General features: G+C 41.6%; 1 long non-coding RNA gene across 2 annotated transcripts; it reads right to left on the reverse strand.

Moving 5' to 3' along the window:
• Positions 1–8,742: 8,742 nt before the first annotated feature.
• LOC135983998 (uncharacterized) lies at positions 8,743–78,284 on the reverse strand. 2 transcript variants are annotated; one of them, XR_010601902.1, is made up of 4 exons: positions 78,247–78,284; positions 56,666–56,893; positions 15,553–15,626; positions 8,743–9,026 (listed from the first exon to the last, which is right to left on the reverse strand). It is a non-coding gene; the product is annotated as an uncharacterized LOC135983998 (long non-coding RNA). The 2 variants fall into 2 exon arrangements; XR_010601905.1 differs by lacking the exon at positions 56,666–56,893.
• Positions 78,285–144,179: the final 65,895 nt, after the last annotated feature.

Below are 144,179 nucleotides of genomic sequence, written 5' to 3' on the forward strand. Positions count from 1 at the left end.
GACCAGAGCGGTGCGGAGCCCTCCCATCAGGGGGCACGGCAGGAGGGGCTGCGTGGCAGCACCCCGCTGAAGCCCTGGACACCCCCTTCTCTCTCTGACCCCGCTTCCTCCTCCTCCCCCCTGCTAGACCGGGCACGCACTCCGCTGCACATCTGCAGCACAGGGAGTCCCTCTGCACCCTGGCTCCGGCCGCCCTACAGGTTGTATTTTTTTTGCTTGGGCAGCCAGAAAGCCAGAGCCGGCCCTGATTGTGACCGTTCAACCAGAAGGAATACTGTGGTGCAAAATAGGAGATATAGGTCAGGCAGGGAGCTTGGCCTCTTCAGGAGAACAAGGGCAAGAATCAGCCAATCTACAGCTCTCATGAGGCAGCATGGCAGCTCAGGCACACAGTGATTAATGTTGAACTGACCTAAAATTAAACATCTAAATTTGCCAGATAACATTTTTTGCATGTTATGTTAAATATGGCAGGTGGGATTTTCTTGACATTGATCTAAATCTAACTCTGTTACCAATGAAGTGAATGGTTAAACTCTCTTGGACTTCAGTAAGAGCATAATACCCCAGTTCTCCTACTATTTCATCTCTTCTTTCAGTTTTGCAGCCAGCCCTGGTGACTGCCCTCTCCTCCTCAGTTACACCTATGTAATTCTCCTCCCCACAATTCTCTTGGTACCTGTCTCCACTCTTTCCCCTGATATTCCTGGGAAGATGCTCTCTTCAGCTCCCCTAATGTTGTCTGATGGTTATCTCAATTTAACACCATACCCTTATGTTCCCCCACAATCCTTGGTGGTTGTCACACATCATTTTATTCTCTATCGTCACCAATCTGGTAGCTCCATGGAAAGGAGAAGCTTAGGTGGGCTTCTAAGTAAACTTTTCTAGGAGAGGGCAGGCATGCCCAGGTCTGGCTGGAAAAGCAGGCAGAAAGCAAGTCTTGTTACCTAAGTGTTATGTTAGGATTACAGTTTTCTGATTCTCAAACACTCATTGTCAGTGCCATTTTCCAGGTTCTTACATGCAGGTCATTAGCTAATGTAGTTGTAAAAGGCAATATAAGTGTTACATATCTTATTTATTATTAATAATTCAGATAACCCTGCTAGCTCCACTAAGATCTACAATATACCAAGCTTTAAAATGTATAACTTTACAAAGAGGATAATTTGTTAGGAATTCTTCTGTGAGATGCTGAGAGACAATGCAATTCTGCCTCAGAGAAACCCTTCATTTGATGAGTGCAAAATCCATTACCTCAACTGTGTCAGTGATTGTATTATGATAAATATTTAATGCATATAGAAAAAAAATAAAGAGAGCATACTGACCTTTTTTTTTCCTTCAGAAAACTGGTATTGCCTTTTGCACTGTTTTATCCATGACTTTTCACACCCTAATAAAAAATAATCCTATTAAAAAAAAATCAATCACCTTCAGCTTGTAATGCAAACTGCAAATAAGGGCAATTTGACACACATGATATTGACAAGAGTTTTGTACAGCACAATTCTTAAATATAGTGTGATGTACAGACACTTTGGCTCCTTTCTCCCACACTTAAGGAGACTGACACTGAAGCATCATTCATCTGATTTGGAACCAAAAACAAGTTAGCCAAGTCAACCCTAATGAGTTTTCTATAGGAGTTCTGACACATGGGCCCAAATTCTGCCTTCAGTTACACCTAGGAAATACTTAGGTGGAGTTGCTTTAGTGTGAGTGAGGGCATAACTTGGCCCATAGAAACATGTAAATGGTGATGTAAAGTCCATACTGGATGAAAGCTAGTCAGAAAACAGTGGTTGGAGAAGGCAACTCACTAATTTGGCATATGCAATGTTGGTGCCAGGATATTAGAGAGAGACAAGGTGGGTGATGTAATGTCCTTTATTAGACAAACTTCTGTTAGTGAGAGAGACAAGCTTTTGAGCTTACACAGAGTTCTTCTTCAGATCAGCTCCCTCTGAAATCAATGAAAGTTGTTATCACTTATGCCATAGTTGATTTTACTCCAGGTCAAATGTTCCCCCTCTGCTTCTAGCACAGATTCCAACTTGGGGTCTTGGAAATGGGCCATGGGATGTTCTTTCCCAAGCCAAAAGGAGATTCACCATGGGTGGTTTGCACAGATTAGCCTTTGCAGGTGGGAAGGCAGCAGAGCTGGGTGGATAGCCCCCTCAAACACACTTGAAATATTGATCTAGCTATCATGAATTTATGTAGATGGGCCAGACTCTGCAATTATAACTCTTTGTCCTCCAAAAGCATAGGATGGGCAGGAGGATCCAGTGCAGAGACATGAGAACATAAAACATAATTTTTAAATTAAACTATTTTTTTTATCTCCACAATGTTTACTTCACATTTGAGCCAATGATTGACTTGATCCATCAACCCAAGTTAGAATATTTTTGTTTTATTGAACTGAAAAAAACCCACATTTTAAACAAGTTAAAAACTCATTAAACTGCGATTCCCTAACATAGCCTTATGGGAGCTATAGTTCAGGTGGCCATTGTCTCCTATTAGCTTGACTCCTGTTGTTCTACTTCTCCCACAATGCAATGTGGATCCAGTTGACCAAGCTGTGTGGTACTTGCGGAAGTTGTATGACTCTGGGTTTATCATAGAAACATAGTTCATTTCTGGAGTCTGTTGTCCCCATTCTCACATTCAGACTAGGTTCTCCGGTTGGACTAAATCTCCCATGATACATCCAGAGTCATATAACTCTTCCATGCATCACAAAACGCAGTCAGCTGAGTCCATATTGCATTGTGGGAGATCATGTCCTCTTTTGGGTTGGGCTCTCTAGAAACAATGGGGGCCGAAACTACAACTCCTATAAGGCAAAATAAAAAAAAATTAATGCTAAATTGACTCAATAAATAAGTGTTTCAGATCAATTCAACAAAATAAAATGAAATATTTCAATTTTAGAAATGTCAACATATTTTGTTTCAATTGAAAATGACAAAATGAAATGTTTTGATATTTTCAAATTGAAATTTCTTGGAATTTCCATTTCACAAAAATATACAAAATTACAACTTTTCATCCAGTTTTGGGATGAAAATAAATGTTGAAATGTCAGAACAACAAAAACTTCAAAAACAGACTCCAATGTGAAACTGCAGAACTGGAATTTAATTTGCAAACTGGATACCATCAGATTAGGTTGGGTCATTACAAAACCTAAACTTAATTTCCCCATTACTAATTTCTCCTTAGTGTTACTCACACCTTCTTGTCAACTGTCTATAATGGGCCACTCTCTTACCACTTCAAAAGTTGTTTTTCCTCCCTTGGTATCCTGCTGTTAATTGATTTATCTCATTAGACTGACCTCAAACTTGGTAAAGCAACCCCCATCCTTTCATGTATTTATACCTGCTCCTGTATTTTTCACTTCATGCATCTGATGAAGTGGGCTCTAGCCCACGAAAGCTTATGCCCAAATAAATTTGTTAGTCTCTAAGGTGCCACAAGGACTCTTTGTTGTTTTTTTCAATTATTTACTTGTGTGCTGAACTTATGTATGTGGGAGGAGATAACAAATATGCCATTCTGAATTATCTTGTCCACTCAGCTTTCCAGGGAGCATTCTGATAAAGCAAACAAACAATGAAGCTGATTTTAAAATTAAGATTTCTAGTACAACAGAACTAAATGTTCATAACACCTAGCCATATTATTGTATGTGAAGTGACAACTGCTATAATGCAATTAGGCAGGAGGACAGTCTGAAGAATCACCAAATTCCTGCACTGAATTTCTTTTAAAGCTAACCCTTACCTTGGTTTAAACACAGAAGATTACTAGAGCTCAATACAGCAGTGTAACCAATTCTGCACCGGCAGCTCTCAAGCTCTCTTTTCACATAGCTCTGCTTCCAGACCAAGTCAGACTAGTTAAACACTGGTAGAACCAGAATACAGGATGCAACAATGAATCTCCCTTAGCCCTTCCCTTAAAAAGTTATAGTAAGCTAGGAGCACAGCAGTTCACATAGACTGTAGCGTATCCAGTGTGCATATAATTATACTGGGAAACCAGGTGCCAGCTCATGCGAAAGTCCTCATGTCTCATCTGAACACTCACAAGTTCACAGCTGGAATCAGTCTGGCTCACCTTGTGTTAGTATTGTTAAAACAAGTATCAGAATTATAAGAATAGGTTTAGTGTTTAGATTGTATTGAATACTTGTGAGTTGCTGCATCCATTAATCTCAGTTATAACATCTGCATCCCATATTGTAAGATAATATTTGAGTGAATTTACTGTGAGCCACTGTGATGTGGCAGATAGCCAGGCAGGGGGCAGAGATATTAACTAGTGTGAAGTACTGATCTCCAACAGAAAGTGTTACATCCTGCCCAATAAGGACTATTGTGGGACATTAAAAAGGACAAAATATTTTGATTGTTCTGCCCTTCCCTGCCATGTGAAGATGAATCATGCAAGTGGATTACTCCTGTTGGTTGAGTTTGCAGCTCAGAGCACAAGGGAGGAGGGGAATAAAAACCCCTAACAAGAAGGAAGTCTATCTCTATGCTGCTTGGACTTGGGGGTGGGATGTAGCATGAGGTTTATTAGGCATAAACAAGAGATCCTCAGTGCTTAGACTGGGTTAGCCCTAAAGGATATACAGAGTTTACTTATTATAGAAGCTTCTATTAATTTTTGAAATTTAAGATTGTAATTCATTTGTGTATATATGTTTACCTGCTTTAAACTTGCAAATTATTCATTTCCTTTTCCTACATAATAAATCTTTATACAGTTCATTGTAAGACTGGCTACAAGCTTTGGTATAAGATCTAAGGTGCAATTGATCTGGGCTAAGTGACTGGTCCTTTGGGACTAGGAGTAAGCTGAATATTGCTGTAAGGAGTAAGGTGAATATTGCTGTAATAACTGCTGCATATTGCTGATTCCTGTTTAGGCTAGTATCGTGCCTGAGGGGTTTATGCTTGATAATTGGTTGGTAAAATCAAGTATAGAACTCACAACCAATTTGAGATTTCTGCCTTGCTACCTAACAGTCTTGCCTGAAGTTGGTATTCATCCTCTTGAATCACTGGCGCCTTTACACATCCAGTTTGAGATAGTTAACCATTTGTTTACAGGATTAACATACTATGCAAAACACATACTAAATTTACTCAGGACATGAGCCAAACACAAGCAATATATATATATAAAGACAGTGTTTCTCAAACTGGGGTCGCCGCTTGTGTAGGGAAAGCCCCTGGCGGGCCGGGCCGGTTCATTTACCTGCCCCATCCGCAGGTCCGGCTGATCGCAGCTCCCACTGGCCACAGTTCACCGCTGCAGGGCAATGGGGGCTGCTGAAAGCGGCGGCCAGTAAGTCCTTCAGCCCGCACCGCTTCCAGCAGCTCCCATTGGCCTGGAGCAGCAAATGGTGGCCAGTGGGAGCCATGATCAGCCGAACCCGCGGACAGGGCAGGTAAACAAACCGGCTTGGCCCACCAGGGGCTTTCCCTACACAAGCAGCGACCCCAGTTTTAGAAACACTGATATAAGAGCAACTTTTGGCAAATGCAACCTCAGCATGCATATCTTGACATGAAAACAATCAAAAACATTATTTTAGAAAATGAGTACAGTTAAAAGAACCACCAGATATAAATATGATTTTGTGTGTGCAATTTATTACACCTAAAAAAGCTTTTAAAAGTCATTTTCATGAACAACAATTATTTTCATTAATACTAAATGTTTACGTGCGACAGTAATGAGCCTAGTTTTCATTATTGCAGCTTGGTGAGTTACATAAATGGATTCTTGAAGGCTAAGAAATATTAGCAGAAGCAAGGAAAGGGAGAGAGAGAAAAGAGCTAGAAAGAGTAGAAAAAGGAAAAAAGAAAACTGTGGATACTTAAGGAAATGGATGATATTGATAACACTAGGTAGGTAAGTTTCACAAGTTAAAATATAATATTGTGTTGAAGGTCTTAGGAGAAGACTAAGTTGCACAAAGACCCTCTTTGTCAGTGTTGTGGGTATCTCCCACATAAAGGAGAAGGGCCCTAGCCTTAACAATGACAGAATTCTTTTAAATAACAGAGTTCTTTTAAAGATGATTTTGCTATTACTCCTAATCTAGCCATATCTTCATTAAGGTCTAGTAGGTACTATTTAGCAAAGCAATTTAGTTCTCAAATAATGTTGCATGTGGGGACCAAATCTCCATGGAACATTTTTCCATATTAAAGCCACAGGTAGCTGTGATCTGTTCTATTCAATTCCAATTTGATGTTGTCCTCTAGTTCCTGGCAGGTTGTTAATGACACGTCTTTTGCTGTGTATGTGTTGTGCGTGCTAAGAGCAAGGAGTTTTTGATCTCACAATATTCTAGGAATTAACATGGTATCCTTTTTTTCTCTCATTTAAATAATGACTCATAGCACAGGAATATCATCCACAAAGAGTCTGGGATACCGTTGGAGTCTAAACCACCTGGATAATAGGTGAGTAACCAGTAATAAGCCACAATCATTCAATTTTGGTACTTGTAATGTTCTTGTTCAAATTCATTCCTGGTGCTCTCCACTGAAATTATATCAGGAATAAATTTAGTTCCTTTTCTCCCATGGGGTTGATAAAGGATTCCAATTTTGCTTATTTTGTCCATCTTACAAATCATAAATTAAATCCTTTTATCTCTCTGACAATCATTCTGTATTCCTTCTCTAGAATTGTTTTATCTCTTTAAAGTAACAGTGGAACAGTGGAACTTGGTGCACAAGATCATACACTACCTCACTTGGTGACTCAGGAAGATAATTGTTGATTAAATGCTTCAACAATTGGAAAGACAGTATGTCTTTTGAAGAAACTACATTTTAATAAGCAAGTAAGTATTTCAAATACTGGCATATAAAGCAAATTTAGCAATATTTAAAACCTAAGGCATCTTAAAATGTTGCATTAATATAGATAAGTATATTTTGAAAATTATAATTATTAGCTAAATTATTATTATAATCCTGCATACATTTGTCCAAGCGGCTCTTCCTTTAAATTACTTTTCTTAAAGTTGCTACTAAAAGAAATTTTAAATATTGTAATGATTTCACTGAATACTCTATTCAATTAGTACTGTATTAAATTTTGGATAAATAATATCACTCTATTATGTTCATCTCAGAAAACAATGTCCGGAGCAATTTATTGTATTTACTTATATAGAGCTGACTAGGAAAAGAAATGGCCTGAACAGTAAACTTTCTTTAAAGGAGGAAGTCCACTACTGAAGCTACATAATATTTTCTCAAGGAAATTTCTTTTGAGGAGGAGGAGCTTCCTTAGTTCAAGCAGCGACAAGACACTTCAATACCAGACTGAGGAGTGAAGCATAAAACCCAGAGAGTTTGGATAGTGAGACAAGCAGACAATGCCATTTGCATTATTTCTGAAAGTACACTGATTAGGTTGGCACCTTTGCAAAATTATGCCAATACTAATTGTTTTCATGATCCATTTTTTGTATTGGTCACTGAGAGAACTGAGATATTTTCTACAGGAGAACAATATAAACCCAACTCATTAAGGACCTGATCCAAATTCTACTCAAGTCAATCAAAAAACTCCTACTGATTTCAATATGATTTATATCAGGTTCTTAATGTCCCACTGTTCCCACCAGCATATTTTCAGTACATGCTGTTTTAAGGTGCTCAGCACTATACAATATGAACTCTAGACACGGTCTGTAAAGCAATACTAAACCTGTATTACTTGAGTTCACTGTCCCCCCCAACTCTTCTTATGACCTTTGATCTTTCCTAGTGTCCTATTCTGTGTTAAGGAAGTGCAAATATGAAGAGATAGAGAAGTTTGACATGGAAAAATTGTTTTTAAAGAAATATTTCCTAGTTTCTCTTGGGAGAAAGGAGGACCTAGTGCAATGGTGGGCAACCTGCAGCCCATGGGCCGAACACGGCCCGTCAGGGTAATCCACTGGTGGACCACTAGACAGTGTTTACATTGATCGGCCGCAGACATGGCTGCCCTCAGCTCCCAGTAGCCGCGGTTCGCCGTTCCAAGCCAATGGGAGCTACAGGAAATGGCACGGGCTTTCCCGCAGATTTCAGGTACTAGGAAGCAATGGTACACACAGAACAAGACACTTTGACTAGAGTTGCCTGCAACTCATAAGAATTTGATTTTTGTTTGTTTGTTTGTTTGTTTTAACTGCAAAATGACCCCCTCATCTTAGAACAAATATCACATCTAATTTCCTAACTAACTGACCACTTATATCAACTTCTCCCTTTCCCCCCAGTTAAGACTGGCTCTCCAAAGGCCTTAACCCTTTTCTGAAAAGATTATTATTTTTAATTATGATTAATTTTAATTTCATATAGCTGTTATGATTTAATTTCCTTACTACATTTTGCTACATATTATCAACTTCCTCAGTAGACTGAAACAAAAAGGCACTGAAGCCTGTTTCCCCACTTAATATGAACCTGAAACCTTTCTTGTCAAATATGTTTGTATTTAATGTTGTTTTCACTACCTATCAAAAGAAATAAAACAACATAAGCAACTCCATTAAGAATAAATGTATTTTTGCTGATGGAACTGATACTAAACAAGACCTTAGTCAGAGGAGACTGTGTCACATCCTGCTGGATTAATTTAAATAAAGTACCAACACCTCATTTTACCAAAATTTAATTATTTACAATATTACTTTCCATTTTGTAATGAGATTACTCTAAAAGGCTTCAGCAATCGGAAGCTAAAAATGTTGACAAAGGTAAAGTGCGAAAGAGATAGAGAAACACACACACACACACAAATTACTACCATGTCATACAGGCCTTACATAAAAGCCATCACATTTACAAAGGATGCCTTTTCCCTTCTTGTACTACCTTTGCCTCCCTGCTAATTTAGATTGGAGTATCACTCTGGAGTTCTCCTCTGTCTTGTCGCTGCTCCATTATTTTTTTCTTCGCCATCTTGATGAACAGCAGGTCTCCTACCTATAAAGATGCAAAATGTGGAAGTTTATGAATGATGTCAGTTTATTTTTGTTGTTTACATAATATATGTATATATACAAATATTCTTCTTATTTCAGATGCATTACATAAATAATTTAGTGTGTAAAGAACTCTATTATGATCTCCTTCCCTTATATCCTTGGTGCAATGGTGGATTGATGGCTTCTCCATAAAGTTCAACCTATTGTAGACACTCTTATCTTAGGATAAAATGGTGGAAACTATAGAGTAAACCTTCATTACAGAACATGAGAATTAAGTCTTATCTCCTAATAATTTTATGGGAATTTCATGGGTAAATCCAAAAAGAAACAACACTTTTAGATCAGTCCCTGTGGCTCAAGATGTTGGAGTACATATGGTCTTCTGTCACAAAGAAAAGAAGACAGCTGTCTAGAGGTTAGAACATACAACTGGGAGCTAGGAAATCTAAGATCTGCCACCAGATCACTATGTGAGGTTGAGCATGTCACCTGAACTCCCTGGACCTCAGTTTACCCTGAAGACCTTGCAGGAGCCCTAGGCATAATTAACGGTATGAACCAAAGTCTGTGAACAAAATTAGGCCTGGCCTTGGCAGAATAGTAACACACAAGGTATTGGTTAATCAAATAAGCACATTCCTGACTGGACAGGATGGTACAAGAACACACCAACCTCTCCAGAATCTATGTAAACAAATTCCTAAGAGATGGTACAGGGACACACAGACAAGGATGGGTTGACAGGATAATGGATGAGGATGTTTTGTTTGAACTAGCAAGTACAAGGGATAAGGGTAGTAACTAACAACATCTGAAATGCAATATGTAACTTGTTTGTATCAATGTATAAAAGGAGAAGTCATAGGAGCAGCATGTTTTTACTGGTCTAGGGGACAGCATCCTGATAAGTCAATTGAACTAATACCTTGCTGCAGCTTTACATGTGTTCGTATACTTGTAGTTCCTATGCGGCACTAGTACCATACTTTGTCAACAATTAACCTAGTTGAGAGCCTTTGCCACCGAACCATGTCTGTGGTCTTTCTTCATGAACAACCTTGATGTCTGCTGAGTCTTCAATCTGCATCTCTGCTAGTGCAGCTAACACCGGTGTTCCAAGAACAGCAGCACTAGCAACGATCTGCAGCACTAACAACATACCCACTCATAAAATATATGTGAAAGTATTTGTAGGTTGCTTTGAGATCCTCAATTAAAAGGGGCTCAATAAAAATAATAATAAAAATTATATATATATTTATATTATATAAAAATAATTAAAAAGGGGCTAAAAATAAAATAAAATGCAAAGTATTTGTGAGGAGCTGTGGAGCAACAGGAGTTCCCAGAGGCAAGTTGACTAATTCAGCACATTCAAAAGTGGAGAGATCCTTATTGGGAGTGCCTTGCTAGCAGCTCCCTCTGTATCTAGGGAGCCTAGGTTCATCACCTCTGCTGATCACAGCAACATTAGTACGAAGAACTGTACGGTTACTGGAATTTCCACATCACAGGAAATTTGTTTTCATTATGAATTTCCCGAGAAACATTTTTTTTGGAAAAAAAGATGCAAAAGTATTTTGGGTCAAGCAAAATTATTTGTTTTGATAAAATAGAAATTTTTAGCTTAGATTTTTTACTTTACATTAGATTATAATATATAATATAAAATTCAAACAAAAGCCCTTCTGAAATGAAACAAATTCAAAATGAAGAATTTTGATAATGTCAAAACTTTCCATTTTGACTTTTTCAGAATGAAATTTAATCTATTTCATGTTCCTGTAAAATTTTTTAGTTTAGACAAAATGGTTGTTTTCCAGTTTGAAAACACTCCGTTGCAACATTTTTGACCAGTTCTAGTAATATGGAAGGAGCAGCAAGGTGATATCACAAGCAAAACAGACTCAATTCATTTAGGGCTTGAAAAATAGAACCATGAACACCACCCAACTCCACCTGAAAGCTTGTTAGTAGCCAGTTCAGTTCCCAGAGCAAGTGAGTTAATTGCTCCTAAGAAAAAGTGCCTCTAAGCAAACAAGTGGTAGCATTCTAAACTAACTTAAGCTATTGAGATGTCCCAAGAAAAACACCAACTTAAGCTTGAGCCATACATGGGAAAATAATATTGTTTTCCCACTTCTGATAAGAGATAGTTCCCCTTTTAATACTAGAGCTATGGTTAAATCAAACTGAAGCTTTTATAAATCCATTCAGTTTATCAAATGCTGCTCACTTTACTCAAGAAAGTAGTGCCACTGAAGTCAATGAGATCACCCAGATGAATAAAGTGAGCAAGGGTTGTCCACCTAATTATATCATTTAACATTTGTCTAAGCGCAGAAGACAGGTTATAGCTGATCAACTTCTCCATCTTAGCTTGTTTAACATCTTAGCTTGTTTAACAACATAAATGCAATTGAGCACTTAACTACACAGAAAGTGAATTCCTTCTGCTTTGGGTGGTTTCTTTTAGAGTACAAGTTATTACAATAGCAGCACATCTCTTCCCATATTAAATTATGCTTTCAAATAAAAATGTCAGAGATTTTTACCACTTTCCTAGTAATAAATTCATGTTCTTTGTAACATCATTGCTATAGTGAAAAATGGGGCCAAACCCTGAACTCCTAACTCTAGAGCTCTTGAAACTATTTAATGAAATAAGTTATCCAACAAATTTACTCTTGTGTTTCTGTTCTCAAATCATTCTCAAACAGATCCTGATTTCTACTAAGGCATCCATTATTTTCATACAAGCACCATCAGTAAAATTCTCAGAACCATATTTTTGTTTAAAGATCTCTGACTGTAACTTCGAAATATTCAGTCACGAAAGTGTAACACAAAATTAACCAATAGTTACCTGGTGACCCTAGTCCTTCCAGTCACCATCTTTCATAAGCCTTGAAAGATTAAGGGCATCTCAGTGCCCAAACACCTGAGAATTCTGTCTCCCTGGATCAGGATCCCCATTAGTCTCCTTCCCATGTAGATAGGAAAAGGAAATGCATCCTTGTGTAAGAGTCATAGGGCTTATAGAGATAGAATTCTGCTCCCTCTATGGAGAAAAGAGGAAAAGCTCTGGGCAGATTCATTGACATGAATATGCTGCCTACCCATCATTCCTCACACATTTTTTTTTTGTTTTACTTGGAATTTACCTATGTTCTGATTGTATGAATAATACTAGACTGTTTAATTGTAGGTATGAAAAAAGCATAGAAAGGGTTTGAGCTGTTCCCTGTAATTAGTGGGTTACCCTGAATGTACAGGTTATGGAGTCTGATTTGGAAATAGTATTCAAGTTCAAAATGAGGGTAAAGGCTCTGTCCTAGAGATCAAGAGTTCTTGCCCAGGAAGCAGGGACTCAGTCCTAGGATTCATTTTGTGTTATTATATGTAACTCAGTCCAGTTTTTCTCTGGGTTCCCGTTCCCAAGCTAGAGATTCTGAACCCTCTGCAGAGTAATTCTGCAGTATTAGCATAAGCTGAACTGTTAGGAGCAACACTGAGCTGTTTTTGGAGCAGGGCCTGCCCAAACCAGCAGTGATGTTGTAGAGCTGATTTCACAGCAAGGCCCAACCAGACTAGTAGTGGCAGAGCTGATGTCACAGAACTGGGCCAGGTAGCTGCACATTGCAGCAAGAGCTCGTAGTACAGATTTCTCTGAATTGGAGCAGACAGGTGACAAACCAACCCCAATACCCTCCTGAATACCAGTGAGTCCAAGTAGACCAATGAGTGGGATATTATGGGGTGGGGTTTATTGTGCGAGTTCGGGACCTCAACAAGCCAGACAATTAATACCTGGAACTGTGCCTTTGTTGCCGGCACAGAATGACCGAGGAAAGCAACAGCAGGGTTCGTTGCCCGGTGTGCTTCGCACCAATGAACACACCAGGGTGGAGGAGCAATCAAAGTTTATTTGAGATCTAAAAGCGGTGCAAGGAGACTGGCATGTCTCAGATCAAGCACACCATCATAAGCAGCTTTTCTCTTTTTATACATTTTGCAGCTAAGCTCTTTCCTTCTTCCCCCCCTTCCCCCCTCTCTTCCCCTCCCCCCCCCAGCCCCCGTAATAGTTTACATTGAGCAAGTAGCAAGCAATTACATTTAAACAGTTAAATCATCTCGGCGGCTATAAGTCCAGCTTGTTAGTAACTTCTCCTTTGATTTGTTATTTTGCCTTTCAGCCAGAAGTATGCAGGCCTCATTATTACCTCTTGCACCTGATAACTGGCTGTTACACATTCCAATTTCTGCAACTGGCTTTTGAGGTCGATTAGAGTTTAAACATGGAAGGACTTTGATTCATTTAGGCCTAGTGCAGAAAGGCTTCATCGACACTCGTGGTCTTCCACCCTCCCGAGTTACCTAGGGTTATGCCTAATGACACCAACACCTTGACACATTAATTGGGTGGTATTATATCTCTATATCTCTATATAATTATTGTGTTTCTTTTATTTATTCTTTTCACTTTTCCCCAAAATAAAAAGTGTTTGTGGATCCTCATTCCCAAGGACTGCTGAGTACCTATGGATGGGAAATAACAGCTAGAAAGGTGAAAAGGGAAATGTATTTTAATTTTCCAGAGTCAAAGTAAGAATATGGTTCTGGGTAGGGACGCGAGCCGTAATTTTATTTATTTTGAAAACGGCGCGATTATAGACTGAACTCAGCTTTGTGTCTGTCATTAGCACCTAGCAGAAGAGTTATACTTGAACAGAGAAAGACATAGGAAAGGAAGAGGAGGTGCTGTGTTAGCGTTTAATGCTGACTGACTGATAATGTGAAAGCAGAATCTTATTTATGGTAATTACTGCATAGGAGAGTAATGTTTGGCAGAGTTCCCATGCACTGTTACACATGAACTTGTTTTTGAAGCATATGCCTAAACAAAGTGCTTTACTTAGCATATATGTTGCTATATTTCTTTTACTCTATTACTGAACTGAAACAACTAACCTAATTAGTGAGCTCATTCACCTTTGAAGCAACAAATTAATGGATGTTCTACAAAAAGACATATATCGTTGTGCATCAGCTCCAATCACAAATTAACAAATCTTTCTCTGTCCCTCCCACAAGGTTTCAAAAATAATTCATGATGTGCCTAAAAGGATAATACAACCTTGAATCTCTGAGCAGCTGCTGCAATAAGAAACTTCATATAAGAAGTGGAATTAATGGCCAGCATGCAGGAGCAACCTCTATCATAAGATCATTATTCATGTCAGAATTTTAAATAGTCATTTCTTGGCACTTTCCGATGGGTCACATTCACTTCTCAAAATCCAGCCACAGATAAGGAGGATTTAAATAAAGTTATACAGAGCTGTCCTTTTAATGAGGCATCTAAAGAACTAGTAGCACTAAAGAAGCTCCAGTTTTGTTATAGGTAGCAGACAGAGCTCTTCGACTTTCTACAATAAACATTGTTCCAGCACCACTGATCTGGATCCAGATTTCAGATTAAACCACTGGGTCAGATCCAAGTGGTTTGTAACAGTTTCTATCTATAAATACTCAACATTGTGTGTGTCATACTGGAAAGGTTTGAAATGGAGCAAAACTTAAAATACTGTTATATGTAAACATTTAAACCTGGCCTGAACAGCACACTATGGAATATAATATAGGGAACAATCCTTCAGTGGCGGGGATGGTGGTGATGGTCACATGATGTAATATTTTTTTGTATCTCCAATTCCATGATTATATGAGAATGAGAATGTATTTATAGATTGGCGTATTTATTTTGCTAGCAAAACAAAATATTCTATACTTTGTGAATGAATACAGAATTTGACATAATTCCATTTCTTGCATTATGGAATATGTATTTTTCTCCTCAAAGATTGTTGTGATTTTGTTATGAAGGTTCCTTTTTTGCTCACTTTTCAGTGGCAGCAAATATTTGTAGCCAATTCACCCATAGGGAATATCTACACTGCAATTAAACATCCGTGGCTGTCCTGTATCAGCTAACTCAGACTCATGGGGTTTGGGGTGCTGGGGTTTAAAATTGCAGTGTAGAGGTTTAGATTTGGGCTCCAGCCTGGGCTCTGAAACCCCACAAACACCTACTCTGCAATTTTACAGCCCAATAGCCTGAGTCATCTGACAGAGACCAGCCATGGGTGTTTAATTGCAATGTTGATATACCCATAATCTCCTGAGAAATGGGGCACATCGTGTTAAACTGACAGAACATTTAATGTTACAGTTTTGGTGGTATTATAATAAGGTAGCACCAGAATATGCATTCAAGTTGTGCTAATGTTACACCAGGGATCTTTTTGTATGCCCACAGCATATCTTCCTTATGCTACTGAAAATGCTACCTTCACACATATTTGTGAACTAAAGTTAACATTTGTTCAACAACTCCCAGGTTATTGTTAACATGAGAATGTAATGTTTTAGACTGGCTTCCAGCATATATCATATTCAAGCAATCACTCATTTCAATTTAAAAAAACTCAGACTTATTCATTCAACTAAAACATTGTTACCAGAGCTTCAGGAATTTGTTTGCCAGGCGTTCAAATTCAGGTGGACTATTCCCTTCGGGCTCCTTTGAAAAACCCTGAAAGATTAATTACATTTACCTGTTAATCTTAAAATAAAATGCAAGGCTTAACTAACCACAATATCTGTCAAGGACAGAAAAGAACTGCGAGACCTGAACAAAAATACCATATTAATGTAGCTATTTCTTTTCCCCTGGAGATGTCTCTATTAATTCATCAATTGTCTCTATTGATTTGATGTTTAGAGATTATTGAAAAAAAATGTATTTTGAAATTTTTTAGCAACAAAAAGGAGCACTTTTAAAATTAAACTTTTTGAGAAAAATGTTTCTTCTTTTACTTTTCTAACTGTATTGCATATGCCCTGAAGGTGAAATGCAAAGCAAAAATATCCTGAAGATATGATACAAAAGAAGAAACCCTTTAAAAACACTCAAGAAACATTTGTATCTTTATAATACTATTCTCTGTTGTCATAACATGTTTCCAGCTGTGTCCTATTGGGCAAGTAGTTCTCACCAGACATGGGACTGAAATTGGAGAGATGGTGAGTTTTGGAGGGGAAGGGAGACATGGAGAGAAAGGAAAAAATTGCTCCCTGTCACAGATTTCAGTCCCATGTCTGGTCAACAGTTGCCCAACAAGACAGAAACATGTAATCGTAAGAGAAGGTCACATTATGGTGGAGCAAATGTTTCTTGAGTGTTTTTAAAGGTTTTTTTGTTTTGCTTTTTAATTTAAGAGCTATAATTAATTCACTATATTAATAATAATTCACTATGTTTGTCCCAGCTAATCAGAACTAACATATCTTCCTGAAGTGGAAACATTTTTTTTTTTTTTGTAATTCACCTACAAGGGTATTAAGAGTGAATTCCTTTAAAGGAAAGTGCAGTCCAGAAGGATTATAGGTAGGGTCCTACCAACTTCACGGCCGTGAAAAACATGTCACGGACCATGAAATCTGGCCTCTCCCGTGAAATCTGCTGGGGAGGGGAAGGACTGGGGGTGCAATAGCCAGGGCTCCTACTACACACCAGGCTCCAGCTGCTAGTCCTGGCAGGCCTGTGGAGGGACAGGATTTCCTCTTCTCCTGCCGGGGCTGTTCCGAGGGTTGGGTCAGAGCCACCTCTGGAAACCTCCCCCAGCATCAGGAAACTCCACTCACCTGCCCCACTTCCTGCCCCCATCACTTCCCAGCTGCAGTGGGAGGGGTAACTGTACAGGGAGCAGATGCGAAGCTTCCTTCAGCTGGGGGAGGTTCCTGGAGGTGGGTCTGACCCAGGCCCGGGAGCAGCCCCTGCAGAAGAGTAAGTCCCGGCTTTCCACAGCCCAGCCAGGACTAGCAGCCAGAACCCAATTTATGGTGGATTTCTACAGTTCTTCTCAAACATTTTTTTTGTGTGGATCACTTGAAAATTGCTGAGGGTCTTGGCGGATCACTTAATGATCTTTACAATAGTTAGCTAACAGTACAAACAACATTAGGAAAGCCCTTTGGATAAAAGTGCTATATAAAAAAAACTTAATTATAATTAACATTTTTTGTTCTACAAATAAAAGCACAAACTCATATTTTAATATCCATAGTCTTACCGGTCTAATGCAATGGATGTGCCTCTCTCCCCCGCTGCATCAGCCCCTGAGATGGGGTGGGGAAGAAGGGGGTCTCTCCCTCTCTCTCCCTGCCACGGCAGCCCCCGAGGTGGGGCTGGGAAGGAGGGGGGTCTCTCCCTGGCAGCCACAGCCCTGGAGCTGGGGAAAGTCACCTTTTTCTCTGGCCGCCACAGCCCTGCACCTCCCAAATTCCCCTCACCCCCTCTTCTCACCCCACTGCCCCCTTCCACTTACCCCCTGTTTCCCCCAAGGTCACCACCTCACCTTACATGTGCATCTTCTCCAGGGTCCAGGCACCTAATTAATGGAGCCACACCTGCAGCTCCACTAATTAGGTGGGTCACACTTCATTTTCTTGTGTGCACTTTAGAGGGAACTATCTGCGGGCCACCTGAATGGAGCTCGTGGACCTCTGGTGGTCTGAGGACCACAGTTTGAGAACTTCTGGTATAGAAGCCACAGTAATGGACTCTAGCTAAATATTAGTATTGTAGAAAGAAAAGTTAATTACAAAGGAGGAGATCAAGATATATTTGCATCCACAAAAGCCCACATTGGAAGTGGAATAGAAGCTGCAATGCCCCCAGTGAAAGCACGAGAAAGAATTTTACCTCCCTGGATATTTTTGCTTTACATTTCACCATGAGGGCACATGAAATGCAGTTAGAAAAGTTTTTAAAAAAATTCTCAATGTTTTTCATTAAAGAAGTATCCCTTTTTCTTGTTGAAAACATTTAAAATCTGTATTTTTTCAAGCAGCTCTAAATACACTGTTGACAAATGAAAGGCATTAGAATGCACAATGGAAGGAATAATTTGAACTATACATATACATGGCTGGGTTCTAAATTGTCTGTAACCACTGAGGGAAAAGATGAGTTTCACTGTGAACAGCTCATTTGAAATATATGCACCATGTGCACTGCTCATTCAAAAAAAATCAGAAGAATAAGAAAATATTAGCAAAAATGTTATCATGCCATCATATAAGTCAGTGGTATGCCCTTACGTGGAACAGAGTTCATTTGTGTTACACTTATCTCAAGTAACATTTAACAGCAATAGAATGGATCCAGAGACAGATGAAAATTATTGAAAACACAGAAAGGCTTCCATATGAGGACAGAGTGAAAAAGATAAGTGGTGAAATTCTGACCCCATCAAAGTCTAACAGAAAACTCTCACTAACTTCTGTAGGGCCCAGATTTCCAGCAATTTGGAGGATAGAATTAGAATTCAGAATGATCCAGATAAATGTGGAGAATTAATCTGAAATCAACAAGATGAAATTCAATGAAGACAAATGCAAAATTCTACACGTAGGAAGGAAAAATCAAATGCTCACATACAAAATGGAAAGTAATTGGAGAGGCAGCAATATTGCAGAAAATAATCAGAGGTTATAGTGGATCACAAATTAAATATGAGTCAACAGTGTGATGCTGTTGAGAAAAAGGCAAATATCATTCTGGGATGTATTGACATGAGTGTTGTATGTAAGACACGGGAGGTAAATTGTTCTGCTTTACTTGGCTTTGATACAACCTCACTTGAGTATTGTATCCAATTTTGGGTGTAAAATTTTAAGAGAGTCCAGAGGACAGAAACAAAAAAGATAAGAGATTTACAAAATATGATCTATGTGATAGTGTATGGACAAGGGTAGTGACTTCTAATATTATTGATACCAATATTAGAAAATTGCAATCAATCTGATATGAGATATGCCATCTAAAGTGTCAGTGGAAAAGTTATGATTTGCAAAATATAATAATCAAGTTTATATGTATATATCATCTTTGTATTGTGAAGTTATACATGTATTGGATATTTGTATATCAAACTTGTGCTGTGTTTTTGGGTGACCCCCCAGACAGATTGGTATCAGCACTATTCAGCCTGCTTGATGGCCCATCCAGGACAATCAGCTGTTACAATGAATCCCTTGAAAGAAGCCAGTGGTGGGTAACCTGCAGGCTGCGGACCACACGCAGCCCTTCAGGGTAATCCGCTGGCGGGCCACGAAATAGTTTTTTTTACATTGACCATCCACAGGCACAGCCATCCGCAGCTCCCAGTGGCCACAGTTCACTGTTCCCAGCCAATGGGAGCTGTGGGAAGCGGCATGGGATGCAGGGACATGCTGGCTGCCAGCAAACTCACCAGTGCTGCTAAGAACCTGATAGATGGACTCTGTCATAAGCATGTATCTGATTGCTTTGACCATTTAACAACTCTCTTCTCATTTTTTTCCCTTTTATTAGAAACCTTTAGTTTTAGATACTAAAAGATTGATGGCAACATGGTATTTTGTGTAAGATCCAAACTAGTGTCGGTCTAGTAATGTGACTGGCCCTTTGGGAATCAGAAGAACATTTTGTATAGTGACTAGAGTTTTAAATAACTTCTCACTTTACTGGACCTATTTGCTGATTGGGAACCAGAGACTGGAATGCAATAAAGGGGCTCTGTGATTTTTTTTTTTTAAGCTTCTTGATAATCAGTGTGAGGGATCAGGAGCACAGTTTGTGGCTAGTGTTAACCACTACAGTAGTTAAAACTACAGTGTTAACCACCAGTTTTGGGAGAATCTGTTCTCCTTTTTGCAGCCTGCCCTGACCTTGGCATTTTCAGTGTGGGCTTCCTTAGGCACCTCGGGTCACAACCTATAAGGAAAACCTATAAGGTTAAAAGATGTGAGCATGTTTAGTCTAGAGAAGAAAAGGCAGAAGGAGTCCAAGATAACTGTCTTTGTATATGTAAAAGGTTATTATAGAGAGGATGGTGATCAATTGTTCCATGTTCACTAAGGGTAGGACAAAAAGTACACAGCTAAGTTTGCAGCGGGTGATTCAGGTGAGATATTAGGATAATTAAGTACTGGGACATGTTACCTAGGGATGCTGTCGAATCTCCATCCTTAGAGGAGTTTTAAGAATGGTTCTGACAAACATCTGTCAGGGATGGTATCGGTATATTTAACCCTGCCTAAGCACTGGAGTGGGGGTGGGGAGGGGGTGTGGTTGGGGACGATGGACTAGATGACCTCTTGAGATCCCTTCCAATCCTACATTTCTATGTTTCACCTAAGGATTGTTTAGTTCAGAGTGGAAACATAAGAGTTAACATGACACACTACAAAATAGTGAATGGTATGCAAAAATAAGTGGGCCACACACACTGAAAGACAACATATTTAACACTGATGAAATAAAACACCACACAATTAACTTGTGGGACTCTTTGTCACAAAGGGTATTACTGAGGTCCAAAGTTTGGCAAGATTAAACAAAATCTGACATTTTTATCTAGAGAGAATAGAATTATCATTTACATTGAACACAACAAATAGGGAAGAGAAAGATATCCTCATGGTTTACAACACTAGCCAATCACTAACTAAATGGGGTGGTGCGGAATCGCTTGGAAGCAGATTATTTTGTAATTTTCTGTAAATTTATTGCACCTTCTTCTGGAACATCTGGTACAGGCCACTATTGTAAACAGACTGGACAGACCATTAGTCTGTGACACAGAGACCCCTTGGCAAAGGATTTCCCAATCTTTGCAAACAACTCTCACCCCAGACCTGACAAACTCATTACACCAAACACATGTCTTGCAGGGCAATTATCTGTAAACAACAACATGTAAGCTCATAACTTGTAAAGATTCACAATCCTTGTGAGATGGATGTATGGTAACATTTAAGTAATAATGTACTTATACAAAAATACGCTTTATGGACTTGGAGTCATAGGCGCCACCTTCTGCTCCCACCAGTGGGTGCTCGACCCCTCTTTGCCCCTGGCCCCGCCCCGACTCCACCCTTTACATGAGGCCCTGCCCCTACCCCAGCCCCATTCCAACCTCTTCCCCAAAGTCCCCGCCCCATCTCTGCTCCCTTCATGCCCCTATTCTGACTCCTTCCCCAAATACCCACCCCGGCCCTACCTCTTCCCCTCCTCCTCCCCTGAGTGCGCCATGTTCCTGCTCCTCTCCCCCTCCCGAAGTGGCCAAACAACTATTTGGTGGTGGGCGGGAAGCGCTGGGAGGTAGGCAGAGGAACGGGGATGCGGCACGCTCAAGGGAGGAGGCAGAGGAGGAGGTGGGGCAGGAACAAGGGGAGCTTGGTTGCCAGTGGGTGCAGAGAACGCACTAATTTTTCCCTGTGGGTGCTCCAGCCCCAGAGCACCCACGGAGTCGGTGCCTATGCTTGGAGTAAAAGTAAAGATTAGTCACTAGGATGTCTCAGTAGTGGCCCATTCAGGCAAGAGGGAGCTGTCACCCCATCTGTCTGGTTGGTGGTGCAATGCAAGGTTCAATACTAAGCCCTGGTCTACACTAGGAGGTTATGTCGAATTTAGCAGCGTTAAATCAAATTAACCCTGCACCCGTCCACACAACGAAGCTATTTAGTTCGACAGAGAGGTTTCTTAAATTCGATTTCTGTACTCCTCCCCAACGAGGAGAGTAGCGCTAAATTCGACATGGCCATGTCGAATTAGGGTAGGTGTGGTTGGAAATCGACGCGAATAGCTCCAGGAGCTATCCCACAGTACACCACTCTGTTGACGCTCTGGACAGCAGTCCGAGCTTGGATGCTCTGACCAGCCACACAGGAAAAACCCCGGGAAAATTTGAATTCCTTTTCCTGTCTGGGCAGTTTGAATCTCATTTCCTGTTTGGACATCGTGGCGAGCTCAGCAGCACTGGCAACGATGCACAGTTCTCCAGCAGAGGTGACCATGCAATCTCAGAATAGAAAGAGGGCCCCAGCATGGACTGATCGGGAAGTCTTGGATCTGATCGCTCTGTGGGGCGATGAGTCTGTGCTTTCGGAGCTGCAATCGAAAAGACGGAATGCAAAGATCTATGAGAAGATCTCAAAAGCCATGACAGAGAGAGGGTACAGCCGGGATGCAACGCAGTGCTGCGTGAAAATCAAGGAGCTGAGACAAGCGTACCAGAAGACCAAAAAAGTCAAACGGATGCTCCGGATCCCAGCCCCAGACATGCCGTTTCTACGAGGCACTGCATTCCATTCTAGGTGCGGCCACCACCACTACCCCACCACTGACCGTGGACTCTGAGGATGGGATATTGTCAACGGCCGCTTCCTCAGAGATGTTAGCGGACGGGGAAGATGAGGAAGGTGAGAAGGAGGACGAGGCAGTCGACAGCGCTTACAACGCTGATTTCCCAGACAGCCAGGATCTCTTCATCACCCTCACAGAGATCCCCTACCAACCATCCCCAGGCGTTAACCCAGACCCTGAATCAGGGGAAGGATCAGTCGGTAAGTGTTTTAAACATGTAAACATTTATTTTGAACAGAACAGGAATATTAACAATGGGTTTTTCATGATTTGTTTGCCCTAGGCGCTTAACGTTTTAGTCCTTGGCAGTGCAACTACTGCAAAAGAATCTAACAATGTCTGGTTTATCATGATTAGTTTGCCCTAGGCGCTCTACTTTTTAGTCCTTGCCAGTGCAGCTACTGGAAAAGAAGGTCTATATGTCCGGGGATAGAACTGAAATCCTCATGGGACATCTCCACGAAGCTCTCCTGGAGGTAATTGGAAAGCCTTTGCATGAGGTTCCTGGGGAGAGCGGCCTTATTGTGTCCTCCATGGTAGGAAACTTTTCCTTGCCAGGCTATCATCTAGTACTCTGGGATCATTGCCTTGCAGACCATGGCGGCATACGGCCCTGGTTTTTGCTGGCTTTCACTCAGCATGCGTTCTTTCTCGGTCTCAGAAATTCTCAGCAGAGTGATGTCACTCATGATGACCTGCTTAGAATTAGGGGAATGTTACTATTGGGACTGCTTGGGAACTGTCACCGGCGGTTTACAGCCATGCGGTGGAGGCGGGAGAGGGGCAGCATAAAGGGATCATTCCCGGGGACAGCTGCGAGGGGGTGGGACAGGGGCAGAGTTCATGCTTGCCTGATTGCCGGCAGCAGGAACTGGCCAACGATAGGAGCATTGCTTTGAACGTGAAAGGAGGGCACTGCTATAATTTAAGTTTTAAGCAGCCAAAAGTGTACGGCTTACCATGTCAGCCTGCTACCCGAATTCCGCTGTCCTGCCCCGCTTGTCTGATCTCCACTGCAAGACCCCAGGCTCTGAATGCGAAGGCCGAAAATTCGACCTTGTCCTGAGTGCGCATGTGATAGGTGCTGTGCATGGTCTTGTTCACAGAGAAAGACTATGTTCATTGTTCACAAAAAATTATCTTTGTGAGGAATTCACTCCCTTTTTCCCATCCCACAGCTGCGAATGTCTCCCGACCTACCCTGGCATCCCCCTCGCAGAGGCTGGCGCAGATTAGGCGGAGAAAGAAAAGGACACGGGACGACATGTTCTCAGAACTTATGGGCTGCTTCCGAGCCGATGCGGCCCAGCAGACCCAGTGGAAGGAGAACATGTCGCAATACCAGCAAGCACACAGCGAACGGGAGGAGAGGTGGTGGCAGGAAGACCAGCAGGCGACTCAAACGCTGCTTGGACTAATGAGGGAGCAAACGGACACGCTCCGGCGCCTTGTGGATGTTCTACAGGACCGGAGGCAGGAGGACAGAGCCCCGCTGCAGTCTATCTCTAACCGCCTTCCCCCACCACAAACTCCCATACCCCCCTCATCCAAAGTCCCAAGAAGGAGGGGCGGCAGGAGCCGTGAAAACTGTCATTCTACCCCTGCAGACTGCTCAAGTACCAGAAGGTTCTCATTTCCAAAAATTTGATAAGTCCTTTCCTTCCCGCCTCACCCAAGCCCCCGTCCCAGTTTCATCCCCTAACTGTGTAGTTGCTAATAAAAGATACGTTTCTGTTAATTACTGTTTCCATCATGTTCTTTTAGGGGAGAGTGTGTTTGAAGGGGGGGAAGGGGGTTGGTAATTGGAGCGGACAGTCACCTTTACCAGGGTACAGACACGGGGGCAGGTTCAGCAGAAGGTCACACACACATTGCAGTCACTAGGCACCCTGGTCGGTCTGGGAGGTGGTTTTCATGTTCGGGGGGGGGCATGTGACTTTGTGGCAGGGGAGGGCGGATAGAGATCTTATGCAGCGTTCCTTATCCTGGATCACAGAGCCATGCAGCAGAGGATCTGTAACCGTCCTCCCCCGCCATAAAGTCACATAGCCCCCCCACACAGAGTCCCAAAAAGGAGGGGTGGCAGGCTCCGTTGAAACAACCAGTCCACCACTGCGGACCACTCTAGGAGCAGGAGCCTGTCATTCCTTGAGTTTCGAAGCGTTCATTCCATCACTACGCCCACTCCCCACCACAGTCTGCGTCCCAGTTTCAACACTTTACCGCAAAATCCGTAATAAAGAAAATGGTGTTCATTAACAAAGTTCCATTTATTTTATTTTTAAATGTGTGTTGGAAAGGGGGGGACGGGGTGAACAGGGTATGTAGCTGGAGAGGATAGTCAACAGTAAGTGGGTAAAGAAACGGGGGCAGGTTCAGCTTCTCTTTAAACAAACTTAATAGTCACAGGTTACCCTGCTCACTGAGGAACCTAGCTTTCAAAGCCTCCCGGATGCACAGTGCATCCCGCTGGTCTCTTCTAATCGCCCGGCAGTCTGGCTGGGCATAATCAGCAGCCAGGCTATTCGCCTCAACCTCCCACCCCGCCATAAAGGTCTCCCCCTTGCTCTCACAGAGATTGTGGAGCACACAGCAAGCTGCAATAACAATGGGGATATTGGTTTTGCTGAGATCAGAGCGAGTCAATAAGCTTCTCCATCTCCCCTTGAGACGTCCAAAAGCACACTCCACCACCATTCTGCACTTGCTCATACGGTAGTTGAAGAGTTCTTTTTCAGTGTCCAGGGCGCCTGTATAGGGCTTCATGAGCCAGGGCATTAGCGGGTAGGTTGGGTCCCTGAGGATCACTATAGGCATCTCCACATCCCCAAGAGTTATTTTCTGGTCCGGGAAGTAAATACCTTCCTGCAGCCGTCTAAACAGACCAGAGTTCCTGAAAACACGAACGTCATGAACCTTGCCCGTCCATCCTATGTTGATGTTTGTAAAACGTCCCCTATGGTCCACCAGTGCTTGCAGCACCATTGAAAATTAGCCCTTTCGGTTAATGTACTGGCTGGCCTTGTGGTCTGGTCCCAGGATAGGGATGTGAGTTCCATCTATAGCCCCACTGCAGTTTGGGAATCCCATCATGGCAAAGCCATCTATGATGACCTGGACGTTTCCAAGGGTCACTACCTTTGACAGCAGTAGCTCAACGATTGCGTTGGCTACTTGCATCACAGCAACCCCCACAGTAGATTTGCCGACGCCAAAGTGATTCGCGACTGACCGGTAGCTGTCTGGCATTACAAGCTTCCAGAGGGCTATGGCCACTCGCTTCTGGACAGTCAGGTCTGCTTGCATCCTGGTGTCCTTGCGCTTCAGGGCAGGGGACAGCAACTCACAAAGTTTCAGGAAAGTTCCCTTCCGCATACGAAAGTTTCGCAGCCACTGTGATTCATCCCAGACCTGCAGCACTATGCGGTCCCACCAGTCCATGCTTGTTTCCCGGGCCCAGAATCGCCGTTCCACAGCATCAACATGACCCATTGCCATCATGATATTCACGGCGCGGGGTCCCATGCTTTGTGAGAGGTCTGTGCCACTCTCAGACTTCATGTCCTCACCACGCTGCCGTAGCCTCCTCGCCCGATTTCTCAGCATCTGCCTCTGGAAAAGGTAGATGATAAGGTGCAAGATGTTGACAACGTCCATAACTGCAGCGAGGGTTGCAGCGGGCTCCATGCTCGCAGTGCTGTGGCATCCATGCTGTCACTCACCAGAAAAGTGCGCGAACTGATTGCCCGCCGGCGCTTTCAGGGAGGGAGGGCGGGAGTGATGGTTGGATGACGACAGTTACCCAAAACCACCCTTGACACATTTTTTTCCCCAGCAGGCATTGGTGGCTCGACCCAGAATTCCAATGGGTAGCGGGGACTGCGGGAACTGTGGGATAGCTGCCCACAGTGCACCGCTTCCAATGTCGACGCTTGCCCCGTTAGTGTGGACTCACAAAGTCGAATTACTGTCCTTAGTGTGGATACACACGTTCGACTTTGTAATATCGATTCCACATATTCGATTTAAGTACAATCGAACTACTCTCGTAGTGTAGACATACCCTAAGACTTTGAATGGGAATCCTTCAGAGAAAATGGCAAACTATCCATACCACTTAAACTTGAAAAAACAACAACAAAAACATTTACAACAAAGCAGGGGTTTACCCTGACTGTGAATAGAAACAAAGGGCTGTTTTCAGTATAAGAAAGTGAGGGGAAAGACACTCTTCATTCATTCACTGAGGAAAACCCTTGGCAGAGCAGGGGTGCTTTCCTTAACAGTTGGATCCTGGTTACTGAAAAACCAGTCATATCTGCAATAGACTGAATTGGAGGGGTGGGCAGAGGGATTTTACTTTATTAGGTGAGAAAGGTAACTGTCAATAAGTATTGAATCAGGATTTTGTTATGTTCTGTAATTGCTTGTTTTTGTCACTCTCTCTTATTTCTAGTTAAATCTTTATTCTTACTATAATAAAACAAAATAAGGTTTATTAAAAGTGTTTGTGTGGTTTACTGGAACAGTAGTTTAAGATAAAACTGGGATACAAGGCACTTTTGGGAGCATAGGTTCTGGAATTTCTGTGAATAGCCAGCATCAAGGACCCAATATCACAGGGGAACAAATCAAGGGTGCTCAGGGGTTGGGAGTGCACGTTTTGTTAACCCACAAGGCGAAGTTAGGGCTTGCGAGCACTCAGTGCTTGAGTGGTTGAAAGGCTGGTGGTATTAGGGGGCTGACATCCAACTACTACAAAAACTCTCCCCCTGGTTGACTCAGAGTCTGAAGTGCCCTGAGAACTGTCACACTTATCTAAAGTGGCAATTCCATGTTTTTAAGCAAAAATATCACTCCTACAACTCTCTATACACAAAGTGCTTTCAAAACACGAGCAGAAATATTTCTGGTTAAAATATGCACCAAAATGTATTTGTGCTAGTATTTGTGGTGTTTTTGCTTTCCGCAAACATTTGTGTGAATAAAAACATGACTTGCTAAAATATTTGTGGATAAGTAAAAGGGATAGCAAATACCAGAGAAACAAATACGATTTCACGCTTAATAACATTTGTAAATATATACATTTTTATTATATTCCCCCACTTCTAAATGCAATATTAAGATTATGAATTGAAATGCTCAAGAGCCAAGAAATGAAAAGTAAAGGTTCTCTGCATAACAGTAACATTACAATGCAATAACAGTACATTGCACATATCTTGTGTTTTCTCTTCTTGTTTTGCACAACACTGGAAGATATTAAACACTTTCTATAAGATCATGAGCACCATTAAATCTCACTGAATTGATGAACTCTGCATCTTGCAAGATAAGGGCTGAAAGAAGCTACAGAGGAATAAGAAATACAACAAATGTACAATCCTTACATTCTCAGCATCTATCAGGAGCTATGCAAATACTGGAATTACGCGGCACTTACTCAAGTCAATGGAGTTTTAACATGGGCTTTTGTGAGTGCAGGTACACACACACACACGCATCAGTACTGCCAACCACTGGTTCAACAGTGGCACATTTCTTTAGTTGAGGTTTTTATTCCAGTAATTTAATATTCTGAATGAGTTTATGAAGAAACACTGAATAAGTTTCATTAATGTTGCCTAGGGAGGTGGTGGAATCTCCATCATTAGGGATTTTTAAGAGCAGGTTGGACAAACACCTGTCAGGGATGGTCTAGAAAGGTTTCTTTCTATAAGTCTGTAATATATAACTAAACTATTGTTGTATGTAAAGTAAATAAGGTTTTTAAAATGTTTAAGAAGCTTAATTTAAAATTAAATTAAAATGCAGAGCGTCCCGGACCGGAGGCCAGGATCCGGGCAGTGTGAGTGCCAGGAAAATCACCCCATGTGCCGCCTTTGTCACGTGTGCCATAGGTTGCCTACCCCTGTACTATAGCTATCATAAGAAAACTGACCCTTTTTTACACCATTGTCATGTATGCTAGACTTGATCAGTGTACAAATATATCTGTTCATTGAAATTTTCAGTATTGTGGTAAGTAATTCTACTGATATGTGCCACATACAATATTAAACTGATTCTGTATATTCATATTCTATTAAACTAAGAAGCAGTAGATATGCCTTAGGCTAGCCTAAGGTCAAAGTCATTAATGCATGCTAAAACCATCAATAAACTATAGTTTTTTTTATTATCTTTTAATTAAACTCACTGTGACAGTATATGAATTGTAAATTTGACCTTTGGTATCTATCTACCCTGTAATGTGGATGTGGCATTTTCTCTACACAGATTTAAAAATTAGAATTTAAAATTAGCATACAATATTTCAAAAGTCAATTTTAATTACAAGAGGCAACTGTGTGTGTGCTTTTTAAAAATAAACCATTGTAATGTTTTACAGCAAATGACAGGTGCAACATACAACACTTTATTTTCAGACTGTGTATGTATATACTCTGTCTTTCCATATTTCATGTGTACATAGAGACATAATACATATATATGCAATATTGTATATTTTGCCTGCCACTTAGAATGTGTGTGTGTAGGAGCAGGGAAGTAATCTGATTGGATGAGTTGGTTCACAGGAATTAGTCCATTCCAATTACCAGTATTAGCATTTTAAAAATTCCAGGAAAGCATAAAAACCTTGTAAAAAGCAACAGAGGGTCCTGTGGCACCTTTAAGACTAACAGAAGTATTGGGAGCATAAGCTTTCGTGGGTAAGAACCTCACTTCTTCAGATGCAAGAAGTGAGGTTCTTACCCACGAAAGCTTATGCTCCCAATACTTCTGTTAGTCTTAAAGGTGCCACAGGACCCTCTGTTGCTTTTTACAGATTCAGACTAACACGGCTACCCCTCTGATACATAAAAACCTTGAAGCACATGCAGGGCCAGCTCCAGGGTTTTGGCCGTCCCAAGCAGCCAACCCCCCCCCCCCCCCCAAAAAAAAAAGGCCGCGATCACAATCTGCGGCGGCAATTCGGCAGGAAGTCCTTCATTCCGAGCCGGAGTGAGGGACCGTCCGCTGAATTGCCGCCGAATACCTGCACCTGCCACCCCTCTCCGGAGCGGCCGCCCCAAGCACCTGCTTGAGAAGCTGGTGCCTGGAGCCGGCCCTGAGCACATGACAAATATAGAGTAGTCAAATGTAGCAATATGCCTAAATTGCAAAATTCAGACCACACTAACAGTGCACAAACATTTAGGGGATTTAGATGTGGTGTTCAGTTTGGTGCACATTTGTAGTCTATAGAAAACTGAGCTCTGAAAAAAACGTTGAACAAGTCAGTGAACTGTTGTCTAAGAAAGTCTACATCTACACATTCCTTTTGCTGAGAATGAATGCAATTAAATAATTTCTCAATCTAGGGACATGATAATCTTTAGAGGTGTAATTTGTAAATCTCTTCTGGGTTTGCTGGGGAAGAACACATGGTCCAAATAATATAGTATGTTTTCAGGGTCTATGACTGGTTGACCTTTCCCCTTCATGCTTTGAGAAGGTCAGCTGAAGCCCTTCATATTTTGTTGAGGGAAGAGCTATATTTTGCTAAGTTCTAAGGCACTAATCATGCAACTTGCCCTTCTGAATGCATATGCCACCTTTTGAAGTTGCAGGACCAAGGCCTAAATCTGGAACCAAAACAGAGGAGAAAATTATAATCTAAAAAAAATAAAAAAAATCTAATGGCCTTGAGCAAGATTTGTGAGTGCTTATCAACTCTTCAATTCAGGCCAGAAAACATTAAAAAAAAAATTCTAAGTACTACAACTAAATCATTGCAAATAAGGGAAAGAAGGAAAAACTCTCTCTACACATACTGTAAGTACTACTAGAGCTGAGCTGGAATGTTTTTGCTGTCCCGTTAACATGTCAAGATTTCAGATATTTTTTCCCATTTCACATCAGAACAAACCCTAGACCCAAACCCCAGAATAGCAAAGTACTTAGGCCATTCATCTGGCACATAGGCAATATATGTTCAATTCCATGTTCTGGATCACTTTGAGCAGAAATTCCATTTTTCACCTGAGAACCCTTTCAGATTAAAGTTTAATCACAACTGATATGTTACCATTGGCGGTGGGTATCGTAGGCACGGGAAGGCGTTGCCTTCTCAAACAGCCTGATGTCCCCAAACCCATGTTCCACCCCCCAGGCACCATCCTGCCTGGTGTTCCATGGAGCAGGCAGGCTGGGGGCCGTGGTGCACCCCCAGGGCCATAGTGCACCACGCCATCTATCCTCCAGGTGCACAGGCCATGCTGCCTGACCAGTACTAGGGCCGCCGCCTGCCCGGGGCTGGAGGCACTCCTGTCAAACAACCTGCCCACCCTCCCAGCGCTGGGGCTGGCAGCTCAGCCTGGGAGCCCCTTCAGGGGGTTGGGCCGGGAGGTGCAGCCCGGGAAGGCTGGGGCCATGCTGCCCGGCTGTCTGTGCTCGGGGGGCTGGAGCCACTCTGCCTGGATTTCCGGCGCTCCGTGACTCAGGGGACTGGGAGCGCTATCCTAGGGCAGGGGCCAGTGGCGACAGTGTGGGCTGGAGGGCATGGAAGGGGCGGGGCCTCAGGCAGAAGGAGTGGGGCTTGCCTCTGCCCACTGTCCATGTTTGTCACTATAAAAAGTTTTGGATTTGACAAATTATCATTTTGTGATGAAATACTGTTTTGTCAAAAGTTTCTCAACCAGCACTAGATATTAATGGTTCCCAAATAATAAATACTAGTACTAACATCAACAGCCACCTGGAGAAGTAATGAAACTACACCTCAAATGTTTGGAAAGTTAGTTTTAAATAAAACTGGAAATTTAAACATTTATCTTCAAACTTCCATCTTCCTTCAGTTCGCTGATGCACCTCATTCTTCCTCTCCATGCAGTCTCCAAATATATGACTGGATGGCCAGGTAGCAAGCCACTGCAGCCCTCCCCACCTCATTGTGACTTCCTACAGGCCTACCAAACTCAAGTTCTCTCTCCTTGTACTAAGTGGCATCCAGCTTCTCTGTTAAAGGGGAGCTGATGTTTAATGATGCTGTGCACCTCTTGCAAAGGGCTGACAGGCCTCAACTCTCACTAGAGTCAGTGAAAGTGAAGGACATGCATCACCCCCAAAAGGGGTTCAAGCAACTCATAACATCAATCCTAAGGAATCCAATCCTGTGGAAATAAGATCATGCCGTAATCTTACCCAGCTCTCAGTCAAGTCAAAGTATTTTCCTCCTCCTCCCCCTCCGATTTTAAAAATGGGCTTCAATAAACCCTTTCAACTAATTTTGAAAGATGGAAGCTGGTAAATATTTCATTCCTTAATGACTCTAGCATTAAACAGAATTAGAGAAGCAAAATGCATCTCCTTCAAATCAATGTAAATTCTGTGAAGTTTTTTCTTTTCCCTCCTACGCTAAACAAAAATAAGAATGAGGCAAGGCCTGGGAGATTTGTTAAACCACAAATTAAACATAACAGTTTAGACTGCTTGAGATGTCAATCTGAGCTTGTTTGCATGTTGCAGACAACATTGCTGTTCAAAGAGCTGACCTTTACTGCAGATAAAAACATTTGAACATGTTTTACCATCCCAAGATGCATACTCATTTGCAATGAGTCAAGTCAGACAGGCTGCTTTGAACATTTGCTAAAAATATCAGCTTGAACTTCCTTAGATTAATAATGGAAATGATTTGGATGTGAAAACAGCCCTCAGTTCTGTCCCTGACACTGCAGAGAGAGAGAAAGAGAGTTTGTGTTCACCAACCTCCACTCAGATAATCTGAGTAATTCTGTGCTGTATCATTCACTTTGCAAGAGAGGAATTCTTCTAACTTAGTTAAAACATGGCAGCACAGAGAAACATCGGAGAAGATCACATAATAGCAAACTGCTTGGCCATCCAAAATATTAACTTTGCTCAGTAAACTGGATGAAAAATGATTGTGGGCAGAGAGGAGGAATTACATTGCGATGCATCTGATGAAGTGTGTTTTCGCCCATGAGAGCTTATGACCAAATAAATGTGTTAGTCTCTAAGGTGTCACAAGGACTCCTCGTTGTTTTTGCTGATGCAGAGTAACACAACTATCACTCTGAAATTTGTGATTAGTTTCCTCCATCCATTTTGTGCTGCAAACAGCAGTGTGTACTCCAATTCACCAGGAGTCTTTTCCCTGATTTGATTTGGAGCTCAAATGAACCCTTAAGGATGGAATAGGATATGGCAACTGAAGCTGGAGTTTGATATTCAAGGCAGTGGAGAATCAGGCTCATTGTCTTTCTGTAATGTCACATTATTTGCCTTTTTCTAACAATTTATATATGTTTATCTACTAGAAAGGACTTTTCAAATAAAAAGGAGATATTACAAGTCTTGGAATGTTTGCTTCCTTCACTGATTTGAAGTATCTATTGTAATAATGAAAATAGCTAAGTACTTTGGCATGTTTCCCAGCCTCTGTTACACTTAAACTACCCACGCTACACTCTTTTCATAATGGAGAGTAATTGTTGCCGAGAAGGCTGGATTAGGACTCTCTAGCCCTAGCAACTAACAACAAAAACCGTGATGGCAAATTAGGTACAGCCATTGTATTTCATGGTCACTCTACCAAGTGTGGGAGAAAGGGGTTTTGTTCAGGAAGAGTTTTAAGACATAAATAAAACTAGTGATGAAAAGAAAAGTAGTTCTGCAAATACTTTGGCTCCATTTTAATTAAATTAAATTAAAATAAATAGACCTATTCATTGCCTCATTTAGGGCCTGATTCTTGGCCATCTGCAAGATTACAGCTAATTGATTTCAATTATGCAGGATCAAAGCCATATTGAAAAATCCATTCTTTTATTTATTATTAAGTTACTGAATAATGAAAACATACTATATATTGTTCCGAGCATAGAGTAGATCCTCTTACAATCAATGAAGTAGAATAGATATATTTGGATTAGATTCCCCAGTATGCTCTGTCTGCTTTCCTCTCCCCCCCCCCCCCCCACTACAGCAGCACAAAGCAACCAGACATTATTGGTAAATCAAGCCTTTGAGGCCCAGTACTCATCTCTATTTCACTGATGTAAATTGAAACTAACTCCAGTGAAGTCAGTGGTGTTAAACCCATGTAGGAGTGAGGTACATGTGAGGCGAGAATAAGGCCCATCACTGCTTATGCATTTAGAATTGTATTAAGAGTGAGTATCACTGTTTAGAGTGGAGGATTGACAGTGATAGATCACATGCTAGAAGGCGGGTTAGATGGAAGATTTGAATGAGGAGAAAATGTCAGCACACTGGGGTGGGGAATGAAGGTAAATATCTAGGGAACAAATGGAAGAAACTATGGAGATGCCAAGGAAGCAAAGGGTATAAAGGAAGTAGCTACATGTGCATGCAGAGTACACATGGTATCTGAACATAAAATAGGATACTACAGTAATATGAGAAAATTTCTAATTAAAAAAAAATTGTTAGATATTCTCAAGGTGGAAAAAACACAGTGGAAATAATCATAAACACAAATTATTTAATTTCTAACTCCTACTAAAATGTCTTCCCTAGTAAAACTCACTGATTAAAATAATTTTAAGACAAACTATACAGGCTATTGCGTAGTTCGGCTCAATCAACAAGTATTTCATGGTTCAAACAGACATTCCTGTTTTTTCAGGCCCATTGATGTTAATGCTCAGACTCACATGGCCCTGAGGAACAAGGGAACTAATAGAGTGTAGCTGCAACATTAGTTTGCTGAGAAATTGTCCCGCTATGCCAGATACTTGCTTTAGTGAACAAAGACTCTTACTCAGATTTGTATGTTCACAGTGATCATTCCACTTAGATATCCACAAATATCTTTGAATGACTCTAGAGTACAAATGAAGAAAAACAACTAATGACCTGATTTACATTGCAGCTCATTTCCCAGAGATGGAAAACAAACTTTTAAAGATTTTACAGATATGTTTTAATTAAAACATTTTAGAGCCTAAATATAATGTACTGCAAGCAAATCAAGGATGGGTTAATTCCCTAAACCACCCTATTCAAGGAATGAAATCCCATTGTGATGTTGGCAGACCAGGTGCCAACTCATGCTGAAGCCCCAGGTCTATTCACTTGCATATTAGTATAAATCAAACTAATTGTTAAATGTATAAGAGTATATTTCATGAAAACTAATAGGATGTTACATGCATTGTTTTCACATATCATTGTCCTGATATAATGTAATAGCAAACATTTATATTTTGTATACCCCCGTAACTAAATAACCCATCAAACAAGAAAGAAGCCTTGTGAAATGTAAATGAACTTTAACATAAAAGTATTAATTTCAAAGCAAGTGGTCACTGTGTGTGATGATCAGAGGTCAAAGACTCAAAATGCATTCCTCACTGTCCCCTCATCAAAGGATGGAGGCAGAGATGCAGTTGGCAGAATGGTGGCAGAGATGCAGTTATCTGCCAGTTTCCCAAAAGTCTCTCTGGGCTGCCCAGAATAACTCTGAGGATCTCCATCTTCTCGTTCAGTTATTCCGCCTTGTTAGAATCCAAACAGTCCAGAAATGAAGGCTCTTCCCTGAATCCTTACTTATAGCTTCTTCTCACAGAAAACAAGCTAACAGGTCCCAGTAAGGATTCAGGGAAGAGCCTTCATTTCTGGATTGTTTGGATGCTAACAGGGCAGAATTACTGAACGAGAAAATGGAGATCCCCAGAGTTATTCTGGGCAACCCAGAGAGACTTTCGGGAAACTGGCAGATAACTACATCTCTGCCACCATTCAGAATTATAGACTGTGACTCACCTGCACATATATTTTAGCTACTTTAACCTCTCATTAACTCTCACTTCCTTTCTTAGCTTATAAATTGTTAGTTTACTATAGAATTGGGTACCAGCATTGTCACTGGTGTAAGATCTAGAGTACCAATTGATCTGGAGTAAGTGGCTAGTCTCTTGGGATTGGGAGCAATCTGATTTTTGGTTTACGTGACCTTATATCACAAAGTCCAGTTTCTCTAGGTGGCAAGATAGACTGAAGAGTCTAAGGGGACTGTCTGTGACTCTATGGTAAGACTGGAGTAGTGATTCAGCAGTTCACACTTGTTACTGGCTTGGTGAAATCTAATTATAGACTACACCACCAGCTTCTGACAGGCTTCCCTGAGTTGGGCACTCTCAGTCATGAGCCACTCCTGATAGTGTGACATACATTTATTGCTTTTGCTGCACATATTAAAGAAACCTCAAGAGCTAGTTATTCCAAAGAATGGAACTATTTTGCACAGTGCCAGTTTATTAAAACTACTCACCTTAAAAGAGAACTCACTGTAGGTCAGAAAGGTAGTTGACTGAACCTTGACGACACACCACCATTGACTGAACTCTATATATGTGTCAATGATGTTATCCAAAGACATGCTATATCTTGGTCAACAGACATACAAGGATATTACGCCAGCAATTATTGATATTGTGCTACCATCTAGGAGACCTAGACATGGAGCACAATGTGTACTAATGAACACAGAACAAAAAGATGGCACCTTCTCTGAAGAGCTTACAATCTAAATAAAAACTATGGCCATAAACCTTTGCCTGGCAGATCTCTTATACATGAGAATCTAATTCAAAACTATTCATTCCTTGATCTCTCTGCTGATCCTTTTTTATATTATGTGGGCCATACTGATCCTTTTTTATATTATGTGGGCACCTGACCATACGGGATTGGATTGAATCCATCACCTAATTTTACCTAGGCCACTGAACTATCTATCTAATAATAATAAGAGGTGTGGTCCAGACATCTGAACAGATGATTGAGTGAGGTATGCCTGAGTGCTGTATGCTTTTCTAACACAGAAGGGTGAAGACTAAGTAGTAAACACTTGTAAAAGTCCTTTAAAGATGAATAGGGCTATACTGTAAGGTTACATAGTATTAATTCCTTTCAGTCACCACAAACCGGACATTGATTTGAACACGTGATTTGAACTGGATGCATTTTTTCAGACAGAGTTTATTTGATGACCCAAAGCTCATCATGAATTTGACATGAATAGTTTTGGCCAGTCACAAAATGGCCAGAGGAGAGGGAGGAGGAAGTGGTAGTGATATAGGACTGCCACTTCTCTCTAGCCTAATAGTTAGGGCACTCCCCTAAGATATAGAAGGCCTGGGTTCAAATCCTTGCTCTAGACAGACCCCAAATACCCATTTTTGAAAATCCCCCCCCCCCCAAATCAGATTCAGTTGAAACTGAATAATTATTTATTTTAATTCAGAACTGCCTCCAAACCAAAAATATAGCTTATTCATCCAGTTTTAAACATGATTAAGTGGTACAAAGCTCTCTCTTTCATATCCAATGTCCAATCTATAGAGCCATCTGGTCTTTTTATAAATGCAATTATCAAGATTCGGATATGATTTTTTTAGGAAGTTATGAACTATCTTGACGTATGTTAACATAGTTAGAGGTTATTTTTAAAGGGGTTCAATTTTTTTAAAAAAAGTTTATCCTTCAAAGGCAGGCAGAAAGTAGCACTGTTGATCTTTAAACAACCTTTAATTAGAAACAATATCATTATTCATACCACAAATGAAATAACTTTTGGGAACCATATTTTGTGTGGTGAGTGGCTTTTCTCCAAACAGGTCCTTCTAATTCTCACTGGGAGATCTGGTCATCAATCTTTGCTGATTCTTCTCTACTTCTTGTGGTAGGAAAAAACAATAGGATCACATAGCTGTTCTCTGAAAACAACAGAGGAGTCCAGATATCTTTGCTTCCTTCACAAGAATTAATAATCACAGAAGAGTGGTAGGGCATTGGCAACTGATTGGCTCTACCCATCTGTATTCTGGAAGGGATGGTGAAAGCATGGTCTTAAATAAAAATTTCAAAACTTCAAATACAGTCAAATTGTGTTTAGTATAAGTGTAGGCAAATATTTGGGGTGGTGCATTGGGAGAGTGGTTCTGTTTTTAATCAGTTCATTCACTCCTAATTTGTCATAAATTTTATATACTACATTAAAAATTTTATGTATGGTATGTGTTTACTAAGTATTTTGCTCCAAACTCCACCTCTTAAGAAGACTATTAGTGATATCTGAGAAAAGAACAATACCACTAAAAAGCAAATACATTTTACACTGTATAGATAAATGAAATTTTAATTGTCACATTGCAAAGCATATGGCATCAATAGCAAAGTTGGAGGGGATAAGTTAGTTCTTAGAATTCCTTTAGGGCAATGTAGATGGCCCATTTAAAGTAAAGTAATGTTGTGGAACTTTTAGTGATTGATTAGATACTGTTTGCAGTAGCAAATTAATGTACCAAGTAGATACGTGAAAATACTACTTTATCTCATTTACAAAAAGGGTAATAAAGATAATCCCATTAAGGAAATTAAAAAGAATATTTAGGCTGAAAACAAGAGATGTTATAAGAGGATGTATTTTCATTACTGTGTTTCAATTTACTAAATGGCAGCATTGCTTTCTGACTGCTAAAATGTAACTCAAAATTCACATTTTGGGATAAAATTATATGGTGATTATTCTAAATACTGATCTAGCCCAGAACAACATAGATTATTTCACACTAAATATTAAGTCTAAAAATATTGTGTAAAAAAACCCTGTATGCTAAGTATATTTCTCTCCTCTGATTCACTAGCCTTTACTTTTGCAGGTGTCAGTGATAATAGAGATCTATGCTGATCTATGCACAAATGAATTCCAATTAAAATTCTATAATTTTAGGAATATTAGGAAGGTGATTTCCATCCTTCACCTTCTCATAGGCAGTGTCTTTAATGGAGCTGCATCTATTTATATCATGCAGAGAATTTGGACCCTGAAGAATTACCCTGGGAACAAGATGAAGTATTACAACAGCCTCAAAGAATGGCTTAGGGGGAAAAAAACACCTACACAAACATTTCCCACCAATATATATATTACAAGCTAGTATACTGAATGCTAAATCCTGTTATGGCCAGAGTAGCACAGAGGAACAAAAGATGTGATGCATGTTCTGCTACAGGAGTCCTTCTGTCAAAAAGGAGGATTCCACCTGTAGACTGGTGGGATGCACTGTGGGACACACGTTACTGTTACGCTGAACAGGAACAATGTGTATCCCCTTAGCTGCTCCCTAGCATTGCCTACTAATGGCAGACAACGCTTGTTATGCTTCCTATACTAAAGACCACTTCCCCTTGGTGTCATATGATATGAAATTACTCTGCCTTACTGCTTGTTTGGAGGAAAAGTTTCTCCCTTCCCTCTTCCTCACTTGCACAGCAGAGGGTAGGATTTTGGCTGATATTTAATAATTTTAAATTATTTTAGTGTGATAAATTGTCAGTAACTCTTTGTGCTAAGAGCTTTAAATAATCACTGTCAGATAGAAATGAGCAAGACATACAGTAGCCGGGAAGAGGCAGGGAAAAGGGTAATAAATACTTGTATTGCATAAGTTAACTATGTAAACTAAATGGTTTTGAATCATTCTCTGTAAGTTTAAATCAGTGCATCTTCATTGTGGTCAGTTTCACATAGCACATGTCTCCAGCAGGATGTGGTCTTCAGTATGTGAAGCATGTCAAAAGATTTCCCCAACTATTGGGCTGCCATCAGTAGACTACTAGGCAACAGTCATGTCTGCATTGCTCCTACTCCTGTTAAGGTCAATGCAAATCCACCAGTTTAAACTAGTTGATTTAATATAAAAATATCCATATAATCCAGTACTCCTCAATGCATGTCAAGAATACACATATAGAGACAAAAGCTAGTTGCACACTTAGTCACTACCTTTCTTTCCTTCTTCCACCCTGGTCCCTGAGCTTCTTCCATATAGATCCTGTGCATTGAACCCCTTTTTTGGTCTTCCCACTTCGACCTTTCTCTTTCAAGAACGGACTCGAAAGAATAATAACTGTAAAGAGATTTATAAACTCTCATCTTTCACACTGAATTAGAGCTGGGTGAACATTTGCTGACAAATACTTTATTTGCTGAAAAATGTAGTTTCAGTCAACACAACATTATTCAGAAATTTGACGTGAATTCACCCAATAGTTTCAGAACCCTAAAATTTTGAATGGACTTAAATGGGTGGTGCAAGACTCCCTTATAACCTTTAGCCAGTGGTTAGAACACTCATCTGAGATATGCCTGATGAGGCATGGGATTTGAACCCCACATCTTCCATCTCTTATGAGAGTTTTCTAGTCACTGGGCTGTGAGGTAATCAGGAGCAAGTCTATCTCAAGCTCTCCTGTTGAAGCTGTTTCACTTTGTATAAATAATTAGGCATTGCAGCAAGAATGTGAACATAGGTGCCACTGCCAAACTAAATCCCCGCCCCAAACAGAAATTGGGGCTTAAACCATAAATTATATTGTTATTCACAATGAAAACGAATTGCCATTATCAATGACAATGAATAGTCACTGGCCTAGGGAAAGAGTAAGAATGACTATTACCTCAGTGGTTCAGGAGCCAAACTAGTAAGCAACATTACCCAAAAGAGCCACAGTAGTGTGAATTCATTGATTCGTTTACTATTATATATATAGAATTCTCACAGCAAAATGACTAAGTATTTTACAATTGGTTAATAACATAGTAAAAGTATCCTTATTGGTTAATAATTAAATCATACAGTGCTTTAATATCATATGCTGCAAAGAGCCGCAGGAGACACACATTACAGAGCCACTTGAAACTCCCAAGCCTCAGTCTGAGTATCACTGCTCTATAGTCTGGCTTTGGTCAACCTAAAATAGATTTTTTTATTCCCCCCCCCCCTTTTTTTTTTTTTTTTTTTACAATTTTTTGATTCAATATGGGTTGAACCCTTCTTTTTTTTTCAGAACTGCCATCTGCCAAAAAATTAGTTATTTGCCCAATTCTAGCCTAAATAAAATTAATACATGCAATTACATTTAAAAAACTAGGTCTCCGTACAAAGATTACTCACCTAAGATGTGATATCAATTTTTTATAAACCTAGGACTCCCCTTCCCTTTAAGACACTAACCGGTGCTTGGTTTATTTGTGTGTTTGTTTTCATTTTTTTCGTCTTAACCTAGATCCCAGTCTTGTTTCCAATGAAGAGAAGAGGAAAACTCCTTGAGCCAATTTATGATTTCAGTTCCAGCAAAGACACTCCCCACAGAATTCAGCAAAGTTTTTTCCAAATCAGTGTAATTGAGAACAAAATCTGACCCATAGTTTGTAAACAGTTCAAGGAAGGTACTTCGGCCAAGATTTAAAAAAAATGACTTGTGATTTTGGGTGTTCAACTCTGGATACCTTAAATGGGCCTACATTTTCAAATGATGAATGGCTCCCCATTGTCTGCAAAATCAGGCTTTTTTTAAAGTGTCTCAAATTGGGCACCTAACAATCTCAAGTTATGAACCTCTTGGCCTTTATTTTTGTCTGTAGAATGTCATGAACATGTATAATGCTAGATAAACAGAACTGTAATAATGTAAGTGTTGCTTAGACAAAAACAGTGCAACTGACAGAGAAAAATATAGTAAAACGATAAAGACCTCTGCAAAAATAAAGCAGAGAGCTATGCTGAGTATAATGAATTTAGTGATTTTTCCCCAGATTTCCCCCTTTCTCTTCCCTCATATCTGTCTCCCACAATATAATATTTAATTAGTACTGAAAATAAACAAATAAAATGTCTACATGTATTTGTGCATGAATTCAAGGGGAAATGTTTCTACTCATAGGAAAAAAATAGACACAGATTCCTTAACATAGGAAGTCCTACTAATGTCAATTAGAACTACTTGTGTGGGTAAGGCAAGCAAGATTTGCCCTGTATCTTAATGCAGTCCAGCCATCCTATATTCACCAAAGTCCCCATACACAGTGGCATGTTGGTGTTGTTTGGCCTATGTGCCATCTTTGACTGAAATATTTATAGGAAATCGTCTTTTCTGATCCTGGGCAGGTTTGAACAGTAGCTATAATGTGGTTACTGGAAAGACAGCAGGAGTTGGAAGCAATTTTGTAATGAAACCATCAGACAGTTTTCAGAAATTATGTGTGAAATCTATTTCATGCTTGAAGCACGTGACTAGCAGTTGGGGAGGTCTTTTCCTAACAACAACATTACATTACAAAGTATTTGAGAGGAAAAAAAATGATATTTTTCTTTCCCTCGTTGCTTTTTACTTTAGAGCAGGGGTCGGCAATGTTCAGCATGCGGCTTGCCAGGGTAAGCACCCTGGCGGGCCGGGCCAGCTTATTTACCTTCTGACGCAGCAGGTTCGGCCGATCGGTTTGCTATCCCGGGCCAATGGGGGCGGCGAGAAGCCGCGGCCAGCACATTGCTCACCCGCGCCGCTTCTCGCCGCCCCCATTGGCCTGGGACAGCGAACCGCGGCCAGTGGGAGCCGCGATCGGCCAAACCTGCCGCGTCAGCAGGTAAATAAATTGGCCCGGCCCGCCAGGTTGCTTACCCTGGCGAGCCGAATGTTGCCGACCTCTGCTTAAGAGTCTATTCTGGGTTTTCCAGCTAGGGGCTAGAGAGAGGAAGTGCAGCGATTACTCTGAATGAAAGACAATCAAAAAATTTCCAGGGGAGATAGGGGCTCCAATGCAGTGCTGTGACTCCCTTTGAAAGATTATGGCATGCATTCCCCTCATCTGCTTGCAATGCCCTACAGACTAGACTAGAATTGGGTCTGGGACTATGCCTCTGTATACACCCTCACCCACTTTACTCCATCCCACCATTTTTGCAGTGTCTAGTATCACTATGAGAGGTAGTGCAAGATCCGAAATTGTGACTGCTCCTTTCTTTGGGGGTATTGCTCCTTGCTGCTTCTCCTCCCGGCACGCCCAGGCAGAGCCACTCAGAAACTATCCCTTTATTTGTTTACTTTTCCATATCTGATTTTGTAAAAAACTGTTAAATCCACAGTTAAGGTGAATTTAATGCTTATAAAAATATCAAAATGACAATATGGGCAGAATAAAGTTGTATTAGCTAGATCAATGCCAGGCAGGGGTTAGTGTTATGGAGCCAGGTCCAGTTTCCTGATTCTCAGAGCCTGATCTGAGGCTGGCACAATTTAAAGTCAGTCCAGGACAGCCAGAGTAGGACAGAACTACAACATGCCCCCTTGCACCTCCACAACATGCCTCTTACACTCTGAAAAGAGGACGGAGGTACAAGGCCCAGACTCACTACATCTATGCCAGCAGGAAGTTCTCCTCCCACAGGGGAATTCTCTTGACATTTGAAGTTCCTTTCTGGACCCTTTTTCTCCTCTGACTGGTGCAAGGGGGCCAAAACTGACAAAGAATACAGCCCAAAATAACTGTATCCTTTATAAAATAGCAAGCAACAGGGCAAAGCTTCCTACACTGCCTTAACGTGCCTCAACCCTGACCTGGAGGACTCATCACTAGAAGTGTGATGGTAGATCAGTCTTCCTGCCCAGTTAGCCCTTAGCCGAGTCTTTGTCAGCAAGAGTGAGAAATATTTGTTTTGTGATGTGGACACCAGTCTACTAAGACCTTGATTGTTATGTTAACTTGATCATGTAGGTCACTGAAATATTGTGGGAACTGAAAGGCAGTATCAGAGAACATAAAAATATAAAACTGACCACTTTTCTGTTTTGGTCCTATTTGTATAAGCCTTTTTTTCCAGTTACTTTGTCTAAATCTTGAATTATATTTTCCAATAAAAGGTAACTTTGCTAATCTAGTTTTCAACAAGGCCTGCTTTAATGAACTAAACCAGGAAGCCTGCTGAACATGAATGCATAGATGACTGTACTGACAGCTATGATTACTGAGAATAATCTAGAGATGTAATTTTACACAGGAATGACATCAAAGAAGTGAGAGGAGCATTAGTTCTCAATGAAGGGAAGTAGCTTCTTTACAATTAAAGTGGAGGAAAAGGTCCACATTTTCAAGTGACTTGTAATTTTGGGAGCCCAACTTCCAACACCTTAATAGGATCTGATTTTCAGAGGAAGGTTGTTTAGTCCTTTTAAAAATCCGGCTTCTTCAAGGTTGATCAGGTTGAGTATCCAAAAATTAAGGAAAATCAGTAGTAACTTTTGAAAATGTAAGGCTACTGCAAATACATAGTTCTTGTGCCCTTATTCATTATGTGTGCAATATTGATTTAGGATAATCTTACTGGTTCCTTATCTAAATTATTTAACCTTGTATTCCCTTCTTCATATTCAGAAAATATATCATTCCAGGACATGTCATTGTAGTATAATTTTCATTTAACAAATGCCATGACATTTGTCCTCCAAGCCGATTTGTATTCTCTTTCCTCATTAGCATTTCTACATAGAGACTCTTTGTGCTCTCCTACTGATTCCTGTGCCAACTCACGACACCTGGTCATGAGTTAACCTTTCAAACATTTTTTAATTTGGAATTCCCCAGGTTTTGGATGATCTTGGTACACATTTAAGATCTTGCATAGTTGGATATGTGCCCAGCTATTTCATGTGATTCCACTATCCATTACAACTTTAAAATGTGAATATTTTTAATAATTAAGAATGGGTAATATTTAGAACTGATTCTTGAAAAGATTAATGTACAGTCAATGTAATGCCACACAACATGCAGGGGTCCACCCCTGTAGAAGTTGTTGCAGTATCGTGACCTTAGATTGTAAGCTCTTCAGGTTAGGAGACTGATTTTACTGTAAAAAGCAACAGAGGGTCACATCTTCACTTGCATCTGAAGAAATGAGGTTCTTACCCACGAAAGCTTATGCTCCCAATACTTCTGTTAGTCTTAAAGGTGCCACAGGACCCTCTGTTGCTTTTTACAGATTCAGACTAACACGGCTACCCCTCTGATTTTACTGTGTGGCTGTACAATGCCATCCTAACTGGAATCTTTAGCATTACCATAATAAAAACCAAGTGCTTTTATTGAAGTCAGTAAGAGTTTTGGCATTCACCTTAATAAATAAATAATAAATAAAATAAATAATACTAATGGAAAAAGAATTAGCCCCTCTGATTTCATGAAGCAAAGGAGGTAAAACTGATGTCACTTGTAACTACCTATACAAATATCGCACTGAAGAAGCCAGTACAAGTAATGGGAATATATGTAAATAAAATATTTAAATATGAATTTATATCATTTTTATAATGTATGGGTTTTATATAATTTTATAATGTATAATTTATATAATTTTTATAATGTAATTATGGAGACAGTTGCAACTCTATAGCTACAGTTGAGTTCCATTTGGCACTTAAGCAGGGATTGAACCTCTATGTTATGTATAACAAAATATAATATTTCCTTTTCAGAATTATAGCACAATTCTTTCTTCAGTAGAGAATTAATTTTCATAATATAAAAGTATATCCATTAATTATTTCACAATTTAAAATTATTTTAAAAATGGATCCTGTAAGACGATATTTAACATCGTGTCAGTCTTTTCTCTGTGCCAAATCATCTTAATAATGGAATTACACAAACTCTTCAAACTTGCCATGTAGTGACATTATGAAGGGAAATATTTGTTTTTAAAAAGCAAACTTTATTTTGTCTTTAAAATACATTTAATTTAACCTGTGAACACAAACCCTGACAAACCTTAATTACATTGAGGTTATTTTGAGGTATCACTACAGAGCAGGGTTAAGATTATTCTGGGGCCTTAACTGTGTATTTCCATATCTTAACATGTTTGGATTTCTTTTAAGTGTAACCCTAATTGTGAATTTTCTGGGTTTGTAATACTTGGTTTTGGGATACAACATTCTGTAACTGTTTGACCCTCAAATAACATACATTAAAGGCAATGAATCAAATTTATCCTTTATATATCCACTGAAATCAATGGAGTTACAACAGAGGTAGACCTGTCCCCTCTGTCTTAAATCAAAAGCATAGTTCTCAACCTGAATTTAAAACAAGTTGCTGTAGTACATCTCAGAAACATTAATTTTGCATTTAGAGTTTGGGACTCATTTATGTGTTGTGACAAAGTTCCTCCTCTATCTTGGTGGGTCCTGTGCTTATTGGCGGATTTTCTTGCCTCAGAGATTCACCATGTGGGTTGGGGAACAGCCCAGAGACCTTCCCCTCACAGGACCTTCCTCCTGGTGTCTGATAACGCTTGTGCGCCTCAGTCCTCCAGCAGCACACCCACTCTCAGCTCCTTGCGCCTCTTGCTCCCAGCTCCTCACACTCACACCACAAACTGAAGTGAGCTCCTTTTTAAAACCCAGGTGCCCTGATTAGCCTGCCTTAATTGATTCTAGCAGCTTCTTCTTAATTGGCTCCAGGTGTCCTAATTAGGCTGCATGCCTTAACTGGTTCTAGCACGTTCCTGATTACTCTAGTGCAGCCCCTGCTCTGGTCACTCAGGGAACAGAAAACTACTCATCCAGTGACCAGTATATTTGCTCTCTACCAGACTCCTGTACCCCACTGGTCTGGGTCTGTCACATATCCCTCCCCCGTGCTCAACACCAAGGGGTTGGGCAGCTTGGGACGCCAGACTGTGCACACGTGACAAGCCATCGGTGTTGCCATGACGGCTCCCTGCTCCGTGTTGCACATGGAACTGGAAAGGTTGGAGGGATAAGAACCATCTGGTCACCCTTGTGTTCTTCTCCTTGTTCCACTGCATCCATTGAAGAGGGGCATAGTCGGTCACGAGGACAAATCTGCGCCCGATCAGGTAGTAGCGCAATGTTTCTATGGCCCATTTTACAGTGAGGCATTCTTTCTCCACCACTGCATATTTTTGTTCCTTGGAAGCAGTTTCTGACTGAGGTATAGAATTGGGTGTTCCTCCTCCCCGACCATCTGTGATAGAACGGCCCCCAACCCTACTTCCGATGCATCCGTCTTCAGGATAAACTCCTTGGTGAAATCAGGGGCTATCAGCATGGGGTTACTGCAGAGGGCAGTCTGTAGGTCTGTGAATGCTTCCTCTGCTGCGTCAGACCATCTCACCAGATCAGGTCCACAGGCTTTCACTAGGTCTGTCAGGGGGCTTGCCCTTGTGGCAAAGAGGGGGATAAATCATCGGTAATACCCCACCACACCTAGGAACGCCCGGACTTGTTTCTTGCGACTTGGTTGGGGCCAATTTTGGATGGCCTCTAACTTGTTCACTTGGGGTTTTACCAGACCTTTTCCCACAATGTAGCCAAGATATTTGGCCTCTGTAAACCCTAAAGCACACTTGGCAGGGTTTGCTGTAAGGCCAGCTTGCCTGAAGGTATCGAGGACTGCCTCCACCTTCTCCAGGTGGGTTTCCCAGTCTGGGTATGAAAGACCACATCGTCCAAGTAAGCAGCAGCATAACTGTTATGCGGGCGTAATAGCTTGTCCATGCGGTGCTGGAAGGTAGCAGGGGCCCCATGTAGTCCAAAAGGGAGGACAATATATTGAAAAAGACCCTCTGGTGTAGAGAACACGGTCTTTTCCTTTGCGTCTTCTGCAGGGGGAATCTGCCAGTACCCCTTTGTCAAGTTTAGGGTAGTCAAGTACCGGGCATTACCCAGACGGTCCACTAGCTCATCTATGCAATGTATGGGATACGCGTCGAACTGGGATACTTCATTTAGTCGCCAGAAGTCGTTACAAAATCTTGTGGTGCCATCAGGTTTGGGCACCAGCACGATTGGGCTGGACCACTGACTGTGGGATTATTCGATGATCCCCAACTCCAGCATTTTTTTTTACTTCTGCTTTTATTTCCTCCCTTTTTGCCACTGGCACCCGATAGGGCCTCATTGTTACTCTGGCCCCAGGGTTCGTGATGATGTGGTGATATGTCTCGGTTGTTCGACCCAGTTTTGTCGAGAACACATCTTGGTTCCGGAAGATTATTTCAGACACCTCATTCTTCTGGTCTGGTGTTAAATTGGGAGACACTCTCACCTGTTTGGAAGGTTTGTTTTTCTGGGTTAGGTCTTTTTGGATCGTTGTGCATGCCTCTTGTGCATGCCAGGGTTTCAGAAGGTTAACGTGATAAATTTGTTCTTGTTTTCTGCGTCCTGGCTGCCGCACCTTGTAGGTTACTTCCCCCATGGGTTCAACCACCTCATAGGGCCCCTGCCATTGGGACAGAAGCTTGCTTTCTGCCGTGGGTACCAACACCATAACCCAATCCCCTGGTTGGAACTGTCGCACTTTTGCCTGGCGATTGTAATGGGTTCGCTGGGCCTCCTGTGCCTTCTCCAAATGTTCCCGTACAATAGGGGTAACCCGGGCTATCCGGTCTCGCATCTGCATTACATACTCTATTATATTTCTCCCCTCATTGAGTTCCTCTTCCCAGATCTCTTTGGCTATATCTAGTAAGCCACGGGGGTGATGCCCATATAATAACTCAAAGGGGGAAAACCCAGTTGAGGCCTGAGGTACCTCCTGGATAGCGAACATAAGGTAGGGTAGTAGGGTGTCCCAATCCTTCCCATCCTGACTTACCACCTTCCTTATCATAGCCTTGAGGGTTCGGTTAAACCTTTCTACCAACCCATCAGTCTGTGGAGGTAGACCGAAGTTCTCAGGGTATGTATATGGAGAAGCATACAGAGGTCCTTCATTAGCTTCAACATAAATGGGGTTCCTTGGTCGGTTAATATCTCCTTCGGTAGCCCCATTCGGGCAAAGATCCCCACCAGCTCTTTGGCTATAGTTTTAGAGGCCATGTTCCGCAGGGGGACGGCTTCTGGGTAGCGAGTAGCATAGTCCAAAACAAGTATATATTGGTGGCCCCGAGCCGTCTTCTCCAGGGGTCCCACTAGGTCCATGGCTATTCGCTCGAAGGGGACCTCTATGATGGGAAGGGGTACTAAAGGTGCCCTCAAGTGGGGATGGGGACTGTGCAGCTGACACTCCGGGCAGGAGGTACAGTACCTCCGCACTTCTTCATGTACTCTGGGCCAGAAGAACCGTCATAGGACTCGTGCCAAGGTCCTCTCTACCCCCAAATGCCCCCCAAAAAGATGACTATGAGCAAGACTTACTACAGCATTCTGGTGTTTTTGAGGTACTAGGATCTGCTGTGCCTTCTGCCCCTGTACTGGTGCAACCCGGTATAAGAGATCCTTCTTCATTATGAAGAAGGGTCCTGGGCCATGGGTTTTTCCTTCCACGGGGACCCCATCTATTTAAGTCACCTCCTTCCTAATGTTGTCATACCTTGGGTCTTCTGCCTGGTCCCGTCCAAAATTTCCTCTCCCAGGGCTAATCTGCCCTAGATCTAGGGGCCCAGTCTCTGTTGCCTCTACTGGTTCAGAAGCGTTGGGGAGGGGGTCAGACTCGGGTGCTTCTCCCTCCTGCATGGCCTCATTTTCAGCTGCGCGGGTCCGCCTACCTACAAGAGCAACCCTCTGGCTTTGGGTCAGTATTCGGGTTCCCAAGGCCTTAGCTGCCCTTCTTTCCCTTTTTGTCTTTCTACCCTGTCTGGGAGTGGAGAACAAATCTGGGGATATTTCAGAGAAGATTGGGTGTTGACAGTCTGCTGTGGATGCCTCATCAATTTTAGGGTCCCCATCTTTCTCCAATCCCCCTACTGGGAGTAAGTTTCCAAACCCTGGGAAGTCCCTCCCTATGAGCACCAGGTATGGGAGATTAGGGACTACCTCAGTAGTGTTCCCTTGGATCTCGAGTTTTACTGGGGTGGTGGGGTAGTAACTAACTGTCCCATGGACACATGTTATCCCCGTACGTTTAGCCTGTAGCAGCTGACTTCGCTTCACGAGTTTCCCTGAGATAAGCGTGATAGCACTCCCCGAATCAACCGTGCCATGGTCCCTACCCCATTTAGTTTCTCTGGTCTGGTATACATATGTGGGGTTAGTGAGACCCCCACAAGGTGGATTAAGGAGCCCAGTTCCCCGGGTTACATTGCATAGGCTCCTCAGCACTGGGACACTGTGCAGCTATGTGTCCCCACTCCCCGCAGGCATAACATCTGTATCGAGCCCTAGGCGTTCCCCAGTCTCTTGGTTTGGGCAGTCTAACATGACAATCCTCTTCTCCCTCAGTGCTCCGTATTTTTGTGGCCTCTGATGGGCCTTCAGCCTCTCTCTTTTTCCACCTGGGCCCTCCTGGTGGCCCAGTCATCCGAACTTTAGGGCTTGGTGCTGCTAATTTAACCTGGGGTGCCTCTTCCTTAACTGGTCGGGTCAGCTTCCTCGCTGTCCTTCACCTCTCTACCAGGGTGACAACCTCGTCATAGGTGGTGGGTTCGTTCTGGCTTACCCAGGCACGAAGATCTGGTGGTAGTCCCCTCATGTATCGGTCGATGACCAGAACCGCTAGTATCTCTTCCGGACTCCGGGACTCTGTTTGCAACCACTTTCGTGCGAGATGGATGAGGTCATACAATTGGGACCGCAGGGTTTTGTCTTCCTGGTACCTCCAACCGTGATACTGCTGGGCCAGCACTGCTGTCATTACCCCAGATCTGGCCAGGATCTCTGCTTTCAGCTGGGGGTAGTCTGCCGCAGCCTCTTCAGACAGATCATGGTAGGCCTTCTGGGCCTCCCCAGGAATGGGGCAAGGATACCAGACCACTGATCTCGAGGCCAGGCCTCCCGTAGGGCTGTCCTCTCAAAAACCAGAAGGTATGCCTCTACATCATCCTCCCATGTCATTTTCTGCAGCCAATGGCTGGCCCGTATGAGCCGCATCCCATCATGGCCGTGATTCAGTTCTGTAAGGGACTTTACCTGGTTTACCAGTTCCCGCAACATAGCTCGGTCTTGAGCAGCCTGGTCCATCAGCAGGCGATTAATCTCTTGCTGCAGCCACACTGCCTCCTGTTGGGTGGCTGCCTGGACACGGGTAGCCTCCTGCTGGGCCGCCGTAGCTTGTATCAGTGCCCGCACTATGTCATCCATTGTGGTGAAAAAAAATAAACCCACTCTTTTTTGTTTTTTTTTAAATCACCCTCCTTCTTCCGCCGCATTGTATATCCCAAGATCCCACTCCTGACACCAGTTGACAAAGTTTCTCCTTTATCTTGGTGGGTCCTGCGCTTATTGGCAGATTTTCTTGCCTCAGAGATTCACCATGTGGGTTGGGGAACAGCCCAGAGATCTTCCCCTCACAGGACCTTCCTCCTGGTGTCTGATAACGCTTGTGCTCCTCAGTCCTCCAGCAGCACACCCTCTCACTCTCAGCTCCATGCGCCTCTTGCTCCCAGCTCCTCACACTCGCACCACAAACTGAAGTGAGCTCCTTTTTAAAACCCAGGTGCCCTGATTAGCCTGCCTTAATTGATTCTAGCAGCTTCTTCTTAATTGGCTCCAGGTATCCTAATTAGGCTGCATGCCTTAACTGGTTCTAGCATGTTCCTGATTACTCTAGTGCAGCCCCTTCTCTGGTCACTCAGGGAACAGAAAACTACTCATCCAGTGACCAGTATATTTGCCCTCTACCAGACTCCTGTACCCCACTGGTCTGGGTCTGTCACAGTGTATACTGCTGTTGTGGAGTTTTCAAACAAAGCATTTTGAATTTGAATTTCCTTAGGAGTAACTGGAGGTGAACATCTGTGCCCTCCACAAATTATGACATTATGAAAGTAACGTTCAAAAATGCATAAACAGATATGGTGTCTATAACAGATTTCTTATTTGTAGCAATATGGTGACCCAGGTCTCTGACAAACTAGAGTTGTTTACCTTTCTTGTACTTTGCAGTCTGTGTCAAAGAATACAAAAGACAGAGGGAATACAGACATGAGGATGTAGGTATTAAAACTCAGGATCCTAATTCCCATTTATTTTAATGTGAGTTAGGTAACTCGGCATTTTTGAAAATCCCACTAACCCTTCTGCATTTTTAGGCACCTAAATACCTTTGAAAAATAACTATCTACCATATATAACAGGCTTGATTCACCCCTGCTTTGACTTCATCAAAGATAAATTTGCCCCATTTGGTCTTGCAAAATGGTTGACATGATGACATTACAGTAATCACTTCACAACAGCTAGCTGATCTCTATATTCGAAGAACAGCAAAACTAATGAAGTGTAAGAACTACCCATACTATTGTAAGCAGGGTCTGCATGAACTGTCCCCTGGCAGCTAGTTGGGGAGAGGGAGAGACTTCAGGAGCTAACTGTATTTACATGACACACCTACACTGCTCCAATGCCTGACCCCCAGGATGTGTGGACTCTGCCTCAGGGTACCTGGTCTGGTTTAACCTGTACCTCCCCACTGTTCAAAAATAGAGCTAAATAGGCTTCATTAGGAGCCTTTTGTTATTTTAAATGTTGAAATCACTTGTGGTGGAACCATGTTTCTGCCCAGACTGCTGAGAGCTAAAAATCACTAAGAGCTTACAATCACTAAGGGACTGACCTACAGAGGTCACAGCAGAGAGTCAGGTGACAGCAGAAGTGGTGGATGGGAGTGGCTGGCAGCAAGCAGGCAGGAGAAAGCGAGCAGTAGGGAGGCGGTGAGCGGGTGGTCGGCGTGAGGCAGCGAGCAGGCGGCCAGTGGCAAGCAGTTTGTATAATGGCTAATATGTCAGGCTTGTTTGGCCCTGACTCAGAAGCCCCAAGCTTGGGGGCTCCAGCCTCAGCTGATGAGTGGGCAAAAGCACTGGGGAAAGCATTGGAAAAAAGTGGAGTTTTCCCATTCTACATCAAGCTCCTGCCATAAGTTAAAGTGATTTTCTGGGGGTCCCATCCCAATGCCTGGGGAAGAGGAGTTTGAAACTTGGTTGGAACATACCACTGAAATGCTGCATGAGTGGGCCATACCAGATACAGAAAGGTGAAGATGTCTAGTAGAGAGCCTCAGGGACCCAGCATTAGATATGATTTGCACCCTGAAGCTCACTACCCCTGGGGTCAGTGTGAAAGACTACGTAGAGGCCCTCAGTCACACCTTTGGGAGAGTAGAGGACTCTAGGTCATTTACTATAAGTTTCTTAATTCCTGACAGGAAAGGGGTGAGATGGTCTCAGCCTAGATACAGAGGATGGAAAAACTGCTTCAGAGAGCTATCTAGAGGGGAGCAGTGACTGCTGAGCAGATGGATCAGACCAGACTGGCTCAACCCGATTCTACTTCATCTCTGATTAAGAGAATGACAGGAAGTCCCCCAATTTACTCCCAGCTGATAAAAGAAGTCAGAGAGAAGGAAGAAAGGCAGGCTACCAGTGAGTTTTGGGAAGCCCAAGCATCTGAGCCAGCCAGCACAGCCCCCCTGCGAACAGCCAGCATACTAATGGTGAGCACCAGAGAATAACTAGCCCAACAAGTGCAGGTCCTGAGAGACAGATAACTGAGCTGCAAAGCACCATTTACAGAGTTGAGACTTCCAGGCATAAGGAGCCTTTGGCTGTGGTGATGGAGAAGTCAGCACTGTCCCAGCTGGACGAAGGGGGAAAGGATAATTCTTCTGTTACTGATGTGGACAGGTTAAGCCCAGTTCTGCTCCCCTGTATTCAGTACTAAAGTGATTTGTACCCACTTGGAGCTGCACAGCTCCTGTCTGCTAGATACCTACGCACAGTAGGTGTGTTCATGTAAATACAGTTTGCTCATGAAGTCTTTCCCCCTCCCCAACTAGCTGTCAGGGGAGAAATCATTATACTATACATTGTTTACACTATATAGCTGTGGTGGGCAACCAGCGGCACACGGGCCGCATGGGGCACATCAGGGTAATCTGCTGGTGGGCTGCGAGACAGTGTTTACATTGACCATCCGCAGGCATGGCCGCCCACAGCTCCCAGTGGCCACGGTTTGCTGTTCCTGGCAAATAGGAGCTGCAGGAAGCGACGGCCAGCCCATGCCACTTCACGCAGTTCTCATTGGTCGGGAACGGCGAAGCGCGGCCATTGGGAGCTACAGGCGGCCATGCCTGCAGATGGTCAATGTAAACACTGTCTCGCGGCCTGCCAGCGGATTACCCTGACATGCTGTGTGTGGCCTATGGACTGCCCACCACTGCTATATAGCTATCTGGGTACTTCTAGGGAATTTGTCATTGTAGTTCTAAGAGCCTAGTGTTCTTTTAGCTGAAAAGCAAATGCAAATGGTCACACACACACACAAATATATATATATATATATATATCTGATTAAGAGAATGACAGGAAGTCCCCCAATTTACTCCCAGCTGATAAAAGAAGTCAGAGAGAAGGAAGAAAGGCAGGCTACCAGTGAGTTTTGGGAAGCCCAAGCATCTGAGCCAGCCAGCACAGCCCCCCTGCGAACAGCCAGCATACTAATGGTGAGCACCAGAGAATAACTAGCCCAACAAGTGCAGGTCCTGAGAGACAGATAACTGAGCTGCAAAGCACCATTTACAGAGTTGAGACTTCCAGGCATAAGGAGCCTTTGGCTGTGGTGATGGAGAAGTCAGCACTGTCCCAGCTGGACGAATATATATATATATATATATATATATTATCTTGACAGCTCAAAAGGCAATTAAATAATCATAGTCAGAGTCTTCCCTCCCTCCACCCTCCCTCCACCCTCCCTCCTTCCCCCTCCCTCCCCCCAGGGTAAAAACTATATAATTAGACTTCTCTTTTCACATACCAAACACTTACAAAACAAGCTTCAAAATACAAAGAGAATATCATAATGCTCCTAGTGCTGGAAAACCATTCTCTGATTGAAAAAAATGACCATCTCTAATATGGAAGATACAATTAATTTATGGGATTTTTTTAGGATTGAATTTTTTTATTGATTTCAAGAATTGGACTGTATTTTCTCCCACAAATGCAGTAGCTGTAGTTAGGACAGAAGCTCTCCCTTATCTGAGGGAGTTCTATGTGGACAGAGGGAAAGCAGTTAGATTACAAACTATTGGGGTTTTCAGTAACAAAACTGAATTGAAGTTATCCCATTCTAGAATAATTGCTCTTTTTTTGGTAACAGATAACTGATAACAGAAGAATCCCAATGTATGTTACAGACTTTGGACCAAACTCAACGAGGCCACAGTGGGTGTAATTCAGTGCGGAATTTAACCCATTAATAACAAATCATCATTTGTGTGTCTCATCTGAAAGATGGCATCCACAGTAACAGGGCTTTTTAAGACAATGCTGCAGGTGGTGTGTCCATAGTGACCAAGAGAGAAGAGTGACACATACTGAATCATTGATATTAACTTTTTGCAGCACTGTGGATTTTGTATCTGTTCTCCGCAAAGATATCACTCGAAAATATGGGAGAGAAAATGTAGTAGTATAAACTAATATAGGTATAAACCATCACACTTATTATTCCAGATCAAGTTTTGCAGAATGTTTGCTCAGAAGCACTAAATAATTGTTTTCTTACTGTTCTTATCTGGGTCTGATCCTGTTTCCCATTGACTTCAGTGACACAAAATCTGGACCCTGTTAGAAAAACTATTCACTCAACTATCAGAGGGGTAGCCATGTTAGTCTGAATCTGTAAAAAGCAACAGAGGGTCCTGTGGCACCTTTAAGACTAACAGAAGTATTGGGAGCATAAGCTTTCGTGGGTAAGAACCTCACTTGCATCTGAAGAAGTGAGGTTCTTACCCACGAAAGCTTATGCTCCCAATACTTCTGTTAGTCTTAAAGGTGCCACAGGACCCTCTGTTGCTATTCACTCAACGTTTTCTGCATCCAAACCCAGAGTGTATCCTTCTGTCCCTCTCTTCATACATATTGATTACGCCCAATTGCTCACAACCTTTTAGCTTCCATTGCATCAGAACTCTTAAAATAAAAGTGATGCATCCACTTTTATTGGTCTCTTTAGAAAGCCAATCTGTAATGCTGGTCAAAAATGCCTACGTGCTTTTGCATGCAAGTGTGTGTGTGTGTGTGTGTGTGTGTGTGTGTGTGTGTGTGTGTGTGTGTGTGTGTAGTGTTTTCTTTTTTATCCATCTTGGTACTTTTTATGTTGGGGAGTCTTTGCCTAGTCTCATGGAACTATTTAGAAAGCAGCATTTCTGCTTTATTTCTCACTTAATACAACAGCATCCTAAATATTTCACTAATTATGCTCAGTATAAAGAACTAGATTGTGTCTTTAAGGAACATCTTTGCAGAGGAGTCTGTGGAAGGGATTGAACTGCACTAGGAGCCTAGAAGGAATTCGGCGTGATTCAGACAGATGTCTTCTGGGAATTTGGCAGCTCCATCAATTTTCAGCTTCACCCTTTTCCCTCCCTGCTCTCTTTGTGGAAGCTATATTCTGCCCTTTTATGCCCTTATCCTAACACTGCACTTTTCTCTGTAAATTACACACACACACACACACACACACACACACACACACACACACACACACACACATACACAATATTATGTTAAAAGAACACTAAGATTACAAAGTCAAGCACCGCAGTGTTAGGAAATGCCAGAATTAAGATTGCCTGTGCAACATTAATTCAGGCCTCTTGTGCATATGCATTATGATAAAATCTTAAATTACATGATCCCATACTATTTTTTTCTACATGCCACTCTGCCTCATTTAGTGCACAGTATGGACAGTATGTTTACTGAATGAGCAACGGTTCAATATTTTATTATAGCCTCATTGTTCAATGTGTGGTCCTAGGCCTTGTTACCACACACTGTTCTAACGTTGCTCTGAAGACAGAATTACTTTCCTCTTGGGCTTTTCGATGGTGCTCATTACTATAATATCTGAGTGCTTCACAGACATTCATGAATTTATTTTGACAACATCCCTGTGAGACAGTGATATTATTATCCCATTTGCACATGGGGAATTGAGATACAGAGAGATAAAAGTCAAAGGAATCCATTAATTTTGGGTGCCCCATTTGAGCCACCTATGATCTGATTTTTCAGACTTAGTATTATATAGCACTTTTTATATTCAAAAATATAATTCCCACTGACTTCATTTCCATCTATGAATGCTCAACTTCTCTGCAAATTAGACCCCAGGTTCTCAATTTGGCACCCAGAAAATGAGGAACGGACTTGTGAAAAGTTTGGATTAAGTGATTTGCCTAGTATCATGTAAGACCTCTGTGGCAGAATCAGGGATAGTATCCAATTATCCAGGGCAGCATTCACCTGCCTTTACCATAAGAGCATCTTTTCTCTCCTTGCATTTGTCTCATTTGATGCCTCATTCACTACCCACCTTCCACAACAAATGAGGTAAATGTCCTATGACAATCTCTTTCACTACAAACCCTGATTCATCCTCATAGCATAGTCAGACAACCTTAACTGAAGTAAACAATTACCATTTCTAACTAAAGGCCTAATTTTCTGCTGCCTAGCACCTTTTACAGGCCTTTGCACCTGTACAAAATAAGCGGAAAATTCTGTCATTATGACATGCCAACATTTTATACTCACATTATACAAGATTCAAGGAAGTGGAAAATCAGGCTCAATATTCTTTAGCATGGCAAACACTACAAACACTGCTTCATCAAATTTCAAGCTTCTTTAACTGTTGCTCCATTGAGACATTAATAAGTTTACAAGCATGCATTTCCACCGAATTTGATAGATCTAGTGTGTCATCTCAGTTGTTGGAGATCTTCCAAACCTATCTGAAATCCAGAGAAATAAGATCCAAACCTATGGCAAAGAAAGTTAGTTAATTGAAACCTTTCAATAAATGTTGCCACTATAAGTATTGTGTGCTCTTCTGTAACATTTAACATATTAAAGTCTATTGCTTTGTCACACGCTCCTGTTCTCTATTTGGAAAGGTTCTAACTACAGAAGTGAGAGACAAAAATAATGCCAGCTGCATAAATGTTAGATGTATTTGCAGTGATAAGTGCTGTCAGAAGGAAAAGCACAAAATTCATTCCAAACAGAGGAAAAATTTAGAGACAAGAAATCAACAGGAGAGGAGTGGGCAGAGACAGCATTGTGGCATGCAAAAGATCAAACAATCAATGTAATATCCTTCATAGATCTTATAGCCAATCAGACAAGACAATTAACATTTAAACTCAATGGAGTAGGAGTTTACCCAGGCCACTAGCAACATTTAATATACTTTATAGCTTGTAAAGTCTCATAATCAATATGATATATCAATGCTATGCCTATGTCACAATGCATTTGGGGCCAAATTCTGCTCCCATTGAATTTATGGGAGTTTGACATAGATTTAATAAAAGCAGGACTGAGCTCTCAGTAAAGGAATGAAACCTACATTTCTGTAAATTGTTCTGTAATCCCATTTTGCAAGCCCAGTGTACCTCTAAAGCACACCCAGATTATTTGTTCCCGTATTTTATGGCTTGCCAACATGGCAAGTTACCAAGCTGTAAATCAGGGTGTGAATCTTCAGAGCAACAATGTCCCACACAGTAACGTCTGAGGAGGACACTGCTATAGTGCAGTGAAAGGCATCAGCCAGAGTGGTGTGTGGAGGGATCAGATGGATGTGGTGGTAGGCAAGCATAATGGAGTCAGGCATGATGGAACTGTATAGAGATAGCATAGGATCAGCCACGTAAAAGTTGGACAGAGAATTAGGGAGACAAATAGATTCTGTAGTGGAGTCAGAGTGGGCAATGAATATAATAAGAAGTGAATGAGGTGGGATGAGATTGATGGATTATAAAACATTACTAAACTGTGTGATTTCACTTATATTTCTTCAGTCTTAATGTCACATATCTAAATGATGGTCATTTGCATGCTAATTTTGAAGTTTCAAGCAAAGCCTATGTAAGTTATCCAAAGTCAGGTGAAGTATGAACAGTTTCTGAGAAGTGTAAAACTTTTCCCCCACTCTAGCAGAAATAAAAAATGTATGAACATTTGTTCAAACTTTCCAAAAATGATCAAGCATTCAGCTTACATCAAGCATGAGAGGGAAACAAAAACAAACAAAAAAAAATGTTGAGACATTAACAGCATCTGAACAAAAATTTTAAATGGAATGTCTATCTCATCTTTTGCTGTACTAAAGCTAGTGTACTGTGTTAGTATATAAGTCTGGGATAGAATCTGGGGTTTGACTTTTTTATACTCTTATACTAATACGTGTAAACAAAGAACAAAGACACTGTGATGTTGCTTCTGCCTAGTCAGATGGATTTGTTAGTATAATGGGAATAGATAAGAGCAGTTAAAGTGTTACTCAGAGCACACTTTAAGATTGCCTCAACCCCTATCTCAAGGCAAAATCAAGCAACCTGTCAGGAGGGGCAAAGAAGCTGGGGGGAGGAAGGTGAGTACAAACCACTAAAAGACCAAAGAAATATCCATCCCTGACCAGAGAACAACCTCACTTCTTTCCACTCCCATGGGGAATAAAGAGGTGGGATGAAGATCCCAGACTCAAAATGTAACATTACCCTAAGTTGTAAGGGGTGGGACTGTGGGTGTGCATTGCAGGTATAATTATGCCTCCTGAGGGGAGCAGTTACTGGGAAAAAAGGCTCTGAGGTGTCAGAGTTATGGAACACGTTTTCTGGAAACTAACCCCAATGAACATCACATTGTCTACACTTCGGACTTCTGGTCTTCTGTTTTCTGTCCGCGTGACAAGAACCAGGGAGAGGGTGAAGGGAAAGCCCTCTAACATACTGCTGAGCACCATATGCAATCATTGACTGCCATTGATTCTTTAGATTATGTTAGACCAAACCTTTGAGCTTCCTGATCAAGCCCTTAGGTGCACCTGTGTCTCACAATGGCTTCAGAAAGAGGTAGGTATATAATTCTAAGTAAGGATTTGGCCTACAGTTATTTGGATTAGAAGGGTCATCTTAGTGAGGCAACATTTTCTAATTACTATAGCAGAGAATGGGAGTCAGGAATCCTGGGTTTTATTCATACCTCTCCAACTGAGAGACCTTTGGGCAAACCATTTAACCTCTTTGCCTTGATTCCCAGTTTGTAAAATGGGAACAATAATTATCTTAAAGAACTGTCAAAAAATTGAGCTCACGATATTATCTGTATTTATCATCCAACTGGTTCTTCCATTTAGTTTTTGTACATTGTGGCAGGCTTGATCTTTTTATTCATGAACAGCAGATAGATGGGTATCAAGTCAAGTGTTGAGTATCTCCAATGACAGAGGTTCCATAGCATGTATCAGTAACTCATTCTATAGCCTAGCTATTTTTTAAAATATTGGGACATATCCTGAGCTGGTATGAATAAATGTAGCTTTATTGAATTAGAATGGCTACACCAGGGGTCGGCAACCTCTAGCACGCAGCTCGCTAGGATAAGCACCCGGGCGGGCCAGGCCAGTTTGTTTACCTGCCATGTCAGCAGGTTCAGCCAATCACAGCTCCCACTGGCTGTGGTTTGCCGTCCCAGGCCAATGGGGGCTGCGGGAAGCGGCGTGGGAGAGGGATGTGCTGACCGCGGCTTCCCGCCACCCCCATTGGCCTAGGACGGTGAACCGCAGCCAGTGGGAGCCGCGATCGGCCGAACCTGCGGACGTGGCAGGTAAACAAACTGGCCCGGCCCACCAGGGTGCTTACCCTGGCAAGCCGCGTGCCAGAGGTTGCCGACCCCTGGGCTACACCAATTTGCACCAGCTGAAAGTCTGGCACATAAATTTTGTCCTGATATATACATGTAAATTTTCTCTGAAGTCCATTACTTCTTTTTATGTCCTCTCTGACTAATGAGAGGTATGAACATACAGTTACATTTCTCCTCTCTTTCTTGAAGAAACCCAGTTCTCTTAGCTTTTCCTCATAGATCTTATTTTCCCAAGCCTGTTATCATCTTTGTTACTGTCTTCTGAATTCTCTGTAATTTGTCTGTTTTAGCACTTTAAAATGTGATGCCCCAAACTGTCTGCAATACTCTAAGAGAGGCTAACCCAATGCCAACCAGAGTGGAGCAGTTACTGTTCTTGTTTTCCAGGCAATACTGTGGTTATTGAAACTGAATACTGCATTTGATATTAGTAGGAATACATTTTACTCTGGACAGATATTCAAGATCTCAACCATTCCAACCTTTCTATGGAGCTACCAATTATTTGAGGATTACCAGTTATAAATGTATGCTTCCTACATGAACAACTTCAGATTTTTAATTATTAATAATTGACATGTGAATATTGAATAATAATAATAATAATAATAATACCACCTAGCTGTCATATAGCTCTTTTCACCCATAGATCACAAAGTGCTATACAAAGGAGTTCAATAGCATATTGATTTAATATAATATTCTACCTGCATATAGATAGGGCCCTATCAACTTCACAGTCCAATGCGTGGTCATAGGATTTAAAAATATATATACATTTCACGATTTCAGATATTTACATCTGAAATTTCAAGGTGTTATAACCATTGGGGTCCTGACCCAAAAGAGGGTTATGGGTAGTGGGAGGCTCATAAAATTATTGTGTGTGGGGGGGAGGGGTTACAATATTGCCACCCTTACTTCTGCACTGCTGCTGACAGAGGCGCTGCCTACAGATCTGGGCAGCCGGAGAGCAGCGGCCAGCATAGATGTGAGGGTCACATGGTATAGGTAGGGTTGCCAACCCTGCTGGATTGACTGAGAGTCTCCCAAAATGGGCCTCAATCTCCCGTGGCTGCAGAATGCAATCTGGAAGATTTTAGGCCCCTAAAAGTCTGGCTGGCGGCACAGTGGGGCTAAGGAAGGCTCCCTACCTGCCCTGGCTGTGTGTGGCTCCCGGAAGCAGCCGGCAAGTCCCTCTAGCTCCTAGGCTCAGGGGCTGCCAGGGGGTCTCTGTGCACTGCTCCTGCCCTGAGCACCGACTCCGCAGGCCAGGAAACGCAGCCATTGGGAGCTGTGGCAGCGGTGACTGCATGTGCCGCATAGCCACCCCTGAGCATAGGAGCCTGACATGCTGGTTGCTTCCCAGGAGCCACCCAAGGTAAGCACTGCCCCACCAGAGCCCGCACCCTGAACTCCCCCGCACTCCATCCCCTTGCCCCAGCCCTGAGCCCCCTCCTATGCCCCAAACTCCCTCCCAGACCCCCTGCTGCACCCCAGATCCCTGCCCCAGCCCTGAGCCCCCTCCCACATACAAACTCCCTCCCAGAGCCTGCAACCCAACCCTCTCCCGCACCCCAACCCTGTGCCCCAGCCCTGAGGCTACCCCCAAACTTTCTCCTAGAGCTCACACTCCAACACTCCAACCCCAGGCTCAGCCCGGAGTCCCCTACCACACTCTGATCCCCTCAGACCTGCCTCCCAGGCCCAGACCCCGCACCTCCTCCTGCACCCCAACCACCTGCCCCACCCTGGTGAAAGTGAGCGAGGGTGGGGAAGAGCGAGTGACAGAGGAAGGGGAGATGGAGTGAGCAGGGGGAAGGGCCTCAGCAAAGAGGTGGGGCAGGGCAAGGGTGTTTGGGTTTGTGTGATTAGACAGTTGGCAACCCTAGGTATGAAAAGGTCTTTACTTTTTTTTTTTGAGGGGGTGGGAGGCAGGTCCAGCCTTATGGGTGGGTGACCACCCATGGCCCCATGGTAAGGGGTTGCTGTGATCCCCCCACCCTCACACACACACAAGGCCCCTTTAGCTTCTGAGCACTAGGCCTGGAAGGAGCGGGGCTGGGGGCAAGGGTGCCAGAACCTTTGTAGAAGTGGGGGACTATCAGCACTGGAAGCAGAGGGGCCAGGGGCCATGCCCCGCACATTTAACATGGGCATAGTTTTGGGGTCACAGGTAGTGTTGCCCCCTCACCAAAGTACAAGCCTCAGGCAGGCACAGAGTTGTGCCAGCAGGGGCTGCGCTTCATGGCTGGGGAGCAATGGGGGCAGGAAGAGAGATGAGGTTGTGGTGTGTCCTGCAGCCGTGAAAGGTTCCAGGAGGTGGATCTGACCGGCCCAGAGAGTGGCCCCGTAGGAAAAGAGAAAGTCCTGTTCCTTCCCAGGCCCACCAGAAGTAGCAACTGGAGCTTGGTGCATGGTAAGCGCTCTGGCTATGTTGCACCCTGCCCTACCCATCACCGCCAGATATCACGGAGGAGACCATATTTCATGGTCCATGATGTGTTTTTCACAGCCATGAATTTGATAGGGTCCTACATATAGATAATTCAGATTGGTTATTTTTATTACATTATATATTACCATATTATTTGGAATACTAAATCCACATGCTATCCTAATGTTAATGACTTTAGAATAAGAATTGATTAATGTATGGCATATGTGCAAAATCAAAAAGACCAACTTCCATATTTCCTGTGCTTATTACTCTGCTGCTAAACTTTCTCAATACTTTTGACATGTAATGACTTTGACATCTGTTCTATTACCTTTGCTTAGATGGATGGAGAGTTGCATAACTCTTTTTTAAAACAGCTGAGGCTTTGCAGTTATAGTGGGAATATTTGCACACTACTGAATAGTTGGTAATTATGCACTGATTTATGGAGGATTATTGTGTGGCTCAGTTTGTAAAAAAATACACAGTTGAAGAAAAAACATTTCATCTGTCATCAGTAGACTGAAGAAAGGAAAATCACTTTTCATAACATTAGTTTTTAAATGAGGTTTCAAATCCTGCCAGGTGCTAAGCACACTCAACTCCCATTGACTTTTGTGGGAGTTGAAGGAGTCAGTATCTCACAGTATCAGACCCATACTAGATATTATAAAGCTATTCTGCTTGGTCCATAAAGTTGCTGTACATTTTATGATTTCTTTTCAATGCACTATGAATGAACACTGTTTATATTTGAGGAAAAGGTCTGTTCCGGACCTAGTTGGATTGACTTTGCATGGAAATGCAAAGGTATTCAAAACATATTCCACAACTAATGGATAATTGTTGGCTTGGCAGCATACCAGTCACAATATATATTAAGAAAATATATCAGAACACCCCATGGTAATGAAAACAAAGGTTTTCAATTTCTCATTATACCCCTCAGCATGTCACAAGTCTTCTGGCCTAATGGAGCTCAGTTTATATGCATATTTCTGTCTTCACCACCTGAAATTCGCAGAGGCCAATCATTACAGTATTTCTTCAGACAATATATCTACCTTAGTAATTGCAACATTAATCAACATCCAAAGTAACTGTCCAAGTTCATTTTTGCTACTATTTCTGACCTTACGTTCAAAAGTGAGACTCTGTGGCCTATTAAGCACTACTAAGGCTTGCTAAGACAGTTTCTTCTATTTCAGAATGTAAACTACTGTCTAGCTTTTATATTGTGAGATTCTGAGAAACTGATCTATGAATGTGCTAGGTGAAAATAACATCCAATTATCTGATAGGATTTTTTTGGTTGCTTTTTTTAGAAGTTAAAGAATCCAGATTGACTAACCAAGCAATCATATTATGGGTTGAGAGATTTCTGATCCGCTGAAGCCTACAGCACACTGGGCACTATCATCTCTCTTTTTTTTTTTTTCTTTGTGCTCTCCTGTCTGTAGTTCTTTTTGTTTTATGTTAGTACAGCCTAGCACCCTGCGGTCCTAGTCCCATGTTTGGAACTCCTAGGCACTACTGCAATACTAAATTGTTGGTTTTTTAAAGTGTAACTATAATATGATGTCTTTCAAGTGGTCAAGAGACAGGTCATTTCCTAATTGGGAGAGAAATAAATTAACAGATATAAAGGGTTGTATCAGAGCTGGTGCTAGGCATAAGCACACTAAGCAACTGCTTGACTCAAGGGGACCCCCATTCATTATTAGTATGTGTTGTGCATGCAGGGGGTCCCCAAATATTCCTGCTTAGGGCCCCCAATGAGCTAGCACCAGCACTGGATTGTATCACAATGTAATTTATTTAAAAGCATGTACATTATTCCTAAGCAAAAATATTAGATGGCAAAGGCAAATTTCAGTTTCTAACTCACAGAAGCAGCACATCAGAACTTTGGGAAAACACCTCCAAACTCTGAGCCACACAGTTTCTTTCTCTGTCAAAAACAGCTCTCTAGTTACTGAAGTTGGCCCATTCTGAGCCAACTAATTTCTGTTGTTTGTTGGTGAGGTGGAGCTCAGAAGATTTCAGTCAAAGAGCAAAACCAAACAAAACACTACCTACATTTGTGACTGCACATACTCACTCAAAGATAGTGTTAACGAGCTGTATTGCCCAATGTGATCTACTGAAAAGAGTCATACAAAGTATTACCAAGTTTCTATTGTTTTACTAGAGCAAAAAGAATTTCACAAATATTTTTGTTTCCATTTATATCCATATTTTGTTTTTAATCAAATTTTCCACTTAGATATATGTACTTAATATTAATAGACAATAATCCTCAGGTCTGGAGCAGTATTAATCAATTTATTCATATTTTCAAACAACTCTCTCCTGAACGATGAGTTAAAAAAAATAAAAACAGTATTCACTATTCAAGAAATCAGTATTGTTTAAGTTAGAAATTTGCCTTCATCTTCTTGTTAAAATTTTATTTTTTAAAAACAAGTTACTACTTTTTGAATTTGAGTGCATAATTTCCAAATACTTTCGATAACATTCGAAATCTAATACCAGAATGAAAGTTGATTTAATAAATATAAGTGGCCATATATTTCACTGGGAGCTGTACTTGCTTACACCAGAATATAATTTGGTCCACTCATTCCATATTTATTATCCCTCAAGTTAAATAATGGCCTTGACTTCATGTTTGTAGATCGACCCTACCACTTGATACTCATCTCCATAGCATTCAATATCTACCTATAACTTATTTCTTATGGACATCAAACAGTAATGATATCTTCTACTTCACAAATATAATGCAGATGTTTTGTATATCAAATCATATTTAATGTCACCATATAGAGCTCTTTATATCCCAACAAGATATCAATGCTGTGGTTATTTAATTGTTGATGGGGGGGGGAATAAAAAAATAAAAACACGTCAGCAGCCTTAACTTTACAGAGCACAGCTTTACATTTGCAGAATTATTTTAAGTAGTTTTACATTTGCATATTCTTAATACTTTCTCTATCTACTTTAAATGTAATATGAAATGGGATGATTCACATAAACGAATAATCATAATTAACTAGCCAAGAAGCATGCCTCACTTCACTTTCCTTATACTGTTATCAATGTCACTATCAGCTCTCTGCATATGGACACTATTACTGCATCTATCACACAATTAAATGAAATCTTTTCAGCAACATCTGGCTCCTAGAAGGAAAATATGATTAATTTTGCCAGCTTTCCCCAGCTTTGCCTGCTGAATTCTAATTATGATGTAATGGAGGACATCAGCATGTGGCGGACTTGGTGATTAACCTAGGGCAGCTGAGAAATAGGTCTAGTGAGATGAGCAAGGCACTTGGATCAGCTCAATCAATTATCTTTTTTTGCAAGGCTCTTAAATACAGCAATGACCTTGTGATGGGTAACAGTAAGTTACACTTGAACCCATTTAGGAAGTCAGACATCTCACAGTACATTACAGGAGCTAAATGCTTATATTTTAAATTCAGTATTATGAAAAAGGTATATTATATCTACAGCTGCTTGTCCTTACTTTACTAACTAATACATGTATCTGCTCTCAGTCTCTCTTTCTCTCCATCTCTCAGTGTATGTAGACATTTTCCCCTGTATGGGCTGCTGTACTAGATACGTTTCTATTTCCATAAAGTAGAGAGACATGGTAGGAAGTAATGTAGGTCTAATGTTAAGGAAAGGGGAAGAAGAGTAAGAATTCCCAAAGGATATTCCCAGCCCTCAGTCACTGTCTCACTCTGTAACAATGGGCAGGTCACAAACTTCTGCGCCTCAGTTTATGCATTTGTAAAATAGATGCAGTTGTAGTGTCCTACCTTCCTGAGATTATGTGATTTGATTAAATTTATATTGGGAAAGCACTTTCAGATTCCTGCATGAAATGCTCAATGCATACCCAAACAATAATTCCTATGCACCCATAGGGTCAGATTCAGTTATATGCTCTGGCCATTTGCACCATACCAGAAACTCAAAACAGCCATAAGTCCCTCGATTCCTGCAGCTCCCATTGGCTGGGAACAGTGAACTACGGCCACTGGGAGCTGCGGGGGGCCATGCCTGTGGACGGTCAAACGTCAACAAAATGTTACCCTGATGGGCCACATGCGGCCCATGGGCCACAGGTTGCCCACTACCATTGTAAAGCCTTTATGGTCAACAGGGTCGGCTTTAGGCCGATTCCCCCAATTCGGGTCCCATGCCCTAAAGAAGAGCGCCTAACTTACGTGCCTTTTTAATTTTTACTCACCCGGCGGCACTCCAGGTCTTTGTTGGCACTTCTGCGGCAGGTCCTTCACTCGCTCCGGGTCTTCAGTGGCATTTCGGTGGCGGGTCCTTCAGTGCTGCGGAAGACCCGGAGAGCCGCTGGGTGAGTCATCCCTGCCGGGACCCCATCAAAACTATTTGAACCGGGCCCCGCACTTCCTAAAGCTGGCCCTGATGGTCAAGTATGTTTCTTCCTGTTACCAGAGGTAACTGTACTGAAATTATCAAGCTGTGAGTACAACTGTGCTCTTTTCTTTTAGGTCTGGGTTGAGAGTTATGATCAAAATGAAAGTAAAGAACAATATAATGAAATGGGCAAAATAAATAATTTAACCCATTACCTGTGTAGGGAAAGAATTTCTCGAAATATCACATTTTATTAGTTTAGGAATCTGGTCTCATGAAACTGTATCCAGAATCTTAATGTAAAAATGTCTTCAATCAAATTTTCAGAAGAAGGCGCTAATTTGAATGCCTCTCCTTTTTCTTCTCTTATTATTGTAAATAAGAAGAGCAGATAAAGCAGCTAATCAGAGTCTGATATTTCAACTCAAAGAGAAAAAAAGCAATGCGAGAAGTTTGCTGTGAAGAGTCTCTGGAAAAAGAACAACTAATTTCCTTTTTCACAGTTCCTGCTAGCTGTGCAACTAAAAAAGACGTGCAAATTAATATGAAATTTTAGTTGGGAAAGGCACAGCTTGAATTTGTGGTAAACCTCTTACACTTTTGTCTTATCAGCAATATGGTTTTCTGCTTTGCGATCACAAGTTTTTTCTCTGTCTCATTTTTAGTGAAAAGGCCTGCTGTTTTCTTCCCATATAGAGCAAGTGTTATGTCCCCCTAGGCTACACTATTAAACATACTGACATACACTTGTTTTAGTTCCCTTGATGGTGCTTTAGACTGAAATGGGTTTATTGGGTTTCCGCCAAGCTTTACCAGCGTAATGCCTTTGAGCTTTTTGCACATACAGTATAATTAACATCTAAATTTTTTAAAGACCAAGTAACAGGCCAAAAGCTGATTTTTTCAAAAATAATAAAGCATTGTTTAAGATTTAATGAAACAGCAGCACCAATGTCAACATTTCTATTTTAAATGAACTTTGTTGTTTCTTGACACCATAAATGACTGCTTCTTGGAGCAGCTAGTCCTGGAACCCACAAGAGGAGAGGCAATTCTTGATTTAGTCATAAGTGGAGCACAGGATCTGGTTGAAGAGGTGAATATTGCTGGACCATTTGGTAATACCGGCCACAATATAATAAAATTTAAAATCCCTGTGATGGGGAAAACACCACAGCAGCCCAATACTGTAGCATTTAATTTCAGAAAGGGGACTACACAAAAATGAGTTGGTTAGTTAAACAGAAAGTAAAAGATACAGCACAAAAAGTGAAATTCCTCAAGCTGTATGGAAACTTTTCAAAGACACCATAATAGAAGCTCAACTTAAATGTATACCCCAAATTAAAAAACATAGTAAGAAAATAAAAAAGTGCCACTGTGGCTAAACAACAAAGTAAAAGTAGCAATGAGAGGCAAAAAGGCATCCTTTAAAAAGTGGAAGTTAAATCCTAAAGAGGAAGATAGAAAAGACCATAAACTCTGGCCAATGAAATGTAAAAAATATAATTAGGAAAGCCAAAAAAGAATTTGAAGAACATCTACCTAAAGACTCAAAAAGTAATATAAAAAATTAAGTAAATCAGAAACAGGAAGCCTGCTAAACAACCAGTGGGGTCACTGGATGTTCAAGATGCTAAAGAAGCACTCAAGGATGATAAGGCCATTGTGAAGAAACTATATGAATTCTTTGCATTTGTCTTCACGGCTGAGGATGTGAGGGAGATTCTCAAACCTGAGCCATTCTTTTTAGGTGAAAAATCTGAGGAACTGTCCCAGATTGAGGTGTCATTAGAGGAGGATTTGGAACAAATTGATGAACTAAACTGTAATAAGTCACCAGGACCAGATGGTATTCACCCAATAGTTCTGAAGGAACTGAAATGTGAAATTGCTACTAACTGTCATCTCTAACCTATCATTTAAATCAGCTTCTGTACCAAATGACTGGAGGATCATGTGATGCTAATTTTTAAAAACAGCTCCAGAGGTACTCCCCAGGAATTACAAGCTGGTAAGCCTGACTTCAGTACCGGGCAAACTGGTTAAAACTATAGTAAAGAACAAAAATGTCAGACACATAGATGAACATAATTTGTTGGGGAAGAGTCAACATGTTTTTGGAAAGGGAAATCATGCCTCACCAATCTACTAGAATTCTCTGAGGGGGTCAACAAGCATGTGGACAAGGGGATCCAGTGGATATAGTGTGCTTAGATATTCAGAAAGCCCTTGACAAGGTCCCTCACCAAAGGCTCTTAAGCAAAGTAAGCTGTCATGGGATAATAGGTACGGTCTTTTTATGGATTGATAACTGGTTAAATGAAAAAAAAGGCTAGGAATAAATGGTCAGTTCTCAGAATGGAGAGAGGTAAATAGTGGTGTCCCTCAGGGGTGTGTACTGGACCCAGTCCTATTCAACATATTCATAAATCATCTGGAAAAAGGGGTAAAAAGTGAGGTGGCAAAATTTGCAGATGATACAAAATTACTTTGGATAGTTAAGTCCCAGGCAGACTGCAAAGATCTCTCAAAACTGGGTGACTAGGCACCAAAATGGCAGATGAAATTCAATGTTGATAAAGGCAAAGTAATGCACATTGGAAAACATAAACCCAATTATACATATAAAATGATGGGTTCTGAATTAGCTGTTAGCACTCAAGAGAGAGATCTTGGAGTCATTGTGGATAGTTCTCTGAAAACATCCATTCAATGTGCAGCGGCAGTCAAAAAAGTGAACAGAATGTAGGGAATCATTATAAAAGGGACAGAGAATAAGACAGAGAATAACATATTGCCTCTATAAAAATCCATGGTATGCCTACATCTTGAATACTGCATGTAGATGTGGTCGCCCCATCTCAAAAAATATATACTTGAATTGGAAAAGGTTCAAGAAAGGGCAACAAAAATGATTAGGGGTATGGAATGGCTTCCGTATGAGGAGAGATTAATAAGGGGGGCTTTTCACCTTGGAAAAGAGACGACTAAGGGGGGATATGATAGAGGTTTATAAAATCATGACTGGTGTGGAGAAAGTAAATAAGGAAGTGTTATTTACTCCTTCTCATAACGCAAGAACTAAGGGTCACCAAATGACATTAATAGGCAGTAGGTTTAGAACAAACAAAAGAAAGTATTTTTTTCCACACAATGCACAGTCAATCTGTGGAACTCCTTCCCAGAAGATGTTGTGAAGGTCAAGACTATAACAGGGTTCAAAAAAGAACTAGATAAGTTGATGAAGGATAGGTCCATCAATGGCTATTAGCCAGGAGGCACAAGGATGGTGTTCCTAGCCTCGGTTTGCCGGAAGCTGGGAATGGGTGACAGGGTACAGATCTTGATGATTACCTCTTCTGTTCATTTCCTCTGGGGCACCGGACATTGGCTACTGTTGGAATACGGGATACTGGGCTAGATGGACCTTTGGTCTGACCCAGTAAGGCTATTCTTATGTTCTTCTGAAGAATCTACTATTTTAATAAAATAATGATTTTTTCTGGAATTATATTTATATCAAACACTCGTAATACTGAATGAAGTCCCTCACAGAAACTGAAATAGTACATTTACTTCAATTCATCTATTGTCTCCGCAGTACCCTGGTTAATACCACAGAATAATATTTGGGTTCAATTCATCAAAAAACAAGAGCTCAAATGAAAATGCTTAAATCAGGATACACAGGTGAATGAAAGACACAGGAATGGATTTTGAAAGAGGCTGCAATTTTATTAAAGTTACAATGGTGAGGGCACTATCTGCCCATCCCCTGTCACATACCAAGCATTTAACCGAGTTCAGTCCAGGAATACAAAGCTCTCACTATATAATCAACAACTTGAAGTAGGTCTTCTTCAGCTGTCATTAGGACACAGATCACTTCTGAATTCTTGTGCCTTCCCCACTGTGAAGAGGATACCAAGACTTCCAGTCTCCCATTTACCTTACAGGAAAAAAGATCTAACAACATGTCATGGGCCTCATTTACCTCTGGGAGCTGACTCTTTTAGCCTTCTTCCACACAGGATTCTGGCCACAAGCTATGACATCCCTTGGCCCGTGCCACTTCCCGCAGCCCCCATTGGCTTGGAGCAGCGAACCGTGGCCAGTGGGATCTGCGATCGGCCGAACCTATGGACGGGGTAGGTAAACAAACTGGCCTGGCCCGCCAGGGGCTTTCTTTACACAAGTGGCATCCCAAGTTTGGGAAACACTGCTGTAGTACCTCATAACTTAAAAGGAGTAAGAATAGAAATTTTAACCTACACTGTACTTTCACAATGATATGAGGAACTTGAAAAACCCTCCACATCCCTGCCAGCAATTTCTTCCTGATCCCCCAAAACAGGTGATCAATCAAACCTCGAGCATCCTCAATACACCGCTTTGTCTACCTCAACCACAGGGAGAGGGTGAGGAAGTAATGACCCAGATGCCCAGAAAAGCTTTAAATTGAAAAGGAGGAACTATTCAGCTCCCCTCATCCTCCTTGGCTGGCCAATGAGAGGCAGAGAAGCCCCTCCCATCCCCAGGCACACTCCCACATGTAATTTGAGGCACAAGGAGGGGCTAAGCTCCAGCATGTCTGGACTCAAGATTTTCCCTTCCTTCCCCCAGAGTTGACCATCCCCCTTTTGGTCTATTCAAACTTTTTTCCCAATGGTGAGATGGGAATGGAATTTGAGTTAACACAATACATACATCTTTTTTAAACAAATATCTTGCAACTTGATAGGGGATGGATCACTTGATGATTGCCTGTTCTGTTCATTCCCTCTGAAGCACCTGGCATTGGCCATTCTCAAAAGACAGGCTACTTGGCTAGATGGACCATTGGTCTGACCCAGTATGGCCGTTCTTATGTTCTAAAGTCAAGTTAACCAAGTATTAGAGAGATTCTTTATCCATAATCACCATTGCAATATTAAGGAGCAGAAAATTATATCAAAGGGACATAATACTTCTAACTATTTTTCCAAACAACACAAACAAAAAACATCTTCCAACAGGATTCATTTTGGCTGCCTGGGAATTGGTGGAACATTCAGCCCCCTACTATCCAAGTGACAAATACAACATTCAGAATTGCAGAATGATTTGTCTGTAGAGATCCCCTTCTTTTCTGCAGATGTGGCTGCAGTTAAGACCTGAACCCAACATCAATGAGAACCTTTCTATTGACTGTAATAGGAGCTGGATCAGATCCTTAATTAGTAGGTGTGTTTATTAGGTGGGAGTCATTTATTTATTTGTACAGCACCACAAGCATACACATATTATTTGCTTCTAAAAAGCTGTATGTGCCCTGCAGAGATTACATTGTAAGGGCAAATTGTACTGTCGGTTTCAGTACCACTTACTACATGAGGGGAACTTCTTTGAGAAGGGAGTCTTCCGAGCATCTGGGAGCTCTAATGACTATAGGATACAGGGCTGCCCGGGCAACTCTAGCTCCTGGAAGACAAGTTAGGCTATATAGCGGGGAGACATGGAGGAGGCACATTACTGTATATAAATCTGATATTCCATTCTGTATGGCCTTTTAGACACCAAATGAAAGCACTTCTAGTGCTCTTTACCCAAGCCATGGGAGGAGCAATGGGGAGCAGATCCCATTACCACAAGTGCATTATTTCCTCCTAACCATGCAACTGACTTCAGCATTTATCAACTTCTTCAGTGGTGAATGACACCACTGAAGGATATAAGACATCTGCACATTTTAGCAGATCTAAAGTAGTTCCATAATCTTACACATTTTTTTTTATTTGATTATACTTCACTTGCTGTATAGTATTGTAATCTTTGCAGAAAGCCCCTCTGAAATGTAACTACTGTAAACTATATATATTCAATTCACATATACATTCCATTTTAACTAGTTAAACTATACATACATGACATTAATTCTTTCAAATAGTGCTGTACACACAATTGGATATTCTAATGTTTTCAGGATATTGTAAGAGCTAGTGGTTCTTCAAGGAACATAAGTGATTAAACATATTGTAGTATACTATGAGGGTCTTTGATAGTATTGGTCTCTGCAGCCCTAAGGCATTCTAGAAGTGTCAGGGTTTGTAATATCATCTCTTTAAACTGTGTTTCCACATGCCTATGTAGGGCATAAGAGCCGATACCGTGGGTGCTCTGGGGCTGGAGCACCCATTGGAAAAATATAGTGGGTGCTCAGCCACACTGATCAGCTCCTCCCCCTCTTCCTCTAGTGCCTCTCACCCACCAGTGGCCCCACTGATCAGTGCCTCCCCCTCCCTCCCAACACCTCCCACCCACCACGAACAGCTGTTCAGAGTCATGCAGGATGTGCGAGGGGGGAGGGAACAGAGCAAGGGCAGGGCACACTCAGGGGAGAGGGTGGAATGGGGGTGGGAAGAAGCGGGGTGGGGGCAGAGCCAGTGTAGGGGTGGGGTGGTGGGGGTGGGGCTGCGGCAGAGTGGGATTCAAGCACCCCAGGGGAAAGTGGAAAGTCAATGCCTCTGATGTAGGGGAGGGTACTAGAATGGAATTTGGATTGTGAATAAGAACAACAATTGCTTGAGAAGTTGGTGGAACTGAAGGCCAACAGACTTTTCTTTCACCTCACAATAAAGAAGTGGAATTGTTGATTAGTATTTTCTGTACCCACTGTAGTCTCAATTAGGGTAAATAAAACAACTTTGAAAAATAATATGAGGATCCACTGATTGGGTAATTTCTGGCAGAGCACTCAATAGATGGAGCCCTGGAGGAAGTTTCTCTCTTCTATCCCAGAGAGAGTTGTACAAATAATTTACAATGAAGAACTGATACGTTTTATATTTTTTTCTGTTCAATTTGTTTGTGAACAGATCTCAAACTTCAGATTTATTCATCATTCAACATCATTTGCAATTAAATGCTTGATAAATAAGTCATATTCTTCAAACTGTTAGAACTGAGAACTTTGATTGCTATTGAATATACAATTCATGCTATGACTAACTTAATTTACGTGAGTTAACTACATCAGTTACCATGTCGATTGCAACTTATATATGTATTTGTAATATTCACAATTCTGTCTGTGTTGTTCAAGATCTCCTGAGGGGGTTTGGAACGCTAGAAGTAGTTCCAAAGAAAAGTGTTTGGATAGTGCAGGTGAGGAATTTAAAGGTAAATGACAAATGTATTTTATTATATGGCTATGAAATTTATCATATGCATGTGTCACCACCACCATGTGTGTGGTATAATACAACTTTGTTTTATGGTACCCAGTAAGAATAACATTTTCAAATAAAGATATAAAGGAGAATAAAGCCCCATTTTTTCAATCTAGATTTTTAAAATGAAGCACCGATATTCCCTGTTTACCAGACCCTGGGAGTAGCTTTTTTTATAGCAGTCCTAGAAGCATTATTTACACGTTAAGTACCTCAGAGTGCACATCTCTCCAGCAGTGCTGGCAAGCCCTTTGGATGTCACATCCTTTGGGAGCATTATTTCTTAAACCTGTCTTTGTGAAAGATAGTGATAGAGTTCAAAAGTTGAAGTTAAGTGGTTTCATTATATTATAAATTTTTATTAATATATTTATTTTCAAAATTGGGCCCTAACGTGCAAATAAAATAAGCATGGCACACTTTCTGTCCTCAAGAGTTTAAAACCTACTTTTATACATGACCCAGTGAGTGGCAGTAACAGAAAAACTTTTGGGCCTCTGAATTGCAAGTAATATCTACATATTAATAAATGTTAACTTATTGTAGTTTCCTGAGACTCTTGATCACAGTCAGTGCCCTTTTGAGCTAGGTGCCATGCAAACAGGAATAATCTTGTTCCCTTACCCCAAAGAAACTCATGAAACACAAAACAGATACAGGACAAGTTTACAGTTCTATGACTTCCATTCTCAGCCATAGGGCACAAAACTGCATATCCACACACATGGACATGCACATACATGAAAATTCCTAAACTTCCTCACCTAAAAGTAGTAGAATTTGTACCTTCCAAACCCACTTCTCCAAATGGCTTTTGCAGATATCAGTGTTAGAATTTTTCAAGTATGCACACTTGTTTTTAAACACGAAAAATAATTTAATCTCTGTGTGCACAAAATGTACATACAAGAAGACGCTGGGGGGATTACTACTTCCAAAAATAGGCAACCAATGGATAATATATTAAGAACCACTTGGATTCCTGAGAAGTGGATGGTAAAAATCCCTCAAGTCATTATGTTTTGGCTATGATGATCTTCATAATGAATCCAGTAGTCACCATTAAATTGTCAAGATTTAGTAAGTCACTCCCCATGGTATCTGATCTACCTCAATATAGGGCTTTAGTGCAGTATCTCAGGCAATCCAGTGAAGTAACCTGGAAAGTGTTGACTATTTATTACTACTATCATGGTATTCCCTTGAAACCAATAATCAGTAATGGTGTCACAAGACTGTTTTGTATATAAAAGTTCCCCTGGTGATGTCTGCATTGAGGTCTAATGTTAGAGGCCACTTTTGTGAATTTGCAGGGTGCATTCAGAATAGTAGCACTAAGCTTTGGAATAAGAGTGCTGCTGGCTGTTGCTAAAAAAGCAAAAGAACATCTCAATTCTTCCTCTTCCTTTCCAGGCTTTGAGCTCTACTGAAGTAAAGGATTAATGACAGAGCTATGGTGTCAGGGTAGTGCAGTGGCAATTCATACTGGGAGTGAGGAGTGTTATCTCCACTGCAGACAATTATAGTCTCTGCTTTATAAATCCCCCTTCTTCTGATTTCTTCCTGTATTCATTCCTAAATCACCCTGTCACTTGCTGCTAATTTCTCCCTGTATTCTGCTGCTGTCTTCCTAATCACTCATCACGGCTGTTGGCTCCCTCCAGTATTTTTTTCCTTACATTGTTCCTGGCTCCCACATTGCCTCATCTTGGACTGCTTTGGTCACTTCTAGAAACTGCCACCTCCAGGATCCAATGTGTAGTGCTGCAGTCCCAGGAGAACTGCAGTTTAATACAAATCAAGATGCAAGACTTGCTGGAGCCTCTGCTACATATTAGGGAAAAAATTTAACAAAAAAAGAAACTTAGCAGTACAGGGAGAAGTTCCTGCAGATACAAAACCATCCACTGGGATCGAGGAGGACATTGCCCTCATGTGGTGCTATTGTATGTTTTGGTACATAATGGTGGCTTGTGGTTAGTTTCTGCCTCAGGCAAAGTCCTTTGTACAACTTCCATTCACTTCAATAGCAATTGGATGAGACCCTTCATTTAAAAATTGCCCTTTTCTCCCCAGCAAAATTACATGTCGCTGACTACGACAATTCCTGAATTTCTAATGAAATAGCAAGTGGTTTGATACTTATATTATCTTTATTACATTTTTCTGTTGTAGTAACACAGCGATCCCCATTAGAAACAGGACCTCAGCATGGTACATGCTGTACAAATACATAGAAGGTATGATCCCTGATTTGAAGTGCTAAGACTCTTCACTTTACTACCATGAGTAGAACCACTTAAAAAAAATTCAATGGAACTATTCATAGTTAAGTACAGTTAAGCATGTGCATAAAATGTTTTCAGTATCAAGCTTAATTGAAGATAAGAGGTTGCCAGAGAATGTGAAAAAAACAATGGGAAGGATAAAAGAGGCTGGTAGTAGTAATAAGATTACACTAATACACAGACTGCCTATGTGCACAACTTGATGGTGCAGAATTATTTAAAGGCCTTTTTTTAGGTCCAAAAATAGCTCTCATTGGTCAGGTGATTTCTTCCAGAAGGTCACAGTACAAGTGAACCTTAGGAGAGGGTTGTGGTCTTAGAGATTAGTAAATACATTCCAAGCAGATAGTACAACGAAGAGGATTGAAGACAGTTGTGCAACCGACACACAAACATGTGGTTGAGACTGGCAGAACAGATACAATAGGTGACACGCTGATAAATAGAGAGAGGCAGAGCTGTGAACAACCTTGAAGATGAGGACAAGAAACTGCAACTTGATGTGGTGGAAGACATGAGATCAGTAGAAAACCCCAAAGAGGGGGTTGAGATAACATGGACAGAGTGATAGGCCAGGAAGATATTCTTAGCAGCTGTATTTTGTACGTACAGAAAGGGGAGTGTCATGACTGTCAGGGAGATCAGAGAAGATCACACTACGGTAATCAGAATGTGTGATGTACAGGGCCTGGAAGAAGGCTTTAGTACTGTTGATAGGAAGCAAAGATTGGATCTGAAAAGTGGTATAGAGAAAAACAGCAGAATTTGGCCAGGGCACAGTTGTTTGTGGGTGTTGCTTATCCCTTTGCTTTCTGACAGGACTGTTTAGCTTTAGTGGATTCTTGTTTTGTTGTCGAAAGTTTGACCAGTTAGCCAATCCTGATGCTTGTGACATGCTCAGTAGCCTGCAAGATTCCCAAGGTTTCATTGTGTTCAATTTGTGTTCAATATTCTTTTTCAGAATATTACACTTATACTTTGGATTAGACTGGAGCAGTTAATCTCCAGAGTGTATGTTTTTGTTTATAGCAAGGTATTTTGTACCTTTGAAAACTTTTATTTGATTAAATAAACTGAAACAAGCAGCAATACAAAGTACCATGTGAATATTTTATATTTTAAGCCTTTAGTCAATTAAATTCTCTCATCTTAATTTGGAAAAAAGATTTGGAACATTTTCAAATTGATTTGCTTATTGATTTCTGCAACTTTTTATCATCTTTGGGATATACTTTAGTCAGTTCCCTCAAACAGCCAGGATTTTTTTTTTAAACTAACTCTTCCCATATACCATACATATGTAATACACCATGCAAACCTAGAATTAAAACAGAACTCTCTTTTTGAATGTTAATTGAATTACTATGAAGTATAATGTTTCCAGACAGACTAAATATTTAGAATAATATCAGTCAGCTTGGTCTACATTGTTATAAGCTTTTCAATAAAATCTTTTAAATTCAAGACAAAAAGCCTGACATTTATTTCACATTGCTGTCTAACAAGCTACTGTACTGTTTGCCTTTGTATCAAATGAAGTTAGTATTAAGTGCTGTATTTTATACAAATTTGGCTCGTACTGAACTTAAGACTTTAGGTGGATTCTCTGATAAATGTAAATGGAGAAATAACATTCAGGAGTAATTTGTCAGTCAATTGCAATGAGGATTGTTTTATGATTTTGATACAAGTGTTAAAAGTACAAAAAAATGAGAATAAAGTAATAGAAAATGGATTGAGAAAAATAGATTAATATTTCTAGAAACTCGTCCAAAATATGATATCCTATAAAAAGGTACTGGAGGTTGCCATTTTTCTATTTTGTCAGCCAAATGAATAAGGTAAGAGGTATCCATAGCAGCTTTATTTTGTTTGGTTTGTTTTGTTTTTAAAAAGTCTCAGTATGCTTTGCCTTTACTTGGGGTTCAATTTACAAAGTGTGTAAGGGAGAGCTAGACATGAGTGCATTGTCAAATGAACAAAGACCTAATTCAGCAACAAATCTTCCATAGCAAACTCCTCATTCAGACTTTGTTGAAGCTTCCAGTTTAAGAACTGTGAGAATATGCTATCTCAGAAATAAATGAAAAGGAAAACACATATAGTACTTACCAGCAAGAACCAAGTCAGGAACACTCTTCAGTTGCCAGTTGCAAAATGGGTATTTTTAGGTCTGCAGCTGGCAAATTTAAAGGGCTAGCCCCAGAAAGGTATCATAGGGGAAAGTCCCTTTAAGGGGCAACCTTGTACTTGAGAGAGTTAAGAGGTGTCTGCAAGGCACTCCTGGGGCAGAGATGCATTGTACTTGTGCCAGAACAGAGGCATGGCAAGTTTGTTGCTGAACTAAATCACTAATTTGTGATTTCCTGTGCCTTGATTTTTCAAAACTTAAACTTCAAATAATATTAGCTTATATATTCTATAATGGTAATATTTATGCATTCAAATATTGAAAGCTACATTGTGGTTCTGAGATATAAAGTGGTATTGAAGGTGATGCAGAGTCACATAACCACTATGTAAATTTTAGAGAGAGTGGGAAGAGAATTTTTGCTAACAAAACATCATTTATTCCTGGGGGGGTTACGTAGTTCCTAGTATTACAAGCAGAAGAGCTGCTGCTTCTTTGTTGGAAAAACTGAAGCATTACTAGCCAATGCTGTACTTAGCATCTGTACTCATCTGTTAATGGTTCCCCAGGAATTCCTCAACCAAGCAGTGAGGAAAGCTAGTTGAAAAATGTTCATGAAAAATCTTCGTCAACAGGAAGTTTTTAATTTTTTCAAAAAAAACAACACTCTATAAGCTGCCTCCTGCTGCCCCCAAAGCAACAAAATTACATGAAAAAAACTAATAAAAATTTGAATTTTTTCATAGAAAATATGTACATTTCCAATCCGCTCAAATGTTAAGTTAAGTAACCCAGTAACCATGGTCATTAAAAGGATCTGGAAGATCCATTTGTTCTATGAAGCACTCAGCTACATATTGTCTTTTGAACCAACTCGTCTTTAGAATGTACTGCCTTTTGGGCAGAGATTCATTATTTATTTGGAACATTTTATATATTGAGCCCTAGGTACATATAAGATGTTGTATTAATATTTATAATCCTAGAAAAAAAGAGAACCTTGAAAGCCTGGAACTTTGTGTGACAACAAGGATGGTCCAGAGGTTAGGGTGCTGGCCTTGGACTTTGGTCCCTGCTCTATCACAGACTTCCTGGGTTACCTCAGATAAGTCATTTAGGCCCAGCTGTTTAAAAGGTAGCATTTATATATTGCTCTACTCAGTGTTGCAAGGCTTAAGTGATTAAGACAGCATTGACATTCAGTAGAATTTAGGCTCCTAAATCACCTGGAAGTTAGATGTCTACATCACTTAGTCTTGTAATAGCAAGCAGAGCAATTCTTAAATATCTTTACAGTGTGAGCCTTAGTCCCCCTGTATCTCAGTTCCTTGTATGTAAAATGTGGATAGTACTTCTCTACCTCACCGGGGTATGGTGAGGATAAATAAATAAAAGATTAATAGGTACTCAGAAACTATGGTCTTGGGGAGCATATACAGACATAAGATAGAAGACTTAATTTCCTAACCTAACTAACAATTGATAACTTTTGCATTGCAGTTTGATTAATGACAGATATTCCAAAAATGCAGTGGAAGATGTTAACTGTAGTTAACTGTTTCTTTAGGGTAAAGAAAGAATATATGTTTAGACACTGAAATGCATTACTGTTCATCTTGCCCACATCTGATGAATCTACAGGATTCTTTTAGCAAGTGTATCATCTACGTTTAGACTAGCTTGGATGAAATTACAAGGGTTATCAATTTTCAGGTTTCAGAACACAAGATGTAGTTAAACCCCATAGCACAGCATCATATACTTACATACAATATAGGCATTTTTATGAAAAATATAGCATTGGCCACCATGGAAGAAGGACATTGAACTAGATGAATAGTAACTGCCTCAAACCTTCATTAATGCAGAAGTAAAGCTGCCCAGTAGTGAGTGGTGCTCTTCCAGAGTACTGAGTTCAGCTACAGTCATACCTTTGAAAACTACTAAACAAAGCATGGATGTCCATGCCATCCCCACAACAAACTTCAACTCTGCCCACTGGAGCTGGCAATAGTCACTGGAAATGGTTCAATCAGGGTGACTCCATAATAGGGAGATACAAAAGATTAAGAAAACATGCCATTATTTGTGTGGTGTTTCAGATTTGAATTCCAGCATTTGTCTGCTTGCACTCACATTGCATTCACTATGTTAGGCGTCGAACTGGACAGGAACTGTTTTTTCTGTCCCATTAATATTTTCAAGATTTCAGTAATGTTTCCCATTCTGCATCAGGATGAAATGAGATTGGTTGAAAATTTTCACAAAAAGACAGAGGGAGAGATATCAAGTCTGGAATAGCCAATATCTCAGTGGGTAGGTTGCTTAACTGGGAAGTCTGAGATGCAGCTTCTAGCCTATACTCTGCCTAATTTGGTTGAGGGACTCAAAACGATGTCCTAGGTGAATGTCCTAACCTCTTGGCTATTCTAAGGGTGGATTGCTCACAATCTCTTCGGGAAGGGATAGCTCAGTGGTTTGAGCATTGGCTTGCTAAACCCAGAGTTGTGAGCTCAATCCTTGAGGGAGCCACTTAGGCATCTGGGGCAAAAATCAGTACTTGGTCTTGCTAATGAAGGCAGGGGGCTAGACTCAATGACTTTTCAGGGTCCTTTCCCATTCTATGAGATAGGTGCTATTCCACTTTGTATAAAAATAGCCATGTAATCACTGGGCCAGAAAAACTAAGTCTATAGTCTGAGCACTCATACAAGAAGGGGAAGACCCAGATCCAAAGCACCATAGAAGTGATTTGAACCTGGGCCTTACCACTCCAGAGCTCCTAACCACCATTAAACTATTAGAACAGCTATGGAGAATTGTTCAGTGATGGAGGCTAGTTATAAGTGAATAAGGCAGGAGTGTAGGAGGGCACAGACAACTTCACTTTCCTTCACCCAAGCATGGCATTGGGGAATGTGACCAATTTTCCCCCTTTATGGTTCCACTCTATCAGTGCTTCTGAGATCCCAAAGAGTGATCATAGAAACAGCTAGATTTTTGAGTCACTTTTGCAAATGCAGTTCATCAAAGTTTAGTCATCAAACTGGGTTTTCAAAGAAGGTGTTTGGATGATCAATTTCACTAATAAGAATTGTCATTGAAGGATGTACTGGTTTTCCACATGGTTGAAAGTTTTCTATAAAAAAAAATGGGTTTTTGTCTCAACAATTTTTCTTGAAAAGTATCTGATCTCCTTGGATGTTTTGATTTTTTTTCACTGCAATATTTTAACTGAACACAGTTTTCTGCTGAAAACATGAGTTGCAGTGCCTCATGGGAGTTGTAGCATGATCCTCCTGTCCCCATTCTCCTATATAGGCTGGGATCCCAAGCTATACTACATCTCCCATGATGTAACATAGGCAAAGCCACCATGATGCACAGCTTACCCTCACCAAAAGGGAGACCATGGTGCATTATGGAAGGAGTAGTCCAGCAGGAGATCCTACCCTATACAGGAGAATGGGAATAGGAGGAGCAAACTAATGGGAATTAATCTTGAGAGGGTGACATGAATTTGTGGGAGATTAGAGAATATGCTATTTTTAGGAGATGCTGTATCTCAGGAACTCCTTGCTCAAATTATCCTAAGATTTGGAGCATTAGCCCTACCCCACAGCCCCATGAGGTGCAGCAAGACTGAAGAAAGCCTGAGTCAGTATAAGGATATTAGAGCACATTTTAGTGCATCTTTTAAACAGTAAGCTACTTTCACTCTTTAGTAGTAGAGGTCCACTTTCCTGTGATAGTTGATAATAGAAATGCAGGATTAGAAGGACCCCCATAGGTCACCTAGTCCAGTCCCCTGCACTGAGATAAGACTAAGTATTATCTAGACCATCCCTGACAGGTGTTTATCTAATTTATTCTTAAACGCCTGTCAGGGATGGTCTAGATCAGGAATCGGCAACCTTTGGCACGCGGCCTGCTGGGGTAAGCCCCCTGGCGGGCAGGGCCGGTTTGTTTACCTGCTGCATCTGCAGGTTCAGCCGATCGCGGTTCCCACTGGCTGTGGTTCACCACTCCAGGACAATGGGGGCTACGGGAAACGGCGCAGGCCGAGGGATGTGCTGGCCGCCACTTCCCACTGCCAGTGGGAGCCGCGATTGGCCGAACCTGCGGACACAGCAGGTAAACAAACCAGCCCGGCCCGCCAGGGGGCTTACCCCGGTGTGCCGCGTGCCAAAGGTTGCCGATCTCCGGTCTAGATAACACTTAGTCCTGCCTCAGTGCAGGGGACTGGACTACATGGCCTACTGAGAGCCGTTCCAGTCCTACATTTCTATGATAAGTTTTATGTTATGACAATGTGTCCCTTATAACTTCAACAGTCATCTTCACCATTTTGAGAACCTCTTTACTGTAACATGTTAGCACCCAGATCTGCACTTGGCTCTGGAGAAGCCAACCCTGGCCTCCACCTGTACCCTACTGATTTCAACAATCATAGAATCATAGAAGATTAGGGTTGGAAGGAACCTCAGGAGGTCATCAACCGCCTGCTCAAAGCAGGACCAATCCCCAACTAAACCATCCCAGTCAGCCCACCTGTGTAGAGTTGCTTTCCCCATTAAGGCAAGGAGTTGCTTTAATTTTTGAAAACAAAGCATAATTCCCAAATCTTGCTAGTAGTATAAGCAAAATGTCAGATTTATGCAGACCACATGTTGTGCTTTATTTACACTAGGTTGTGCAACTGTCCCTGTCTTGCATTTAATACCATTCAAATCGTCCAACTTCATTTCCATAGCATACAGAAGTTAAATGCTCTATAGTGGATCAAATGCTTCAGTTAATTTTTCCAAGATTTCTAAAGCAGGGGTTCTCAAACTGGGGGTCGGGACCCCTCGGGGTCACGAGGTCATTACATGTAGGGTTGCGAGCTATCAACCTCCATGCCAAATCCCGCTTGCCTCCAGCATCTATAATGGTGTTAAATATATTAGGGGCGGTCACACTCAGAAGGTTGCGATGCAAAAGGAGATGCCAGTAAAAAAGTTTGAGACCCACTGTTCTAGAGAATATTTTTGAATCAGTGTCTTTCTTCCTCCCTCCCCCACCCCATTTGTGTAGGTGAAATTAACAAACCTAAGCACTCCATTTTGTGATAGGAAATTAGAGTACCACAAATTGTAGCACTCTCAAATCTTTCCTTGGCAATAGTGTTAGCTTCCTAATAATGATTTCATCTATCTGAGCATATAGAAAAATTAACTTGTTTCAGAGGAATCTGAGAACAAAATGAATAAATATTAATTTCTGTTACCATCATAGCACCTAGGAGCCATAATAATGGACAAGGATTGCATTGTGCTAGGCATTGTACAAACGAAGAATAAAAAAAAGTGTGCTCTGGCCCCAAAGAATTTACAAACTAACCATAAGAAAAAAGACCACAGATGGATACAGACAGGAGTACAATGAAACAGGATTGGTCAGCATAATAGGCAGTGGTTTCAGCACTCTATTTCCATAGCAACTACTGTACCATGTTAAATAAAAAGGTACAAACAAAATATGCTATGTAAAGAACTCAGGAACATTACCATTCATTTACCACCAAGCTCAAATCACTACTGTTCAGTATGCCTCTCACTTATGCTAGATGAGGTTAGGCAGATATTTTCCTCCTATTGTCTTACTGCAATGCTTCGGATATACAGATGCTCCCTGGGTTACACAAACTCGATTTACGCAAATCCGCAATTACAGAAAAAGTTCTGTAAGTTCCGTAAGCTTTTTTTTATTATTATTGAGTAATTGTCGGATATACGTTCCCGACTTACGCAAAAATTGACTTATGCAAGGCTTCCCAGAACAGAACGCTTGCGTAAATCGGGGAGCGTCTGTAGAAGTATAACCAGCATTCAATCAGGTACAATGTTTGAATCCCTCAATGAAAATGGTCAAAGCCAAAAGAGCCATAACAAGAAAAGATGGATACAAAATGTTAGTTTTAGGTATCTACTGATTTGCTCTGGACAATTGTATAGATTGAATGAAATTGGTAAGTGATTGGTAAATAGCATGTCAATTTGTTTCTCCAAAGCCATTTCTGTGTTGCATAGTTTGGATTAACATAATTCACAAAAAACATATAAATAAGTCTTTGGAGCAGTGTTCATTAGCATTAAGACTTAAGCTGCTCTTGTAGTTTACTTGCATATCTGCGGATGTTATGCCAGTACACACACACAGTAGTGGTACAGGTGCATAAAAATCAAAGTAACAAACACTTTCTAATCTGAATTTCCTTTCTGAACCTCCATCCTTAGAGTGAAGTATTGCACATTCCCTAAATCTTAACTCCTGAATTTAAAAAGTTTTCAAATACCCCCTGTGAATGGGAAAGACACACACACACACACACCCCACGCCCAGTGGACAGAGTCCACACCAGCAGGCCCACTCAGCAGTCGAGTAGGGAATTCAGGGTCTCCCACTCCACCAGGTTCCAACACAGGGGCCCTCTTAAGCACAATAAGGATGGAGCTCACTACCTGAGATCTAGCTGACACCCTCCCCTGGGTCTCTTCCTACTGTTTTGTCCCTCCTCAGGGTTCATTATGGCCTATGGTTGTCCCTTGTTACCCAGTCTATGGGCCTTTGCCAGCTAGAGAGTCCCAGCTTCAGGCAGCAGCCCTCCTCCTGGATATGTACCGTCCTGGTATAGTCCCTCCATAGCTGTGAGTACAGGTCTGCCACTCTCCCCCAACCATCTGGCTATTCTGAAGAGCTTCCCTTTTCAGCCCCTTGGACAGGAACATGACCAGCAGGACCAAGGGGATAATGCTTCCCAGGCCCAGAGTTCTTGCACCATCTCCATATTGTGGGGTTTATCCACTCCATCACACTCCCAAAGGACATTGTTACAGTTAGTATGTGACACATTTGTGACTTTTGAAGCTGATGACAGTCTCTTCAGTGAGGGGTATGTGGACACCACACAGAGTAGCAGGGAAAGAGCTATTAGGATGTTCTCTATGATGAGAGAAGAAACCACAGTCACTTGTCCTCATTGCAAGGATTATCAGGGATTGCAGCTTTGAAATGCAGGTGGTAGGTATTGCACTATGAGGAACCTATGGGGCAAGATCTGGCCCAGCTGATTTTCTCTCTGTAGGTGGGTTGACTAGGCTGGACTGGCCAAGGGGACTCTTTTGGGAAAGAAGTACAGTTGGCTGCAAAAAGCTCATTAGAGTACCTTGGTAATGCCTGGCTGTAAGAAGAACTTAAATATATTTATCCTGATTATACGTTTTTCTCTTTTTAGTTGTACTTAGCAATATTATTTGTGCATATACCAAGAAAATGTTACTTACCTCGCAGAAGCGCCAGCGTTGAGGGTTCCCACCCCCACTCCAACCATTCCCCTAAGATCCCACCCCACCCTGCCTCTTCCTGCCACTGCTCCTCTACCTGTAACACTGTTTAATGAAAGCAACTCTAAATATTGTAAAGTGTTTGGAAATACTTGCCAGCCCAAACATCTATGCCAGGGATCAGCAACCTCTGGAACGCGGCTCACCAGGTTAAGCCCCTGGGCAGGCTGGGCTGGTTTGTTTTCCCGCTGTGTCCACAGGTTCAGCCGATCGTGGCTCCCACTGGCCACAGTTCATCACTCCAGGCCAATGGGAACGGCAGGAAGCGGTGGCCAGCACATCCATGGGCCCACTCAGCTTCCCGCAGCCCCCATTGGCCTGGAGTGGTGAACCGTGGCCAGTGGGAGCCGTGATCGGCCGAACCTGCAGATGCAACAGGTAAACAAACCGGCCCAGCCCGCCAGGGGGCTTACCTTGGCGGGCTGCATCCAAAGGTTGCCAATCCCTACTCTATAACAATCTTTAATGGACAGAAGAATTTTAGGTCAAATCCTGCAAACAATTATTATGCATGTTCTTAACTTTAGATAAAAGTGATCCAACTGAAATCAAATTAAGCACATGTTTAAGCATCTCCAGAATCAGGGCCTTAGTTTGACATTTTTGAGAAATTCTTACAAGATATGTATTACTGTCATGCACTTTTAAAATCTTATATTAGGGCCTTAGAACTAATTTATTAGATAATGTTTGTAAATTACTACTAATGAATTATTTCATTATTATTGAATAATCATGGATCTAAGCCCATATTTCATAAACAACTTGACTTTGAAGTCCCTTTGTCAGTGAGTGGGATGTGGGCAGTCATGCCTAGTGGCTGGAACAGACATCAATAGCCAGAACCCAGAGCATAGGAGCCAGAAGTCAAGAAGCAAAGCTGAGGATTAGAACCATGTTACTGGGGTGAGACAAGGCAGGAGCAGGCCTGTAGTCAGACTGGGAACAAAGCAAGAGCTATCACAACCATGAGCAAACACTTTGAGCAGCCACTGAACTTTTGCTGCTGCTGGGCTTAAAAGCCAGTCTGCTCCCTCTTCCAGGAAGTAGCCAATCACGGGCCTACTGTGGGGTAGCTGTACTTGTTAGGTTGCCCAGAGTCTAGCTCTACTGCAGGTCCTAATACTCCTCTGTTTTAATGGTTTTATTCTCTTTTAGCTGTTTTATTATAAATCTGACATGATTAAAGTTCAAGTGGATGGAAAATGAGAGAAGGATTATTTTTTTTTTACTAACTTTGGTGGTACCCAAAAATGTATTTAAAGTTACTTTAGTGAAATGAGATAGAGACTCATGAACATCTCACATGTTCTGCAATTTAGTACCAGAATTCATGTCTTTCGCCTATTTCAGGGAAGTGAGAAGCTGAAAACTCTGAGCTGAAAATATTATTAAAATGTTAGAGTATTAGATTGTTAGACAATGTGTAAGAGGATTAAAATGTGAATTATTTCCAGAAGTTTTTTGATAAAGGCCCAATTCTGCTTCAGCTGAAGTCAATGGGAGTGTTGCCATACACTTCAATGAAAGCATGATTGTGTCTAATATTTGGATTACTATAGGAGCAAGAGTTTATCTATCAGAAGTAGTGCTGTTGTCTCATCCAATCTTGCCAGACATCATCAGCTTCCAACATTGCTATATATTTGCTGAATAATGTACAGATGCCCATGTCATTTCCCAAACATAGTTGGTCTGCTTCCATCCTCAAATAGTGTTGCAAAAATGAGAAAACAAGTAGGGGAAAAAAGGAAAAGTGAAATTTTCATTAATAAAAAGAATAAAAATTAATGATTTATCAAAAGTCAAAACTCAAGTGTTCATACAATGTTACATAGAATGTAATGAATGCTTTGTAAACAACAGTGTCTGAATGAAGAAAAAAAAATGCCCGATGAACACCAAATGTATTTACTTTAAGTAAGTATTTGACTTCACTGGAAGTTTTTGGCACACCTCTGAAAAGGCCTTCCATTTCAACAAAGCCACTCGTTTAGTCCCAAGTTACTTGTGCTCCACATGAATTTGGTTCACCTTGCTTTTACTGTTGAAAAATTATTTCAGGCAGAAATAAAGAATAATGAATGATATGATCAAACAATTATTTACACCCAGGAATTAATTTTACAGCATTTAATTTTCCTGGATGAATATTTGTGGTGTTCTTGCAAAAGAGAAACACATAGGAAATATGTTTAAAATTGGTTGGTAAAGTCACAACTGCTGTTAGATTCCTGGCAATAGGATCCTTTCAGAGATCCATAGGGGACCTTACATTACAGAGATAAGCCAGTCTGCTGCCTCTGGGAGCATAGAGCTATTTCTGAGGGATAATTATTTCCTCCAATATGGACAGCAACAGCAGCAAGTCAGATCTGTCTTTTGACATTGCCCATTTCTCATCCATGCTGGTTACTGTCAATTGCATTACATTCAGGACATCCCTGGGTAATGAGATGAACTTCAGGAATAGGTGCTAGATGCAAAGCTATATGCCAGGTCTAGGCAGATGTACAGTCCCCGGTGCATTTGCTTTTTAATGAATCCTTGGTGCCTGGAGCTTCATTTTCTGGTGGATATGATTTTCAAACATCTTTTTAAACTATTGGTTTCCTTTTGAAAATTAGTGAATTAGCATATTGTTAACATGTAGGTTCTAGCCCTTGCTCATATGAGTGTAGATGCACTTTTCCTTTTTTCCTTTAAAGCTCTTTTCAGACACTGGGAAAGTATAGGCTCCCTTCACTTTCACAGAAAATAGAAAGGGAATACATTGTTATTTATAAGGTTTTGTAAAATTCTCATGGTAAACCATCCTCCCTGGTGATCTTCAGGGAATCACAAATTTGATGACCTGTACTGTATCAGGGTAGATTATAAATTCTGTCAACCTTAGGCTATTCACCAACTTTGAAATCCCAAAGTTTTTTGAGAAAAAAATCCATTATTGTCCCGTAATTATACTTCTCAGGTGCATGAAATTTCTTTCTTCACAATATATGACCACATCAGCACCACCAAGATATACCAGTGCTTGGATAAAATCAGCTCTTTGATGAAGAATATCTGGCTGAAGGTGAACCAAGGCAAGACAGAAGTGATGCTTGTGGGCAAAGGAAAACATTTAGAAGAGTTTGCGTCCAAGGTGTAGTCCCCTAGAGTTGAAAGTATACAACCACAATTGGTCAGTCGGTTTGTAGCTTACCGGTACTCTTTATATTCCTTGCTGACATAAGCTTTAACATAGCAGTATTCATGTGTAATGCTTTCTATCATCTCTGGTTGGCTAGGAGACTCAATCTTATTCTGGAGGAGAATGAGCTGGCCTTATTCAAGTCTTCATCACATCTCACCTGAACTATAACAATGTACAGTAATATACCTGGGCATGGAGCCTTCAGCACTTAGTAAAGGCCAAACTAGTACAGAAAGCTTCAGTAAATCTCCTTAGCAACACAGGCACATCAAATCTGTCCCACATTCTCTGTTTGGGATTCTGTGGGAAGCCAGTGTAAAGTTCAAGGTCTCACTCTTTGTTATTATTTATTTGTATTACCTTCAAGGGCCTCCGTGGCCTGTGCCTAGGAGGCTTCCCAAAAATTCTGGGATGAAGACCATGGTTTACAACTTTGCTCTGCTAACACAATGGAACTCTCTACAATAAGCATTTTTTTTTCTGTATGGGAGACAAAACTTTCTCAGAGGTCAGTCTTAAATTGTGCAATAAACTCTCCCAGGCACTAAGGGCTATTGCAAACCTCACCCCTTTCCATTCCAAGTGCATGGTGTCTTCTCTAACATATATTATATGTTGATATGTATTCACTAAAATAAGTAAGTAAATAAATAAATGCAAAAACCCTATCAAACAAGATCACTCACTGCACACTCCTCCTGGGGAGACAATGAATGAACAGATAGGTGCCAGATGTTAGCCAAGTCATTTAATGTATAACTGGAAAGCATTCAGATACCATGCTCATCACTGTACTATAAGAACTTACTTAGAATAGAATAGACCATAACATCGATAATAAGCTGCTTTAGAGTTCTGGGATCACTTTTGTTCTGCAATTATAATTATTACAATTGACATAAGCTACTGATATGATTTGAGCTGGGCTGTCAGTAATTAACTTAACTTTCCTTCATGTTCATTTTATTTCGGCCTTATTCTGAAGAAGGCAGATTCAGTCTTTCAGTTAAGCAACAGAATGATATTACACTTATATTTGGTCAGATCTCACCAAGTTGGTCTGCATTGTACACTGTTGGATTATTCCCATTAATAGATGTAATCTTGCTTCAAACACATTATCAGTTATTTAACCTACTTTTTCTTTATCGCCATTTTGGCAATCAATATTCTTAGATTGATGTTACTGAAGAAACTGAAACTGTATTGGACATGAAATCCTCAATTTTGTTTTAAACTGTTTTTTGAGCCCTGCATTCCCAAACATCTACGTTTATCTTAATCTTACAGTTTTGAAGCCTTAGGTAATATTGACAACGTTAATAATGCTTAGTACTGAGACATGCTTTTGATGCATTAATAGAGCTTGCCTGTGAGAAGCCATTGTGTCCACTTCTCTTTGAACTCTGACTCTCAGAAGCTTTTTCCCTTAATTTAGTCAACTACCGCTGCAAAGTCCTTCATCTTTCATTTATTTTGAATCCCAAACCTAGGGTATTTGACCATTCACCTCTTTTCCTGTAATGTTTAATTCTATGTGAGTTTATTACAAATTAAGAGTTGCTTGGTGTCATAGGTTTCACCCCCACTCTGGATTTTAGAGTACAGATATGGGGACCTGCATGTGAACCCCTAAGCTCAATTAACAGCGTAGATCTGGTCTGCTGCCACCACTCCCAAGTATTAATTCCCTTCCCTGGGTAGCCTTGAAAGACTTCTTCACCAATTCCCTGGTGAACACAGTTCCAAACCCCTTGGATCTTAAAACAAGGAGAAATTAACCATCCCTCTCCTTTCTCCCACCAACTCCTGGTGGATCCATATCCAACCCCCTTGGATCTAAAAACAAGGAAAAAATCAATCAGGTTATTTAAAAAAAGGCTTTTAATTAAAGAAAAGAAAGGCAAAAGAAAACCCTCTGGGAGAGATTAGCATACCAGCTACTCTCACAGACAACAGATTCAAAACACAGAGGATGTTCCCCTGGGCAAAAACCTAGTACACAAAAGAATACACAATTTGATTATTCCCTAATTGCACAAGACAAGATACAAAGGAAAATAAACATAAACCTATTTATTCCCTTCACTAATACTCACTACTTGATAAGAGGCTGAATTCTGGAGCTTTCCCATTCCGGTCAAAAGTGAAAACTGACTCAGACAAAGGGAATTTCCCTCCTTCCTTTTGAACCATCTTGTCCTCCCATTGGTTCCTCTGGTCAGGTGTCAGCTAGGCTAGGTGAACTTCTTAACCTTTTACAGGTAAAAGAGGCATTAACCCATAGCTATTTGTTTATGACACTTGGCAATATATTTATATATAACCATGATTCAGTAGTAAGAACAACAATATTGCATTAGGCTTGGCTAGTAATTTTACAGACTCCTTTTGTAAGCTTTTGGGAGAAGAGAGTATCTTTTTTTCTACAGTAGCTAGCATAATGGGCTGGGACCTGTATGAACTACTGTAATACAGCTAATTATTAATAACAGTAACATACACATAAAATGGTAAAGGATTAAGTCAGTTGATCCTAATTAAATTGGGTGTGCTCTTGTTCATTGTAGAATGAGGCAAAAAACATCATCTTTCAAAATCAAGCTCCTTTGATGAGTTTATAAATGTTGAACCTTTAGTAGCTGCACCAATACTTTTATTTCTATGCATCTAAGACACTAATAGATTTTAGACCAGGCAGGACTATTACAATCATCTAGTCTAACATACATTATGAAGGCCATAGAACTTCACTCAGAAACTCCTGCATCAAGTCCATAACTTCTGGTTGACGTAGAGCAATTTTTTTTCAGAAAGACACTATTTAAAGACTTCATGTGATGAAGAATCTACTTCATTCTTGGTAATTCTTTCCAATGTTAAAAGTGTGTCCTTGTTTTTAGTTTGATTTTATGTAGCTTCAGCTTCCAGCCACAAGATCATGTTATGCCCTTATTTACTAAATTAAAGAACCTTCTACTATCTGAAATCCTCCTCATGTAGGTACTTAGACCCAGATCCATAAAGATATTCAGTCTCCTAACTTCTATTGATTTCAATATCATTATTCTTGAAACTATTTTCTGAATCCTTTCCAGTTTTTTTCTGCATTCTTTTTGTCATGTGGACACAAGAACTCCTTTCTATGATATAGTGCCCCGTCCTGTCAATGTGACCTGTATTCATTGTTCCTTGATTTTTGACTCTTACATTTGGCTGCATTAATTAGCATATTGATTAAATGAGCTCAGTTTACCAATTAATTATGGGATAGATTTTCAAGTGTGCTGAGCACCCAGCAGTTGCCACTAACCCTAATTAAGAATTTTAGAAGTTGTTGGGTGCTGAGCCCTTGAGAAAACTGGGCCCCTTTTCTCTTAAAAATGAAACACTTGAACGATATTAATAGTCCTACAGTTACCTGACATGCATAAGCTACTCTATGAACCATTTCTGTCTGCATATACTCCTACAAACCTTGTAGGAATTTAAGAGATTTCCCTGACTTATGCTGTATTAAGTCCCTGGATACAATATCTAATAAAATAGGAAGATACAGTTTATGAAAGATTGAGAAGGGTTATAAAATTTGATTTACTGTAAATAATTCATGATACTCCTTTGCAGCACTGAGAAATCCTTTTCCACAGTTCCAATCCTTGGACATAAATAGACATGCAGTGAATATAGAACAGGCCTATTTTACACAGATTGTGAGTTTCTGATTGTGTCTGTGTGTGTGTGCATAATACATGTGTATTGGGAATGTGTAAAACACTCCAGTTAGCTGTGCACGATCCTTTGGGTGTAGAACTAAAAGCTGTAACTCAGGGAAATTTTGTAGTGTACAATTTCTCACAGTTTTAAAAATTCACAATAATTTAGATAATGTCAGAATGCGTATGATATTTCACAGACACTTCCATTTTGCAAATCCATCTTTTGCTTCTGGAAAATTAAGTTATTCTATCCATAGTTCCCCCCCCCCCCCCCAATACATATAGAAATTCAGCAACAAACGTAATTTTAAGTGCATTTGATTTCCAAGACAGTCAAGGTGGGTGAAGTGATATTTTTTTGGACCAACTTCTGTTGGTGAGAAAGACAAGTTTGTCAGAGCTCTTCTTGAGGTCTGGAAAAAATATCCCCAGTGTCACAGCAAAATGCAAGGTTGAACAGATTGTTTAGCATGAGTAGTTAACACCTATTGTATGAGACCATTTAAGGTAGAGTGGCCTGTTAACATCTCAGCATTCATGGGACAAAAAAAAGGGGGGGGATTAGTGGGTTACAGATGGTTGTAATAAGCAATAAATCCAGTGTCTCTGTTCAGTTCATTTTTAGTATCTAGCAGAGTAATGAATTTAAGCTTCTAGGCTCATCTTTTGCAAGTGTTGTGCAGGTTTCCTTTGAGTATGAGGACTGATAAGTGAAATACAGAATTATTGCTTTGTGAAAAGTGTTCACCCATAGGTGACAGGCTATTTTTTTTTTCTTTTTATTATTTTCCTGTGTGAGTTCATTTGAAAGTGTAATGATTGTCTAGAATGTAGTGCACTGGATGATGTACAACACATTTAATAGGCATGTGTAGGATCCATGGATCTTCGGAGGAGTGTTATGGGGGATGTTGATCATTGTATCAGGAGAGAGATGTCTGTAGGTTTTGCATCTGTTGTTATGGTAGGGTCTAATGCTCCTTTGAGTTAGTGTCTCTTGGTCTGTGAGGTGCTTAGGCAGTTTGAAGTCTGGAAGAGGGGGTTCAGGAAAGATTTCTTTCAGGATTTTTTCCCCATCGAGTATGGTTGTAGTTGTCTGATGATACCCTGTATGGGTTCCAATATGTGGTGATAGGTGACAACTAGGAGTATGAGGTCAAAGAGGGTTTTATTTCTCTATTGAAGCAGGTTGTCTCAGGGTATTTGGATGCATGGTTCCATGATGCCATATACTTCTCCGGTGGACTGTGCTTATTTGGTGAAAGTGATTTTAAAAGTGTGTTAAGGTATATATCAAGGACTTTCTCCTCAGAGCATATTCTGTGGTATTTTAGTGCCTTGTTGTAGGTAACAGATTTCTTAGTGTGTTTGAGGTGGTTATTTGGTTTCTGAAGGTTGGTTTGGTGATGCATGGATTTCTTGTATACATCCGACGAAAGCTCATGCTCCAATACGTCTGTTAGTCTATAAGGTGCCACAGGACTCTTTGTTGCTTTTACAGATCCAGACTAACATGGTTACCCCTCTGATACTTGTATACAGTTGTTTGTAGGATTCCATTGTTGAAGCTGATTGTGGTGTCCAGAAAGTTGATGCCTAGCAGACCCAGGGAGAGTTTAATGGATGGGTAGCGGCTGGTGAATTTTTGGTGGAATACTATAAGGGAATTTAAATCCCCTGTTAACCTGTGGGTAAACACTTTTCACAAAGTGGTCACTCCATAGCTGAACCATCAATCTCAAAGGAAACCCGCTCAGCACATTCAAAAGATGATCCTGGGAGTTTAAAGTCATTAATTAATGGATTGAACAGACACTGGACTTAGGGTTTATTATGACTATCTGTAAACCACCAACCCCCTCTTTTTGTCCTATGACCGCAGAGGTGTTAATGGGCCACACTACTTTGAATGGTCCCTTACAATATGTGCTAACTACGTATACTAAACAATCTGTTCCATCTGGCATTTTGCTGTGACACTGGGGGTTTGTCTAGAGACCTTACAGCGGCATATCTGTAGTAATGCAGCTGTGCCGCTGTAAGATCTCCAGTGTAGCCACTCTATGTCGAAGGGAGAGAGTGCTCCTGTCCACATAATTAAACGATACACCAACAAGCAGCAGTAGCTATGTCGGTGGGAGATGCTCTCCCACCGACATAGCACTATCCACACTGGCGCCTCTCTGTGTAACTGATGTCACTCGGGGTGTTTTTTCACACCCCTGAGTGACATAAGTTTTACCACCAAACGTGCTACTGTAGACATAGCCTGGGAGTACTTTTACCAGACCTGAAGAAGAGTTTTGTGTGTCTCAAAAGCTTGTCTCTCTGATCAACAAAAGTTGGTCAAAAAAAGATATTACCTCACCCATGTTGTCTCTCTAATATCTTGGGACTGACACGGCTACAACTACACTGCATTTCAAGACAGTGTGTAGTTGGTAAAACAAAACAAAATATTTTTAAAAAAATACTTTCTTACTTTTGAAATGTTGCTCAACTATTTTCATATTTCAGATTTTCCCCTTGTGGAATTATGTAATTTAAAATCCCAATGGCATATGAGTCTACAATGAATTAGGTAGATTATATATACACACCTTCTACTGGATGGAATGTGAACTGCTAAACTACTGCCACAGGCTCTCTACAGGTAGCAAAGCATACAGCTAGTAGGGGGCTAAGCTTTTAGAACAAGAGGCTCTGAGTTGTCAGCTCAGAGAGAAGAGTGAAGTTTCTAGGTCACTGTGAATTTGTCCCCATGCTATCTTTTTTGCCCTATGAATGTTCACCATGTGCTTTATTTACATATGTTTGTAACACTTCTACCAGGTGGAGCTGGCAGCAACAAGAGCTGGGTTCAACATCTAGAGTTTCCTCTTAACACTACTAAAGAGAACCAGCTCAAGCCCACACTTAGTAATCTAAACACCATTCCTGGGCACCTCTCAGAGGAAATATTTCCTCATTCACAAGCACTAAGTCTGTGTATAATTAAAAAAAAAAAATTTTTTCTTAAAAGTGAAAGGGAACCCAGCATTAATTTGGGAAAACACCACAACCTAAATTCCAAAGGAAGTAACCATAAGCAAACACCCACCCTGCAATTTCCACCTTGCATTTTGAAAGTTCAGTGAACAAATGTCCCTTTACTACACCAGTCCCCCTTCCCTTCACTGCACCCCACTCATAGTTGGTTATCCTTAGTCAGAAAAGACCCAGAGTTCAGAGGTGCATTCACATGGGTCCACCTCGACACCTGAAAAAGGTGGGGGAGGGCAGGCAAGTAATGCCTCTGCTGCTGCTGCCGCCATCTCTGCAACTGGCTCACTGCTGCTACCACTGTTACCTCTGCCACTTCTCTTCTACTCTTATTCTCTGCCGTCACTCATCTCTGCTGCTGCTTGTCATTCACAGCCACTTCAACGATGCTGAGTTCTGAGGTTCTCCCACTTAGCTCAGCTCTTAGTGATTTTACTGAGTTTTGGAGAACCTCTATGCTGCGGTCTCTTTGCTGTCTTTCACTGCAAAGTTGTCCCTCTACCATGTCTAAAGCTTAGTCTGTAGGCTGGCTCCTCAGTGACTTCAGCTCTAGTAATCATTGAACAGAAACAGGGACTCTCAATTGAGTCTAATCAGTTGTCTTGGAATAGTAGAAAGGAGAAGTTCAAATGTTGTCGAGGACTCTTTAGGCAGAGTCCACACCATCAGATAGAAACACCTGTCCCCTCCACACCCCATTCACTGATCCCTTTTTTAGCAAGTGAGGTTCAGTTTAAGGTGACATCATCAATCAGGGCATGCTAAGCACTGTTCTGCTGCCCTTTACTCATACAATAAGGATTACATTTCTTTATCCCTGCATTCAATCCTGAAGTGAATTGTAATTTAAAATCAGTCAAAACTGATCACTATAAGCAGGCTGCTCTGTTTGCTGAACACCTAAGCGGAGTAGGTATGTCTATGAAAATATGGACAGCTCCTGAAGTCTTTTCTCCTAGTGTATCACTAGATGTCAGGAGAGAGACTCTCTTCCCATACGACTGAGGTCATAGTTAAGGAGCTGACAGATGTCTTTGAACTTAGCTGAGAATATTCAGACATGCTACTGCCATCTTGGGGGGAAAAAAGGAGTTTTCCAGTGTAGTGTTTCTTCCTCCTTTTTATTGGAAGGGTCAATTAAAAAAAGCAGAGAATGAGTCACAAGCAACACTGAGCCACGTTAGAACATTAAAGAAGTATATTAATGCTGTCCACAACTAGAATAGTTTGACCTCTATCTTCCACCATTTCTGCCTGACATGGGAGTTTGGAAATGAAGAGTTCAAAGAGCATCCAAACTCCCAGCACACCGTGAAAGGGTTTTCCATGTTGCCTTAAATAGATGGGTGCAGATAAAATGGGGGTGAGGTGGATATATGGAAGTATGATTAATCTCTTATTACCCCTACATAGGGGGCAACAACAGATTGCAGGTTTCCTAATACATAGACAAGAAGGGCCTGTACTGAAGCAGTGTGATCAGCCATGATTTAGGATGTATCTAAGTTCCCTACCCAGCTTCACCATCACCATTTCTTTCACAACACAGGCAGTGTGTGATTTTCATCTTTAGGCCTTGCATACAATAAAGACTATTATTATTTTTTTTTTAGAACCATATGTACCATACTCGAGGCAACTCTTGTAAATGCGTGTTTAAACCCCTATGGCAGCCAGCACCCATCTATACTAGGGCTTCCTGCTAGCACTGGAAGCACTTAAACTGTGTTCACAATGGTGACAATTTTTTAGCAAATGTCTTTATTGCAGCCTTAGGGCGTTATCTGGTTACCTGTTATTTTATATTTGTCAGCTAAAATAGAGATCCACTTATACAAATCTATCACTGAGGAACATCATCTGGATTTTCAATCCTCACTCAAGGATCATAAAACAAGAAATGAGACCAAAGTCAATACAGTATATTATTCCATCTATGAGAGACATTTGCTGCTTCTATACCGTTCATGCTATTCAAATGAAAACCATATCTATATCCCACGGAGCAGCACTCTGCATTTGTAAAAGAAAAGTATCTCTAAAAGTATCTCTATGAAGCTGAGACAATCTACAATTAATTTGGTATCATCTTTCAAAACTCCCCATTTTTCTTGGATAAGCAAAATAGGGATGGTTTTCTCTTAACTACTGTGAGCAAACACAACATAATAGAAATTGTTTACCCAGATGGTAAGAAAGGCTATGAAGTGACAGGCAGCTATGCACATTCTTTTCAGCTCTGCTATGCCTCATGCTAGTGTTTTTGTATTAAACAATTGACTTACCACAGATAAAGAGCATATGTGTAACACATCACTCATCCCCTCCCTTGACTTCAGAGCCAGAGCATCAGCCCAAGCCACAAGTTCAAAGTGTTATCTATACAGCTATTGTGAGAATGCTAGCGTGAGCTCCGCTAGCCTGTCAATGCAGGCTGGAGGATTCACTTCTATGGGCTCCAAAATGCTGTGTAGACATGACCTTTGAGGCGCAGATCAGAGAAAGTTAGGCACCTAAGTACCTTTGTGAATCTGGTCCTAAGCCCTATCACTTTCCTTTGCATTTCCCTCCTGGATAGCTTAGGCAGCTCCCCACTCAGCTTATTGGCTTCTGAGAATCCCTTTCTTAGACATCTAACTCACCTCGTGCATTGTCTGGGCAGCCTGAGTGCCTAACTCAGAGCTTAGGATTCCACTAGGCAGCAGGGTGCACAGCAGTTAGGCATTGCAATGCTGATGGCATTCCCTTGAGGCTCTAGCCTGTAAATTATAGAAAATTCTTATTGCGATAGTAGACCTTTGTATAGCCTGATCCTAACCTTACATTTGCAAAACAACACCACTGATTTTTTACACGTTTTCTTTTCAGTGCTGCTCATATGTGTTTCCGGACCCCAGACCAGAACCAATGTTATATTTTATCGATGTTGTTCTTTTGTCTCTATTTTTTTATAAGAAGGAAGTCTGCATAAAGGTGGGTTTTTTTTCCTGATTTGAGGTTTTCAAATATGTTGTGTTTCTTGTGGGAAAATGTCACGTATTGCCCAGTGAAAGAAACATGAAATTATGCAATTTCAACTTCAACTAGACAGTTAAATGTGGAGTACTTCTCAAAAGGGTTATATGAAATATGTTTAATATCATATGCACTTTCTGGGGGAAACTATTTTTTTTATCGTTAAATTCAGTCTGTCTCTTCTGAATTTATTAAATGTCGCTCTTTCAAAAGTAAAGGCTTAGCCAGTGTAAACAATAGAATGTCACTTTCTTTGAAACATAAAATAAGATTCCAGAAAAGCCTGAGATCAGTATCCCAGATATCTTAGTCACAAGATCTTGTCTGTTTGCTTGCTTTCTACTTTTATATTAAATGGGTCTGAACTGAAAACATGGATCTGAACATAACCAAACAGAGAGAACTGATTTTTAAAGCCTAAAGCAATTTCTATTTGCTAGAAGAACAGATTATATCCTTTAGATAAAAGGATTTGTTTTCCCTTGACATTTTAGTCTACCTTTTTAAATTATGCTTCTTGTTTATTTTAATAATTAGCAGGCAATGGACAATTAGGGATTTTAAGCCTCAATACCTGGAGTCAGGTTTTTCTTTTCCTTCAGCTTCCAAACCATATTACGCTGTTTTGACAACATATTTTTAAAATGTAGATCACTGTAGTAAAACTTGATATTTGTTTAATATCTAGAAGGTAATCAGGATTTATCTTCTCTGTACTGAAAGGCTAACAAGAATTGATTAGGCTATTAACATTTTTGCTTTAGCTTAATTATTGTAATTAAGAGAATACCTGCACTGAGGCACTGATCTGAAACTGATGTATCCTAGAGGTGAGAATCAAAGAAAAGGAGTGGTGGTAGTGGGGGAAATTCACTCACTCATAAAAAGAACAGGAGTACTTGTGGGACCTTAGAGACTAACAAATTTATTTGAGCATAAGCTTTTGTGGGCTACAGCTCACTTCATCGGATGCATGTAGTGGAAAATACAGTAGGAAAATTGTTATATATATATAACAAAGAGAACATGAAACAATGGGTGTTACCATAAACACTACAAGGAGAGTGATCAGTTAAGGTGAGCTTTTATCAGCAGGGGAGAAAAAGAACTGTTTGTAGTGGTAATGAAAATGGCCCATTTCCAGCAATTGAGAAGGAGATATGAGGAACTGTAGGTGGGGGTGGGGAGAGAATAAGCATGGGGAAACAGTTTTACTTTGTGTAATGGCCCATCCACTCCCAATCTTTATTCAAGCCTAATTTAATGGTGTCCAATTTGCAAATTAATTCCAATGCAGCAGTCTCTCGGTGGAGTCTATTTTTGAAGTTTTTTTGTTGTAATATTGCGACTTTTAGGTCTGTAATCGAGTGGCCAGGGAGATTGAAGTGTTCTCCAACTGGTTTTTGGATGTTATAATTCTTGACATCTGATTTGTGTTCATTTATTCTTTTACGTAGAGACTGTCCAGTTTGGTCAATGTACAGAGGGGCATTGCTGGCACATGATGGCATATATCACATTGGTAGATGTGCAGGTGAACGAGGCTCTGATAGTGTGGCTGATGTGATTAGGTCCTATGATGTTATCCCCTGAATAGATATGTGGACAGAGTTGGCAACGGGCTTTGTTGCAAGGATAGGTTCCTGGGTTAGTGATTTTGTTGTGTGGTTGCTGGTGAGTATTTGCTTCAGGTTTGCAGGCTGTCTGTAAGCAAGGACTGGCCTGTCTCCCAAGATCTGTGAGAGTGATGGATCATCCTTCAGGATAGGTTGTAGATCCTTGATGATGCGTTGGAGAGGTTTTAGTTAGGGGCTGAAGGTGATGGCTAGTGGTGTTCTGTTACTTTCTTTATTGGGCCTGTCCTGTAATAGGTGACTTCTGGGTACTCTTCTGGCTCTGTCAATCTATTTTTTCACTTCAGCAGGTGGGTATTGTAGTTGTAAGAATGCTTGATAGAGATCTTGTAGTTGTTGTCTCTGTCAGAGGGTTGGAGCAAATGTGATTGTATCGTAGAGCTTGTCTGTAGACAATGGATTGAGTGGTGTGGTCTGGATGAAAGCTGGAGGCATGTAGGTAAGTATAGCGGTCAGTAGGTTTCGGGTATAGGGTGGTGTTTATGTGGCCATCGTTTATTAGTACTGTAGTGTCCAGGATGTGGATCTCTTGTGTGGACTGGTCCAAGCTGAGGTTGATGGTGGGATGGAAATCATTGAAATCACAATGGAATTCCTCCAGGGCTTCTTTTCCGTGGGTCCAGATGATGAAGATGTCATCAATGTAGCACAAGTAGAGTAGGGGCATTAGGGGACGAGAGCTGAGGAAGCGGTGTTCTAAGTCAGCTATAAAAAATGTTGGCATACTGTGGGGCCATGCAGGTACCCATAGCAGTGCCTCTGATTTGAAGGTACACATTGTCCCCAAATGTGAAATAGTTATGGGTGAGGACAAAGTTACAAAGTTCAGCCACCAGGTTTGCCGTGACATTATCGGGGATACTGTTCCTGATGGCTTGTAGTCCATCTTTGTGTGGAATGTTGGTGTAGAGGGCTTCTACATCCATAGTGGCTAGGATGGTGTTTTCAGGAAGATCACTAATGGATTGTAGTTTCCTCAGGAAGTCAGTAGTACCTCGAAGATAGCTAGGAGTGCTGGTGGCATAGGGCCTGAGGAGGGAGTCTACATAGCCAGACAATCCTGCTGTCAGGGTGCCTATGCCTGAGATGATGGGGCATCCAGGATTTCCAGGTTTATGGATCTTGGGTAGCAGATAGAATACCCCTGATCAGGGTTTTAGGGGTGTGTCTGTGCAGATTTGCTCTTGTGCTTTTTCAGGCAGTTTCTTGAGTAGATGGTGTAGTTTCTTTTGGTAACCCTCAGTGGGATCAGAGGGTAATGGCTTGTAGAATGTGATGTTGGAGAGCTGCCTAGCAGCCTCTTGTTCATATTCCAACCTCACTCACTCATAGTTCAAGTGGACACCAAGAGGCCTCAGACACTCCCTAACCTCACCCCTCACCCCCTTTTTTACACCATTCTTATAGCTAGCAGAAGTGCTTGGACTAGGAAGATCACATGAAGGATTCTACAGGACTATCTACCAATCTATTTACCACCCTCTAGCTCTCCTCTAGTGTCATGGACGAGATGTGGTTTGGGAGATGATAATCCACCATTTACATTCTTCAGGCATTTTGTTCCAAATGTTGCTTCTTTGAGCATCTTGAAGACATGGAGGGTTGAGGTTAGTGCACAGAATTCCAGTAATGGTGCAGCCACCATGTTCCATTATAAGCCACACAATTCTTGCTTTACTTAAAAGGCTGATGTTGACCTTTCAGGGATGAATGCCCCCAGCTGGCCCTCCGCTAACTACCTAATTGTGATTGCTTCACTGGAATTAGGGTGCCAACAATCTACTGCCAATTTTCTGTCTCATAAGGTTCTCCCACATCAAATCTCTATCTGGCAAAGGTTCCAAGTACTGAAAGCCACCATTGGTCCCCTGAGTATCCTTGTCATAACCTTCTTTCTAAATTATCTCTGTGTTTACACTACAATGAAATATCTAAGATTTCCAAAATAAGTAAGAAATTATCTGCAGAGGAGCCCATTGTAGAGTTTATGACTAGCCCCCTACTGAATCAATATATTAGCCAATCTTGATTCAAGATTACCTCTCTGGCAAATTCTCTCTCCCGTGTATACAACACAACAGTGTCTTTAGTAAGAGAGAAGGACCTTCCCAGACTCTAGATAGTTTTCGCCACTTCCCCAGTTTTCCTTGGTGAATATTCATTCATCCCACATTCTAAGACTGATGCGTGTTTTTCTGTCTATGATTCATAGATACGCAGTCATTCAAAGCAGCAGGCCAGAACCATCTGATCACACAGCTAGTAAGTGTACCCCAATTCAGATTGTGCACAGAAGTAACAATTGGTCCATATAACTTCCTTGCATCAAGACTTTTAGCAGAAATGGCCTGGTATACAGGTGTCGCATAGGCCACCAATAAAAAAAAACATGACTATTGCTGCTCAGTAATCAAAGGGACAGATTCTGCCTGGCCCAATGACAGTGTTGGAGAGAGTACAGGGAACATTCCTCACTCTTGTGCAGCCATGTAAGGCCTGGCACAATTGCAGGCCCTGTAATCATGATACAGTTTCATCTCTACTTCCACAGAGCAGTTGGCACCCCAAAAAGGCCCGAGCTAAGAGAGAGAATGAAGAGAGGGTTCAGTGGTTTGTGGAATAGACAGGAGACTGGGGGAGTAGATGCCACCTATACAACATGGAGGGACTGGTCCTCCCTCCAGACCTGTTAGTGAGGAGAATGCTGGTCCTGTTGAGGTCTTCACAGCTAGCATGACATCACTATAATTAAACCCCAGGACTCAGGCTTACATGGAAAACAGGGAAGATGTCTTTGAACCTGGCCTCTGGGAAAGCAGTGGGACAAAAAAGCCTCTACAGGGCTATGGGTCATTACATAGCTTGCAAGCAAGCCAGGCTAACTCACTGACATCAGTAAAGTCCTTATAACTTCACTGATATTGTGATGAAAAAAAGTTGATGTTGCTTTAGGCAAATGGACACCCATCCATCTTAAAGGATGCTCCCTCCAGATTTAACCTACCAGCTTGACATTAGGTCATTGGTGCATCAACTGGTTTTGCTATTTGGAGGAAGCAGCTCTTTCTGTCATATATTGGTATGTTCAGGGTGGTGTCTATGAAGTGCATAATTGGCCAAACCGGACAGTCTCTGTGCAAAAGAATAAATGGACACAAATAACATTCAAAATCAGTAGGAAAACACTTCAACCTCTCTGGCCATTCAGTAACAGATTTAAAGGTGGCAATTTTGCAACACAAAAGCTTCAACAACAGACTCCAATGAGAAACTGCTGAACTTGAATTAATATGCAAACTTGATACAATCAATTTAGGCTTAAATAGAGACTGGGAATGGCTGAGCCATTACACACCTTGAATCTATTTCCCCATGTTAAGTATCCTCACACCTTCTTATCAAACTGTCTTAAATGGGCTATCTTGATTATCACTACAAAAGTTTTTTTTTTCTCCTGCTGACAATAGCTCATATTAATTCATTAGCCTCTTAGATTTGGTTGGGCAACTCCCACCTTTTCATGTTCTCTGTATATATATATATATATCTCCTCACTATATGTTCCATTCTATGCAGCCAATGAAGTGGGCTGTAGCCCACGAAAACTTATGCTCAAATAAATTTGTTAGTCTTTACGGTGCCACAAGTACTCCTGTTCTTTTTGCGGATACAGACTAACACGGCTGCTACTCTGAAACCAATAATTGACACAGTATATACTGTACACATACTTTCTCCTCTCAGATTGTGGGATCAAAGCTTTATCACTGCCAAGAACCATACTCAGGGATGTCTTCATTTTGCTTTCCCTGACCTATTATATTGAAACGGGCTTTGTGACAATTGATATAAAATCAGATAGATGATAGATCCCACCTTCCACTGGCCAACAGCTCTACTTCCTGCCTTATGGGAATCCAGAATCATCAGCCTCTGGATGTCAGCTGATGGGGGAAATGGTTCCTGAATTCTCCAGGATTCTATAACGATGTCCCCAATGCACTGCAGAAAAGATAAAATTTAAGAAAATAAATGAGTTAAGACCATCTGAGTGGATGACCTTTTTGGTCACAAGCTTTGTATTTGCTCAAAATCAATATGAGATAGTTTAAAAATTCACAGTAATCACTGTATTCATGAAACTAGTTTATGACTCCTTATTGCAGGTTTTCAAAGCAGGTCAAGAGTGTAAGGTCAGAAGCATATTTTTAATGTATGTCTTTATCTCACACTTGGCTAATCAATTATACATTTAAGTTAATTTAGATCTCAGAGGAGAGAATTTTTTTCTCGGTAACTAATTTTGCCTTTTTCTTCTTCTCTAATCTACGTAGGAGGATTTAAGTTCAATTTAAAGAGATTAAGTTGGCAATTATAGGATTAGCATAACAGGTCATGGAAAACTGATTCTATCACAATGGATACTGAATGGATACAGGAGAATTACAAGTGATGCATTATTAATTGTTTTTGTGAAACAGATTTTTCTGCTTCTTTTGTAGAGGAAATTCAAGTTACTGCAAATTATTTAATTGAATGTGTTTGTGTATATTCAGTTTTACCTAAGCACAACATGAAGGACCACATCCTGCTCCCACTGAAGCCAGTGGCAAAATTCCCATTGCAGTAATGTCAATTGCAGCACAATAGTGAGTCCATCTATCAAGACATCAGTGGCAACAAAGTTAGTAACGAGGTTTAAAAAAAACACAAACAACCCTCCCCCAAGATGTTTTTATCTTTTTCTATTAGAGTGATATGATTATTATTAAACATTTATACTGCAAAAACATATAGGTTACAACCAGGTTGAAGTCTTATTTTTTCTAGCTAGTTTACAAACATACAGTAAATGTCCCAAAGAGCTTACAGACTTTTAGATTTGAAATTTATTCAAGAATTTTCAATATTAAAAGTTGTAATGGCAGATGCTTTTTGTGTCACTACGTGGTACAAAGGGAACAAAGGCTAACCTTCACCCCTTGCATCAGAGGGGTAGCCGTGTTAGTCTGAATCTGTAAAAAGCAACAGAGGGTCCTGTGGCACCTTTGAGACTAACAGAAGTATTGGGAGCATAAGCTTTTGTGGGTAAGAACCTCACTTCTTCAGATGCAAGTCTTGCTCCCTCTGTTGGCCACTTTCTCAGCCATGCTGACCAGTCCCAGGCAGTCTCTTTGACGGACTCCCTTCCTGGATCTTATGTGGCTCAGCCCTGTGGCCAAGTCACACAACAGTTCAGTCCCCTTCTGGGATTCAGCTCCAAACCAAAGGTCCTTTGCCCTTCTTGGGTTCAACTTAAATTTTTCCACTTATCAGGGTACTAATGAGCCAGGCTTTTCCCTGCTGGAAGTTTAAGTACCACTTATACTGGCCTTCTGCCTGTCACGAGCTTCTTCTTTTTCCCACATCCTCACAGACCCCAGCTCGGGGCTCTTCTCTGCCCTATGACTTAACCTTACTCCTCCAACTCTGCTTCCTGGCCACAGCCACTCCCAAACTACTGGACCTTCCTCCAGGCCCATCCCAGGGAAAGGCAATGCTTCCTAGCGCCTCTCTACTAGCTTTTGCCCTCTGAAATTACCTCCCTCAGCTCTTTATGAAGCCTGTCTATGCCTCCTCAGGCTAGTAGGGAATTAGTTAATCATCTCCTAGGTGCAGAGCCTAGCTAAGCAGGCTAGTTTCCCTGCCTTACAGCTGATAGGGATTAAGCCCAATCACAGGACAACATCCAGCCCAAGGCTGGTGTCAGACAAACAATTGGGGAGCTGTAATTGGCTCCTTGAGAGTTCTCTGGCTCTGCTGTACCCTCCATAATATGAATATGAAGCAAGGTTACGACATGTAGATAAATTTAGAAATTACAGAAAGTAACTAACAGTACTTCTGTAAAATTAATTCATCTATTTTCGGAGCTTCTCCTGAAAACTTTTACTCCTAAAATGCATCCAGAATATTTACACTGACCTCGGGGTGACTACTTGCATGAATGAGGATAGCTGTATGCATATGGTAAGTGTTTGCAGGATAGGGCCTGTAGAGACCATGTGCTCAAATACTACAATGTTAGTCATGCTATAAGAGCTCAACTAGAATAGAATGTAAATAGGGTGTGTTATAGATACAGAACTACCATTATGAGGGCTTAGAGGGTTCTGGTATTAGCTACAGGCAATAACCTAGCTCAACTCATAGACAATTAAAAAAAAAGAGAGGACTTTTTATTATAATGGTACTAACTTCTAAAGAGTCTCACTCTTGGGTATAAAATAAAAAGGAAGTCAGAAGGGGACAATTTTAGAGTATATCCATGTTTGGTTTTTTTGTTGTTATTCTTCATTTGTTTATTCTCAGAGTATCAAATGCCACATTGTTATGGCAGTAATGCTGCAAATAATAATGTAAAATCTCATATAATTTTAAAGGCTTTCACTTGGGAAATATGCTAAAAATCATAATTAGAATGAATATAAGAGCAATAAATGAATGTGTTTAACATCAATATCATCAACAACTATAGGCCAGATCCTCAGCTGGTATAAATCAACATTGCTTTATTGAAGTCAGTGAAATTATTTTGATTTATGTAAGCTCAGGATATGGGCCTCTGTCTGGCCTGTTTGAAATACATTACACAATAGTACCATGTTGTGCAATTTAGTATTAATGTGTGTGGTTTCCTGAGGATTTTGATGCTTGAGAATAATACAGTTATCCCATATGAAATGTAAACATGAAATCATAAAACAAGGGAAGTACCATTGGGATGCCATGTAAATGTATTTTAAAGCAGTGAATTGTGAAATATAATAGAAGACCACCACAACAGCTATTAGTGGGACTCCTTAATAATAACCTTACTTTCGCTGTTGCAGAAGGTTGCTGCCTAATATAGTTTGATCATCCACAAAAATATCTAAAACAAGTTACTTACATACTACTTTAAATGCACTCTGATTTTACGTTCGCACTTTATGCTGCCAATACAATTTATCATATGCACTTCTGTTCATTTTATAACACAAAAGAAAATGAGCAAATAAACCACTGCTATTGCACTTTTAGACATGGGCTTTTACTTATGCCTATGCACTTTTTGCGACCTGACTTTGAGCCTGGAAAAGAACTATATTTTACCCCTCATCAAGACGCAAAACAGGCAGACTGTCTGCAGCTGTTGCATGTGTCACAGTATGCCATCTGGGTCGTGGAGTTCCAGCAGTGTGCTCATTGCTGTACAAAATGTAAGGGGAAGCAATGTACCTGTCCCACGTGGTTTCCAAACAAAGTGAATACATTATAGAATTCTGACCTTCCAATTTTTTTTTCACAGAAAGAAGTATTTTAGAGCACAGTTCAATGCACAAAGATTTTGTTTAGTTTTTAATAATTAAAATGTAACACTTTTTTTCTTATCTTGGTGGATGGAAGTTGACAGGTTTCACAGAAAGACTGTATTTTAGGGATGGAAGAGTTCCAGCCAAAGAGGTGATGATCTGGGGAATCTGTCTGGGTACAGCTTATGAATACTCGTTGATGTTATGAAATTGTTGTCTCATTGAGTATTGCAGTGTATGTGGAGTCAGCCACATGCTATCAGGACTTTGTCATGTATCCCCCAGACCACAGACACTGGAAGGATGTTAAATCTCCCATTCAAATGCAATCACCACAGCACAATGCATTGGTCACATCCTATGTGAAACCAGATTTCTCCAGCTTCTCTGCTGGGGTTTGTAGTGCCACATCCCCAAAGAGAAGAAGAAAAATCAGTTAACACTGGGTCTTAAAAAAACACAGAGTCTGAGACACTGCGGGGAGGACTTAGAGATACTCACAGAGACAATGGAAGCTTGGGTGGGATAGAGGAAGAGAGGTACATGCTTTTGTAGCATGACTAGCTGGGGAAAATGGAGCTGGCTGCAGTGGAAAGAGAGACTCCATGATTTTGAGGAGAAGCCATGTGCAGGAGGATAATCCTGTATTCCTTAAAAGTCTCCTACTTAAGCCTGAAGAATGCTTAAGAGAAGTGAGGAAACTGAGGCAGGGAAATGTATACTGATGTATGTGTGTGTGGCAGGGGTTGTTTATTTTTGTCTAGATCTGTATATTTCTTGTGCAAGGTAAACAAAGGAGTTATTCGTTTTTTGGGAACCCTTACAAAGGGTGTGTCTGTGCAGCAGCTGGAAACTATAATTTCCAGCATGGATAGACATACTAATTAACATGGCCATGGCAGCCTGGGTGGTAGTTTGGGCTAGCTACCTGAGTACAGTCCCATCCAAAATTCTCAAGACCGGGGCCACATTACAATTTTTAGCATGTTAGCTCAATCAGAACTAACACCTCTAATTCTACACTTGCTGGGGATTGCAACTACAGTGTTGATGTACCCATAGCCTTTATGTCTGTTTACTTCCACTATTACATGTTCCTGATGACGTGAGCTGTAAACCCAGAACTCACACCAGGTTGGAGATCTGGGAAAGGGTATGTTCAAGCTAGTGGGGAGTCAGCTATGGTATTGGGGATCCAGTGCAGCTGGGCCTCAGGGCCCCATTTCCATGAAGGGGTAACAGACAGAAAACCTGTGCCCAAGAGGTGTGCCAGAGAGTCCAAGAAAAGGGACTTGCAGCCTGTTCAGGGCAAGGGAAACTTGAGAATAATGGGTCTAGCTTTTGGGGACCCAAACACAGCATCTTGGTGAGCATTCATCTGGGGGAGCTCTACCAGGACTGTGATGGGGGCACTATGGAAGTAGACAAAGGATATTGTGGGTGAAGGATTCAAAGGGAACTTTAAGGCTAAAGGAAGTGAGGAGAGAAGAAAGTGATAAAAGCAGAGATGAAGACCAGAAGAAAGCTGTCCATAGTCTTGAAGAGTGTGAGAAGTACAGTGAGACACACTTCCATCAGCTCCTCAGCTACTAAAACTCTATTGGTTTCATTCTAATAACCCAAAAGGCCTGCCAGTGTGTCTACCAGAGTGATCTACGGTGCATCTGAAGACTTGCATCTGAAGAAGTGAGGTTCTTACCCACGAAAGCTTATGCTCCCAATACTTCTGTTAGTCTCTACGGTACCTGGGTAACTTCTAGTTGGTCTTCTCCCTACTAATTTCTAAAGTGACTTGACAACTATGTTAAAGAATCATGATTAAAATCCGCAATGTTCAGCTTAATAAGATTTAGTTTTAAATGGTTTAATTGTAGTGTAGCATGACCATCTTGTAGCTGAAATTCACAGCATGGTGCTAACAAGTCACAAGTATCCTGAGCAGCAACCTCCAAGGCAAGAAACAAACATGAAAGTTTCATACAAAGAGTACAAAAGCAATTTAATTTTATTTTTTAAGTGCAGTGAAAGTGTTGGATGTTCAGTCACCTGATCAAAGGAGAAAACAGTGTAATGAATTACTTATGTCATGATTCTAAGAATTAAAAGGAACATCTGGATTTAATCGAAAAAGGATATGGATGTGCTAAGCCAGTAGTTAAAGTGGTCTAAATTAAGTTGGCCATGCTGGTGAAATTAAGTTGTTCTTTTAAAAAAATATTCCAAGTTATGCTTAGTACAGAAAGTACTAAGATTAATACAAGATTCAAATGCAAATCAACTGATGGAAAAGACTATTATGATAATCCATTAATATAATCTATCTAAAGCAGTAAAGGGGATGGATATTTTTAAAAATCTTAATTATGTTTTTTTTATTTAAATACATAGTGAAACTAGTAATTCTATATATTCATTTCTTTTCAGCAACAAAAGAAATGTTTGCTTTCTTCTTTAGACATGCAAAGATGTAAATATCCCCTCCAATGAAATAAAAGGGGGTTTAAAAGCCTGTTCTAACTACTCTAATCGGACTTCTAAATGGTTAAATGTCAGATACGTTGAAGAGTGAGTATCTTGGTTTGCCTCAGAAGTATCCACTGACAAACAAATCAATATGGACTTTTAGTTTAAGTTATTGCAGTTTCTGAAAATATAAAGGATATGCTCCCCTGTCAAGTACTTTGAAAATACAGTCAGTTTTGATATATTTTTAACTAGACTAACTTCTGGCAGTTGCAGTTCCTAACAACAAAGGCAGTCTTCCACCAAGTTGTAATTACTTTGTCTTAGATACCCTTCCATGAACTTGGACATTTTCAGTTGTGGACAATTTCCAGGCTTTTTGGTGAAGACATTATTGGTATGCATCCATAGGAATTAGCCTACGAAGAGAAATTGCAAGGTATTCTAGTCCCATCTAGTGGTAAAGAGAGGTATATGTTTTGTGTTACTAAATTGACAACAATGATTATGATAGAAAGAAAATTTATGAAAGCTCAGTTAAACATAAAACTTTAGAAGTAAGGAGAATGAGCAACAACAATTATGAGGTGGTCAGTTCCAAAGCGGGTTGTTTGTTTGTTTGTTTGGGTTTTTTTTTGCTTTGTTTCCCTGCCCCCCCTCCCCCCATTTACATTTGAGGAAAAATAGATTTTTCACTTCTAAGCACCAGTATCTTAGAGGTATGCATTAATGGATGTTGTAACTCACGGTAATAGACTACTTTGTATCACATTATGTTTGTTTGAAGTTCATTTTCTAGAAAATGAAAATATACTCTCTGATCTCCATGTTTAAAAAAAAATAACCCTACTTCTGGACTGCAAATTGAACATATTTTACACAGATGTGCTAAAATGTACTGTTTCTCAGTTTGCTTTGCAAATGGCTGCATGATATCGCTTGCAGTAAATTTTCCAACTGTCCTTTAACAACCTCTACCTCCCCTCTGTGTAATGGCTAAACTCATTTATGTTGTTTGTTTTTTATCTGCTGAAATTAAAAGTACACACTAATAAGAATGTCCCTGGCTTAGTCATGTCAGAGCAAGAGGTGTGAAGCTTTTCCGGCCTTTCTACTAACCACATTGCTCAAAGGAAGAGACTAGCCACAGGGAGCTGAATATCATTAACTAAACAATCACATTTGTAGAGAAGGAAATCAAGATTTGAATATCATTAGTGAGCATTTCCACAACTAAAACAAAATGTGAGCTACACTCTACTGGTTACAGGATTAAAAAACCTCTAAGAGCCTGATCACACCCCCAGCTTACACAGCTATGCAGGGCAATACGGAGATATATGATAACTCTAATGCCCCAGCATGGGCTACCCATACCATAGCTCTCAGTGCCGCAGGACATGTAGAGTTGTTACATCACCTCATCACACGTAGCAAGGACAAGATAGGGAGTGCACCAACACATGGGTCTGCCCTCACCCCCAGCTTGCCATAGCTGTATTGCAGCACTTGGAGGATGTACACTGCACCAAGAAGATACCTGGTACAGAGTATATTCTTGTTGGAGAAAGGGAAAAGCTGGGAGGTAGATTTTGACTCTCAATGTGCTCCAGGGCAGCAAAACAATACATTGTTTATTGCTCGGGGCATATGGTAAAGCCACTGTCTAAAATGGAAAAAAATGGGTCAGTTTTCTATTTCACATCTTTATTGACTTCATAAATGAAATAATATGAGTTATGAACTGAATCATGAGAGTTTTACAGATGTGGCCTTTGTAGCTGCCTAAGGAATCATCTACTTACATACATGTCTGTGCAGTGGTGCAAGCTGAGAAAAAACACAGGTTGATTATGTTATATAAACTCACTGTCATTACCCAATAATATCATAATTAAGTGAATACACATTAAAAAAGCTCTTACTCTGTCATCTTTAGGAAAAGGGTAGGATCTATATCAGGGATCGGTAACCTTTGGCATGCGGCCTGTCAGGGAAATCTGCTGGCGAGCTGGGATGGTTTGCTTACCTGTAGCGTCCGCAGGTTTGGCTGATCAAAGATCCCACTGGCCGCGATTCGCCGTTCCAGGCCAATGGGGGCTGCGGGAAGCGGCGGCCAGCCCGTCCCTGCAGTCCGTGCCACTTCCCGCAGCTCCCATTGGACGGGAATGGTGAACCGTGGCCACTGGGAGCTGCGGAGTGCCGTGCCGGAGGAAGGTCAACATAAACAAAATGTCTCGTGACCCACTAGTGGATTACCCTGATGGCCGCATGCCAAAGGTTACCGACCCCTGCCCTAGGGGAAAATATTCATTGCATTATATGGTACAAATACACCATGCTAGTGTCAAATCTACATGCAATTACTAAAGAGCTCCTCCACATTTCTCAGTCACCTTGTCCACCTGTTTGTCAGAGCAGGATTGTTCATTGTCTTATATTAATTATTCAACGAGTGTCCACTTCGGTATTCTACCACTTCCTTTGAAAGATTATTTCATAGGTTGATAGACTATACTGTAAGGAAGAATCTTTTGATATTCATCCTAATTTTTCCTTTTCTATATTTTATTCTATTCCTTGAAGGCATATTCCCTTTTATTATGCTAAATAATTCTCCTCTCTTTCCTTAGTGTTCACATTCTACAAATATCTGAAGGGTGTAATTATGCCCCCCTCAGTCATCGCTTAGCCAAGCAACAGTATACATATTTAGTTCTTTTTATCTCCTCTCATGAATCAATCCTCCAGTCCTCTGATCATGTTTGTTGCTATTCTCTGAACTCCTTCCAATTTGCCAGTATCTTGCTGGTAAAGAGATACTCAGAAATTAGCATAATAGGCCAAAGTCTGTGCTACCCCATTGTTTTCAATAGCATTGCATAGAGCACATTTCAGGCAGAAATTAATCCAACATTCCAGGTACAATCATACTAAAGCTATATGGGTCACTGAGATAAACTAACACCCTCTCTTGCTGACTTGATAATACTTTTATTTTAAACTTTTGATTATGGTTTATTCAACCTGATTTCAGCCAATAGTGTTTACATCAAAGCTAAGATTAAATAACTTTGGGCCTAGCCCTGTCACTCTTACTCACGTTGCTGAGGTCCATAGTAATGTATTTCACAATGGGTAAGATTTTCAGTAGCGCTTAAGTGGTTTAGGAGTAAAATTTTTCATTGACTTTTGTTATGTCTTCTGTCCTTTACAGAATAAACACAAAATAAATGAGCTACATGTGCAAGGCAAGATCCAAATGACCATATTTAATGAATTGGCAGAAAATGCCAGATTAGACAGATTCACTGCTCTGGTTAGATTCTGGCAGCTTCTAAAACAAGCATGGTGAGTGCCACTAGAGGGCTTGCAAACTATTTAAAGGGAGGCTACCTTATTCCTATTCCAGGGATCAGCAACCTTTGGCATGCGGCCTGTCAGGGAAATCCGCTGATGGGTCGGGACGGTTTGTTTACCTGTAGCATTGGCAGGTTTGGCCGATCACAGCTCCCACTGGCCATGGTTTGCTGTTCCAGGCCAAGGGGGCTGCGGGAAGCAGCATGGGCCAAGGGATGTGTTGTCCGCCGCTTCCTACAGCCCCCATTGGCCTGGAACGGGGAAACACGGCCAGTGGGAGCTGCGATTGGCCAAACCTGCGGACGCTACAGGTAAACAAACCATCCCAGCCCACCAGCGGATTTCCCTGATGGGCTGCATGCCAAAGGTTGCTGATCCCCGCAATACACCCTTCAATGGGAATTGTGCTAGGAGCTTTTGAAAAATTTACGCATTGGGAGTGCTAGAGTCAGGTTCACTGAGAAACAGATTCTGTGGTACACTTCAGAATATAGCAAAGCTTTTGATAAATATACTTCACTATCTCTTCATCTACTATTTTTTAAATCAGATGTTTGACAAGATCTGCTCTGTATGAATACATGACGCTTATCATTCATGGTTTCATAATCCTCCAAGGGCTAGATTTTCAAAAGTTCTCATCATTCACAATTAGAGCCAGATTTTCAAAAGGATTCATCCCTCATTTAAGCATTTAAATTCAGTGCTCATCTCTGCAGCACTCATTGAGACAAATGGGAGCTGAGACCCTTACGATTTGGCCACTTCATTTAGGTGTCTTAATGGGAGCTAAGCCGTTTTGAATATCCAGCTATCTATTTAAGTGACTAACTAGGAGCTGTGGATTGTGGGCTCTTCTGAAAATCTAAGCCTTACATAATATTTAGTGATTGTTTTTCATAAATTTCCCTGTCAGTATCTGCACTGGTGTTTTACTCAGGATAGTGCAGGATGGTAACTGTCAGGATCACTATACTTTGCTTTCTGAAAAAGATACTACATTTGCTTTTCTTCAAACCTTTGTCATCTCTGCAACTTTTCCATGATTTTTCAAAAATAATTGTTGGGGAAGAATAAGTTCGCTTGTTAATTCCCTTTGTACCTTTACAAGGAATATTGTCCAGACCCGTTGACGTGCATATGTTCACAATTTCAAATAATTCCTTATCTGCTGACCCTCAGTAGCCATTACTATAAAGCCTTCCTTGTTTGCTAATTATATACATTTTTCCTTTAATTTTCCTGAAGACAAATTGTAAAAAGTAGTACAGCAGCTAAGCCACTTTTAATGCAGTATTAATTTCATTCCATTCTTCATTTATGAATTGACCTACTTTTATCCTCCATTACTTCTTTTTGCTGATATTTCTTCTTTCTCCTTACCATTTTATTGAACATAAAGTTTTTTTTTCTTTTTTTTCTTGCAAATTGAAAAAAGAGTATGTGTATTCTTTTTTGGTTGCTTTTCCCTTTTCCATCTACATTACAGCTTAATCTCAGTTGTCTCTCATGAAGCAGTAGATGACACTTGTTGCTCACTCTGTACTCATTTTTGTGGGGATGGGGCATATTTTAGGATCCCCCAGTCTCCATCCTAGTTCCACACCCTCTGTTAGTCACATGATCATGCACTTTCTCAAAATTGGTAAGGAGTTGGTCCATGATGGTTTCTCCTTTAGTTGGAGTGAATATGGAATAATGAGTTGTAGAATCTGAGCTTGAAGAAAAAGTGACACCAATGACTAATGTTCCAAATCAGAGCTAGCATACTAAAAAGAGAAGTGTAGCTTCAGCAGTGCAAACAATGGGAGAGGCTAGCTGACCTGAGTATAACCCTAGACATGTACTTGGGGAAGTAAGCCTATCCCTCGCTCATGCGGCTGCAGCTATACTTCTGTTTTTCATGTGCTAGCTCAATCAGAGCTACCAGGGGTATGTCTACTTCAGCTAGAATTGTCACCTTCCAGCTCCGATGTCAACATAAAATGATCAAAACATTTGGAACCTCTTTGAATCTAGTCTCCAAGGGGAGAAAACAGACATGTCCACCAACTTGATATGAATAAGGGAAAAGCCTGATCTTATATTACAGATGATAGAAATAAATCTTTGCCATGGTTGCACCAAAATCCCGATATTCAGTTTACCCCACCAAAAAAAAAAAAAAACAGAGTGTCATTAACAGTTGGACATCAGTCAAAAATCACATAGGATAATCCTGTAGATGTCATGGAGTAATATACTAGAGTCATTACTAAGGACAATAAAGTCACTCTGAACAAGAAATCTTGGTGATTCCAGTGGCAGATCTGTCAAGAGCATATTAAGTTCATGTAAGGATTATGGCGAGCAAAGTCTAGTGTACACTACCTGACTCCTCAGCTTCCCTTTATCCCGGGACATGCATCTTTGGGATTAGGTATGGCCTGAATTTGAGGGCAGATCCCAAAGGCTCAGCCATCTCCTTTCCCAGAATCTTCCTTTTCTCGTGTTGAGCTGAGTAACTGTATTGTTAAAACTGAATTGAGATAAGAAGAGCTCAGTGCTCTGGCGATCTTGCCCATTAATAAATGAACACCTTGTCTACTAATAAATAATGGATGTTGACAAGTTTATTAGCAAATGACTATTCATTAAGTATCATGAGATAAGGCCTTAAACAGTATCAGTCAGATAGATGACAAATGTTGATCTATGCCTGATAAATTCACTTTTTATTATTTATTCTCCCCATATCTGTATCAGCTGGGACCTGAGAGTCCCCTCCCCCACACATATGGACCATGTCCACTCCATAATTTGACCCTCGTCCTTATTCCTCCCCAGGGATCGGTAGTGCTGATCCAACCCCTCAGCCACCATTGGTAGTGGGTCATTGAAGGGACACAGATGATGAATCAGAGAAACTAAGTAGAAGCCACAAAGCAAGACCACATCCTCCCATATCCTCTCTCCAATCAAAAGCCAGCCACAGTTGCAGTCCCTCTACCCTTTGCATGAAGGAACCACTGTTTGCTTCTATCCACTGGCTGTTAGCCAGCCTAGAAGTGGGTGGCAAGATGGCAGGGCATGATTGGCCATGAAGAGATCATATGCTTCATCCTCCTTCAGGGTGACACAGCAAGGCACATCTCTCCTGAAAGCCAGAGTGCTCTTGGAGGCACTGTACCTCACAGAAGCACATTAGTTCCTGGAGCACCTCCTGGGATTGTCTCTGCATGACCCTGGCTATGATTATGCAGTGTGATCCCCACATGGGCGTTGCTTTAAACAGGGCCAGCTCCAGGCACCAATCTGACAAGCAGGTGCTTGGGGCGGCCTCTCCGGAGGAGGGCGGCACATCCAGGTATTCGGCGGCAATTCAGCGGATAGTCCCTCACTCCCTCTCAGAGCAAAGGACCTCCCGCCGAATTGCCGCCGCAGATCGCGATCGCGGCTTTTTTTTGGGGGGGGGCTGCTTGGGAGCCAAAACCCTGGAGCCGGCCCTGGCTTTAAATCACTTTAAATCATGATACAGTTAGTACTTGAGGCTGTACTGTTTAGGAGTAGTTTCCATTAAAATTGATGATGATACCACTTTACTAGATATATTCTTATTACCTAGGATTTTTAAAATTGTTTTGGCTGAACTTAATATAACTTTATATGTACACACACAAGAAAAAAAGCAACAACACAATAGCACTAACACACGATGGACAGAAATCTAATCGATGATACTCTGCACTATACTTTAGCCCTCTCATGACAACAATGAGAATGAAGTAATAGAAGGAAAGAAGAAATATATAAATGAGAGAATGATAATGAAAGTAGAACAGACATCTAAGAATTTGTCCTAATGCAATTAGTGTGTTAATTTTCTCCTGCATTCGGAATTTTTTTACTTTCCAAGAAATCTTCACAGAAACTGTATTTCTAATTACTTTTGCTGATACATTTTCCACATTACAAAAGGACTAGGAAAGGAAATGATATTGTTGCTTTGAGAGAATGATTTTTAGACTCCATCCTTTGCCTGGACCAATGAAGTTACTTAAAATATTAATGTTTCCTTTTCTAATATCATCTGTGCACTGGAAGTTTGATTATTTAGAAGCATCTCTTTTTAGTAATTCTCTGATATTTGGGGATCTAAAGAACCCTGAGCCCATATAATTTCATCTACATTTCTATACAGTGATTGTATCCTTTGTGTTGTTTACAAAAACTAATTTCAGAATATTATGAAATTGTTATTATCCTCCAAATTACAAATTTATTGTAAAGCAGAACTGACAGATCCGCAATAGAAAGTCTTATACATACACAGCAAGGTTTGATTAGTAAGTGACATAGTGACCTTGAGATACTTATTTCAAAGCAGGCAATATTGACCCTACGACAGTGTCATATTGTAATAACTTTACTACCTTCATAGCAAATAATATAGGTGAAATCCATTTTTGTGGAAAGAAAGGTGTAAGGGAGAGATAGTCATTCACTCATCTGTTGTTGCTATGGTGTTTTCAAAGCCATTTTAGAGGACAGTTCTTCAATCTATCAGAGGCTACAGTAGTTTAACTAGAATATGTTACTTGAGGAATCACTCAAGTGTTTTAGACCTTTATTTATGAATAATGGTTAGCTGTGCAGCAGCTTGTTACACTGGTGCATATTCCTTTCTAAACACTGTCAAATTCACATAAAGTAGACTTTAAATATCTGTTCTTATGTCAAAGTGCTAGCCACAAAAATCTTAAATCATTCTGAAGAAATTAAAGTATAAATGCATCTTCACCCCACTTCTATGTCCCATTCACCATGGTTATTGAATAGCTCTTTAAAGGTTGTAATTTATTATTTGTTTTGTGGTAGCACTTAAAGGCCCAAATAAAGAATCAGGCATTATTTGGGCCAGGCACTGTACACACATTCAGTGGTAATAAAGTCTCTACCCCTAAGATGGTTACAGTCTGAAGGATTTAATCAACAGCATGGGAGCCACCAGGGAAGAAAGGGGGATATTTTCAAAAGTGCCTTTTGCTTTCGCAGAAAAGCTAAAGTTAGCTTCAGTTTCTTCAGTGCAATTCTCAGGATTTATACCCTTTAACATGGAATTTGACAATGCCATTTATGCAGTCACTTTTCAGTCAAAAACTACAATTTCAAGCAACTCTCTTTCATGGTGAAGGTTTTTTAAGTTTGTTTCAATGAGATATTTTAAATCTCACTCATCTGGGAAATTTCTAGTCTCATTGGCTTTATGCTGTGTTAAGTGGAATGACTTTCCACGGTACTTGTGTGCTACCCATTGACAAACACTTTGAAAATCTGACCCCAAGAAAATCACATTATTTTAAGTTTCCTAAAGCAAGGAGCTGCAAGGTCTACTATATGGAATATGAGAGAAAACTATGTTCCTTTCTGTAGCCATTCTCTTACGAACTGGTGGCACTAATAACTAATGTATTATTATTATTATTATTATTTCTGGATTACTAAAAAAATTAAAAAAAGTTTTAGATCAAACAAAAAACTTTTTAAAAAAATTCTGGAAATCAAAAATATTTTTACTTATTAAATGTATGATTGCTTTTTAAATAAAATTAAAAGGAATTTTGAAATGCAGTCATTTTGAACCAAGAAAATAAAAATGTTTCATATTGACTATTTCAAAAAAGCAACATCTTTTGCTTCAGCCAAAAAAAATTGATTAAAGACATGAATTTGCAGAATGTTTTGGTGTTGTCAAGTCTGCCTCTTCTGTTGAAAAAAGTTTCAGATGAAAAATTTTGCCCAGCTCTACTAATAGTGACGGGCATCTTCTGCCAGCAATATGATCTGTGCTAGGGTTACCATTCGTCCGGATTTACCCGGACATGTCCTCCTTTTGTGTGCTAAAAATAGCGTCCGGGGGGAATTTGTAAAGCACTCACAATGTCCGGGATTAGCAGAGCGAGTGGCTGGGAGGGCTGCAGGGAAGTCCCGGGCTGGACTCAGGAGCAGCTGTAGAGGAGCCGGATCCGCCCTGCAACTGAGCCAGCAGCTCCCTTGCAGCCCAGTCCAGCAGCACTGTGCAGGGCCAGACCGGGTTTTGTTGTGCAGGGCCAGGGACCAGGTTTTGTTGTGCTGGGGAGCTCAGCCACGTGTCCGGCTCAGCTGCACAGAGCCCAACACTCTGTTCTGAGCAGCAGGGTAAGGAGGTCAGGGGGCAGGAAGGTTCTGGAGGTGGAGGTCAAGAAACGGGGGGGGGGCTTTTTGGGGGGAGTGGAGAAAGTTTTGGGCAGTCAGGGTACAGGTAGGGGGTAGGGTCCTGGGGGGCAGTTGGGGGGGGGGGTCTTAGGAGGGGGCAGTTAGGGGACAAGGAACAGGGAGTCTTAGGTAGGGGGTGGGGTTCTGGAGGGCAGTTAGGAGCAGGGGTCCCAGGAGGGGGCAGTCAGGGGACAAGGAGCAGGGGGGGAGTGTTTGGGAGTTCTGGGGGGGGCTGTCAGGTGGCAGGGGTGGGGAGATGGATCGGAGCAGTCAGGGGACAGGGAGCAGAGGGGTTTAGATGGGTTGGGAGTTCTGGGGGGGGCTGTCAGGGGGTGGGGAGTGGTTGGATGGGGCGTGGGAGTCCCAGGGGTCTGTCTGGGGGTGGGGGTGTGGATAAGGGTTGGGGCAGTCAGGGGACAAGAGGCAGGGAGGCTTAGATAGGGAGTGGAGTCCTGGGGGGCAGTTAGGGGCAGGGGTCCCAGGAGGGGGCAGTCAGGGGACAAGGAACGGGGGGAGGGTTGAGGGTTCTGGGGGGGCGGGAAGTGGGAGGGGCAGGGGCGGGGCTAGGGCGGGGCTCCTCCCGTCCTCTTTTTTTCTTGCTGAAATATGGTAACCCTAATCTGTGCATAGTGGATTTGGAAGATAAAATAGAGAGATATGGAGGAAAATAAGAACAAAAAGAACAGAAACTGTGCCAGAGATAGAGAGGGGAAAATCCAGGTCAAAGAAGAGAGACCTAGAAGTAAATAAAGTACTCAGTATTATATTATAGTATTATAGAGAGAAGGATCAATAATGTAGCAGGAGTGTAACCAGTACTTATGTTTGGTTATGTCTACACTACGAAATTAGGTCGATTTTATAGAAGTCGATCTTTAGAAAGCAATTTTATACAGTCGATTGTGTATGTCCCCTGTAAGCGCGTTAAGTTGGTGGAGTGTGGCCTCAATACCATGGCTAGCATTGACTCATGGAGCCGTGCACTGTGGTAGCTATCTTACAGTCCCCGCAATTTCCGCTGCCCATTGGAATTCTGGGTTAAACTCCCAATGTCTGATGGGGCAAAAACATTGTCGCAGGTGGTTTTGGGTACATGCCGTCAGTCTGCCCTCCCTCCCTCCGTGAAAGCAATGGCAGACAATCGTTTTGTGCCTTTTTTCCTGGGTTACCTGTGCAGACGCCATAGCACAGTAAGCATGGAGCACACTCAGATCACTGCTGCTATTGTGAGCATAGTAAACACCTTGCGCATTATCCTGCAGTATGTGCAGAACCTAGCTAGGAGCCGCCAGCACGAGGACGATTGTGAGAAGGACATGGACACAGACGTTCCTGAAAGCACGGGCTGTGGCAATTGGGCCATCATGGCGGCAATTGGGCTAGTTGATATAGTGGAACGCTGGTTCTGGACCCGGCAAACAAGCACAGACTGGTGGGACTGCATAGTGTTGCAGGTAGGGGATGATTACCAGTGGCTGCGAAACTTTCACATGCGTAAGGCCACTTTCCTGGAACTTTGTGAGCTGCTTTCCCCCACCCTGAAGCACAGGAATACCAAGATGAGACCTGCCCTGACAGTTGAGAAGCGAGTGCCGATAGCCCTGTGGAAGCTTGCAATGCCTGACTGCTACTGGTCAGTCGGGAATCAAGTTGGAGCGGGCAAATCTACGGTGGGGGCTGCTGTGACCCAAGTAGCCAAGGCAAACACTAACCTTCTCCTAGCAAGGGTAGTGACTCTGGGAAATGTGCAGGTCATACTGGATGACTTTGCTGCAATGGGGTTCCTTAACTGTGGTGGGGCAATAGACGGAATGCATATCCCTATCTTGGCAATGGACCACCTTGACAACCAGTACGTAAACCTCAAGGGGTATTTCTCAATGGTGCTGCAAGCACTGGTGGATCACAAGGGACGTTTCATCGACATCAATGTGGGATGGCCGGGAAAGGTGCATGACGCTCACATCTTTAGGAACTCTGGGCTGTTTGTGTGTTTCTCCTTGATGCAAACCCGCCCCCTATGTTGATTTTAATTCCCTGTAAGCCAACTACTCTCCCCACTTCGATCACAGCTGTAAAGGAAATAAAGTCATTATTGTTTTGAAACCATGCATTCTTTCTTTATTAATTAAAAAAAAGTGAGATAACTGACAAGGTAGCCCGAATGGGAGGGGGGAGGATGGGAGGAGGGAAGGACAAGGCCACATTGCTTATTGTAGCCACACTACAAATCAAAACTCTTTGAGTGACAGCCTTCTGTTGCTTGGGCCATCCTCTGGAGTGGAGTGGCTGGGTGCCCGGCGCCTCCCCCCACATTCTTGGGCATCTGGGTGAGGAAGATATGGAACTTGGGGAGGAGGGCAGGCAGTTATACAGTGGATCCAGTGGCGGTCTGTGTTCTTGTTGCCTTTCCTGCAGCTCCACCAGATGCCAGAGCATGTCTGTTTGCACCCCCATTAGCCTCAGCATTGTCTCCTGCCTCTTCTCATCACGCTCATTGTATGCTTTCCTGACCTCTGTCACTGTATGCCTCCATGCATTCAGCTGTACCCTGTCAGTGCAGGAGGACTGCATGAGCTCAGAAAACAAGTCATCATGAGTGGAGTTTTTTTGCCTTCTAAACTGTGATAACCTCTGGGACGGAGATGATAGGGGGACCGTAGAAACATTTGCACCTGTGGGGGGATAAAAAGGGAGAGTAGAATTTAAGAAGATATATTTCTGAGAACAAAAGGGAGACTCTTTCACAGTGAATCAAGCAATTCACAGCGGACAGCACATGTGCTTTAGGTACAAGGTCACATTTTGCCTTTTATATTGAGTGCCTGCCGGTATGGTGACACAACAGAATTCGGTTTCCAGGCAGCCCTGGTAAGCCAAAGGGTACGCAGGGTTGGCTTCTTCCGCCTTCATAACATGTGGGAATGCTTTCAAACTGCCGCACCCTCCTTTCCCATAGCAAGCAATGCCTGTTGGGTTTGCCTGTTAGTCCATATCAGAAGATGGGCTGTCTGCAGATCCCACCCCCTCCCGCATCTATCATCAGATGATTTATTAAGACAGGGGCAGAATAAGATGTAACACACACATTTATTATGCCACTAGTCATTAAACTAGACAAGGACCCCCTTCAGACAATAAACAACATAAGCAAGACACACTCGATTGTTGACAGTTACCAGAGCGTGAAGCTTAGAGCCCTTAAACCCCCTTAACCTATGGATGTAAAACAGAGGAAACCACAATGGGTATTACAATACCATATCCTGAAGACAGGGACACAATGACAAAAACTCAGGATACCAACAGGGATAGCGGTGAAAATCAGGGGCGCTGGACACCAAACAGGAACTCAGGAACTGGGTATTCTTCTCCCTCTGGACAGGTCCTCTGGGCAGGTCTTCTCCCTCTTGGGCAGATCTTCTCCCTTAGGTAGGTCTTCAGTGCTTGCCCACGCAGTCTCTGCTTGACCTCATAGTCCAGTGCAAGTATGTGCTCACTAATGGTGTGTAGCAGTTGAGTGCAAGTATGTTAATAGAGACCAAGAATTTAAAGTCCTATGAGTCCTGGTCCCTCTGGGGCTCCTTGCAGCTAGCTGCACTGTGTGGGACACTGGCTGCCACTCAGATGGACAGCCCTGAGTGACAGGCCTGCCACTCACTAAATAACCTGCAGTTGCTAGGCAGATTACAGCTGTCACATGACTCTAATTGCCCTGACCTTTCCCCTCCTTGATTTGAAAAAGGCTGAAAGGGTACTAAATCATCTGAGGAGAAGGGTATCCAAAATGGAGGTGCAGCTGTCCTTTTACAAATCCAAAATGGACATTACATGAAACAGGTAAGAAACAGATTTTACCCAACATGCCATTTAAAAGGAGGGGCTGTGGTTTCTGGGTGGATGTGCAGCACACACCTTCCCTCACCCCTCCGCGTGGCTATTTGGGATGATCGCTTCATCCCTCCCCCCGCTGCGTGGCTATTCTCAGGCATGATCCCTTTTAGCCAAGCGCAAATAGCCCAACATGATTGAGGTCTTTTCACTGTTCCCTTACAACAATATCCCTATTTCAACCAGGTGACCATGAATGATATCACTCTCCTGAGACTAACATAGAAAGATATAGACTGAATGTTACTTGAATGCGACCAAAACCCAGGACCATTGGCTGCCATGCTTTGTGCTGAAATGATTGCAGACTACTTGCTACTGGCTTGGCTTGGTAAAGTGTCCTACCACAGAGGACGAAATGAGGCAGCCTCCCCAGAAACCTTCTGCAAAGGCTTTCAAAGTACCTCCAGGAGAGCTTCATGGAGATGTCCCTGGAGGATTCCTGCTCCATCCCCAGAGATGTTAATAGACTTTTCCAGTAGCTATACTGGCCGCGAATGCATCCCAAGTCTTCAGGGAAAATCAAACATTAAACACAATTGCTTTTAAACCCTGTAGTGTAGTTACAAATGTGCACTCACCAGAGGTGCCTTCTCCGGCTTCAGGGCCCAGGAACCCGCCTTGGGAGGATATTGGCTCCAGGTTGATGAAAAGGTCCTGGTTGCCAGGGAGAATGGATTCACCGCTTGCCTGCTGCACATTCTCCTCCTCCTCCTCTTCCTCATCCACAAAATCCTTCTCCCTGTTGCGTGAGACTCCCCCCTTGCAGGTGTCCACGGACAGTGGTGTGGTAGTGTTAGGTTCCCCCCCCTAGAATGCCATGCAGCTGATCATAGAAGGGACATGTATGGGGCTCTGACCCAGAGTGACTGTTTTCCTCCTTTGTCTTTTGGTAGGCTTGCCTGAGCTCATTAACTTTCACGCGGAACTGCTGTGTGTCTCTGTTGTAGCCTCTCTCCACCATGCCCTGTGCGCTTTTGGTATATATATTAACGTTTATTCTTTTTTATCAGAGTTCCACCTGTACAGATTCTTCTCCCCATACAGCAATCAGATCCAGTGTCTCCCATTCGGTCCATGCTGGAGCTCGTTTGCGATTCTGGGACTGCATGGTCACCTGTGCTGCTGAGCTCGCCACCCTGACCAAATAGGAAATTAAATTCAAAAATTCCTGGGGCTTTTCCTGGGTATCTGGCTAGTGCAGGGGTCGGCAACCTTTCAGAAGTGGTGTGCCAAGTCTTCATTTATTCACTCTGATTTAAGGTTTCGCGTGCCAGTAATACATTTTAATGTTTTCTTAGAAGGTCTCTCTCTATAAGTCTATATCTTATATAACTAAACTATTGTTGTATTGTAAAATAAACAAGGTTTTCAAAATGTTTAAGAAGCTTCATTTAAAATTAAATTAAAATGTTGATTTTACGCTGCCGGCCCGCTCAGCCCGCTGCTGGTCTGGGGATCTGTTCACCTAGGCCGGCAGTGGGCTGAGCGGGGCCTGCAGCCGGGACCACGGCTGGCAAGGGACCAGCAGCCAGAACCCCAGGTTGGCAGTGGGCTGAGCAGGGCCTGTGGCCGGGACCACGGCTGGCAAGGGGCCAGCAGCCAGAACCCCAGACCGGCAGTGGGCTGTGCAGGGCTGGAGGCCGGGACCCCACAGCCCACTGCTGCTCAGGGGTTCCATCTGCCGGCTCCTTCCAGCCGGGATGCCAGCTGCCAGATCCACTCAGCCCGCTGCCGGTCTGGGGTCCCGGCCCTGCCCACATACAGTAGGTACCTACCTTCTCCCTGGTTCTGGCCCATTCTCTTCCTCTCTCTGCACTGAGCTGAGGGTGGAAGTGCACTGAGCACAGGGCTGGGGGTGAAGTGTCTGGCCCGGAGCTAGAATGAGGGAGGGGGCTCAGGGTTGGGGCAGGAGATTTGGGTGTGGGGCACTTACCTGGGCAGCTCCCATTTGGTGTGAGGGGTGCAGGTGGGAATGTGGGTATGTGGGGGGGGGGTGCAAAAGTCAGGGCAGAGGGCTGGGGGCATATGAGGGGGGTGCAGGTGTCAGGGCGGGGGGGGCTGGGTATATGTGGGGGTGCCAGAGTCAGGGCAGAGGTCGTGGGAAGGGGTGAGGGAGTCAAGCAGAGGGCTGGGTGTGTGTGAGGTGGGTACAGGGCTCAGGGCAGAGGGCTGGGTGTGTGTGTGCGGGGGGTCAGGGCTCAAGGCAGAGGACTGGGGGGGCGTGAGGGGGAGTCAGGGCAGGGAGCTGGGTTTGTGGGGGGGCTCAGGGCAGAGGGCAGAGGGCTGGGTGTGTATGTGGGGGGGCTCAGGGCAGAGAGCTGGGGGGTGTGAGGGGTGGTCAGGATTCAGGGCAGAGGGCTGGGGGTGTGTGAGGGCGAGGTCATGGAAGAGGGCTTCCCCCACTCCTGCGGCCCCCAGCTGGTTCACCCACTCGGGGCCCTGCGGTGCACCGCACGAGCTCAACTAGAGCTCCCCGGCGAGAGAGTCCCCTCTGGCTGTGTCTGGAGGAGTCGCTCCGGGCGGCGTATGACCCCGCGGTATGCAAGTTCCTCATCCCAGGGCTCTCTGGCCACCACCGATTCCCGCTCGCCTGCACCTGCTGTGCGCTCAGCGCCGCCGGGCCGCAGGGCTCTCCACTCCTCCCAGCAAGTACCGATCCATGGCCGCGGCCAGGCACCTCCTCCCGGGGATGCTCAGCAGCCGGCGCTTACTGCCGTCGGGACCGGATCCGGCAGCGAACCCGCTCCCCCAGCGCGCCGCCAATCCACCATGTCCAGCTATACCAAGGCAGCCCAGTTGAGCGGGCTCCTTGCTGAGTGAGGGGATGCGGGCAGGCCGCTGAGGCGGCTCCTCTCTGGGGCGGCGCAGGCTCTGCCCCTCACTGGCTGCGTGTCCTCGGGACTCGGGCAGGCAGCAGCGTACCATTAAAAATCGGCTCGTGTGCCATCTTTGACACGCGTGCCATAGGTTGCCAACCCCTGGGCTAGTGCATCAGAATTGAAAGTGCTGTCCAGGGTGGTCACATTGGAGCACTCTGGGATAGCTCCCAGAGGCCAATACCATCGAATTGCGTCGGCACTACCCCAAATTCGACCCAGCAAGGGCAATTTTAGCGCTACTCCCCTTGCTGGGGAGGAGTACAGCAGTCAATTTTAAGAGCCCTTTAGGTCAATGGAACAGGGTTGGTTGTGTAGATGTATTGCTTATAAAATCGACCTAACACGGCTAAATTCGACCTAACCTCGTAGTGTAGACCAGGGCTGTGTGTGTGTGTGGTGGGGGGAAACACCTCTAACCTGTGTATGAGAGCAAAAGATAAAGCAGCCCTGGGAGAGATTGCAGTTCCACAACTCATCCATAAGTCTTTGTGAATATTACACAACTAGTCTATAATGAGCCTGGCAAGGGAGAATGGAAGGTAAGCAAGGCAGCAATTTAAATCCACCTGCCTGACCAAATTAAGGAATATCACAGTGAGGTAACCTCCAGCCAAATGGAGTATTAGGAAAATGTTTATTTTAATGTAAATGTTTTTATTTTCATCATTAAACTGTCATGAGAAATACCATTTCTAAACACTGCTTCCCAAAATGCACAATCTTTTGTGAATGTACTAAGGTTATCTCAAACTCCTTCTTGTCCTGCTCTCTCATTTCTGTTGGAAGGAGATATACACAAGGTTGAATAATTTACTGTCTTTTCTTCTTTTCTCCCTACATCAAATTCTACTAAGAAGTGTGTATTTATCTAACATAGAAAGCAAACACATAACATAATTGTGCTTAAATATACATAATTATGTTCTTATGGCTGATCTTCAGAATGGGACCTTGTCACTGTGCATAAGGTATTTATTTTTAGTCAGAGAAACAAGTCATGAGGCTGTATTGTGATTGTGTGAACTTTTAACTTCTCTTTAGTGATGTCTGTTTCTTTAGTTTCTTCTGTTTTCTTTTGAAGCCTGCACTCTCTCTGACATAACTTTCTTGTGTGACAAAGCAGGTAATGTTGAGTTCAAGACCCATTGATGCAAGTAGCTCTGTTTCAATTTTTCCTTTCAGCTACACCCCCATTGTGACATGCACAGGTTAGAATTTCAAGAAGCCAGAGAAGGTTACAATTCCAAGAAGTCAGGGGGTTTTGTTTGTTTGTTTTAAAAGCAGTGAAGATTGCTTTTGTGCTTATGGTGAAATGGCGCCAGAAAAAGACTTTTTTGTGCTCGATTTCTAAACCAGAAAATAATGTTGACATTGATAAGAGTTTGGCTCAAGGCCCAAGGTGTTAAATTCCATCTGTGTAGGGGAGCAAATTCCATTTTCAATCTAGGGGCTGGTGTATAAATTTATGACTACATAGTACCAAAGGAACCCCCGCTGATGTCAACAGGAAGCTTGCAGAAAGAGCAGGGTAAATTATGTCATTAATGTAATAACCAGTTGTTATTGTTATTTATCCATTGCCTCACTGTTGCATTCATTATCACACATTGGAAAAATATTCTGATTTTTTGACCACTGCTATTTCTGTCCTTTGTTTCTCTCTTATCCACCCCCCTTTCTGTTTCTCTTCCCTCTCTATGGCATGGTCTACACAGAGTTGTACTGATTTAACTAAATATGTGATTTTATAGCTATTTAGTTAAACATATGCAACTTTATGTAAGGACACTATCCGATTAAGCTTGGTTTCTAACAGTTTACCGGGTGTCAGTTAATATACAGGTACAAGCTAAAACAATATAACCAGTTTTAATCAGTATAATAGTGTCCACACATGATATTGCACTGAGTTAATTAATTCAATGTACGTTTAATCTGTGCCACTTTTATGTGTAGACAAGACCTGTGTCTTTCTGCATTCCTTCTATGCAGCAACATCTGTTTCCCCTCAAGCCCCATGGGCTTTTCTCTAACCCTGTTCCTGCTATTTTTCTTTTTCCCTTTTTAAGTAGGTGGGGAATGGACTGACCGGACCAGGGAAAGACCTTCCCTCGCTACCACAAACACTAGCAAGAACAGCTAAAACAGCATCCAGTGATTAATATTGTACACCTGGTAAGGGGCTGGTACAAAGTATTTCTGCCTGGAGCAAGATGGGACCCAGGGAGGGAATAATGATTGTCTATGAGACCCCTGATCATTAGCTTTTAGGACACTGTACTAATTCCACCTGTTTAATGAGGCTGGTGGGTAAGGTAGATGATTGGGAAGCATGTTCTTTTCTTTAATAACTGTCTAGGCAAAAGTTTGGGGATGCTATCTGGAAGTTTATGTTTTGCTTTCCAGCACAATGAGGGTCATAAATGTGTGATCCTCCTTAGATGCCACCAATTGTTAGCAGCATAGGTTAATTTATTCATTGTATTTTAACTGTATTTCATTGTGAACATGTCCAGAAGCTATGTGCTGGAGGTAAGTTTCTATGATTTAAAAATTAAATAGAAAACAAATAAAATAAAGTTATATCTATTCTTACATTTAGAATAAGATGCTCTGCTGTATTACAGCCTTGATAAGTTATAAGTGACACACCTTTTTCAACACAAGGAACCAAATGCAGTGGAGTAAGGTGATTTCATTGGTGTTATGTCAAGGATTAATTTAGCTCACAGAAAGGATTTTGTCCTTATACTGAGCACAATAAAAATATTTGCATAACAGAAAAAGAAATAGATGGAAAAAGATAACATACATACTTGATGTTGATGGAATGAATGTTAGTTCTTAATACACTGGAGAAATTATCCAATAACAGTTCACCCAAGTGAAAATATTACCCCATTTTGCTACCAAGGTCAATATCAGTTTAGGTTATTGACTGTGTAAATGTTGAATACAAAAAGTTAAGACCATGCGAGGCTAGTCTGACTTGTGCATTCAACTTCTCAAGGCTTTTCAGGTATACTTAAGCATTTGCATTCTTTCTCATTTATGCCACTGCCATCTTTTTTGTCCTTTTTTGTTCTCCACGACCTTTTCAGCTTGTACCATCTAAATGTTAAAGAATGAGTGTCCTTACTACATAGAGGAAATATATATTCAAGAATAAATTATGCTATGTAGGCAAGAAACCTGTTTGACAACTGAATTAACAAATCTCTTAAATCCAGAGACAGCCTTAGCATTTTTATATGGGTATATGAAGCAATTTTTCAAGCTACCCAATGAAATGTCACCAGTTCCTTCCTACCGCCATTCTCCTACTATGAGAAGGGATCATTTTTAGTATTATGGGGAGATTTTTCTAAACATAATTTAACTGGTTTATTTAATATTTAAAAAGGTCATTTTTAAACCATCCCCAAACTCCCGTTGCAAGAGAATTGGAGCCCAGTCTACTTCTCCTGCAGCTGTTTGAGTTAAATGGGACTACTCACCAAGTAAGAGTCTACTCAGTGTAAGCAAGGTTGGTAAAATCAGACCTTAAGTGATTTAATCAAGATCATAAAGGGAGTCAATATTAGAACCAGGATCAGAAGGAAAAATCCCAGGTTCTCAGTTCCCTGTGTAATTCACCAGATGAGGTTCCCTCTCACATTAAGTAAAACTTGCTCATTTTACTGTTTCCTCCTCTTCTATTTTTTCACTTCCATTTCATGGTTTATTTTCGTTCCCCTGTTAAATAGGATTGTAAGCTACTATGAATGGTGCCTACCACAATGGGACTGATCCATTTCTGGGGCCCAAAGATAACACTGTACACTTAAGAAAATATTAAGCAATATTCCTTGTGGACAAAAGCTACAGTAAGTGCTCAGCAGAGGCATCAATTCAGCTGGGAGGAAGCTTGCAACAGCCCTACACCATCAGCAGAAACCTAGGCTGCACCTGCATATTATTATGGGGGTTTCATGACCGTGGGTTGCTATAACAATTCTGGTTAATAGCCATTAAGAGTAAGCTTTAGGACAAATAAAAGTGAGAAAAATTCAATATGAGTATTCACTTGCATTCTCAAGGTTTTAGAAAGGAATAGAAAAATTGTTTTTGTTTGCTTTAAATGACAGCTGAGGTAATATCTTATATGTATAGATCCTCCAGATCATGGATGACCATATTCAGCAATGACTTAAATGTTCAATCAAATTATACACTAATAAGTATGTGTCAATCCCCATGGCTGTGGCACAGTGAGGTTGTAGCACGAAAAGCAACCAATAGATGAATGCAAAACAAGGCTGGGGGGCCCTTGAAGGGCTAGATTCTCCACTGTGCCCAGCCAGTCACAGTACCCTAATTCTCAGCTGCCCATTTCTGGAGCAACTTAAAGCTGCAGAGGACAGCTTAAATTATGCCACTGATGTTAGGTCCCTCAGAAACTTTACACCAGTGGAGAATCAGGTACAATGGAGTTGCGCTCTGCCACACTTCCTCCCCTCACCTCCCCTTCCATGTCCTGTTCCTTTATACTGGGAGCCTGGGTTTATAACACTGGAGGTTTATGGCATTTAAAACTTCATCCTGGTGGAGATTCCCACTAAAAGGGGGAACATTCCCAGGGCCATCTCTGGCCACTTTAGGTTCACTTTGTGAAGTTGGAAGACTGGAGAAATTGGCCCTAATTATTATAGTCGCACCCCATGCACAAACAATCTTTTAGCTTCTTACCGTTGCCCATTGGTTAATTTTCCATGTATAGTCCCTCCTCTGCCACACCAGGTGAATTAGCCTCCTGTAGAAGGGTGGCATAGCTGGCTCTCCTTTTCTAGTGCCCCTTGCCAACAGTCACTCCAGTCCCAAGGTGGGTTGCCTCTTCTCATGACTTGGCTGTCCAGCTGAGTCACATTTTAGTCCCACTCCTTCTGGGGTAACAGAAAGTTCAACAAAACAAATGTCTGATCCCTCTTGCCAGTCGTCTGCCCTTAGTTCTGGGCCCCTGGTTCATACACCCTTCTCTCAGGCTCTTAATAGTCCTTTTCCTCTTCTCAGGGGCTTCATGCCACCTTACCAGTGTCTGGCAGGGCAACCCAGGGTCACCCTCTACACTGGGTTCCAATTCAGGGAATCCTAGGACAGGCAGTCAAAGTTAACTCTGCCAGATTCCTTGCTGCCACCTCCCTGGTCTTCTTGTTACCAAACCTGTCATAAAGTTTCTACCACAGCCTCACTACATTTATGCTTCTTTTAGGGCTGCAAATCACACTCTCTCCTTCCCCTTCCCCCCAAAAAACTCTCTCATAAATCCCAAAACAAAAATATAAATTTAACCCCCTCTGTAAGCCTCCTCAGTTTGGCCTTTCATCCCTCTCTCTGTCTCTCACTTGAACACCTCCCAGAACTCTCTCCTGGGCAGTCCACATCCTCTCCTATTATCAGGGCTCACCACAGGAGCTTACTCCAGTCCTGTGGCTGCTTTATGCTTCTCCTGGCGTCTCACCAGGCTTTATTACTCAGGAGAGGACACCAGGGCCAACTCTCCTGCTAAGTTTCCTCCTTGACCCTCTAATCTCTGTAGAACCAGAGAGGGACCTCAGTATTTTCTCTTCCTTCTTCTGTTTTATGGCAAACTAGACTCACTTGCTGAGTCTATAACCATACATTACTGGACACCATTGATAATTCAAAGTTTTTCATCTTTCCTAGCACTTTTAAAGAAGTGCATTATTACTTTTTGTGTGGAGACCCATTTTCCTGATACACTTACTAGGTTTTTCAGTGAAAATGGGGATATTTTAAGGCCTCTATGTTCTTCACATAAATACCCCTTTTTGAAGGTAAGCTCTTTTCATTCCCAAAGGAGATGATCAACTGTTTCCTGGACCTTGCACATTCTGCATAATGCATCTTTATAGGGTGACCATATCTAACAAATAAAAAAAGAGGACCCTCAATGGGCCCCGGCCGCACCCATTTCCCCACCCAGCCCCGCCTTAACTCCGCCCCATTCCCCGCCCTAACTCCGCCCCTTCCTCCCTCCCACTCCCAGCCACGCGAAAAGGGCTGCCCGAGCGCTACCGGCTTCACAGTTTGCCGGGCAGCCCCCAGACCCTGCGCCCCTGGCTGGCACTTCCCCAGCACAGCTGGAGCCCGGGAGGGGAAGCACCCAGCCGGGGGCGCAGGGTCTGGAGGCTGCCCGGCAAACCATGAAGCCGGTAGCGCTTGGGCTTCGGGCAGCCCCTATGCCTCCGGACCCTGCACCCCCAGCCGGGCACTTCCCCTCCCGGGCTCCGGCAGCGCAGGGTCCGGAGGCATGGGGGCTGCCCAAAGCCCGTAGCGCTCGGGAGGAGCAGAGCCGCTGCGGCCGGAGGCTCTGCTCCTCCCCTGACTCTTCAGCTCTGTTTAAGAGCCGAGCTGCCCGAGCGCTACCGGCTTTGGGCAGCCCCTATGCCTCCTGACCCTGCGCCGCCGGAGCCCGGGAGGGGAAGTGCCCGGCCAGCGGCTGGGGTCCGGAGGCAAGGGGGCTGCCTGAAGCCCATAGCGCTCGGGCAGCTCGGCTCTTAAACAGAGCCGAAGAGTCAGGGGAGAAGCAGAGCCGCCGCGGGAGGGGAAGTGCTCGGCCGGCATTTTCCCGGACATGTTCGGCTTTTTGGCAATTCCTCCCGGATGGGGATTTGATTGCCGAAAAGCCGGACATGTCTGGGAAAAAACGGATGTATGGTAACCCTAATCTTTATGTCTGTTTATGAAAAGCAAATGCCTATTTAAGCCACAATGGCCAGTTAAAATTCTAAATAGAACCACTTCACTCTCTATCTCAGGGCCTTAGAATATATCATATCCATATGCCTTGGAATAAATATATGTTCATCTCCTGGGCAAATTTCCCTATGTTTCTTCTCTCCATATTTCCTGCCATTCCTCTCACAACTCATTTTTAATTAGATTTTTAAACTTCAGTTTACCCAAAGGAATGTCTAGATTGATTTGCTCGTGCCTGACAACAGTTTTCACTATTTTTTTCTGCCAGCTCATTGCCCACTATTCTTATATGTGCAGGGATCAATGCTATTATTATGATTACACCCAACTGCATCAATGCAGTTGTTATCAGGAATATTTCATTAAGTATATCATTTCTGCTTCCTGAAGTGCAATTTCTAATAGCCAGTAGTCCTGATAAGGAATCAGAGAGGATGACCACTGGGCATACATCTATGACCCAATTTAATGCCACCATTATTCCTGCCAGTTCAATTGTCAAAACAGCTAAAAAATTTTATGGTCTTACAGGTTTCTTAATTCCAAGCAAAGGAACAGAGATGCAGTTCCCATTCTTCCTCTTTCCATCTGCCAGGAAGTTCCAGAAATACTTTTGTAAGCTGGTTCTGCTTTTATACTTATCTTTAATATTTTCAATATGATCCTTCCAAGAGAGCTTGCTATAAATATAACACCTAAAATATGAAGCTGTTAACTATGCTTATTTGCTGTCCATAAAGATCCAACTTAATTTCCTTTTAGTGAATATAATTCCCTTAGTTTTGTCTATTGAGAATTTCAAACCCTGCATGTGTCCCCATTGTGCAGCCTTCCTTAATGCTTCATTTAGTCATTTAACAGCTATTGCAGGGTTTCTGGTTTGGGCCCATATGGCACAGTCATCAGCAAACAGAGTGATGCCTATTCTTACATTCATCTCTTTTGGAAGATCATTTATCATAATGTTGAATAAGGTAGGACTGATGACACTCCCCTGTAGAGTGCCATTTGTAAATGTATATATACTGAGGTAGGCTTTCCTTACTCTGACCTGCATAGTTCTTTTACTTAAGAAATGCCTTATCCATCTATCCATTCTCACTTTTATATCCATGGTAGTCACTTTATGACATAACATATCATAAGCTTTTTCAATATCCAGAAAAAGTCACTATAATACATTCTTTAGTTCTTATACTATTATGTGCTTCCATTTCTATTCTAACAATACGGTCAATCACACTCCTTCCCCTCCTATACTGACTCTGTGCACTAAGTATGAAAACAATCTTTCAGTTACCATTTTTTCCCATGGTGTCATGAGGCCTGCTCCACTCACTGCTAAAGCGCCTCTTGTGACTACTCTGGGGATTTGCTCACAACTGATTTGAAGTCTCCTCTTGTGGCTTCTCCTCCCCCTTAATCCAGTTGCTCATTTGGCAGCCTTTCTCATCCTGCACGAACTGCAGCACTTCCTCATTGAAGCTTGGCCCTCAAACCACTTCATTATAGTTTCCCCCCTTTGGGGTATCAAACTCTCTGTAAATAAACCACCTCAGGCAGTTTCCAAAGTCCACTGTCCCATCCTTTGCACACCTCCAGTGGCTGTTAGTGGAATCCAGGCCCGCCCTCTACACTGGGTTCCAGTCTAGAGACCCTACAATCAGCAGCTAAGGTAGGTCCATGTGGCATCACCTTTGCTGCCATTTCCCCTAGGCTTCTATTTACTCCTTTCTCTCAACCCTGAGAGTGACTGCTGACTCTCTATCTCTCTCCCTGCAGCTCCTTTTCGCTTTTCACTCTGTGCCTTTATACAAGCCCCTCCTCTTCCAGCCCAGATAGGCTGGATATATTGGCTTAACTGAACCTGAAGCCTACACCTCATCTCAGCCCATCCTGAAAAGTAGCCCCTTCATAGCCATTTTAACCCCTTCAGTGGCGATGTGGGGTAAACACCCCATCACACATGGTTTAACCCAAATGAGCTGTGAGGGCATTTGGCCTGTATGCGTCTGGTCTTGATTGCAGTTTGCCTGGTTTTCTTACTGGAACAATAACCGTATGCTTCCAGTCTGTTGGCAAACTCATCTTTTCCACACATGCTATTGTACAATGTTCGTATCATCCTCAGAATTCTTTTGGTGAGGTGTTAAAGCATTTCAAAGCTTTTACAATCCTTGCCTGGAGCAGAATTTTTGCTGTTTATAGTAGCTTTGAGAAGTCCCCTCATACAAAAGTTTTTTATTTAAAATAGATATTGAAGAGGGGGAAGAATGATAAGAAACTCATAATTTTATTCAATGAATTGTCTTTTCCTCTCATGAATCTCTGCACTTGATTATCATCATTACTCACTCTTTGGGATATTTCTGCCAGGGTTTTCGCTTTTGTTACATTGGAGCATCTTACTCCATGGCTTTCAACAATGAAGCCTGGAATTTTATTGTTTTTACTTCATATACCATTCATTTTCCTAACATTAACTTTTCTCTGATATTTTGGTATCTTTATTAATTTTTCCACAGTATTTTCTCCAGCTTTCTCTTTTTTTGTCCTTTTTAATAGTCTTTTATAGTTCTTGTGCCTTACTTCTTTTATAATTCATTAAGTCCTCGTTATTCATTGCAAATTTTGCTTTCTTATATGCATTATTCCTGTCTGAAATTCCCATTTCACAGTCCTTATTCTACTATACTATTCTATATTTTCTATCTTTAGGATGAGTCGGAATCCTAGATATAGCTATGTTTGCTGCCTTTAACATTTCCTTATACATTGTTCATTTATATATTCAACACATTTGTTTCTAAAGAGATCCCAATTAGATGTTTTCAGATTCCAAGTAGGGAGACAATCATTATCTTCAATATTATCCTTTCCTTGACATATAATGTGAGTTGGGAATTAGTCAATACCCATTCCCTCCTCTTTATAGATTTCCCAGCTACATTTTCTTGTTATGTGGCTTGTTGCAATTCCGAGGCCTAAACAGGAGAAATTTCCATCAGCTGCATTAAACATAGGTAGGTGCTTCCCCCCGTCAAATTTCTAAGTTATTTTCATCAATGAATTACTCCAGAGATTTTCCATTATCATCATTTTTCCTACTTCCCCACAACCTGTTGTGGCTATTTAGACTTCTACATGTAATATACAGACTTGTGGCCTCTGCATTTATCTGTTTCAATTATTTGGCCTTTCATTTTCTGCATGGATTGCACAGGTTATATATTCTTAGTGATGTGGAATTATTTTGCATTAAAATCTCAATAGCATGACACAATATTAAGCCTTTTCACCTCTACTTCAAAATAATTTAGCTTCTCCTTAATGAAGGTACATACATCCCACTTCCTTCTATGTTTCTATACTAGATATGCATCATATCCAACAATTCTATAGATTAGGTTCCCTATTAGCCATGTATAACAGGGCCTCCTCAGTCCTGCTTCAGTCTCTGTCTACAAACCACTCGGAGACCCTTGCACTGGTTTAAAACCCTGTGCATTTATTTATAATTGAGTCCCATCACCTTCACAGAATATCTAGTGCCTTTACAAGCAGAGGGAGAGCTCTCCCTCCCACTGCCTGCTTTTCCCCTTTTCACTTCCTTCCTGAGCCTATTTGTGGGATCTGGCTAATGGCTTAATTAGCCTTTCTGCCCTGCCCTGCCCACAAATTAGGCATAGGTCTGCCTCATCACCTCCAATCTGCTATGCCTGATTGGCTCTGCTGTGAACAGAGTGCTGACTCTGGATTTCCTACCTAGCACTCTGTCACACCAGGTCTTTTGAATGCATATAACATCAGGTTTAGTTTTCATATGAACAATATTTTTCTTTAATTCCTGCTCATGTGCTAGCAGGAGGTACACATGCCGACTAAAAATCGTCACCACCAGCAACATACCCTTCACTTAGGAAAGCCTGGAGTCATTCCATGGATAGGCTGCTAACACGTAAATACTTTTCAGCTGCTTTAACTATAATTCTCAATTTCTGTTTTTTCCCCCATCTGAGATGAGCAATTTATTGCTTCAGTCATAAACCCTTCGAACCTTTCTGTCTCTGTAGACATTATGTTATCTGTTATCCCCATCATAACATACCTTTCCACTATTTTGTTGCTTTGTTATTTCTTTCCCCTTACTGAGCTTCCTTTCTTCCTCCCTCCCCTTTTTTCTTTGATGTCTCCTAAGAGCTTCCACATATAGTATGTTATTAGTGATCTTAGGGTTTTTTGTATTTCCCAGCTTGCTTTGCCACAGTATGTTCCCTGAATGCTGAACTATGTTTTTGTCCATAGCGACTACACTTTCATTTTGCCTCTTGCACACAATTTTCATATGAATGTTCTTCTCTACACTTACTGAACCTCATTTTCCCTTTACAATTATTTCCCGCATGTTCAAACCTTTGGCACCTGAAGCATCTCCAAGGGGGAGAGATGTATGGATTAAGCCAGAAAATCTGCCACCATACTATCGGTTTTCCTAGAAGAGACCCTCCTTTACGTGTGACTAGGATAGCTGTTGAGCAGCCTCCTTCTAATCTATGCTTCCTTGCTTTATAGTCACCACCGAGCTCCTTCCCCAGATGGCTTCATAGTTAATTAGCCCTGGCTGAGGTGAAGCCAGGTAGCATAACTGGACTCTTCAGCTGTAGCTAATACTTTTAGGATCATTGTGTGGTATCACACCTACTTACATTACATTCATACTGACTTCGCAATAGGTAACTTGTCAGCCTTTACATCACCTCTGTATTTGGCTCAATCCCTCTGTATTTTTGAATAGCGCTCATAGGTATGAGCAATTAAAATGATCATAATAATGTATATGTGTTATCTGGGTAAATATCTCTCTGTAACAGAACAAGTGAAGTCTTTCTGCAGTATGTAACTAGATGTTGTACAAGTGAACTATAATGCCCCAATGCCATTGGTGGCAGTAAGGAACGGTTGACTCGGCATATGTCTACGCTGCAATTAGAAACCAGTGGCTGGCCCGGGCCAGCTGACTCGGGATCATGGGGCTCAGGCTAAGAGGCTGTTTAATTGCAGTGTAGACATTTAGACTCAGACTGGAGCCCAGGGTCTAGGACCCTGCGAGGCAAGAGGGTTCCAGAGTTTGGGCTGCAGCCTGACCAGAATGTTTACACCGCAATTAAACAGCTCCTTAGCCCAATCCCAAGCCAGCTGGCGTGGTCCAGCTTTAGGTGTCTATTTGCAATGTAGACACTCAAAGGCCACAAGAAAGAGGAAATAATCATTTTTCTTCCAGACTAAACAGAACTGGAAAGACCAATCACCTTAAGCTGTGTTACCGTGGGCCAGATGCTTGGGCCTGTTGCCATTTCTCTGTGCTGTTTCAGCAATACCAGGGGCAGAAAGCCAGCACAGGTTGTAATGTCTATAACGTAAACATGGCCAGGAGGAAATGGGAATAGCCAGATACCATTGTTATTCAGTGACATCCAATTGCTGTACCAGCCCCAGAGCCAGCTGATAGCTGTTGTAAATTACAGAAGGGTTTGGCAGGGTGTAGAACCTGCCTCAAAGACAGGGAGCTGCAAAAAGCTTCCTGTAGCTTTGTCCTGCTGGGGACTGAGCCCTGTGTCTCCTTCGTTCTAGTCTCTAGCAGATTAGTAAGGTACAACAGAATCTGACAATAGTGCAACCATTTTTGAAGCAGGAATTGTTGACTTGTGGTCATTTTAATTATCATATCTTTACATTGCATTAGTTAAAAGCAGAAAGCATGAGAGGAGAAGCAGGTCTTTTGTCACAACATGCCATGTTGTCTCAGAGCACTGCAGCAGGAATTCATTTGGAAAAGTCCACTATCATAGAAATACCCCTTGCTATTCAAATACTATGCAATGGGCTACAATATAAAGACCTTGCTAGTCCTCCATTATAATAGGTGGGTTTGCATGCAGAAGAAAATCCACTAATTAAATTCTTCCTAAAGCAAAACTGTTTCCGCATTAACTAGTATATAGTTGTTGGGAGTTTCACCATTTCACTGAATGGAAGAAGTAGGCGATCACCCCCAAACCAGTGGTGGGCAACCTGCAGCTCATAGGCCACATGTGGACGATCAGGGTAATCTGATTGCAGGCTGCGACACATTTTGCTGACATTGACCATCTTCAGCAGGGATTGGCAACCTTTGGCATGTGGCCTGCCAGGGTAAGCACACTGGCGGGCCAGGCCAGTTTGTTTACCTGCCGCGTCTGCAGGTTCGGCCGATCGCAGCTCCCACTGGCCGCAATTTGCCACTTCAGGCCAATGAGGGCTGCGGGAAGCGGGCTGGGCCGAGGGATGTTCTAGCCGCCACTTCCCACAACCCCCATTGGCCAGGAACGGTGAACTGCAGCCAGTGGGAGCCACAATCGGCCGTACCTGCAGATGTGGCAGGTAAACAAACCGGCCCAAGGTTGTCGATCCCTGGTCTACAGGTAGGGTGACCAGATGTCCCGATTTTATAGGGACAGTCCCAATTTTTGGGACTTTTTCTTATATAGGCTCCTATTACCTCCCATCCCCGTCCTGATTTTTCACATTTGCTGTCTGGTCACCCTATCTACAGGCACGGCCCCCTGCAGCTCCCAGTGGCTGCAGTTTGCAATGGGGAAGTGGCAGCCAGCACATTCCTGCGCCCCATGGCTTCCCACAGTTCCCATTGGCCAGCAAATCGTGGCCACTGGGAGTTGTGGGGGGTCATGCCTGCAGACAGTCAATGTCAGCAAAATGTCTCACAGCCCGCAATCAGATTACCCTGATGGGCTGCTTGCGGCCCGCGGGCAGCAGGTTGCCCAACACTGCCCTAAACCCTCCAGATCCTCCCTCCTCCCTCCCAAGGGATCGCCTGGAAGCAATATCAACCTGCAGGAGCAATAGCAACCTGTGCCTACACCGCCTCTCTGCCCCTGCAATTCTTTGTATTATTTGGCTCTCATTTAAATTAGGAGAAAGTTTGTGTCACTCGAGTGATGGAGCAATGGAATATGAACAGCTTCATTTTGATTTTTTAAAATATATATGTAATAATTAGTGAGTGTATTTTCTTCTCATGCCTATCAATCTTCATACCTTTCCAGATAACTCTCAATCCTGACAGTAACTTTCCTGTTGCATCAGTCCCTAGACTTTCTCAGGCAGAAACTGTCAGTCACAGAGAATTGTATGATACCATGTAGTGGATTTTTTGTTTGAAGTACACAAATGGATTATGTTGATGTTTATACACAGTGCAGCATTCTCAGAACAAGAGATTTCTTATGCACATTTTAACATGTCTTGTTAAAGTGCATAATCCTGCAGAAGGTTGTAGTTGCACTAGGAGATTTCCCTTTGCAAAGATGAATCAAACTGGCTAATACTAGTACTATATAATACTTAGTCCTGCCATGAGGCAGGGGACTGGACTAGATGGCCTCTCAAGGTCCCTTCCAGGTCTATGATACTACTAATAGCGTTTATATTTTTAGCAGTTCACTAGAAAATCCTTTAATGATAAGAAAAACAGAATATGGGGACATGAAAGAACTAAGGATACATTTTCAGTTATGTTCTTGAAGAAGTGGGGCAAGTGGCTCTCAGGTAATTCAGATATTTTACCTTATTCTTTGTAATCCTGGACCATGTTGCAATTTGAAAGAATAAACTAATTAATGGGTTTTATTAAAAAAGGACAAGCAAGCAAATATTACAAGTAAATGAATATGTCCCTAAGACTAAAACTACTATAACTTCACTACACTAATTAACACTGAAAAGATATAATGATGAAGGTGAGGTCATAACTGAAACTGAATCACTAGATCAACGAGTTAAAATGATGTTGGTTTAGATCACCAATTCATTAAATCATCAAATTAATACAGCAAGTAATCAAATCATGAGATTGATAGGACACATAATGTCTTCTTATTAATCTTGCATCAGGAGATTGTTTTATGTTAGTTTATCTTGCCCTATCTAAGAGATCCTGTCTCAACAGTGAAATCAATTTGGCAGGTGTAGGGTGTGACTGTCCATTTTGGTTTATGACCCTAATGAAGGAAGATCACCCGGAGTGGTAAACTTCACTTAGCTAGTCTTTAGGAAGCATAGAAGCCAAACTGGTTTCTTTATCCCATGACCTCAATGCTACTCAATGCTTCCCCCTTAAATCTCACAGTTGTTATTATAGCTAATATATGAGTTTTAACAACTGACTTCATAACAGAGGCAGTTACTGAGTAATGTATACAGCTTCACAATAGAAGCTACAAATAACACTTATTTAAGCAAGGAGACACTATATTGATGAGATTGCAGCTTGGGGTTTAGGTTTGAGGAACTATTAATGGAGCCATTTCCCCCTAAAGGTATGCACACACCTCCATGCTTAATCCACACATTCCTTCCCTAGTGGAACAAAGAGGAAGGCACTCTTTCTCTCTCTCTTAGGATAAAAATAGACAACTGAGAAAAAGGGGAAAATAACATACTTACGGTTAAAAAAAGGAGTTTGAACATTTTCTACTTCGTGGTCTTCTCTTGTGATCTTTGGTTCCCACTACTGCAGTTATTGGAACCAGGTGATGGAGTAGCTTTTTCGGAGCGTTAGATGCTGGTGAAGGTCTCTCAGTAATAGCAGACTGGTCAGGCTGGCATAGCCATTGACTGAAGTCTTTTCCTGCTCTTCTTGTGGATGGCCTGCTCAAGGGAATTAAGAGAGTTACATCTCTCATATCTTGCTGGGGGACAAAGAGAACACAAAACGCTTTTGCCTTGTCTTTTTTTTCTAAGGGACAGCTCCCACGTACTCTACTTTAGGCACCATTTTCATATCCTTGGGGCTAAATAAGTGGTCTGTTTGATCTGATTACAGTCACTATAAAACAAAGTTTATACTAGGCCCATTTCACATTTGGGTTATTCACACAAGCAATCCCACTGAAGTCAATGGAACTGTTTGTGTGAGTAAGGATTGTTTATGTGGATAAGAATTGTAGGACTGACATTGAACAGTAGCAAGTTTACTTAGCCCTGACTAAACATTCCTTGTACATCCAAAACTCTTGAAGAATTACTGAACTGTTGAAGTTATTGAGAGATTGGATGTACACGGGATCTAACATCAGGACCATAGAAACATACCCTGCCATGTTCCAAATCAGACTGAACTCTGTGGGAATTTTGGTACATGGCCATTATGGTTATACTGCCAATTTGGGCCCAAATCCAGCAAAGTACATATGTAGCTCCATGGAACTTCAGTGAGCCACTTCATTTTGATGTCAATGCTGCTTATGTGCTTAAGCATGTGTGTCAGTGTTTGCAGCATTGAGGTCTTGATGAGAAAAGCTTTAAGAAGTTCCCATCAGGATAAATTCCATATAGGGTGACCAGATGTCCCGATTTTATAGGGACAGTCCCGATTTTTGGCTCTTTTTCTTATATAGTCTCCTATTACCCCCCATCCCCTGTCCTGATTTTTCACACTTGCTGTCTGGTCACCCTAATTCCATAGGAGTGGCTAAATAACTATTATACACTGCATTTACTTGCCAGGTGCTCATAACTATATCAGTCAAAAATTTCAGCAAAAGAGAGACTTGTTCAACCTTTTAAAGGAGAATAATTACATTTAAAAAGCAAAGATGGCTTTATGGGTGAGTATATTTTGCCACAAATCAATTTGCTGAAAATATGATGAAAATGGAAAATGAAGTAGACGTTTGTCAAACAAGCACTTTATTTTTCCATGTATTTTATCTGTCCTTTTCCTCTTTTTAGTATACTTTTTACTTGTATTTTATTTTGTCCCTTATCCTGCTGTGTTTCATTCTCATTCTTCCTCTTTCTCTGATATTAATACTGTATATATACCCTCTGGGCCCTTTTTTAATATCTGCCAAATGTCATTATTTCACTGCATCCTCAGAATGAGATTAAACAATTATCTTTCTTTTTTAAATGATTTGAAAATTCAGCTTCCTTAATTAATAATACTTTTAAAGAGAAAGTAAAAATTACACTGTATTCTCCTGTTCTGCTTTTGCTTTTATAGTTTAATGTTCAATTCTGCATTGATAGAAACTTGCATTCCTATAAATGGAGCATTCCTCTTACAGGTACATACACTATTAGAAATATAGCCAGTCTTTGGCAGCTCCTTGGAAGAGTTCATTCCCCAAGATCCACAAATGGATTTTCCCCTTCACACTCAGGAGGAAAAGGGGAACAGGGAGGGAAGGGCCTGCCAATTCCATAACCACATTTACTCATCCCTGGACCTTAAACTCAGCTACCCATCTGTGGGTATGGGGAGGGGGCTGACTAGGACCATGGCCAAGGGGTTGCACATCATTCCCTCCATGCCCCGTGAGGAATCTACAAGAAAGTCAATGCTGGAGAATTAGAAAGTTTAAAACAGTATCACCATCCTGGCAAAGGAAATGTAATAACTCAAAGGAGTGAAACAAGAGTTGAATACAGCAGTAGACCTTAGAACAAACATTGCATTTTGATATTGCTTTGAATGCAATTTCTATTCAGGAGGATCTGAGACAAGCATAAAGACTGTCTTTTTCCATCTGCAGAGTGTGTGTGTAAGAGGCAGGAGATAGGCAGGGTATCATCTTTTGTATCTAATAAGATTTACTTTTGTTGCAAAATGCAATAATGGGCTCTATCCAGCCTTCAGATATTCAGTGTAGTATCTGATCTTCCAGAACAACCAGTGATACCTGGTACATATCAAAGGCAGGCTCAAACCCTGCACACTATCCAGCCAAAAATATCCATGGCCCTCAGGCTGAAGATGCTATCTGTACACAGGCCAGTTTCTCTGGGAAAAGTTAGATTAGAGTGGGGAAAAGAAAACTGCCAATCCCTACAGCACGATGCAGGGCCAGATTAAGACCTTTAGAGGCCCTAAGCACTGAAAAGATTATGGTGCCCCCTATATGTAATTCAAAATAAAAACAATACTATACCATAAAATA

This window comes from Chrysemys picta, chromosome 1, assembly GCF_011386835.1.
Source record: "Chrysemys picta bellii isolate R12L10 chromosome 1, ASM1138683v2, whole genome shotgun sequence".
Lineage (NCBI taxonomy): Eukaryota > Metazoa > Chordata > Testudines > Emydidae > Chrysemys > Chrysemys picta.